The 135,000-nt window shown below is 43.1% G+C and overlaps 4 protein-coding genes across 8 annotated transcripts in view; 1 reads left to right on the top strand and 3 right to left on the bottom strand.

Moving 5' to 3' along the window:
- The first annotated feature begins 12,065 nt into the window (after nucleotides 1-12,065).
- Nucleotides 12,066-22,595, top strand: nop9 (NOP9 nucleolar protein). The gene is made up of 12 exons (XM_086204817.1): nucleotides 12,066-12,160; nucleotides 13,289-13,548; nucleotides 13,771-14,007; nucleotides 14,628-14,840; nucleotides 15,056-15,163; nucleotides 18,726-18,867; nucleotides 18,977-19,169; nucleotides 19,254-19,394; nucleotides 19,519-19,638; nucleotides 20,135-20,347; nucleotides 22,151-22,256; nucleotides 22,356-22,595. The coding sequence occupies exons 2-12, from the start codon at nucleotides 13,323-13,325 to the stop codon at nucleotides 22,505-22,507; spliced, it is 1,851 nt and encodes a 616-aa protein (XP_086060943.1). The 5' UTR covers nucleotides 12,066-12,160; nucleotides 13,289-13,322; the 3' UTR covers nucleotides 22,508-22,595.
- A 9,639-nt stretch (nucleotides 22,596-32,234) lies between these two features.
- On the bottom strand, nucleotides 32,235-74,070 carry rem2 (RAS (RAD and GEM)-like GTP binding 2). Of its 2 annotated transcripts, none has more exons than XM_086202858.1 (5): nucleotides 73,585-74,070; nucleotides 70,844-71,175; nucleotides 67,426-67,499; nucleotides 48,481-48,658; nucleotides 32,235-33,867 (listed from the first exon to the last, which is right to left on the bottom strand). In XM_086202858.1, exons 2-5 carry the CDS (start codon nucleotides 71,172-71,174, stop codon nucleotides 33,545-33,547), a joined length of 906 nt encoding a protein of 301 aa, XP_086058984.1. In that variant the 5' UTR covers nucleotide 71,175; nucleotides 73,585-74,070; the 3' UTR covers nucleotides 32,235-33,544. The 2 variants fall into 2 exon arrangements, with proteins under 2 accessions (XP_086058984.1, XP_086058983.1); XM_086202857.1 differs by having other exon boundaries at nucleotides 70,844-71,180; nucleotides 73,585-74,054.
- A 10,880-nt stretch (nucleotides 74,071-84,950) lies between these two features.
- LOC147261026 (somatostatin receptor type 5) lies at nucleotides 84,951-88,139 on the bottom strand. Its single transcript, XM_086204836.1, has 2 exons — nucleotides 87,733-88,139; nucleotides 84,951-85,662 (listed from the first exon to the last, which is right to left on the bottom strand). The coding sequence occupies exons 1-2, from the start codon at nucleotides 88,137-88,139 to the stop codon at nucleotides 84,951-84,953; spliced, it is 1,119 nt and encodes a 372-aa protein (XP_086060962.1).
- Nucleotides 88,140-108,642: 20,503 nt separating this feature from the next.
- The window catches only part of carmil3 (capping protein regulator and myosin 1 linker 3), a 102,745-nt gene continuing 76,387 nt past the window's right edge, over nucleotides 108,643-135,000 (bottom strand). The window contains exons 21-40 of one of the 4 annotated variants that reach the window (XM_086202860.1): nucleotides 133,689-133,861; nucleotides 131,860-131,928; nucleotides 130,535-130,628; nucleotides 128,914-129,012; nucleotides 128,673-128,792; nucleotides 126,318-126,431; nucleotides 125,432-125,607; nucleotides 125,256-125,349; nucleotides 123,294-123,419; nucleotides 123,080-123,146; nucleotides 122,312-122,499; nucleotides 121,613-121,692; nucleotides 118,232-118,351; nucleotides 117,266-117,431; nucleotides 114,602-114,977; nucleotides 112,419-112,504; nucleotides 112,122-112,326; nucleotides 111,798-111,869; nucleotides 111,377-111,496; nucleotides 108,643-109,323 (exon numbers count right to left, since the gene is read on the bottom strand). In XM_086202860.1, coding sequence (XP_086058986.1) covers nucleotides 109,283-109,323; nucleotides 111,377-111,496; nucleotides 111,798-111,869; nucleotides 112,122-112,326; nucleotides 112,419-112,504; nucleotides 114,602-114,977; nucleotides 117,266-117,431; nucleotides 118,232-118,351; nucleotides 121,613-121,692; nucleotides 122,312-122,499; nucleotides 123,080-123,146; nucleotides 123,294-123,419; nucleotides 125,256-125,349; nucleotides 125,432-125,607; nucleotides 126,318-126,431; nucleotides 128,673-128,792; nucleotides 128,914-129,012; nucleotides 130,535-130,628; nucleotides 131,860-131,928; nucleotides 133,689-133,861 — 2,586 coding nt within the window. In that variant the 3' untranslated portion in view covers nucleotides 108,643-109,282. Of the gene's footprint in view, nucleotides 109,324-111,376; nucleotides 111,497-111,797; nucleotides 111,870-112,121; nucleotides 112,327-112,418; nucleotides 112,505-114,601; nucleotides 114,978-117,265; nucleotides 117,435-118,231; nucleotides 118,352-121,612; nucleotides 121,693-122,311; nucleotides 122,500-123,079; nucleotides 123,147-123,293; nucleotides 123,420-125,255; nucleotides 125,350-125,431; nucleotides 125,608-126,317; nucleotides 126,432-128,672; nucleotides 128,793-128,913; nucleotides 129,013-130,534; nucleotides 130,629-131,859; nucleotides 131,929-133,688; nucleotides 133,862-135,000 lie in introns of all 4 variants that reach the window. The other 3 variants (XM_086202859.1, XM_086202861.1, XM_086202862.1) reach the window with 3 other exon arrangements.

The following is a 135,000-nucleotide window of genomic DNA, read 5'->3' on the forward strand; positions in this document are numbered from 1 at the left end:
ACCTTGGCCAGAACGCTTCAGGTTTGGTGCTGTTGAATGGAGGAGTTTGACCATATTCGTTTGAACAAATCCCTTGTTCATTGTGGCACTAAACTGGAGATGTTGTAGTTTGTCTGTTTTACATCAAATGAAAGTTTGTGGAGGCGGCAAGGTGGTGCAGTGGTCGGCACTGTCGCCTCACAGCAAGAAGGTTCTGGGTTCAAACACGGGATCTTCCTGGGTGAGTCTCCATGTTCTCCCTGTTCCTGCTGGGTTCTCTCTGGTACTCCAGCTTCCTCCACAGTCCAAAGACATCAAGAGGGGACGAGGCTGATTGATACTCTAAAGTGACCATAGAGAATGAATGGTTGGCTGTCTATATGTGTTGGCCCTACCTGATTGGTGAACCCCACCTCACGCCCAAAGGTTGCTGTGATAGGCTCCACCCCCCACCCCCACACCCTTAGCAGGATAAGAAGTAGAAAATGGATGGATGGATGGAAAGTTTGTGGATTACTGATAATAGCTTGGTCATACAGAAGATGTGGGTTACAGCAAATTATGTGCTTTAGAGTTTGTAAGCGGACATTTTGGGCCGTTTTGATGTTGTTTGCTTGGCATTAGCTTCAAGCTGAATATATGTGGCTGACTGTCTGCATTCTGGAGCGACACTGACTTAACGGAGGGAAAAATCTCTTTGTAAGCACGTATTTGGGAGTGATTGAAAGGCAAAATACGCTTGATAATATACACTGCTGACATCAGCATCTACTCAGTATCAGGAAATACAGGATTGATGAAATAATGATTTCCATTTTCAATTTTGAGCAACAAGGGGGCAGCATGGCTCAGTGCTAGAGTTGCCGTCCAGCAACCGAAGGGTCGTTGGTTGAATCCTCACTTCCCCCAGTGACCATGTTCGTATCCTTGAGCAAGAAAGTGAGTCCCTAACCCTTAACAGATACCAGTATAGAAAATGGATGGATGGAAGGGGCAGAAGGACCAAAAGAAGTAATTTGTTATCAGTGAGGTGAGGATGACATTTTAAATGGCTGTATGTCATGTAACTGCTGAGAACAATACAAAGCAGTAACACATCGAAAAAGTTTATATGTCATCAAGCTTTTGTATGAAACAGTTGAACTGAAAAATACTATCCATTTTCTGCCTCTTCTCCTGTTAAGGGTGGTGGGGGTGGAGCCTATCCCAGCAGCCTTCCCCCTGGACAGGTCACCAGTCCATGGCAGGGCCAACACATAGAGACAGACAACCATTGGCTCTCCCAGCCACGCCTACGGTCAATTTAGAGTCTGGATTAACCTGGTCCCTCTTGATGTCTTTGGACTGTGGAGGAAGCTGGAGTACCAGAGAGAACCCAGCAGGAACAGGGAGAACATGGAGACTCACACAGAAAGACCCTGTGCTGCAGCCGGGGCTCGAACCCAGAACCTTCCTGCTGTGAGGCCACAGAGCTGACCACTGCACCACCGTGCTGCCCAGTATAGAAACATTGCACATAAACATATTAAAACCATGTGTTCAAAGTAACCATAAAGATTAATATTAGGTGACTAAGTTTTCATGTTTGTCAGTCTGTTAAGTGCTGGATGCCACTCACTAAATGTTTTTTTTAAAGGGCTTTTTAATTTGCATTTTGTAACCTGTTAGAAAAAATAAGCCAAGCAAATGTTTGACAGCCTGAAAAAAAAAATTGTTCTTGGCATCATCTGGCATACAAACAAGGGCAAACTTATTATTTTGGAACTCTCATATATCTCAATTTCATCATCCTTTTTGACACGCTGACACGTTCTGCATCATTAATACCATGAATGATGACTAAATTCCACCCAGTGTGCTGGTGTCAGGGCGCTTAACACTTTTTTATGGCAAATAATTCAGTTTATCCAAGCCAGACAAACCTAGGTGGGATTTGAACATGAAGGATGGCTAAATTTTGTTTGTGCCAATTCAAACACTGGTAGGACATTGGGGCATCACCCCCACCCTCATCCATCACTGGCTCCCCATCAGATACCATATCTCCTACAAATTTCTCCTCACCCACAAATCCCTTCATGCACTTGCCCCGGCGACCTGTCCAACCCTCTCCACCAATAAACTCCATCTTGGAACCTGCGGTCCTCAGACATGGGCCTGTTGTCCATCCCCCGTACCAGACTGAAGAACTTCGAGAATAGAGCTATCAGTGTGGCCGCACCAACCCTCTGGAACTCCCTCCTTCCTGATATCCGTAATGCCCCAACCCTGGACACCTTGAAATCATATCTCAAGGCCCACCTTTTCACCATGGCCTTTCCTCATCAGTCTTAGTTTGGCTTCACCCCTCCTTTCCCCGACCTGCTTCCCTACGCTTATGTAAAGCACCTGGGTACCCTGAATGGTGCTGTATAAATTCTAGTTATTATTATTAATATTATTAATATTATTATTATTATTATTATTATTATTATTATTATTATTATTATTATTATTATTATTATTATTATTATTATTATTATTATTATTAATGGGCTGCACGGTGGTGCAGTGGTCAGCACTGTGGCCTCACAGCAAGAAGGTTCTGGGTTCGAGTCCCAGCTTGGGCGTGGGATCTTTCTGTGTGAGTCTCCAGGTTCTCCCTGTTCCTGTGTGGGTTCTCTCTGGTACTCCGGCTTCCTCCACAGTCCAAAGACATCAATTTAGGGACGAGGCTGATTGATACTCTAAATTGACCGTAGGTGTGAATGTGAGTGTGAATGGTTGTTCGTCTCTGTATGTTGGCCCTGTGATGGACTGGCGACCTGTCCAGGGTGAACCCCGCCTCTCGCCCGTAGATGCTGGGATAGGCTCCAGCCCCCCCCCCCCCCCCCGTGACCCTTACTAGTAAGGAATAAGCGGAAGACGACGATGGAATGATGGATTATTATTATTATTATTATTGATGTTTAGGGTTGTGTTGACACATACACACAATGCAAAGTGAATTTTCGCCTTGCTGTACTCGTTAGAGTGTAGTCGTTAAAGTCTGCCTTCAGGACCGTTTGTGTTTATTCACCCTGGGAGTCTACAACTTATGAATACTGTCTTTACAGACAAGAGGAGGGGATACTGCTTCTGTTTCATACCTCTAATATATGCCCATAGTTAATTGTGTCTCTTTTCAGCAAAAATGTAAGCGTTTCCACCTTTAATCTGTGGTTGTTTAAAATGAAGTCTACTATTTGCCAACTAGAGCTGGTGGCACTGGAGCTAATGGCTGCTGCTCGTTACAGTAGTTGTCCCCCTCATAGAAGCTCTCTGACAGTATCTCATATTTAACATTCGACATTTGAGCCAGAGGCAACACTTAACATGATTCAGCTAAAGGTTATTCTTAATAACAGAGCAACCATAAAGGCAGGTGGGAGTCAAGCATGCTAACTAGCTTGTCTCAGCCACACTAGCTTGAACAAGCTGCAGTCAACTTCCATAGTCTATTCAAGTTGGTGGTGATAGACTTTTGTAACACAGCTTCAAGGAAACTCCCTGCTCAAAGTTGACTATTTGGGTCTATTCATGTTATTCATTACACCTTTGCTTTTCCTGCTTTGACAGATTAAAAATTTCCCCGATTAAAACGGCTCATTGTGGCACAAAACCTTTATGAGAACAAAGTCATAAATTACAGTTGTTGGACTATCATTTGCAGAGAAAGCAGGTTTCACTTCGAGCCACATTTTGGAATTTTACATGAGATTTTTATCACAACTGTTTGTATTTGAAAAAGGCAGATCATTTACATTTCAGTGCAATGAAAGAAGTGTGATAAAACAGCAACGCTCTTAGTTTCTGCAGAGTGGTGGGTGTGACAGGAAACATGAAGGTGACTCAGGTTCTCTGACAGATGGGGGGGGGGGGGTGTCTTGCTGGCTCTCTGACTGTCAGTGGGGAACTCGGCAGCCTGAAGAGGACCAAAGGAAGACACAGTTTAGCAAGAATAGCTGTCTTTGTGTAGCAGGAATTTTCACTCGAAAAGAAAAATACAATGTCCATTGCATGTGGACGACTCTCTCTGCGGGGCAGACTGTCCCGGTGTCAAGGAGTGTCACTGAGAATGTTTTTGGTATTTGCTGTATTGACACATAGCTGTTAAATAATAACCACGCTCCACTCTCTCTTTCTGTTACCAGTGAGGACTGCATGCAGAGCCACAACTCTCACACACACACACACACACACACACACACACACACACGCGCGCGCGCACACACACACACACACACACACACACACACACACACACACAAACTGTAATCTATTACACATGAAAAACAACCAGAATATTGTAGATGCTCCTGTAGTGTTACCACAAAAGTTATGAAACTAACACACTTGTCACTGAGACTTGTTGACAAGATTGATAATATTTAATCAATCACATTAATAGACCCTGACCAATATATTAGTTTTGCAGATAATATCGATGGGGACTGGCCTACCATCCATACATTGGTATCTGCAGATATGTTGTCTGATCTCAGTGGTGGAATGGACTGGCTTAGCATAAAGACTAGAGGCCAGGAACAAAGGATTGATCCGTCTGTATCTCATTTGTTTGATTTGTGAAAAAAAGAACAAGAAGTCCTGATGCTAAGTTGCACCGATAGTCTGTAACAAGTGGTTTTGAGAACGTCATAGGTGAGCTAGTGGGAATGTCTTCCACCCATGTAATCATTTTTGAGGAAACAGTCAATCCTGCTTGGTGGGAGGAGAATATTTGCCATTGATAATTGTCGCTCAGATTCATGTAACTCCCAACAAACTTTCCCATGTTACATCAAGTGCTGAGTGTTTTTTACAAGGCTGTGATGAAATTTGACCGCGTGCAGCTACGTGACTCCCAAAGTCTTAATCAGTTGCAGTGTTCAGTGGAAGCCTGATTCATGTTGGCGAAGAGTCAAAGAGAACAGCAGCTCTGCTGATGAGAAAAGGATTTATCTGTTGTTCTGCATGTGTGTGCTGTCTTTCCAACTGGAAAAATCTCAAGCATGTTGCATCCATTGGCTCTTTGCATTAAAGGATTTGTATTAGAGAGTGAGTCTGAACACAGATGAGGAACACTTTCTGGAGACAGATAGAACAGAGACGATGTGTTCGTATTATACTTTTGATTCTGTTCCAATCACATGTTTGCATATAGTCATGCTAGAAGACCTTTGATTAATCATGAATAATCAAGGCGCTACAAAAAAAGTAAATCCATACAAGTCATATGAAGTGTTTTATACACATCCGGTCCTTGTCTGGATGAAGAACATCAGACTCTTTAGGATACACACTTATTGTCCAGAGTCAGACAAGAAGCTAGATCCCCTTCTCTCCTCTATGTTGCACTAAACAGCTGAGATCCACAGAGACCTGGGGACTGCTAGCTAGCTAAGCTTTGAGTGCCGCAAAGGTAGAAAAGCGCTCCATAAAATTGAGTCCATATAACTAGGGTTGTGCATAATGTTTGCTTTGAATCAACGATGTAAAATTGTGACACTTATTTTAGAATCAGATACACTGTCTGAACTTAACACCTCAAATGCTGTTGTCACCAATACATTAAAAGTAGTGATTACTACTACCAAGACCTTTAAGGTATTCTAACACTTCCCACGACTACTATTCATTGTTCAAGGCAAATCTTCTAGTTGTAAAAAAACAAACAAACATTTTGTTTGGTAACCCAAAGTTACAGTGGGGAACTTGAGATGACGTATGAAATCACTCAGCCCATCCCTTTCGTCAGGAAGGAAGTTCTGATGATGTGTTTTATTCTGAAATTATAATTCCTTGTAATTATATAATGGTATTAGTATCGCTAAGCTCACATGCAGATATTTGTGGGTGTAAGCTCCCTAATGCAGCACATCCCGGAGCAGGGTGTCTATCTTCTTGCCTGACTCTGAGGATGACGAATTGGAATATTTCCAAAAGAATTTGGAAATCTGAGCCCATAACATAGTAAAAATAAACATTGTGTATTGTGAAAGATTATAATTACCATTATGGGGATTATGGGAACACAAACTGCCCTTTTACATGCTGGTGTATGCAGTTTATTGATCATGAAATACAGCTTTTTAGACAAAATGTTATCCAATGAAGCTTTTGTTCAGCGGCATTTTTGATTTCTAAAACACCAAAGGCCTCACAGAAAAACATCATCAAAACCACTGCCCATGACCCTCGAGTAGACTTACAAATGGAAATATATATTTTTATGTTTTGTTCCCTGTTGCAAAACCTTTCACATGTGTTTTTCAAGTCACATCTTTTTTTGACTGAATCACATGCCCTGGTCTCCTGTCCACTCATGCACTGATCATGAGATGAGTGCATAAGAAAAACTATGCTGCCCTCTGGTGGTTTCAGAAAGAGGTAATTGTATGTACAATGTACAGAGAAAATGAATATGCAGTAAGAACTCAAAATTTGGATACAATAACTATTTATAAACAAGCAGGAAATGTTTTATTCGTCTTATTACAATCAAAAATTGCTATTTAAGTGATAGGTATACTGGGGAGAATAGTTATCTTAATAGTCAAAAACTAGTGACTTAATTTAAATCATTAAAGTTGTTCATAAGGTCCCTGTCACACTCTTGATAAAATGATCAGTTTGGGAGGGTCTAAGGTGGACAACTGGGTCTTCAGGACATGAGTGAATTCAGTTCCAATGGAATCGCTTCCTGAACTCTCACTACAGCGTGATCTGACAAACATCTGGGAACTGCAGTTTTCCCTTAGTGGTGTGTAGTCGATTAGTGCAAATTCAAAAGTGATTCATTGATGGTCAGATAAAAGAGTTGTGCGGAAATGCAACTAGATGAATTCCGTACATCACGACGAGGTCCAGGGTGTGGTTGTGACAGTGAGTGGGTTCACATAAAGACTGATGGAAAGCAATCAATTCTAAAAGACGGATAAACGCTGTACCTGCTGTAGATTGCTTTTATCAACATCCACATGAATACTGAAGTCACCTACTGTACAATACTGATTTTATTTATTTTGAGAACTAAAGTGGATATAAACTCTGAGAATTCAGATAAGAATTCAGAGTAAGGACCAGGTGAGCGGTACACAATAGCAAAGAAGCGGCTGGAGAGTTTTTCAGGCTGTATAAGGCAAACTGAGAATAAGGCTTTAAAATGAATTAAAACATATTCTGGGTTAGGGATTCATGCAAAAAACGCAAGCAACTCCACCTCCTCGGCCAGAGCCTTGAGGAATGTGAGCATTAATGGGACTTGAGAAAAACTAGTCCATGCTTTTGTCACTTCCAGGCTAGATTACTGCAACAGGCTGCACCAATAAGTCCCTAAAGACTCTCTAGCTGGTTCAGAACGCTACTGCCCATATATTGACGAGAACTAGTAGAAGAGACCATGTCTCTCCTGTACTGGCTTTTCTGCTTTGGCTCCCAGAAAATAATTCAGAATTCTTCTTCTAATCCAAAAAGCCCTCAACAATCAGGCACCTTTGCTCTGACAGAGCTTTTAGTTCCCTGCTCTCTAGCTAGAACACTTTCTCCCAGGATGCAGGGTTACTTGTGGTCATTAGAGTCTCTAAAAGTAGAATTGAAGCCAGAGCCTTCAGCTATCAGGCTCCTCTTCTGTGGAATCATCTCCCAGTTTCAGTTCGGGATGCAGACCCCCTCTCTATGTTCAAGAGCAGACTTAAGACCTTCTTTTTTGATAAAACTTACAGTTAGGGCTGGCTTAGGCTAAACCTCCTCCCAAACTCAACCTCCTCTCCGGAGCCTTTGTGCTCCCCACTTCCCAGATGCCTTGCTGATGCTGCTGCTGGAGGAGGCGACAGAGCCAAAGAGGCTCAAGCTGCCCTCTTTAGTATCGGTTCTAGGATTAGTATTCTATCAGTCCTCTCAATATTGTAGTTGCGATAACATCAGCATTGTGTTTGCTAGTACATAATGTTTTATGTTCGGCTGCACAGTGGTGCAGTGGTCAGCACTGTGGCCTCGCAGCAAGAAGGTTCAGGGTTTGAGTCCCAGCTCGTGCACAGGATCTTTCTGTGTGAGTCTCCATGTTCTCCCTGTTCCTGTGTGGGTTCTCTCTGGTGCTCTGGCTTCCTCCACTGTCCAAAGACATCAATTTAGGGACGAGGCTGATTGATACTCTAAATTGACCGTAGGTATGAATGTGAGTGTGAATGGTTGTTCGTCTCTCTATGTTGGCCCTGTGATGGACTGGTGACCTGTCCAGGGTGAACCCCGCCTCTCGCCCGTAGATGTTGGGATAGGCTCCAGCCCCCCCATGACCCTTACTAGTAAGGAATAAGCAGAAGACGACAATGTTTTGTGTTGTTTTTATTGTTTGCTGACTTTCTCTTTCCAGCCTGTTCACGTCCCTGTCTGTCATTCTCTCCCCCTTTCTCTCTGCCCCTCGATTTCCTTCCCTATGTCTGTCAAAGCAGATGTCCATTCCCATTGAAGCTGGATCTGCTCGAACTAGTCAAAACCGGGGTAATGTGCACCACAGCTCAATGCAGAGTTAAGGAACTATACAGACCTATATATAGGAGAAGACTTTGGCTAAAATGCAATCAAAAATTATAAAAGTATGCTTTATAAGTCACTGTCTTTGCCTCATCAGAGATTATCCTATTTTTGGTTGAAATGGATCACCGACATTGTCAAGTGGAATGATTGAGTTGAATACATTGAAAGGAGACTCAATGTCTACAAGGAACATATTCTGAAGATTGCATGAAGCCAGCAGTTCCAGACTAGAGTGTGTGTATATACTTTTCTCCCCAATGAGCCACCAAATCCACAGAGAATTGCAATACAGAGATTGATGTGGCCCAACTCTCATTTACTTAGTGACCATGTCCCTTTTGTGTACGAATACTTCATACAAATCACCACTCTACTTTTGCAATATACATGATGGTCAAACGTGAAACTGTTATTGATGCAAGATGGTGGCACACAAGGATGCAGCAGCTTTGCCCTCCTCAGTATGCTCCTGTTGTTTGTTTTTTGTTCCTCTGTCAATCAGTGACCTGACCTGACATATAACAGGACATATATGTATATGCATGCATGTAAATATGTTTATAAGTGTATGTGTGTGTGTGTGTATACAAATGCACACACACACTCACACATATATACTGTATATACATACATACATATTGCACAAAATGGTTACATGAGCCCCCTGTCGGCCCACCACCAGCAGGAGGAACTGGAAGGGTCTGGTGCTTTGCGGTTCGGGCAGCAGACCAAGGCAGGGGCCTTGGCCGTCTGATCCCCAGCTATGGAAGCTGGCTTTTGGGACATGATTCAGATTCAGAAAACTTTATTTATTCCCGTGGGGTGCAATTAAGGGAGTAGAGAGTGGTACAGTTGGTTACACAACAACAACACAATTAAGGTAAGGAAGTGCAAGGAAGTCTGTACCTCCCAGGGTTAGGAGCAGTTGCTTTGTAAAGTGCATGATAGAAGTAGTAGTGCAGTAGAGGCAGTAGTGCAGAAGAAGTCATAGGGCACAATAGATAAGTAGCATAATTACATTAATGAATGAGATTTCTTTGCAAATATTGTGGTATGTACAGGATGAATCGTAGCATGAATAGAATATAAATATAGTAACAGCATATACAGGAAGTACAGGTGTACACTAGGTGTATGACAAGTGGCAATCTTTTGGGTGACATACTAGGGGTCAAAGTGCAGGGAGTTCAAAGAGTTCCGGAGGACAGCCTGGGGCACGAAGGTGGATCTCCTCTGCAGGGTCCTGCAGGCCGACACTGTAGCCTGCAACCAGATGGCGGCCTCTCAAATGCCGGGAAGAGAGTGTGGGAGGGGTCCTTCAGAATCTGGGCAGCCATGCCGTGGACCTGCTGCTCATACACGGCCGTCAGGGAGCAACTGGGATGTCCAATTATCTTGGAACACACCTTGGAAATACAAAGTAAGCGATTCTTCTCCTGTAGGTTGATGGAGTGGAACCAGCAGACCATTGAGAACAATAAGACTGATTCAGCTCCAGGATCCAGAGAATGAGCTGGTCGTTCAGGTTAAAGTTTAGGTGGAGTCTCTCTGCCAGGATGTGTGGCTGCAGGGTGTTAAAAGCAGAGGAGAAGTCTGCAAACAGAAGCCTGGCCAAGTTATTGGGAGGCTCCAAGTGTTTGTGGATGGTGTCAATGATGAAGGCTTTGGCATCGCTGATACCTCTGCCTGCCTGTACTGTAATGTGAATTGTAGGGGGTCGAGCTGTGAGCCTGTCCAAGAGAGGATGAGCTGTTTAACAACCCTTTCCATGGCTTTCATTATGTGGGAGGTGATGGCCACTGGGTGGAGATCATTAGGGGTCTTTGGAGGGTTCCTCATGGGGATGGGGATGATGATGGAGTGTTTCCAGAGCTTGGGGACAGTGCAAGTGTCCATGGAGGTCAGGAAGAAGCTTTGGGAGATGCACCCAAGCTGGTCAGCGCAGCGTTTGAGGACCCGGCCACTGATGTTGTCGGCGCCAGGCATGCTATACATATCTTTGGTCCTCTTGAGGGCCCTCACAACATCCTTGGTGCGATGGGTGATGTGCTGGGCTTGAGGTGGGACCTGATGTTGGCCAGCTGGGTGGAGTTGTCGGTCTCAAACCTGGTATAGAAGGAGTTGAGTACATATATATATATATATATATATATATATATATATATATATATATATATATATATATATATATATATATATATATTCATAGTTACACAATTACCTTGGCTGATAGTGTTTGGTTGGTTGTTGGAAGATTTGCTGAACTTACCAAAAGGGGTATTTTAGGTTGCTCAAGGTAAGAGATGATATTTTGAGTCTGCGATATAACTGATCCTTGAAGAAGACACTCAAGGTTGTTGTCTTCCATCACAAAGTGCTAAGTAACCAAAATTCTGATTAAAAGTGTGTTTGAAAATAGTCTTACACACATACATATGTCAGATACTATATCACAGGATGTTTGTTTATGTGCATATTTCACCTCTCTGTTTAGTTTATTTTAAAAATGCACATACATACGGTGTAAACATATGGTGTTTACCAGATGTGTATGGAGATCACACTGTCTGACCATGGCTCAGTGGTCCTGCTTCTATGACCTGCAATCACCAGCAGAGGAAAGTGTTCTATCTCAGAGGACACACTTTTAAAATCAATCATGTGAAACTGCAATATTCAATCTTCACTCATAAATAAATAAAAGAATTCCATGGCTCTGTAATGTCTGATGTCTTTGATTTCAGAATAACAGAGAGTTCCTATTCTGCACCCTCTAACAGCATTGGTAATTCAAATAATAATTAACTTCCTATCATTTCGAAAGCACAAACAAAACAATTATGTACGAGATATTTTGGGAGAATTGTATTTTATACCAAAATTATGATGTATAGTGTCTTGTTAGTAGTCTTACACACATACATATATCAGATATTATACCACATTTGTTTAGATGCATATTTCACCCTGTTTCTTTTGTAGATGCACATATCATGGTAATGCACTCACAGCAAGAATATGAAATCATGTCATACTTTTTAAAGATTTTTTTTGTTTTTTCCCCTTTAATTTATTTTTCAGTCACACATACACCATTCAGCTAAAACATGTCCCAACATGAGTAATACACACGCAAAAGCACATACACGAATCAGCCTGAAGATTAAAACCGCTGACCATTTTCTTCATGAGTGTCATAATCCAACAAGTTGCTCCATGGAGGAGTTGATCTACTGTGATGGTCATTTTGAGGCTGTAATTTGTGGTGTTGATGAACTGTTCTTCATTTTATTGATAGATGCTCTCATATAAGCAGTACAGTTTAAATGGCACACAAATTTACAGTTTTTTTTTTTTAAAAATGGCCATTACAACTGAGCTCTCGCTTATTATTAATTTCATGAAGGGGGATCTATTGACTCAATATGAGACCTGTCATTGGTGATATGTTTTGGATGATTGGCGTAAAATTTCCACCTTCAGGGATATGGCCCAGTTGGTGGCGGTAATGTGCCATAATCGCTAGCTGCCACCCGCTTTTATACCCAAGAAAGAAAAAAAAAAGACCACCTCTATAACGTCATCACTATGCGCCATAAACAGCACGTCTGTCTGCTCTGTACCACACGTGAGTGTAGTTACGCTGGTTTCACAAGAGTTTTGTTATTTTTTTACTCGTGTTTCACCCAAATTAAGTTAATTTCAGCTCTAACATATATTTGTGGACAGTTATTTACCAGAAGTATCGCGATAGTTTCTGTTACACCACAGTTTCCACGTACGAGGGTATTAGAATGCTGAGCTCCGGGTCAGCCTGTAGGTTTCACATGAATTCAATACAGCAACAGTATTTTATATTTTAAAACATTCCACAAGACCTCATCCTGTGAGTCTGTATTTCTACATTTGGTATTTATTCATCTGATTCAGCCCCACAACAATTCAGAAAACAGAAATTGATCTTCGACGTGGCTCCATATACAAAGCAAGATAATGCACTGATTAGAAACAATCACACAACACAGGTTCTGAGAGCACACACAGTGTGTATATGTCTTAAAAAAAATAAGAGTTTAAAACCGTAAAAATAGACAAGATAAAAGGTGTGGATATATGTGAAGTGACAGTGCGTCAGGATTATTTTTGTTTGTTTGGGGGACTCAGAATGATATGTTATTCCAATACAGACCCAGTTTTTTCAGTATTTTAACTTCGATGACTGTTATTTTCCTTGTAAGATTGGCCCTCTTGTCTAAAGTGGTTAATATTTAAACATATCTGAATTTGTAGTCGAGATGAAATGTTGATCCAATTTTCAAAACTGCCTTATACAGAATTAGGTCACCCCCCCCCCCCCCCCGTTGCCCAATTATTTTCAAGAAAGCAGGCAGTAATAATTAGGTTAAGGAGATACAGAGGAGTACTGCTAACAAGAATCAGAATCCATTTTAAGGGAGGAAAGATGGCCGTAAACAGGGAGTGGGTGCTAAGATTGTGCACCTCGTACAGACAGTATTGTTGCATGTATTTGCTATTTGATGTCTGATATTCATTTATCTGCTGGTGTAGAAACAGCATTGGCATGGTGAAAGAAGAGTTTGCAAATCTGTGAGAGAATTTTTTTTTTAGTTTAGATGTGGACAATGTTGGAACAAAAGGGAAAGTGAAGTTTTGGAAATTATGGATATCAATTTTCTATGATCAAGTGTCACTTGATGCCCCTCATAGTTGCTGTGTTGTCTCTTTTATTTTAAAGGACCCTCAGCTGGAAACTTGTAAGATTTAGAGTTATGTTGGCGAAACCTGTGGAAAGGAAGCAACGAAAAGATGGAGAAAAAAAGAGGAGGCGCACTGGTGATGATGCCCAAGGGGGAGAGAAGAAGAGGAAGGCAGCAGAATGCAGTCAAAAGAGTCATGGAAATGGTGGACAGAAGCGCCTGGATGCCCTGAGCGTCGGCTACTTCCGCCGAGTCGGGGAACGACTCTGTGAAGGCTTTGAAGATGACCAGGAGAAAGGTGAGGGGGAATTACACATCACCAAATCTCAGCTAGCAGGTTCATATGTATTGAGCAATGACAATGATACATAAATATTAAAACAAATTGTGCAGTGTTCTGGCAGCACCTTTTATGCACAGCTTTGATAAAATATTTATTCATTGGAGAGAGAGAGAAGGTTTCCATTTCACCTCATCCTAAGAACTCCGTGTTTGCTGCCGGTGCACTCCTTCTCTGCAGAGATGTTTGTGGAGAACGTCCTCGCAGAGGTGAAAGGTAAAGCAACCTTGGTGGCCATGGATTGCACAGGAAGCGTCACACTGCAGCGCTTGCTCCCGCTGTCCAGCACCGACCAGGTGGCAGCACTTCTGGCTGAACTCGGTGGAGATTCGGGGTCAGAGTTGAAGGCAGCTTCTTGCGACCGGTGTGGCGGTCATGTAGTGGAGAGTGCAATCAGACAGATGTCCAGGTGGAAGGGTGAGTAAAGGACTGCTCCTCACTGGGACTGTAACTTACATGTAGGGCCTGACTGATGTGGGATTTTTTAATTTTTTAATTTTTTGGTTAATACTTCCATCTGGGAGTAAAAAAAAAATCTGATAACAAATTCATCAGGAGATTTCTTATTTATATATTGAGAAATAATAATTAAAAAATATAGTATGTGCTGAAACGTGTTTGCATCAGCTGATTTAATGTTAGTATTGGCCAAATAGGTGCTAATGTCAGCTAAGACTGTCCGATTAATTGCTAGGATTGATTGATATTGGCAGATTAATCATTAATATCAAGAAATATTGGCAAGTTAATCACTAATTGGCCAATTCTTTGGCTGACTGATGAGTGGGCCAGGCCCCAGCTGATTCAGTAGGTGGTAGATAGGCTCGAACCGGCTTATGTCTGCGGAATCATTGCTAATATTTGCTAATATTGCCTACACCTACGCTGACATGTCGAATACTGGCCACACGATAAACTGCTCAGGCCCTACTGACAAGAACAGCAATGTTAGGTTTACAAAAACACTGCACCCATGTCTTACCTGAGTGTGCACCCAAGTCAGATCTGAGTGTGCATTCTGTGTTTGTCCTTTTCAGAGAAGAAGTCATCTGCCACCACAAAAGAAGAAGAGGAGGAGGAGGAGGAAGAGAGTGCAGGAGCACTGGAGGCCGAGGTGTTGTCCTTAAGTCAGGTGGTGCGAGACAACAGCACCATGTTCATCAAACATGCTCACGGCTCACATGTGGTCCGCATGCTTTTACATGTACTGGCAGGCTGTCTAGGACCCCTCCGCACTGAGTCACATTCAGGTACACACACACACACACACACACACACACACACACACACACACCTACCTCTTCTTTCTTGTACCCAGCCATCATCTTCTCTGTCTTTTTAGTGGTGTTTGCAGGACAGTTTGTGGTTACTGATGTTGAAATTAGAGGTGACAAAAAAATGAAGCTGAGGGTCTTTTGACTTTCACCTTAGCAGCTTTTCTCTTTTACTGTTTTTTTTTTTCTAGGTACAAAAGACCGCCACGCTGTCTCTCAGCTGACAGACTTTGAGATTCCCACGTCGTTTTGGTACGAGCTGAAAAGCCTCACGGAGACATTGATGGACAATGTGAATTGTGAGTCATCTTTCATGGAACCCTCCTCCCAGTTGTTTGTCTTCTCACCTTCATGACCGGGGGGAGTGGATTCTTGATTCTGTGTCCTCTGAAATTATGAAATCTGGACCCATATTGACCAAGTCATTCATAGTTTTCATCTCTCGTGTGTTTCCTAGCAGATGCAGTAAAAGTACTCTTGTCAACTTAGGAAGCATTTTAGCTGTCTCCAGCGCGCCTCAGGTGTCCTAACCTGTGAGGGAAATGTGCTTTGGGGAACATTTTTAAGTTTTATGCTCATGTCCTCAGTGAAAAAGCTTTTTTTTCTCATTTTTTCATGTTCAGTGGTTCACCATACCGACTCGGTGTGGCATTGTCACTCTTTGAAAATGAGCGTGATGTCATACACTCGAGATGCAAATGGCTCTCTTATCAGTGCACGCATTAATTTGAGTGACTTGTTGAAATGTGTTGCTAAATTAACTTATTTATGCATTGATGACCTTTGTTCATCTTTGATGGAGGCAGATGGGCTGTATGTTCATTACAGGCTCATGCAGTTTTCCTCCTTTGTTGATACGAGTGGAAGTGTGATTGATCAGTCATTTTGGAAATGATTGTGAAAAGCTGCCAGTGTATGAAGGGGATTTTTTTCACAGGCTTTTTTACAGACTTGTTTCTATTCCACTATGGCAGGCTTCAGGCAGCTCCTCCTTTACCTCATAATTTCCCCGCTTTTGAAAACAAACCCTCTTGCATGGCACTGAGGATGCTGGTGCGCAGAGGTGCGTGAAGGCAGCTTTAATTAGAAGTGGATACAAGCTCAGCCCTGGTATTGACTTCAAGTGTCCCACGGTTTTGCAAGCCTGGGGCGGATACTCTCCAGCTTTGGAGTTTGTTCTCATGATTTCTTCACCACAAGATTCACAGCATGTGTGCAAAGCAATTTACCCCCACCAGCCACTTTATTAGGTACACCTGTCGAACTGCTGGTGAATGCAGATATCACGTCAGCCAGTCACACTGCAGCACATCAAAGGTTTAGGCATGTAGACCTTATTAAGATCAACATGGGGAAGAAAGGGGATTTGAATGACTTTGAAGTATGGCACTCCGATGGGCTGGTCTGAGTATTGTAGATATTGCTCTTCCACTGGGTTTTTTGGCCCATTTCTCGGTTCATCCCAAAGAAGATCCTCCTTTCACTATGAAAGATGTCACGATGAGCGCAACATTACTTTTGGCCTTGCAACTGGGATTTTCCTCAGTGCTGCTCATATTTTCTGTTTAGCTTCACAACTTTTCAAGCAGGGGTTTCTTAGTGCCGCCTCCTTTTTTTCCCCCCAACATGTGTAAAGTGGGGTTACTATAGCAACAGGAACCAGCTGCAAGCCGTGCAAGTTAGGAGGAGAAATAAGATGAATGCATGTCAGCAACAACTGATGCTGCAACTGAGATTTTTCTGTGGTGATGCATGTGAATGCAGCGTGATGTCAGCACAGAACAACAGGCGAGTGTGAATTGTCCGATTTAGAAAAGAGAGAGCCTAGATGTGTTAATCCAGGTTGAATTTTATTTGGGATTAATCTGTACAAGCCCTAATTGATGGCATCTTTCATGCCTAGAAATGTTGATGTTCTAAATATAAATGATGGCATGAAAGATGCCATCAATTTGGGCTTGTACAGATTGAGGTTTCTCAGATTTTTCCCTGTTAAAGGTTTTCTATGGAGTTTTTCCTCAGTCGATGTGAGGCTCTGAGGGCAGAGGATGTTGTTATGATGCCATGAAGCCCTTTGAGACAAACTGGTGGGGAAAACGGGCTCTACAAATAAAATTGCCTTGCCTTACCATCAATTAGGCTCAGGGTCAGGCTTAAAAACACCCCTGAAGTATTACATTTCCACCACCATGTTTGACTGTGGGAATGGTGTTCTTGGCGGCACGGTGGTGCAGTGGTTAGAACTGTCGCCTCACAACAAGAAGGTCCCGGGTTTGAGCCCTGGCTGCAGCACAGGGTCTTTCTGTGTGAGTCTCCATGTTCTCTCTGTTCCTGCTGGGTTCTCTCTGGTACTCCAGCTTCTTCCACAGTCCAAAGACATCAAGAGGGACCAGGTTAATCCAGACTCTAAATTGACTGTAGGCGTGGCTGGGAGAGCCAATGGTTGTCTGTCTCTATGTGTTGGCCCTGCCATGGACTGGTGACCCGTCCAGGGTGAACCCCGCCTCTCGCCTGAAAGCTGCTGGGATAGGCTCCACCCCCCTGCGACCCTTAACAGGATAAGAGGGAGAATGGATGGATGGTGTTCTTTGGGCTGAAAGCGTCTACTTTTTTTTTTTTTACACATAATGAAGGATACATCATTGTGGCCAAACAGTTCAATTTTTGTTTCATCTGACCGTAAAACTGAAGGCCAGAAGTCTTCTACTTTGTCCAGATGAGCATTTGCAAAAAGCTGAGTGGGCTTTTGTGGCGTCCTCCTTGGTCTGCGTTTGTGGAACCCAGCAGTGTCAGTTGGACTGACTGCTCAGAGACGTTGCCACCAGCAGAGCCCAGATTCACAGGATGGCCTTGGTGGTGATCCTTGGATTTTATTTCACCTCTCTCTCTATCCTCCCAGCCAGCACAGGTGCCAGTTTTGGCCTCGATCACATACTCTGAGATGCTCCACGGTGTGGAACCTGTTGTATTTATAATAATACTTGGCCACTGTAGCCACTGGAACTTGAAAACATTTAGATATGGCCTTATAGCCCTTTCCTGACCTTTGAGCAGCCACAATGTGCAGCCAGAGGTCCTCAGTGAGCTCCTTTGTCTTAGCCACGACTGTCCACAAACCAGCTGCAGAGAGCTGCTGTTTTTCACCTGTGGAGTTGATTGAAAACAGCTGTTCCCAATGAGTCAGGATAATTAGGATGCTTTAGAACAGCGTGGACGACTTGGGAGTGGCATCGAACTTTGGATTTTCCCATAGACTGTGACAGTTTGCAAAGGGTATGAATAATTTTGGACATGCCACTGTTCAAATGGAAAGAAAAGCCGAGAAATACTTTTCAACGATGATTCTTTTACATTGTCTTGTTATCTTCTGGGTGATGCCTGTGCAAGAAAAAACTTGCTGGTTGAATGAAAGTAACTACGTTAAAATTTGCCACGGATTGGCTGTATATATATATATATATATATATAGAGAGAGAGAGAGAGAGAATGCATTTGCATATCAGCCAGACGAAAGAAAAAACAACTCATTAAAAAGGCAATTTGGGACAACAAAACAACCGTAAGTAGAAAGGTGAGTCGTACATCAAGTGGAGGGAGGGCAACTTGGTTTTCAAGAATGAATCAAATTGCAGATGTCAGCCTGTGGAATTATATGTGCCACACAAAAATAAAATGATTTTTAACAGAACTGCACAAATATGACAGCCATAGCTTTATTCATGCAAATTCTTGTAATTGCGATTTGATTATTTTATCAGACCAACTGTGCTGTAATGTTTTTTAAAGAATTTGATGACAAAACAATCCGGTCAGCAAGTCTGATGTTGTTCTTCTCTCCTCGTGTGTCCCTCTGCTCTCCAGTGAGCGTCACAGACGTTGTGGCCAGTGCAGTCTTCCAGATCATGCTGACTGTGTCTCACAGAAGACGACCCAAACTCTGCACACAGCTCCTCAAGCGCATCACAGCCTACCTGACCAGTCGTCCAGCTGCTCCAGGAGTCAGGTAAAGCATGCACTTGGAATAAGTTGCTGAAGTGGCGAGTAAAATACTGGGAAACATGTGCAAACACACTATATATGCACAGAATAATGAATTTTGGTTTTCTCTTTAGTCCACTTCTGGTTTTCCTCAAGGACCAGGCCTCCAGTCGTCTCATTGAAACTATCATACAGCTCTCCCCCAAGTCTCTCATCCGTGACCTCTACAAGAACCACCTCAAAGGTCAGCTGGTGGACCTCGCCCTCCACCCAATAGCCAACTTCCCTGTGCAGAGGCTAACCGCAGCCTCCGCCAAATATAAATTGGTAGGTTTCAGTGTTCTGCAGCACAGGAAAGAATCCAGTGTTTCCTGTGTGCGAGGAAGATACCATTTTCTGTTCCCTTCACAGTTCCTGAGGGTGTTTGATGAACTGGTTCAGGGTGTGGAGGCCATCTTGGCTGTGGGTCACATGGGTGTTATCGTGCAGCTGGCAGAAAGCTGTGCAGAAAGTGAAGAGAGACAGGGAGAGATGATGCAGTGTCTGCTCAGCGTAAGTCCCAACCAGCCTCGGTCACTGCCCATGCCTTTAATCACTCTACTGCTCATTCTTTCTGATTTCAGTTCCACACTCATGTTGTTCCACAAAGTGTCTGTGTTGTGTTGCTCTTCTCCAGGCTTTCCACTGTGCTGAGCCAGGTTCACGACATGCCAGCTGCCTCCCCCTTTTCATGTCCCTGCTTACCTACGATGTGTACTACCACTCTGACACAGCAGAGGGCAGTGTGCAGACAGAGGTAAACAGCTGACAGAATCAGACATTTGTTGCAACATTTTGATGTGCTGTTTCCACATACAGATTTTTGTTCTTCTGATTTGGTCTGATGCACAGAATATGCCCTCATAAGGTAAAAGAGCTGTCTGATTAGAGGTGACTGATTAGTGTGTGGATTCTCCACATGGAACTCATGAGGAATCGCTGCAAAGATAACAACAGCCTGTTAGCTCCCTTTCTAGCATGTTAACTTGTTCGTGCAGCACACTGAACTCCATGGCAGAGGTTTGCTGGGATTTTCCCAACAGAGTCAGGATGAATACCAGGCTGACAATCAATGGAAGGAGGAGTGTTGCATATACATTGGAGATCACACAGGTTTCCACAGGAAATTAAGAGATTTATGGGTGTCACACATCGTTAAAGACCCCAGATGTCTGTTTGTGGGAACGAGGTGTAACTGTGACAGATGTCGGAGACACAGTGGGGTACAGTCTGGTTCTCTTGACTGTGTTCAGGTTCCTCTGTCCTCCATCTGTTACCACGGCTCCAGGCTGGTGCAGGCGCTGGCCAGGTTCAAGGAACGCTCTCTCCTCCTCAGCAGTCTGCGCACGCTGACCCCTGCTGACCTTCTGACCATGGCGTCGGACCCCTCGGGCAGCCATGTGCTCCAGGCTCTCATCACATCATCTAGTGACAAGGGAAGGGGCAAGATCCTCAAGAGACTGGAGGTACAAGTACCTCCAGGTTATTATAATGAGTGTTAGGGTTCTGTAAACTTTCACAGCCTGTAATCCTCCATTGCTCTGTGTACAGTGAGGGTACACAAGTTGGATCCTACATTGATTCTATGAATGATCCAATGATTTTAAATTCCTCAGTTCAGTTCCATACCGCTTTGACACGAAATATAATTAAATCCTGCATAACCTTTTGCTTTTCTATGAACTCATGAATGCAAACACTATTGTTAACCCCATCATGAGGTGGTGTTATGCAAACCCTGATTGCAAAAACAGACCAAAAACCACACCATATAACCATGTGTTCTATGTGCATGTAAAAGGTTCAGATAAACCAAGAAACAATGACACGTCAGCAGAATCTGTGCAGGTTAACAAAGCTGGGTGGGTAAAACAGAAATGTGACCGGAACACGAACAGTGGAAATTGCAGCTGTGCGGAGGAGGGACGTGATCGGCGTAGCAGCCATAACACAACCCAATGGAATGGAAATTTAGGGACGCTTTTGTACAAGATCCAACTATTAGGTTTCACCAGTGTGAGTGGGGGTGGGAGATGTACTTGCCACTTTGATCCTAGCCGGAGTACGTAAGTGCCAGGGGCTGAACTTGGGGGAGATATGTGCCTTCTGATTGCTTTCTGGTATGAATGTGAAATTAGTAAATGTAAAGCCTGCTTTATGCTTCTGCACCGCGTCGACGGCGTAGCAGAACCCTATGCGGACCCTACGCTGTAGCCTGACATGCACCTCTAAAAAATCCTGGCTACGCGTCGTCGCATCATGACGTGAATGTCAAGGACTGTGATTGGTCTGCTCAGAGAGGGTTGCCGAATGCATGAAGAGGTGGAAGAACCTCCACAACAAATGTGTGCGTCTCCGGAAGAAAATGGCCACAAGAAGTCATTTTTGTCATGTTCAAAGTTTTCAGTTTGATTCATGAAAGCAAACAGTCGTTCAAGAAAAGCACTGGACTTTCTATCGTAAATGGTTTTGTTTTGGAATCCGACAAGAGCCACCGAAACCATACAAAGACACAGCCACACCCCCCCTAGCGGCTTGGCGGTGAATTGCAGAGCAACGCATTCCCTCGACGCAGAACTTCGAATGCTCAATGACGCCGTAGACCCTACGGCGTAGGGTCTACACCGTCACTATGCTGCTGCGCTACGCTGTCGCCGCGACGCAGAAGCATAAAACAGGCTTTAGAAGCCATACACAACTTCCCAGCTCATAGTTGATGTGTACAAGTCATTATTGAAAAGAGCTAAACAAGTAGCTTTGATGGCTGCCATCTTCCTAGCGTAAGTACATTGAGAGCACTTAGTTGGTGGTGACTTCAGTGTAAAGGAAATGCATTCAGATTCCTTTATAGGAGCTCTGCGATACACACAGCCCATCATGTGTAAGAACTGTGTGAGGTTTCCACTTTTTCAGATACTTAAGTCTGCTCTTAACTGGTTGGGGTTTTTGGGGTTTTTTGGGTAAAGACTAACGTCTCACCACCAAGTCAGTGTAGTACTTGGAGAACTCTTCTCCCACCCTGCACAGCAATCAGTACACGAACGGAATGTTCAACTTAGTTTGTCTGAACACTTGGACTTCTTCCCTGTGCTGGCTTCATAATAGGCATGAAGGTCAGTGAATGATTGTATATAATGGTTTTCATCACACCTCACTCTCATACTCAACTGTCTCGCTAAAACTTGCCTTTACCTTACGCACGTCAGTGTGAGATACGAAGAGATAAGGGGGGTAACTTTCATTCTCCATCTTACCATTCCTCCTCCCAGGGTCAGTATGTTTTGATGGCTTGCTCCAGGTTGGGCAGTCGGGTTCTGGAGGCTGCATGGAACAGCGCCTCAGTCGGTCAGAGGCAAAGCATCGCCCAGGAACTTGGTAACATGAATCATCTGACAGAGCTTTCCTTGAAGAGATACGTGATCATCGTTCTTTTGGCATGTGTTCTTCTCGCTCATCGCCCTCCTTCCTTTACAGCGCCCAGTGAAAGCCAACTGAGGTCAAACCAGTATGCTCGCCACGTTTGGGCCAAATTTGCCGTCTCTCACTTCATCCACAGACGAGCCCACTGGCAGGAAATCCAGACTGGCGAGTCCAAGAGGCGCAAACTTTTCAATGACATTCTTTAGTAAAAAAAATACATATTTTTTTAATCATTCTTAGATATTTGTCCTTGTGATTGAATACAAAATAAAAAGAGAAAATGTTTGAGCTATATCAGTCATTCCGTCATTTACAGTGCTGAGCTGTACGGCCTCTAGGGGGTGCTAGCCTCAAACCAACAGCTTTGTCGTCTCAGTTAGTGAAGCGGAATTGTTGAGCTGCTGGTATGCTGCATTGTGTTGCATCATATCGCACAGTCTGTTTGTTTTCTGGTGTCTCTGCAATTTTTCAGCACATTTCATGTTTTGATATTTGATAGATGAAAACAATTCCACGCTCCCACCTCTGTAGGGTGCACATAGAACTGAGACGAGAGAAACTGATGAGGTGTTTAACACTCGCTGTCAGGCAGGAGAAGGATTCCTCCCAGAACAGAGCCACAACACTAAATTGTGTCATTCAGAGCAGATGAAGCATTGTAGTCCTGACAGAGCAGGAGAGTCTCGTCATTTGGAAAAGATTCAGCAATATTCCTGTAATATCACTGATATTCATACTCAGATTGTTCCCTTTCAAGATACTCCAAACTAATATTATCTAATAGATAATTCTGAGTCAGCGCATATAATCTCATGGATTGAGATGGGGTTTTTTTGTTTTGTTTTTTACGGCGGGTCTGTGGCGAAATTAAAGTAATAACCTAAATCTATCTTCCCTACATGGGGAGGAGTTCTCTGTAAACTAATTCACTGTAGCTATGGAAACATAGGTCATCTTTCAAGCATTAACTAACTAACTGACATTTTTGTTGGCCAACCCAGGAGTCAGAAAATGTAATGGATTTGTTAGAAGTGCAAAGTTAATGCTAGGCTATGAAGGAACTACAACATGGATGTATGACTTCACCTTCACAGCAATTAGTTCTGTGTTTTGCAGGTTTTTAATGATGTGGTGACATTTAATTTTTGAGACCAATTCTGTAGTCTTTGTAGCAACAACCTTAGTTTTTAAGACACAAGTAACAGATTTCCCAAGTGCAGCATTTACTGACATGTCTTATGACAGTGTCCACTTTGAGATAATGAAACCTGATGGTCAACCGTGTTAACCTTTTTCTGGGTTGTTGGAATCCCTTTTATGTCACTCCTCAAATTCAGCCCCTGGGCCCATATTGATTCAAACTCTTAAAACATTTTGGTATTTGGTGAAATCACCAAGCAGCTCTTCATTTCATGACACAAGATATAAATTTGATTCTGATACGTTTACTTTTGTAGACTATAGAACATTTGCTTCGCACTGCAAGGAGACTGAAGTGAACAAGAAAGCCAAAAAACAAACCCTCAGTTGCAACTACTACTGCAATCAATCTACGGATAAGTAACATGTATTTATGTAGCGTCAAGTAAAGTCACAAAGTGTTTTACACAGACAGAAATGAAAATGGCCACAAAGCTACACAGTATGCAGATGCTGACATGCGCCTGTTCGCCACATGCCTGTTAAAAGTGCTTGAGAAGAAGTCCTTTTCTCAGCAGCCAGTTTGACGTATAGCAGAGTAAACAGATGTAGCTGATCATATGAATTAGGGTTCTATTCTATTTAGTTTCATAACCACTCCAGTAAGCCAGCATGTAAATGACCAGACCCTTGACCCAGCTAAACTGAATGGGGCCATCATTACAGACACTGTCTGGTCTGGTTGTTTCCTTGGTTCCCCTCATGCTTGACTGGGGTGAAAAAGACAATACAGGGTGAAGCTCATTCTTCCATCATCCTGCATCTTCGTTTCATTAGAAACATCATTCTCAACAATCATCAATCACATCTCCACTTCTTTGGGGTTTATACCTGGGAGGTCCTTGCTAGGACCTCTGTCCTGACTTACTTCCTTTTTACATTCAGTATACTCCAGTGTATTTAAGTCAATTGTTGACTGTTATTTGTTCCTCATTGCTCTCATTTCTTGGAATAACCAAGTACAGTAAATGAATGAATGAGGATCTTTGCAAAGCAAAGAGAGTAGAATAATTGATTAAATATTTTGAATTAATATAAAAATGTTTCTAATGGGTTATGATGTATTTCATTACCAGTGAGCAGGTCTCTGACATATCTGTCAACACTAGAAAAATAAACAGAGGAACCTGTCAACAGAAGTGCAAATTAAGTTTAAGTTTAAATTTATGTGATGCTTTGTGGTTTGATACAACATAAACATACCACAACAAATGAATATTAAAACAGTGGTGCAGTGGCTGGAGCACAGGAGCTTTCATCCATTTTCTTCCGCTTATCCTGTTAAGGAACACTGGGGGGGGGGTCAAGTAAGGTGTGACTGTCCCTGTTGTGGGATCCATCTTTCCATTTTCTACTGTTTATGCTCATCGCGGGGGTGGGTGTGGAGCCTATCCCAGAAGCCTTCAGCGAGAGGCAGGGTTCACCCTGGACAGGTCACCAGTCCATGTCAGGGCCAACACATAGAGACAGACAACCATTCACACTCCCAGCCACACCTACGGTCAATTTAGAGTCTGGATTAACCTGGTCCCTCTTGATGTCTTTGGACTGTGGAGGAAGCTGGAGTACCAGAGAGAACCCAGCAGGAACAGGGAGAACATGGAGACTCACACAGAAAGACCCTGTGCTCCAGCCGGGGCTCCACCCACAACCTTCTTGCTGTGAGGCCACAGTGCGCCGTCACATTAAATTGATCTTTTTTTTCAATAATATTCCTCCTGCTACAACCTGATGCTCATCAGACACTCTGACTGTGTTTTCATCCTTTTTCAGTGGTGGTTGTGTCGCCATGCAGTTGAGGAGGTACTTCAAACATTTTCCATCACTTTTACACATCCATCTTTACTTCTGTGCTTGCTCCATAGGAACGTAAACCAAGACAGCCTGTGTGTGTCTCTGCCTCAGACCTCATTTGCCAAAAATTGTGGCTTTTGCGTTGTTTCCTGCCAATCGTTTTTTGTGACGATGTCTCTATAGTTTTGTTCAGAGAGAGACAGTCAGGTTGATGTCTCTGTTGGTAGTGCTTTGTCTTTCCAGACCATAATTAATATGCATAAATCTAATCTGTGTGGAGTTCATGAGGAGGTAGAAACAAGAAGAATGTTGTTATTGCTGTTATTCAAAGACATAACAACATTCATATTTGTTGTTTCCAGTGCACAAACTCCTGATTATTCCTCAGTCTGTTCCTTCTGCAAACAAATGTTTATTTGAGTGAACAAGCAGATGTGTTTGCTCATGGGGAGTTGTTTGGTCTCTTGAAACTAAACTCATTGAAACAGAGCGGTTGTAGACCTACCAAGCAAAAATTATAAACAAAATGTGATCGTGGACAATCTATAACAGTAGGGGGCAGCATAAGCCCTCTGTATGTTTTCACAGGTCCAAAGCAATGTGGAAAAAACAAAATAGTGCTGATAGATTGTTCAGCAATACTTAGTCATAAAAGTCTGTTAGAGGATTATTTTCACACACACGCAACCATAATCACACGACTACATGCACACACACACACACACACACACACACACACGCAACCGCAAACACACACGTGCACAGACATCAGAACTGTGATATCATTATGTCTGATTCTCATTGCTTCAACTTTATTTCAAGCACAGAGAGACCAACCATCACCAGAGTGCCAGTCTGTAAAGAATAAATGATAACAGTCGTGTTTTTACTACAAAGACAGCGACCAGGAAGCGTTTCTGCGGAGGGAGGGGTGGTGACATGTTTATAAAGAAAGAAAACAGGAACCAAACATCCACTTAGGGATGACTGATACACTAAGCGCTAACCGGTCGACTAATTCATCTGCTGTATATTTTCTTCTCATTCCTTCCACCTTGTTCATGATCATGTGATCATCAGTGGTGTGTTTCCAAGGGGACTGTTTCACATAGATATGAACATGTTCCGCTCTTGCATTGTCTTTATAGAGCTCATGCTGTCTAATCATTTGAGGAGTTGGTCACACATCTGTGTACATGCTAGCGCAGTGAGACCATTTGCATCTCTTACATCTCCTTTTGAAAGAGCTCGTAGTTCCTTATGAACCGAGCAGAGCACTACACTCTCATGCAGGTCCACTTGTAGATCCTAGTGTCTATAAAAGGAGAATGGGAGACAGACAGATCCTGTGCCTGAGCCAGGGCTCAAACCTGGAACCTTCTTGCTGTTAGGCAACAGTGCTAACCACTGCACCACCATGCCAGCTGGTTGTAGGTCCTAGCTAGGTACAGTATATATAATCATAGAGGTAGAGTGCTGAGCCACTCATGCATTCAGTCAGACCCCACAACCATGATACATTTACACCTGAGATCATGGGAATCTTAGACTGACACCATGGGAAATCTACTCTGATGAAGAGTAACAAAATCTGTCATTTACGTTTTGAAAGTAATTTCTTATGGAAGCAGGGCTTGAATGGCCTTCTTCTCAGTGGCCTGATGTGTGTGTGAGTCTCCATGTTCTCCCTGTTCCTGCTGGGTTCTCTCTGGTACTCCAGCTTCCTCCACAGTCCAAAGACATCAAGAGGGACCAGGTTAATCCAGACTCTAAATTGACCGTAGGCGTGGCTGGGAGAGCCAATGGTTGTCTGTCTCTATGTGTTGGCCCTGCCATGGACTGGTGACCTGTCCAGGGTGAACCCTGCCTCTCGCTGAAGGCTTCTGGGATAGGCTCCACCCCCACCCCCCGCGATGAGCATAAACAGTAGAAAATGGAAAGATGGATCCCACAACAGGGACAGTCACACCTTACTTGGGGGAAAAAATAGAATACTATAACTATATTCTTAGATGGACAGAGACGTACTTTTTCCAACATCACATCCGTGTGAGTGAAATACCGATTTTTTATGAAACCGTGAGCAGCATGTTGGATGACATCAGAGAACTGATACCACTGACCCTTGAGGATACATGTGACTCCAGATAAAGCCAGTTATCCCTTAACAATGGGAAAACCATTAAGATTGCTATCTTCTCTTTTTGAGGATGTAGAGCCTCCTGGGTGAAGCTTCATATTGAAAGTGATATCAGTCTTCTCTCTTTCTTGAAGACTTTGTTTGTTTCTAGTCACTCACACTTCATGACGTTGGTCACTCTGCTTGATGCATTGCAGAGCATCCATCACTGTCCGCATCCATCCAGATTGGGTCAGGATCGATACTAATCTTACAAAGGCATCTTGGTATAGCTTCCGCCAGATTTAGCAGAACACGCAGCTTTGCTGTCACCTTTTGACTTGCTATTAATCCACATTACTGGAAATGTGGGCCACATTCCATGAGGTATTAGAGCCATATTGAATCTGATTAGCATCTTCTTCCTCAAGCCACTATTACAATCACTTGGCCTGATGCCTCTCTTTAAGCTTCTTTCTGTGACCAAATGAAGCATGATATTTGGCGTTCCTTTATTGTTTGGTTAATAAAGCTCTGTGGATGTATAATCAGCTGTGTGCTCCAGAGACTTACCGCAGGAATAATGACCTTTAGGGTGTAATGAGCCACTGCTTCTTAAACACAAACCTCACAGAAGCCCACAGAAATCCAGATATATTTCTGTCTTTGGCCACACCATTTCCTCTGTGTGCCCAGTCACACTCACCAACCATTTCAGATATCATCTCCCTGCAAACATGCCTGCACCCACACCTCAGGAAAATATGCATCTCATTAGTTATGCACAGTGCTGACAGAAAATAGTCTTTCTTTGGTGCAAAGTGAGGAATAACTTCGACAGGCTTTCACTGGCACACAGTAGGTGGTTTCTGATTCTTTAAGCTCCTTCTGTCTTTCCTGCTCTTGTGAAGAATAACTTTCCCCCCTAAAATCACAGTAAATGCCCACAGAGTGAGTCAGACAGAAAGGCAGAGAGGGGGAAGATTTCTGTCACGATCTGGGAAAGTGATAGGTCGTCACAAAGAGAGATTGTGTCATATTGTTTCAGTTTCCTCTCTGATTCCCTCTGTGTTGCTGCCAAATGTATGTTATTTTCTGACAGTTATCTGACCTGTGATGAAATCTTTTTGGTATCATTTTCTATCCTGTGAGACATGCTGCGCTAGAGTTCAACTCATCTCTGGACTGTTCTCATTTTAACTTTTTGGGATGGGGGGGGGGGGGGAGAGAGAGCAAAGACAAACAAGACCCACTTTCTGACAAATCAACATAAATAGGACAATTGAGATGCCAAAGGACTCTAGGACTCATCGTCTCCCTGACAACTGTCTCCAAGCAACCATTACTCTTGAAAGCATCTAGCCAACCCTCTCTGTCTCTTTCTCTCTCTCTCTCTCTTTCTTTCTCTCTCTCCTCAACCTCCCCATGTCTTTGCCAGTTTTTCTTCCACTCAAGAGTCCTCCACTTCACTATAGCATCATAACCTCAAAACCACAGCTATCTGGTGTGATTCTGCAAGACTGGGTGGGGGGAAATGTGTTCTAGCTTGCATTTCAGCCGAAGGCACCTCTCTACACCTCTTAAAACTGGGGAGAGATGGAGAACAGCTTTTTCATGATGTCATCATTGCTTATGGGGACTCAAGACAGTGAACTTCATCAAATGAAATGCTTCTGGGTTATCGTTTTAAAGACTGGCTCTTCGGTGACCCTAATCGCTGGAGGCTTATTCGAACTGTAATAATACAAGAAAGATTACACGATGAAAAACAAATGAAAACAAGCAAACCCGCTTCTGTTGTGTAATACTTGCTATTTTTCTAGAATATAAACTAGACGGGTGTGCAACAACATTACAATTGATATGTTTTAATTCTGCCTTCATCCATTTTACAGTTTAAAATACTTTAAACCCTGTATCAAAACAAGTACAGTAGGAATCACTGTAATGACCTGTAAATAATTAACAGTCAGGGACCAGGGCTGGGGATTGTCAAAAGAAAAGGAAAAAAAAAGAAGAAGAAAGAAATCCCATCTGCCAGATGTTTCATGTTCGTTGTTTAAACAGGGTTAAATAGTTTCCACCCCAAAATGACAGCCCAAACCCATTAGAGACATGTAAGTAAGATAATGGTGTTTCCTGTTTGACAAATGAAGATTTTTTTTTTTTACTTAAAAACACTGCACTGACAAATTTGTCATTGTCCTACAGTACATGTTTCATCAAAAGAGTTTGGTCTTATGGGAAATTTATGTCTGGATCAGACAATACAGTTTTTATTTTGCCAGAGTATGTTATAAAAGTCATGTCCAGTCTTTTTATGCTGTCGTCATGATGTCATCTGTGGTGGTCACAAACGTGCTCGGGTAAAGAACTGGTTTGGGAGGCGGGTCAAGGAGTGTCAATCATGATTACTACAGCAGAAGATTGTGTGTCGTGTGTGTGTCATGAAGATGGCAATATGGGCCGGCCGTCCTTCACAAAGACCTTGAGGTGCATGTGAAGACATTTAATGAATATTAGCTTAACTGTCCTCACTAGGTAATGTAATATATGTATCAGTTAACAAGTTAGCTAGCTCCACCGTATGTAAACAGATAGACCCCTGGGTGATAAGAAGGGAGGATTTAATCAACATACAAAGCTACAGTACCTGTTCATATTAAGCGTTTTTTTACAATTTCTACTGAAACCATAACGAGTGCCTGGGACAATGTGCCATCCTATTGGTGGGCGTCAGCATACATGTCATTGACATCTGTCAGGGTGACAGAGTAGACATCCAACCATCCATCCATTTTATACATTTTCTACCCTTTATCCTGTTAAGAGGTTTTTTTGTTGTTGTTGTTGTTTTTTTTTTGGGGGGGGGGGTGGAGCCTATCCGAGCAGCCTTCAGGTGTGAGGCGGGGTTCACCCTGGACAGGTCACCAGTCCATGGCAGGGCCAACACATAGAGACAGACAACCATTGGCTCTCCCAGTCACTCCTACGGTCAATTTAGAGTCTGGATTAACCTGGTCCCTCTTGATGTCTTTGGACTGTGGGAGGAAGCTGGAGAACCAGAGAGAACCCAGCAAGAACAGGGAGAACATGGAGACTCACACAGAAAGACCCTGTGCTCCAACCGAGGCTCCACCCACAACCTTCTTGCTGGGGGGCGACAGTGCTGACCACTGCTCCACCATGCAGCCCTACAGACCAGACAGAAAACGCATAAAACGATGCTTACAATCAGGCTGCATGACGGTTGGTGGCAAAAACATCAGGCCAAAATGTAGCTTAATTTGTGTTGTCTGATCTTGTCTTAATTCAGCCTCAACTTTCCCAAATCCATCAATCAAAGTGTTCTGTTCTACTTTCACCCAGAGACTCAAACCCCCACGTTGCATCACTGAGCGCCACAGGAAATCATTCCTACTGGTGGCTATCAAACTTTGTAACTCCTCCCTCTAAGATAAAAGCAACTCTGTAGGATAAGCTGTATCAGTTAAACAGTGCAATACAAATATCCTGTTCAGTGTGAAAATGTAAATATGTACAAAAGATATCTCCTTATATTCTTGGTTCTCTATTTTTTTCTTATTATATATGTTTTGTTTTTTTTAAAGTGTGAAATGGAGCACTGCAATCCAGCAATTTCCCGCAAGGGATTAATAAAGGATTTCTGATTCTGGTTCACTCTCACACTCAAGAAAAGAAGAAAAAATAGTAAAAAGACGAATAAAGAAGGTAACAGGCACGAGAGCAGGTTTCTCGGGACTGACATGTTGAGGCAGCAGAGGGGCAGGTGGGACGTTTGCCACTGTTGTCGAGCTGACCGCCACGTTGACATGATTGACATGTGAAGTATCATTTCCGAGGGTGTGAGCAACACCAGAGGGGTCGATCAAGGTCTGTGCAACTTCTTGATCGTTCTCACTGATGGCCTTTCATGTCTCCTGACGAGCTCGCTCAGAAGAGACTCAGGAAAGCTTTCAGCAATCGGTTCTTTAGCTTCGAAATTTTCCAGTGGATGCAAAAGCAGCTTAACTCTGGTGGAAGGGAGTGGAATATTTCACACACCATATAGACTGCAGTGAGCTCCAAAAAAGTGCTCTAACTTCATTACTGAAACATGACCGAACTAAAGGGTTTTCAAAGGGCACTGACATCTCCCAAGTCTGTATGATGTCCAACAGATCCCAAAGAGGATCAGTTCCGATGTTTAACTTCCTTTTCCCATTTGAGTTCTATCATCCACAGCATTTCGTGCTGTCCTGCTGATAGACAGAGAGTAAAACCAACACCAGTGACCACATTACAGCCTCAGCAGGGGTAATTGGTTATCCTAGCCAGACAGGACTGGTATTCAGCCTGTGAATTTAATTTGTTTTACATTTTAAAGGCCCAGCATTGTAAACTGACTGATGCAATTATTTGGGTGGAGAATTTCAATCCTATTACTTTCAGACAAACAATTTAGTCATGTCACTTGTTTTATTGTAAAGAGTGGATGTCTAATTCAGCAGGCATCTGCTCCCCGGCCCGATAACACACCTACCTGAATGCATGTAACGCTGACACCGCTTGGTCTCGGTTTACGTTCTCCCCTGACACAATCTATTTTCAACCTAAGATTTGGTTACACTCACCAAGTGGTGTCACTGTGTCTCTTTATTACTTAAATGGATCAAGTGTCCTGAAAGGGCCGTCTCACAACTGTCTGGAAGGCCTATGAGTCATCTGATGACATGTTGCGCAGTCCTTAAGTTACATCTAGAAAGAGACTTATTTTACAAAGTAGTTCTACAAAAGAAAAGGCAAGACACTGGTTCAGGATGTCAAACAAAAATTTATTCTGAGTGGAAAGACGGAAATGTTTGGTGGACTGTGACAAATAAGTGAGCGTTAGTGACGGCACCACTCCGGACAAGACATCCAAGCAATGTTTCAGGAATGTTTTCTTTCGGGTCACCCTGTGAGGCCAGCCCCCACAGTTTTCAGTCTCAACACATGTAATAATAATGATAATAAGAAGAAGAAGAAGAAGAAGAAGAATGATGATGCCAGTGGATAAAAAGAGAAAGATGAAAACATCGAACAGCCACAGGTAGATTAGGTTTTCTCTTGTCTGTTATCCCTGTGCTCCAGGAACATCGTAGTTCTGTGACTCAGCTTCATCTGAAGAGAGGTTCACTCTGGTCAGCTCTGGTAAGGTCTTATTCCTTAAAGTTTGTATTCTGACCACTTTTTCTTTGCTCTTCTTACAGTGAACAGTAAAGGGTTCTTTGAGGTGAATGCGCGTGATGCATTCAGCAAAAATATGGCTTGTATAAAAGTCACAGATGAACTTCGGTGGTCAAACACAAGTCAGTACGCAACAGAGATGCGGTGGAAACTGTAGCTAAAAAAACACATTGAGAGGGAGCATCTTTTCTTTAAATAAAGGGTCTTTAAAATGGTATTGCTAGCCACACTTGCTAGATTGTGCATTAGCTATTGGCCACTGAGGGTCATGACTTCAATCATCTACTTGGCATGCTATAAAACAGGTTCTACAATAGATATACATTAGACTGATATCACTCTACATTATCAGTGTGTGCTACTTGGGTGTGTTTATTTGTGACTTTGCTGCGCCCCTCCCCCCTCCTGTTTTTCCACAGTAAGCTTTTACCTCTAATTTTCTATCTTCAGCTCTCATCAGGTAATGAGTGCTCGCTGATTCACCCAAGCTCCAGCAGCAAATCAAGCTCCCCTGCTTATCGGTTTATTCCGTTTCTCTCAATCTCACAAATTAGTTTCCATCCTTGATAGGTAGAAGATAAATGTTCAAGGCTGCAATCCAGAGTTTATGGTATGTCTATTCATCTTCTCTCCCCATCCCCTCCTCCTCCTCTCCCTCTTCACGTCTCTCCATTTTTACCCAACATTGTTGATTTTCATTCCCACTTAAATTTTACCGCCCATTCGTGCTTCTTTCCCCGCCTTCTCGTTCCTCCATCATTCATCTTCCCCTCCCTGCTGTCCAACATTTTCTGTTTCACACCTCCCCCTCCCACATAGTTTTCAATCTGATGTGTGTACGTGTGTGGGAGTGTGTCTCTTTGCCTCTGTGTATGCATGTGTTTGCGTGTGTGTGTGTGTGTCACAGTGCGCTGAGGTCATGGCAGGATCGGGACTTCTGCCGGAGGATCTTGCTGCCCCGATGGCGGCTCATCTCCCTGTAGCGCCCCCGGTCCCGGTCTCTGGCGTATGAACGTGGTACTAGCCCTGCCAGGAAGCGCTTGGCTCGGCTGGTCAGGCTTTCCCTGCGGCCTGCCCCGGGGTCACCATCCGCCCAACCGGGGCCTACAGAGTCACCCCTTGCAGTCCGTACCGCCGCCTCAAGCAGCTCGTTGGTGCCATGGTCCAGTGAGGCCGAGAGCTCCAGATAATGGCAGTCGAACATTATGGCGCTGGACTGGGCCTCTGGTGGGAAAAAGATCCATTTTAGAATGACGCAGATTCTAAGTAACAGAGTCAGCGCACAACCACCTCTCACATGATCAGATGCAAACAGAATTTGGCAGGTTAAAATGCAACACTGTTAGATCGGGAAACCCTCCACAGATTGATGGCAACCTAGCTGGTGTGTGATGTGTCTCACTCCAAGACAAATCATCTGGATCACCTCACTGCTGGCCGGGAGACTCAATTAGATCCTTAGATGCTCGTTTGTCTCTCCTGACACACAGCGCCACATCTATCAGTACTTCAAAAACTTCAAATCTGAAGGATTTCCATGCTTTGTATTCTATGTTATGCTTGCGCACCAGTGAGAGCTGTGGGCTGGAGGAATTTCATTTTTGGGTTGTTCATCAGTCTCAATCCAATGATATCTCAGGAAAGCCTAAAGGGAATTTTTTTTTACAAATTTGTGAGGGAATCCACTGTGAGTTAAACTGTCAAAGGTCAAGGTCACCATCACATTGGTTATTTCCCCAATTATTGTTCACGCAATATCTCAGAAAAACCTCCAGGGAACGTTCTAAAATATGGCACACATGTCCACTGGGACTTGAGGATGAACTTTTGTTCAGTATTTTGGTGGTGAAACATCAAGGTCACTGTCACCACACATAAATGAGACATCTCAGAATGCTCCGGAGAAAATGTATTCACATTGGAGATGGACATCCTCTGAGGATGGACAGAAAAATTGTGGTGATCTAAGGTCAAGTTCACTGTCACTAAATGTAACCCTGATATCTCAGGAACACTTTGACGGACTTTCTTCAAATGTTGTACAAATATCCACTGTTACTGGATAAATGGAAAAACATTTTGAGAGTCAAGGTCGCTAAGGTAGGCACGAAGGACAGATGCCTGCAACCACAACGCAGCAGGTCTTATTCAGATAGCATTAAGCATAAAAGCACAAACCATTTGCTCAGTGCTTTGGGGTTAAAGGCTCAGCATTCCAACAATTTACTATGACGGGACATCAGGAAGGTCCCAGGTGCTTATGTTAACAAGAACAATGCCAATTCACTCGGAACCAGAATATTTAGAAGTACTTGTATGGTAAATGGTCATTGAAAATTCAGATTTTTACCATAATGGATGAATTACAGATGTTTCCATTATAGATATGGATTTTTTTTTTATATGAAATAAAGAATTTCTTTCCTTTCACAAACCTGTCAAATTCAAAACAGAGCAACAGTGATGGTAGGATGGGGTTAATAATGCCGAGGTGTATAAGCTCAAATCTCTTGTCTGCAGCTCAAATGAGAAAACGGCTTCTCGCTGTAATGTGGCTCTGCTGGATAAGAACAGGTGACTAAACGTGCTGTTGACAAGGCTCAGTATCGCCGCAAAAAAATGCCTGTCTGTCCTTGCTCAAACAAGCCCAGATGATAAGGAAAGCTGACAGAGATCATTCAGCAACAACTGGTTGTCTTTGTTGCTCTGCTCAAATAGCAGCTCCATTTTTCTTCAACTACATCTCTACTTTTATTGGACTGTTGCTTCAGCATTTGCTTATTTTAGTCACCAGTAAACTCTTACATAGCCTTTTCCTTGCCCCAGCTATGTTCAGGAAGCTCTCAAGCTGTGCCGATAACAGTGGGCAGCTGCCACATTATGAACTTTGGATGTTATCAGTTCATAACACGCACACCCAACAAGAAAAAGCTTTTAAGGCTTATTATTGGTATTCAGAATAAAAACTTGGAAAGCTCAAAATCTTAAAATGACTGAGAAGTGTTGGCAGCAGTCAGAGGACACTGCTCCAGACACCCTGTCTCTGGGTTTACAAAAGAGCACCGCCACCCTTTGGATCTTTGCAAATATCCACGCAAGACAACCCCATAAATGCTGATAAAAAATAATCCAAGAAGATAAAAACACTGAGTATAAAAGATTCAATAACTTAACCAGAAAGCCTCCAGAGAGCACATACCTGAGGATACATAGATACACAATATGACCATAGAATCCTCAATCTGTTAACAGATTTGCTTCACCGCCACCAAAAAGGTATTCGAGTTCACCAGATCCATATGATCTTTACTTAATCCATCCATCCATTTTCTGCTGCTTATCCTGTTAAGGGTTGCATTGGCCTTCGGGGGAGAGGTGGGCTTCACCCTGGACAGGTCACCAGTCCATGGCAGGGCCAACACATAGACACAGACAACCATTGGCTCTCCCAGCCACGCCTACAGTCAATTTAGAGTCTGGATTAACCTGGTCCCCTCTTGATGACTTTGGACTGTGGGAGGAAGCCGGAATACTGGCAAACTTCATTCCACCCCTTTACTTAATCCACCTAATTATCACCTCAATAAATTTCATTAAAAAAATGCTCAATTTCCTCTAATCACATTGTCCATTGTTTCTGGATCTGGATTCTTTAAACTATTTCAGAGGGATCAAAGGATATTGATTGGAATCTGTCAGTGAAAGAGTCTGAGATGGTGGGCCTCCTTTAGGCAAAGCTTGGAGTAAGGTGCCCCCCTCCCCTTCTTACATGACTTACAGTTTTTTTCTTGATTTCTATGAAGGATCATTTGTATGTTATTGTCAGCCCAGCTAGCCTAATAATGCAGCCTTACATAATTCACAGTCACCAAATCAATGAAAATGTTTAGACATTTATTCGTTTCTGTCTGGGCAGCAGCACAAACTGTAATTTTTACCCCCTTGATCGTATTTATAACCAAACCCCTTGCACGTGACTGTGGCTGTTCTACATCATGCATGACCTTTGATAACTCATATTCTTTCACCTCCATTCACTCAGCCACCCAGTGTGGGGACCCCCTGAGGTGGCCCTTGTGACATCACCCATCCTCCCACCAATTCCATCACGTCTTTCGTTAGTTTTTGAGATACACTGATGAACAACACACACACACACACACACACACACACACACACACACACACACACACACACACACACACACACACACACACAAGTACTCATCTTTGATTGGTAGTTACAGCCACAGTGTTTCATGTGATATTACTGCAGGATCACAATGAAAGGTGTTAATCTGGTTCTGCCTGGCTGCATTCACAAAGAGTAACCCTGCACAAACCAGCATTACACAGGTATCAGAAAATAAGAACTAGATTTGACCTGCCTATAATAATCCAGCGACGCAGCAGCTGTTAGCAGCCCACAGTTGCATCCCTTAATACAAATCCCAAACCAGATCAGCAGGGCTTATCTAGTACCTACAACGGCTGATTGAATTGAAGTGGGTCTTTATAAATTGCTTCTAACAGTATTACAGAAATTGACTGGGGAAGAAGAGAAACTTGGGACAGAGGAGATGAGGAGAGAAGAAGGGAAAAGGAATCCAAAACAGCATGATTGCTGTGAATGTGGATAGGTGGTGATCAAGCAAACAAACAAACAAACAAGACATAACAAGACAGGACGAGACATAACAAGACAAGACAAGACAGACTTCTGGAAGGAAAATGGAGAGATGGGGAGCAGGCAATAAGTTCTGGAGAGCGATTCAAAAATGAGGAAAAAGGATAGGAGATGAGACAAATAGAAGGGCAGCTTGGAAGAGAAGCATTGCGAAAATGGGGAGAATAAAAAATAAATTACCGTGCAAAGACAGAAAATGTCAATAAAGAAAGAAATGAACAGAAAATCATGAGTCAGATAAAGAAGGAAAAGAAGCTGAAGGAGATGGAATAGAAGACACAGAATAGAGAAAGAATACCAGCTGAGCAAACGGAGCCAAACTGCATATCAATCACAGTCCCGAGGAGCAGGGCCATACCACGGCCATATTGAACAAATGATAAACATGTTCACAGTGTGTGCATCACTGTGTATGCTAAAGATATAGAGACAGAAATGTAGGGGGGAGGTGAGAGATAGCAGAGTGAAAGTGTCAATGTGCACGCCATAAATAGATTTTATGATTTCAGCTCATTCAGCCAGGCCTGGGGTTCTGTCAGCAGGATGTTAGCATGCCACAGCAGCCTGGTGGCTTCCAGTGTCAGCCTGATATATCAGGGAGAATACATGTGCTCTGTCCAGAGAGGACACAAGAACATCCTAGTCAGGCGCCCCGGGAACAGGGATGCATTTCCATATTGCTGACCTCATCTATGCTCATAGGTTGTTGTTGTTTTCCTATGGTGAGAATATGCTGAGTTTTGGCAATAGCAGCTGTCATTATTCATTCCTCAGATCCCCCCTCTTTCCACTCATATAATATACATATATAAATGCCATCACCAAACTTTTCCCTTGACAGAAAAGGTGACATGCTCACTACTCAGGTCACCATTGTAGATGCTGCCACCTCCAACTCGCTCAGCCCTGAAAAGTCTCCAGAGAAGGAAGTAGGTAGATCAACTCTTACAACCTTGACAAGTGAATGTGAAACGTAACTCCTACTGCCGGGTTAAATGGGTCTTTGTTACTACATGGCTAACCTAGTTGTGCTAAACTTGAAAAAAAAAAATCAAACCAGTAGCTACTGAGAAAGTTATTCTAAAAACAACGATTGGAAGAAGCACTAAGAAGGTTTCTGACACAGCGTTTGTCAATGACTTCCCTAAACTGTGTAAAATAATCTCTAAAGATATCAGGGAGGACATCTCACCAGATATTCTCGAAAGAAAGCTTAAAAATGTTACAATAGGCTCGACTTCGCTTTGACTCGTTGTCTGCTGCACTTTTTTGTGCACTCTGTAATTTTATCTGTGTAATGTCTTTAATTGTTTTGAATGTTTTCATTGTGATTTTATTTTCCATCTCATGATATGTATTCTGGTTTTGTTCTTTTTCCTCAATAATATGTTATTAATGTTCTTTTCTCTCTGTTGGAAAGCACTTTGCGCTTCAATCTTTCTATGCAAGGTGCTGTACAAATCGAGCGTTAGCGTTAGTTCTGTCAGGCCATGGTAGTCAAGCGCCATTGGCTTCCCGTCTATCAATCAAACTGACCAATCAGCTGATCTACAGCTGCCCCGCATCAGCTGAGCAAATCCCTTGCTTCTGACTGGCCCCTCTCAACTTAAATGTCACCCGGCCTCAACTCCCGTCCTGCTAGCTCTGGCTATGCTGCTCTGCCCGCTGTCATCGCTGCTATCTGCTGTTATTTGCTATCTGCTGCTGCTATCCGCTGCTGCTGCTGCTACCTGCTGCTATCTGCTGCAGCCTGCTGCTGCTGCTGCTACCTGCTGCTATCTGCTGCAGCCTGCTGCTGCTGCTGCTGCTGCTGCAGCTGCTGCTACCTGCTACTATCTACTGCAGCCTGCTGCTGCTGCTGTGCTGCTATTTGCTGTACAGTTGCTCCTGCTCGCAACTTGCTACCCTCCACCTCCCTTGCTCCACCTTGTCGTGTATACATGGCATAGTTCCTTCCATGTTATGTGCTGCTCTGTTCACGGGGGTATGTTTGCTCTTCCAGTCTTAAACTGGGAGAACCTTCCCTCACGCTGCTGGTCCCCTGTTTCATGGTGCTCATGAAAAATCATCAGGGGACTCCTCTGAACAGAGCCATACCGCCAATTTGTTCAATAATAAACAAATCAAGCTCATTATTATCTCTTGTGTTTCTTGACGTGAATGGACCTGACAGAAATACAGTTTATCATATTATATTAATATTATTACTGAGATTGACCTGAATAAAAGAAACACAGCTGCCACTGATGTAACCCTCTTGGGTTCATCCAGCCAAGCACTCTGGATTAACTCCGTCCCCTCTTGGTGTCTTTGGTCTGTGGGAAGAAGCCAGAGTACCGGACAGAACCCACGCAGGAACAGGGAGAACATGGAGACTCACACAGAAAGACCCCGTGCTGCAGCAGGGACTCGAGCCCAGAACCTTCTTGCTGGGAGGTGACAGCGCTGACCACTGCACCACCGTGCTGCCCCACTGAACAATCATCATGATAAATTTGATAACGATATCATTATGATCCTAGAAGTTAAAGCAGGGAAGTTAATCTTGTGTAGATGCAAATCCATTAGAGATAAATGCAATATCAAATTCGTAGGTATATTTGAAACTAGTAAAAGAAAGATTTGCTCCCCACCATGAGGCTGATTTGTTTCCACCAATTCCTGTTGAAAATGTATGAATGTTTATCTTGGGTGCATGCTTTCCACTCTTCTTATTTACTTAAAATGTTTGCAGTTTTTAATGGGCTGGTTGGCTACTCCTACTTGGTTTTTGTGTAAACAATCAAATTTGGTGAGAGCAATTAACCACATCTAGACAATGGGGCAGTTGGGGAACCAGATGGAAGCCCTAAAAGAAGATGAAGGGTAAAAATTGTGAGTAGGTGTAGCAAGATGGATCCTTTTTAACATAGGAGTCCCTTGGCCGAATAACATCAAAAATAGCAACAGTTTTCTGAGCATAGTTAAAGCCTGAAACTGCATGATTACCTGAGCAGATTCCTGCACGGTGTCATAATTCAGCTTTTTTTTGTATCCGACAGTTAAATTGAACTTTTCTCAGTCACAATTTCAATAGATTACAAATTAGGCAATTTAACTTTATAGCCTTTTGGTTTTAGGGACAGTTGTGCCAATTATGCCACTTCTTAATTTCAGATACCTTTCTCTCCTACATGTGTGCTGAGATCTAAGTGACTAGCAAACTGCTATGAATAGTCATGGAGGGGCTGTGTAGCATCGCTTCTTAATACACTTTTTTCCCCAAAAGGGTCTTTGCCTGCATTATTGGACCAGGGTCGTGTAAAACATCCATCCATCCATTTTCTATATTCCACTTATCCGTTAAGGGTTGTGAGGGAACAGGGTCTGAAGCCTATCCCAGCTGACACTGGGTGAGAGGCGGGGTTCACCCTGGACGAGTTGCCAGTCCATTACAGGGCAGTCAGGAGCAATTTGAGGCTTAGTATCTGGTTCAAGGATACTTCAATCTGCTCACTGGGTGGAAGAGGACTGAACCAGCAACTCTCCAGTTGTTGGACGGCCATGCTACCTCCAAGCCATGCTGCTGGCCATTGCATATAACATTCACTATGAATTATTTGACAATTGTGAGATACTTTAACACATCCTGTACCATTCATTGTGCTAAGCTAACTAGCAGTCACCCATTCTCTTTAAACCTCAGCTCCCTAATGCAGCACAGAGGAGGGAAAGGGATCTACTGTATCTTCTTGTTTGGCTCCTGGGAGGACAGCACATTGGTGTATTTCACCCAAAAGTTGCCATGTTCCTTTAAGGGAAGAATGATATGATGGCCTACATACCATACCACCCAAAATAACCTCACATGAAAGGAAAGATGTAGCTGTGCCAATATTCAATATTTCAAATAGAAATGGGCAAAATTTACTGGTGAGTGGAGAAAATGTATACATTTGCTGAGTTCTACATGGACTGGCTATAGCCAGTCCATGTAGAACTCAGAGTGATTCTTTCAAGGACAACAAAGCAAGCCCCCCTCTTACCCAACACATTACACACATCTTTTCAAGCACAAGCTCCCTTTCATACACAGCTACATCCGTCTGCTGCTCCCGTTTTTCTCCTCTCCCTATGAGGCAGCCTAACTGACATCAGACAACCACAAGAGAGAGACGTGTCACTGCTCATTTGCAAGAGATGTATGTCTGCTGTTTCAGTGTATTTGCAAGCAGTTGTGAGACCTACCGTGCCAGTACAAACATATATAAAGATAGTACACTTGGCAGTGTCCTGTAAGAGGCAGATAAACCAAAAAGACATGTACCATCTGAAGGAAAAAAAGAGCAAGGAGCTGAGGCACTGATGGAGATGAACCCCTCCAGAGAATTCCATAGAGGCGATGAGATGTTTGCATCTGCAGCAAACAACGTGTCATTATGTTGGATGGATGTGACAGCCCATACATTTACTGACAAAATGTACTGTAGTATCGCAGAGGTGACTATGATGATTAAATTAATTTTATGTGAATATCAAGGTCAAAAGCTTCTATCACCACCATTTCCACTGCAGCCCCTCTGCACCTTTTATTGATTGCAATGTTTTTGAAATTCTGACTTAGAGACACACCATAGAAATTCACACATACCATCTGTCAGCATTAGAAACTACTTTTTTTTTTACTGTATCTTTGTTTAAGCAATAACTGAATGGATTTTTTATGACACAGTTGGAGTCTTCCTTGGAGGAGTTGTGTAGCCAGAATCTTGCTTCAGTGCTGCAGCTAGTCAATAAAGCTTAGCGCTCAACCATAATATTTACCTGTGAGCTCTTTAATCGATAGGATTTATTTGTTTGGCAGTTGTTGCATTTGTAAAGCAGAACTTTGCTCATACCTGTGAAATTATCTGTCTCATCAGATCTTTTTCTTTTATTTCAGTTTGTTGCCATTTTGAATCATTGTAGCTAAATTTCAGACTGATTGTCAAGGTACAACCAAACATGAACCAGACATGGCTGATTGTCAGCGAAGTTGCATGTGCATCCTAATTGCATAAATCAACCACCCTGCCCAGCTTGTTGATGAAAGAACATAACATGGCAAAATCTATCTTCCATCAAAAATTAATAATCCAGTATGGCTTTGGCCCTGCAATTCTGTTTTTTTCCCTTTTCCCCTCATTTTTCTTCCCAAATGTACACTGCCTCTGTTGCTTACCCTGAGGCTTCTCAGATTTTTCCCTGTTAAAAGGGTTTTCTATGGAGTTTTTCCTCAGTCGATGTGAGGGTCTGAGGGCAGAGGATGTTGTTATGATGCCATGTAAAGCCCTTTGAGACAAACTGTTTGTGAAAACGGGCTCTAAAAATAAAATTGCCTTGCCTCTTCCCAAATTACACATTCCCATATCCAGCTTCCCATCTGCAGACACAGCCAATTGTGTCTTTATGGAAGCCCAACCAAGACAGAGGCAGTACTATGAAATAAACCAGCAGCCCCCCTGTGGCAGGCAACACAATAGGCTGCTTCACTAATGTCAACCGATCACCACCTGGCAGTGAGTTGGCTCCGATGGTGGGAAAGGACGCCAGCCAGACCTGCCAGGCCCGAATGCATTGTAAAGGTCTGCTGGGAATGTCTCCCATCAGAAGGAGTTCCAACTCCTGCCTGTGGGAGAGTTTCAAACATGTTTAGAGGGAGGCAGCGGACATTGATTCCGAGTGGGCCATGTCCCATGCCCCCATTGTTGAGGCAGCTGATTGGAGCTGTGGCTGTAAGGTGGTTGGTGCCTGTCGTGGTGGTAATCCCAGAACCTGTTGGGGGACACCAGTGGTGAGGGATGCCATCAAGTTGAAGAAGGCGTCCTATCGGGCCTTTTTGGCCCATGGGACTCTGGAAATGGCTGCCAGGTACCGGCAGGCCAAGCAGTGTGTAGCTTTGACGGTTGTCAAGGCAAAACAAAACAGACATGGGAGGCATTCAGCAAGGCCATAGAGAAAAACTTCTGGAAGGCTTCGAAGACATTTTGGACCGCCACCACCCACAGCCTCAGGAGGGGGAAGCAGTGCACTGTCAACACCATGTATGGCACGGGTGGTGTACTGCTGACCTCGACTCGAGATGTTGTGGACCGGTGGAGGGAATACTTTGAGGACCTCCTCAATCCCATGACACATCTTCCAATGAGGAAGCAGTGCCTGGGGACTGGTCTTGGTCTTGGTCATTGAACTGTGGACCAGCTCTGTACTCTTGGCAGGGTCCTTGAGGGTGCAAGGGAGGTTTGCCCAACCAGTCTGCATACGTTTTATGGACTTGGAGAAGGCATTTGACCATGTCCCTCGAGGAATCCTGTAGGGGGTATTTCGGGAGTATGGAGTATCAGATTGCCTGATTCAGGCAGTTTTCACCCTGTATGGCCAGTGCCAGAGCTTGGTCCACCAGGGCTGCTCTTTGTCACTGATTCTGTTCAGAAATTTTATGGACACAATCTCTAGGCGCAGCCAGGGTTTGGTGGATTCAGTTTGGTGGCTGCAGGATTGGCTTCAGCTCTCACTGTATCGGTTTGCACCCGAGTGTGACTTCTTTGGTTTGGGGATGAGACCCTGCCCCAGGAGTTCAAGTCCCTTGGGGTCTTGTTCACAAGTGAGGAAAAGATGGATTGTGAGATAAACAGGTGGATTGGTGCGGCATCCACAGCGATGCAGACTCTGCATCGGTCCATCGTCGTGAAGAGGGAACTGAGCCAAAAGGCAAAGCTCTCAATTCCCAGTCAATCTACGTTCCTACCCTCACCTCTGGTTAAGAGTTGTGGGTAATGACCAAAAGGACAATATCACAGATACAAGCAGCCAAAATGAGTTTCCTCTGGAGGGTGGCTGGGTCCTCCCTTTGAGACAGGGTGAGAAGCTCCGCCATCCGGGAGGAGAGCTGCTGCTCCTCCATATCAAGAGGAGTCAGATGAGGTCGCTTGGGCATCTGGTCAGGATGCCCCCAAGACACATCCCTGGGGAGATGTTAAGGGCACATCCAAATGATAAGAGGCCTCAGGGAAGACCCAGGACATGTTGGAAAGACTATGTCTCTCTACTGGCCTGGGAACATCTTGGGATCCCTTGTGAGGAGCTGGATGAAGTAGCTGGGGAGAGGGAAGTCTGAGTTTCTCTGGTTATGCTGCTGCCCCCATGACCCGACCCTGGATAACCGGAAAAAGATGGATGGATGGAGTTGACTAGAATATAAGTGAAATGCCTAAAGGTACCTGCACGGTGGTGCAGGGGTTAGCACTGTCGCCTCACAGCAAGAAGGTTACGAGGTTCGAGTCCTGAACCCACGGTATCTTTCTGTGTGGAGTTTGCATGTTCTCCCCGTGCCTGCGTGGGTTCGCTCTGGTACTCCAGTTTCCTCCCACCATCCAAAGACATGCAATTGGGGACTAGGCTGATTGAAAACTCTAAATTGACCGTATGAATGTGAGTGTGAATGGTTGTTTGTCTTTGTATGTTGGCCCTGCGATGGACTGGCGACCTGTCCAGGGTGAAACCTGCCTCTCGCCCGTTGACGCTGGGATAGGCTCCAGCCCCCCCCCCCCCCGCGACCCTTACTAGTGAGGAATAAGCGTAAGACAATGGATGGATGTCGTCAGAGATGTATAAAAATCAATATTTCAAGAGGGCTCCCACAGGAAGTGAACCAAAGCAACTAGAATAAGAGCACTTGGGCTCAGACAATATTGACAATTGACAATGTGGAAGGTTCTCTGGGGTTTGGTGAAATGGTTCTGGATTTACAGCACACAGAAATAGCACGCTGCAGCAATTACAAGGGTAAAAATCCAGGATCCCCAGGTGCATCTTTATAGATGGTCTGAATGGAGGAATCAGACCGTGCTGGATTTTAAAGCATCTTGGAAACAGGAAAATGCCCAGATTCACGAAACGAAATATGGACATCTTGAAATAAGGACGTTTAAATATTCTTCACTGGGACTGATAACCACACATAGACTGGATCAACTGGATCTGAAATTGAATCCTTTCCAAATTTACTTCTGTCCTCTAATCCTCTTCAGCTTTGTGCAACTGTAATTTTGAACTTTTTTTGTCTAATTTTGCAGCTGGAAACTAATATTGTACAATATGCATTGGCAATCATGCATTAGTTGGATAATTTTTTGTTACTTTATTTAAAAGGCTGTTTTTTTTTGTAAATTTAACTGTACGGAGTCTTGTTGAAGAAAACATTCTCCTGCAGCCCCACATAAACATTTTGCTCCCTTAGCAACTCCCTGTCACCTCTGCCACAGGCAGTAAAGACAGCAAACAGACAGAATAGGCCAGTAATCACACAAAGCACACTTCCATTGTTCTCTGGGAGAATGTGTACTCAGACACCTTTGTCCACTCAAACCTACAGAAAACTCATCAATATTGACTTTATCCCTGTAATTAAGGCCTGAGCCTGAAGGTACTTAAGGCGAAGACCCTCTTATGTTTGCTCGGCAGATCAACACATTAGCAGCACTAAAAACACACACTAAACAGTGTCCCAGCCCCCCCTAAACCCACGAGGCAGCTCAGCCAGACGGCCCAGAGCCGGTTTTCACGTACACACCCATTCAAAACCTGGTACTAGACTGTTCTTGCTGTCAATGAGCGTGCGCAATATGAGCATTATGAGCATAACGTGCATAATCTAATTTCACCCTCTGAACATGCATGAAATTTGCTGAAATTCGGCACAATTGTCCGGTCTGGCTAAACATTCACTAATCAAAAATAAAAACACCACAAAAGTCTATAGCGCCACCTAGGGAGCCACACAACAAAAAGATAATTTCTTATAATTTAGAGCGCTATAACTCCTCCCACGAAAGTCACACAAACATGGGACCAACATTGTTGGACTTGTGTCATCAAGACGAACAATTCATACACTCTGACCCCTCACCTAACTACAATAGAATGTCCACAAATTGGACAAAACTTTCAAAATCAGGACTTTTTTTACTCCCCAAACAAAATCTATCTCCTCCTAGGCCATTAATGCTATCGCTTCCAAACTTTCACACATTACTCTCCCAACTGTGCTGATTAAAAGTAATTAAAAGTTTTTATATGAATTACTGGGTTCCCATTTTACAAGCCGTCAAAGTGGGGGAGACACGTTTCACCTTACGATGGAAGTCTATGGGGAGACCGTGTCCTCTCAGGGTACATACTGTCAAACAAATGCTTCTCTCGTCTACACCATACATCCCACAGCTTTTAAAAACACACCACTGCATTCCTGACAAAAATCCCTACAAAAATATGGTATTATGTGTTACTTTTGACCAACGTATGCCGACTTCTTCCTCTTGTCCACACTTCTGGTGCTCTTCCTGGTGCTCCTCCTCTCTCTCCACTCTAGCACAGATCAGAGACAGAGCAGTGGGGGAGGGGTTCTTAAAGGGCCAGCTCTCAGCTCTGCTCTCACTCTAGCACAGATCAAAGACAGAGCAGTGGGGGAGGGGTTCTTAAAGGGCCAGCTCTCAGCTCTGCTCTCACTCTAGCACAGATCAGAGACAGAGCAGTGGGGGAGGGGTTCTTAAAGGGCCAGCTCTCAACTCTGCTCTCCACTCTAGCACAGATCAAAGACAGAGCAGTGGGGAGGGGTTCTTAAAGGGCCAGCTCTCAGCTCTGCTCTCACTCTAGCACAGATCAAAGACAGAGCAGTGGGGGAGGGGTTCTTAAAGGGCCAGCTCTCAGCACTGCTCTCACTCTAGCACAGATCAAAGACAGAGCAGTGGGGGAGGGGTTCTTAAAGGGCCAGCTCTCAGCTCTGCTCTCACTCCAGCACAGATCAGAGACAGAGCAGTGGGGGAGGGGTTCTTAAAGGGCCAGCTCTCAGCTCTGCTCTCACTCTAGCACAGATCAAAGACAGAGCAGTGGGGGAGGGGTTCTTAAAGGGCCAGCTCTCAGCTCTGCTCTCACTCTCTGATCAGACTCAGGCTTCTAACTCCTCAACTACAAGGCCCAGGGATTTGACCAAGACACCGTTGGATTGGGGCTGGCGTCAACGACGCGGCCAAAGGGGGGCCGCGGGGGTTCAGGCCCTAACAACGCTGCTTGCAGCTTTAATTATATTCTACCTTTTCATTTTTTTCAGTTTTTTTTTGCGTTTTCTACTTGAAAAAGCTCAGGAAATACTAAAATGATGGTGCACACATTTCAAATCTCTGTTCATTTTTATGAATCACATCCGGCAGATGTAAACAGACCACTCCCCAAGCCCTGCTCACACCTCTTCATTCATGCCCAACATGTGCAGATTCCACTTGAAATCCACTGGGTCCTTGAGACAAACAGAGGACGCTCATTTGTCACTGGTGACTCTTAGTATGTCGCCATACATCTTGACTATAAGAATTATGTTGCAAAAAAAGAAGGCACCTAGTTAAAAATAAAAGTTTATCTTAATACTGCAGATTTGGAAATTTAAGACAGCTTTTTTGGGAGATTATTTGCACGAGCTCTGATAAAGCCATGCTCAAAACAAAACTCTGACTGACCATTAAGATGAATAACATGAGCAGTGCTTCTGAGATGGGATGTACAACACGGACTGTCTAACATACTGTATATGCCCCCAATTGGTCCAAATTACATTGTATGAGCATGAGTCCAAAATTTGCATACATTTCAATTATGGCAGCAGAAACAGGAGGGAGTTCATGTTATGGTCATTTACATTCCTACACTGATGGTTTCCATTTTAGCTGCTTTAAAAAATGCTGTTCTTATTTTGGACTTTGGGAGGTATGTTCAATAACTGTACGTCAAAAGCACAAATCAACCTTCTTATGGTTGATGATGCATGAATAAGACAGGAGAGGAAATGTCACTGTTTGTGTACTGCAATACAGAGCATAAAAGGATTACAAAGTATAATATTAACTTTGAATTTAAAAAAGGAAAAAATACACTTTGTACAAGGTAAAATACTAGTATTTCTCGTAAAAATGCTGCTTCAACTTCAGTTTATGGAAAAACAAAGCATAACAGGCCTGCTATGTTGCTAAACTATGATTAACAGGAGAAGGTTGGGAACTGTCAATTGTGAGTGTGTGCATGTGTTTGTGTGTGTTTTGCAGTAGCATAGCAGGTCAGTGTCCATCCATACATCGCACCTACCCTCCGCACTGATTTCACGGGAGCGCACTAGGTCACTCTTGTTGCCCACCAGGATAATGGGTGTGTGAGGCTGGGACTCCCTGAGGAGGAGGCGAAGCTGTGCAGTACGGTGGAAACTTCGCCTGTCAGTCACTGAGAAGACCAGGATACACACATCACACTGCAGAGTGGACAGGTCCTGGGGATACAAACACACACACATGCATTAACAATACAATGGCCCAACAGAGAAGATGAATATTGCATAATTAAAGAAGATAGACAGCTGAATAGGGTGGAATGTCCTGTACAAGTAAGACACACACATTTCTGTCATGCCATCAACTTAATTGACAGTTTGTCCTTGACCAACATCTGCTTGTTGGGACTCTGCCAACAAAAGGACATCACTGCTGGTGTTGAAGTTTGTATCGCTGTCCCAAGACGGGACGCAGACGAGGCTCAACTTGACTGGAAGCACGTCACACTTCACTTTGAATCTCCTGACCCTTTTAACAGGGACCACTGGCTGTCACAGAGGCTCAATTAGCTCGAGTGGTTCTAGCAGAAACAGCAGCTTGGAAGTGCCTGAGACCATCTTTGTCCCCACTCGGTCTCTGATTCACTCAGCCATATTTGCATGTATCAGAGGTACTTCACATCATGGTAAGTTTAAGGTATTCCTCAGTTTGTGTTTCCTCATTTTATAGAATGCAAACTTGCGGTATTTCTCACATCATCAATATTTAGATTTATACTAGAATGAACAAATGATAAACGCGAAAGGTGTTGTTGGTGGTATTTAACCCACAGATATTAATGACAAACGTGTAATTCCTCTCCCTTTCAAATAATGTTTTAGCATCTCTCAGCTCACTTTGTGCCTTATATCCAGTAACTGCACCATCTGATTCATTCTGAACATCACCTCTGCTTAGCACCAGAGGCAAAAAAAGGGAGAGTGAATGCATCACCTTTGTCACACTACAGGATGTTCTCATCTCAGTCAACTTTAAGAATGAGGGAGACCTCATATCCACTTATAAAATACCAGCAGATTATTTAATCAAGACACAGGACCACAGACATGTTTTTTTTGTAATGTCCATCCATTCATCCATCCATTTTCTACCATTTATCCTGTTAAGGATCGCGGGGGGGGGGGGGTGGAGCCTATCCCAGCTGCATTCATGTGAAAGGTGGGGTTCACCCTAGACAGACAGACTGCCATTCCATGGCAGGGCCAGCACATAGAGACAGACAACCATTCACACTCACAGTCACGCCTACGGTCAATTTAGAGTCTGGATTAACCTGGTCCCCTCTTGATGTCTTTGGACTGTGGGAGGACGACACCTGAAGACACTTTACAAGGGAAAAACAAATACCCAAAAGAGTACATGTGATAAATGTACTTGTAGGCCATAGACCTTGGTGAACAGGTGAGGTTTAAACATGGATTAATACAGAGGAACTATTGTTCCCTCATGATTGGTACAGTTGGTACAACAGCTCAGTATTGGCACTGTATCACACAATGCACATGCATTGTGGATATTATTTCTCCCCAAACATTCTCAGCAACAACATTAAGAATTTAGAAGACAGTGACAGCGTCAGCGCTTTTCTAAGTGAAAGCGTTGAGATATCTTTGAGCAAAATACTGAGCCTCCAATTGCTCCTGTTGACACTGGTCACATGCGCCTTCACATCAGTGTGTGAGTGTGTATTTGTGAATGGGTGAATGATTTAACAATGTAAAGTTCTTTGGGTACCTCTAAGGTAGCATGCTGTATAAGTACAACCCATTTACAGTCTATTTGCAATTTACAACACCTCCAGACCACATTCACAGAGAACATAAACCCAAGACAGGAAAAACTGTGCTTTTTTGACAACAGCTGCCATTTTGGAATGAGTAAGTAAGCTTGCTAACTAGCCACTATTTCTTAATTTTGCCTGTCTGTTGACTATGCTAACATTTACACAGTGGGAAAGAATAGCACTATCAAAGAAGGTGGTCCCACCCAGTGGGTCTCAACTGAAGCTCCAAAATCTCTTGGGAGAATTATGTTTCAACAAATTCAATTTTATTTTGATGCAAATGGTTTAAACACAGATTATCAACATGCCTACAGGCCTGGACATTCTACATGTACTGCATTAACACAGATGACTGATGACTGGCAATGTGATATTGATAAGGGAAGATTGGTGGGTGCTATTTTACTTGATTATAGTGCGGCATTTGATTTGATTGATCATCCTTTACTATTAGAAAAGCTTAAACAATATGGTTTCACTCTAACTGCATTAAAATGGATGGAGAGTTATTTAAGTAACAGAAAGCAAACCGTTTTCTTTAATGGTAGCTTTTCGAATGTTAGTCCTGTTAACTCTGGGGTCCCTCAGGGAAGTTGCCTTGGGCCTTTATTGTTTTCAGTTTTTATTATTGATTTACCTTTAGTACTACATAAAGCTCAAATTTCAATGTATGCTGATGACTCAACTATATATATTTCAGGAACTACTACAGATGAGATAAATTCCATTTTAGAATATGAACTAAACTCAATAGTAGAGTGGGTGAATAGAAATAAACTTGTACTGGTAAAACAAAGTCTATACTAATGGGGACAAGGTACCAGATGAGATCTGAACCAAAATAAAATCTAAATTTTATTTATTTATCTTGGTTTTAATTATTTCAATATTCTTGTATTTTGTTCTTTTCTTCTGTATTCTTGAATTGTTTTTGTTTTTAATTATTATTTTCAATACTCTGTATCGGGAAAAATAAATAACAATAACAAAAATAATAATGATAATAATAATAATAATGGAGCTATGTAAACCCTTTCCTCATTTTTTTATGTTGATATGATGATGATGACAATGTAATTGCAATTGTATCTATTATCCTTTGTAAGTGAGCCATTGTCTGTCTGTATTGTCTTGTGTTGTATGAATGATGTACTGTTTTGTGTACTGGACCCCAGGAAGAATAGCCACACTTCTAAGCAAGTGCTAATGGGGATCCATTATAAAGTAAAGTAAAACAAGAGTCTGGCAAGGCAAGAGGTAAAAAAACTAGGCTATGGCTTTATTTCATTTTTTTTTCTCTTTTCTTTTTTTTCATGCTTTAATTAATACTTCAAAGTGTTTATAAAATAAAATAGTGGAAGGGTTTTCTCCTAATGATTTAAATATAATTATTAATTAGGAATTGTGTGTACCAACTTTTTTTTAAAATCTTTTTCTTTGTTTTCATTTATTTATGTGTTTATAGGAGAGTGTGTTAGCATGAACATAACCTATGGGGTCTTTAGTTTATGGGAGCGAGGGAGCGACTTGTTGGTTAGGGACTGTGTTTCACGGGAGGGATCATGGATTTCACCGCTGTCCTGGCGTCGTGGATTGCTACGGTTCTTGTCTGGCTTTGTAGGCCTTGTCCATTCAGTATCACGTGTCTTAGTTTAAGGGTAACAAGTTTTTTTTTTCCTTTTTTTGATGTGATTCTAGGGATTTCTAGGGTCATGTGTGTGTTTTTTTTCTCTTTTCTTTTCTTTTCTTTTTTTTCTTCTTGTGGGATTGTCCTTGCATCAATGGGGTTTTCAACTGGAACATTACAAGTTATAGTGTACCCGATAAGCAGAATATAATCAGAAGACTAAGTAGCCTACTTATTCATTTTTTATTTTTGTAATTGTCATATAAGGTAATGAGTTCAACTAAGATAATTTCAATTAATGTTAAAGGGGTAAATCCTGCTATAAAGCGTAAGAAAATTTTCACATGGCTCAAAAAGGAAAAGGCAGATATCGCTTTGCTGCAGGAGACCCATTTGACAGACATAGAACATGAGAAGCTTAAAAGAGCCTGGTTTATATCTGGTTTAAGATAGGGCAGGATGTTCTTAAAACAGCATTATATGCAGATGATGTTTTACTTTTTGTTTCACTTCCAGAAAGATCTATTCCTGCCATTCTGACTAGGCAAGGCAAGGCAAGGCAATGCAATTTTATTTGTAGAACCCGTTTTCACCAACAGTTTGTCTCAAAGGGCTTCACATGGCATCATAACAACATCCTATGTCCTTAGACCCTCACATCGACTGAGGAAAAACTCTATAGAAAACCCTTTTAACAGGGAAAAATCTGAGAAACCCCAGGGTGAGGAGGGGAGGAGGATCCCTCACCAGGAGGGACAGACGTGCAGTAGATGTTGCTACAGACAAGAAAACAGTTTACAATGCAAAATGTGGGAAACACGGAAATGTTAACTATACTATAATCGAGTCATTCGGACTGGAGTCAGGTTATAAGGTTAATTTGAATAAATCAGTTGCAATGCCACTAGGGGGTGTTACAGAGCCATCTTCTTTCACTAATTTTCCTTTCAGATGGTCCACAGCAGGTTTTTCTTATTTAGGAATAACAGTCTCTACTAATTTGAAAGATCTGTTTAAGTTTTATCCCCTACAATTACACCGGCCTGCGCTCCCCTTCCATGAACCAGTCTACCATCCAGTCCCCCATCAAGCTGGCTTGCTCTCCCTGCCTCCCCTCCCATGAACCAGTCTACCATCCAGTCCCCCATCAAGCTGGCTTGCTCTCCCTGCCTCCCCTACCAGAAGCTTCCTTCTTCAACTGTTATTAACATTTGCATGTTTCCTCCATTCTGTGTTATAAACTGTTTTCTTGTCTGTACCAACATCTACTGCACGTCTGTCCCTCCTGGTGAGGGATCCTCCTCCCCTCCTCACCCTGAGGTTTCTCAGATTTTTCCTCATTAAAAGGGTTTTCTATGGAGTTTCTCCTCAGTCGATGTGAGGCTCTGAGGACAGAGGATGTTGTTATGATGCCATGGGAGGCCCTGGAGACAAACTGTTGGTGAAAACGGGCTATACAAATAAAATTGCCTTGCCTTGCCTTAAATTTTCTTCCAGTTTTGAAAAAAATTCAAGGTGATATGAACAGGTGGGTGGATCTTCCTATTTCCTGGATTGGAAGAGTAAATTTAATCAAGATGGATATCCTTCCACGTCTTCTTCATCCAATGCAAATGCTCCCTTTATTGATCACGAGACAGATAGTCAAGAGTATACAGAAAGATCTTAGTCAGTTCATTTGGCAAGGTAAAAGACCCAGATTAAAAATGAAGACATGAGAGCTTCCCATAGAGCAGGGGTGGGCAATCATGTGCCATGGAGGGCCGTGTGGATGCAGGTTCCTTCCAACCAAACACTTTAACAGGTGATTCCACTGATTAACACACCTTCAGCCACAGAAGAGTGTTAATCAGTGGAATCACCTGTTAAAGTGTTTGGTTGGAAGGAAAACCTGCATACACACGGCCCTCCATGGCACATGGTTGCCCACCCCTGCATAGATCAAGGAGGGTTAGGACTCCCTAATATTTTGTTTTACAACTGGTCTTGTCACGCACGTATTATATCTGACTGGATACATAACTATCTTAAAGGACTACAGAATCATATGGATGAATGGTGCTGTTCACCTTCTAATCTCCTTAGTTTATTAACATGTGATAAAAAAAACAACTGACAACCAACCTCAGAAATAATCCAGTTTTATACAATACTGTGAAGGTATGGCGAGAGATGATGGCTTATACAGGGAGGAAAGGGTTTTCATCGTCTTTGACTCCTATAATTGGGAATAAGGCTTCGATAGCAAGGTTCTTGATCTTTGGCACAAGAAGGGCATCAGAATCATTGGTGACCTGTACTCAGAAAACTCATTAATGTCTTTTACACAGATTCAAGCTCAGTTTGATATTCCACGTATACACTTTTTTTGTTTTCTTGCAGATTCGTCACTTTATTCAAACAAATATTGTGCTGCCCCCTGGTGGCCCAGTGGAATGTTTCACAGAATTCACTAAAACTAAAGGATTTATTTCATATTTTTACCACACATTTGAATCCTGGAATGATCATAATATCAATCATGTTCAGACACTATGGGAGAGAGATCTGGGGATTAAGTATGAAGCAGATGACTGGACTGAGTGCATCCTTTTTTGTCATGATACTTATGGCTGCAACAAATTCAAGGAAACTCCATATAAAATTTTGCATAGAAAACATAGAACACCTTATATTCTAAATAAATTTGACTCTAACCACTCCCCTCTGTCAGAAATGCAAAATAGAAACAGGTACTTACTTACATACATTGGATGTGGCAGTGTCCCTCTATTTCTGAATTCCTGTCATCAGTGACCAAAGACGTAAATTTGATTTTAAAAACCAGGATTGTAAAAACTCCAGGTCTATTTCTCCTTAATCCGCTTGATAGGAATCTGTCTCTTAACAATTCTCATTATTTGCTCTTCAAAAAATTGTTGTTGTTTTTTTGGCGAGAAAATGCATACTTTTCAATTGGATCATGGACTATCCTCCTACAGTTTGTCAGTGGTACCAGGAAATATTTAGGGTACTGCCAATGGAGAGACTTTGTGCTAGAGCAAAGGGTAGCCAAGTTATATTCAATGAGCTGTGGAAACCATTATTCAGACATGTACCAGATGATCTTGTCACCCTTTCACAGAGGGATATGCCTGCCTCATGATAAACTCTCAGTATGTGTTCTCCTTTTTTTTGTTTGTTTTTCTAACTGTTTTCATAGTTTTGGATATGAACTGTAAGGGCCAATTTATGAGTGTTCATTACAAGTGTACTGAGGTTATAGTCCTTGAGTCCCTGACTATTTTTGTGATGTCTCTAGTGACTGATGTATGCTGTATAAAAAGGGAACTATTATCGCTGTGTTGTGAGAGTTAACCTCATGGGTGGGACAAGTCAAGGGGACAGGAGGAATATGTGTGTCATTATTGTCTTTTTTGTTGTTGCTGTTGGTGAAGAAAAGAATGGAGCATTGCTGGTTGATCTATTTTCTGTGGTACTCAACTGTATGTATCGGCAATATTCCTGAATAAAAAAAAAGACAAAAAACTTGCCACACTGCACATTTTTGGAAGTAGTTTGATCAATTTAATTTGTCCTTTTCTCAACACCAGGTGGTGTTTTGTCAAGATGTTTTATTTCACCCTGTTTTGTAGTTTTATTGTGTTTGAAGGTATTTGGATAATTTACAGTTGTGTTGTCGTAACTGGTGTCATCATCTGCCTTTCGAGGACAGAATCTGTGTGTGTGTGTGTGTGTGTGTGTGTGTGTGTGTGTGTGTGTGTGTGTGTGTGTGTGTGTGTGTGTCTGGAACACCGGGTGCATGGTGAGTACTCTTTCCTAGTGAGTTGGTGAGGGTTCTCAGTCATCCAGCTCATGGTAGTCTAAGAGTTAGGCGTAGGGAACTGGACTTCTTTTTTGTGTAGAGGACTTTCACCTCCTATCTAAGAGGCTTCTTCAGTTCTGAAGGAAAGTGAGAAAATCCAGGTTTTTAACCACTTGGGGAATCAACTAACAACCTGTGGATATCCTAACTAGACCTTTGTCAAATCAAGGAAAAGAACCAGGGAAGAACCACAAGCATCAATGTCCTGTACATTGGTGAGACTAAACATTCAGTCCACAAACGCATGGCACAACACAGGAGAGTCAAGGACTCAGCTGTGCACATGCACCTGAACGAAAGGTGCCATTCATGTGAGGATGTCAATGTCCACATTCTGGACAGAGAGGAGAGATGGTTTGAGAGAGGTGTCAAGGAGGCCATCTATGTTCATGTCGAGAGACCCTCGCTGAACAGAGGTGGGGGTCTACCGCATCAGTTATCAGCCACATACACTGCTCCTTTGAAATCCCTCACCAGGAGATTTAACCACCATCCCCATCAAAACCCGGATGACTGCAGTCCCGGGGTGGGGGTAAATGACTCTTGACGGGCCACTCACCTGACCCTTTGTGATTCAGATGGCTCACAGGCTGACGAGGTGGTTAAATACCTGGATTTCCTCACCTTGCTTCAGAATTGAAGAAGCCTCATGGATACGAGGTGAAATGTCTTCTACTCCAAAACACAAGTCCAGTTTCCTACACCTAACTCTTCGTCTTTCCCAGTGAGAATTCTCCTCTTCACCATTACGTGATTGAAACCTTGCTCATAATTAGCACTTTTAACCTTGCGCGGTGGAATCAAAAATTTTTTTTTACACTTATTTGCATGGTTAACTTCCATTTTTAATAAATCTGCAATTTTAGGTCTTATAATAGGATTTTCAAAAATAAGCACATTTAGTAATGGGGGGGGGGGGGCCTTATCTCTTCCCATCTATATGAGTTTTGAAATCTGTGTCCTAAATTGTATTCAGTGGTAGGGGCTCAGTTACACAAGTATCACCCATGCCTGAGCAAATGTGTGTTTTCTCTGAGGCTGATGTTGCCTGGTGTAGTTATGTTACATCCTTTAGATAGACTAGCTATCGTTTTAGGCCTATATCCAATAAGTGTTTTTCATGCAGTAAAGCAGTTTGTTCCTGTAGTCTTTACTTTTTACACTCAAACTCAAGCTCAAACCTCTCTGACTTGACCTAATGAGCTTGTGTAAAATTGTTACAATTCAGTTTCAGGGGCATCTAGACTCATCCACTTTGTCTCACAATTTGTAATATTTGTAGTACTCCCTAAGGCCACCAACACTGGTGACAGAATCAATATCAAGTTATGGTGTTCCACCAGATAAACAAATCTCCCTGCACTGCATATTGTCTACATGTGCCCCGTCGCCCTACATCCACAGTCCTGGAGGTAAATCTGTGCCATCAAGAGATTCCAACGCCTGAAAAATTCACATCCTCTCAAGTGGACAAGCTCTATCAGATCAGACCCTGGAGCTGGAAATTCATGGGCAGTGCCTTGGCTCTCTGCTCCATGGAGCACAGGAAAAGCCATGAAGAGAGAAGGGGAGCGGAGGAAGGCACTGGTGTGGAAGCTGGCTTCGCCACCTGTCAGTGTCTCGATAAGGGACGAGGAAAAACAGACACAACAAAAGAAAGAAGAAAATGGAGAGACTAAGATGCTAATCTTTTTAGCCAAACAAGTCCAAACAGAGTTGATATCGATTAGGTGCCTAAGCCAAATAAACACGTGACCAAATTAACTGTGCCAAACGAAGGTAGAATAACTCAGGACATTGCCAACTCTCTCTCCCTCCCTCCCTCTCTCTCTCTCTCTATGCTCTCATTCTTTCTTTCAACGAAGCAGCTCCTCCCCTCACAAAGAGCAGGCCATCTGTCAACTACCCCCTGATTCACACATATTCAAACAAGAACTACCACAATGTCTAGGGCTCCACAGAAAAATATCCAAATCATTCAAAAATAAAAAAACGGATGACTGATCATTCAGGAAGTATTCATTTTAAACTTGCTCAGACGTTAGCATCCCCATTGGTTCCCTCAACCAACTGTTAATGGGATTTTGACATAGAATGTTGGATTATTGTTTAATATGAGATTTACATGTTTTGTTTCCAAAGATAATCCTCACAAATGAGCACCAGTTTTATGTTTTCTTAAGTCTAGTGTATGTAGTTTGAAGTCCAAATCAAACATATACATTGATGAACCACACCCGGCACACATGACGTCAACTTCACCACAACCAGCTTCTTTCGTTTTTGGCACGATGACGTGCATCAACAGCCTCTTTGGTCTCATTTAGCCACTTCCTTTTTACTGCTGTCACTGCTGCCTGAAATAAATCCATCCATCCATCAATCCATTTTTTTCAGCTTATTCCTGTTAAGGGTCACGGGGGGGGGGGTGGAGCCTATCCCAGCGGCTACAGGCGAGAGGCGGGGTTCACCCTGGACAGGTCGCCAGTCCATCACAGGGCCAACACATATAGACAGACAACCAATGACTCACAGTCATTTTAGAGTATCCAATCAGCCTAGTCCCCATATGCATGCCTGGACTGTGGGAAGAAGCCGGAGTAGCGGAGAAAACACAGGGAGAACACGCAGACACAGAAAGACGCCGTGCCCGAGCCGGGACTCGAACCCAGAACCTTCTTGCTGTGAGGCGACAGTGCTGTCCACTGCACCACCATGCAGCCTGCTGCCTGAAATGTACCTAAAATCTTGACATATCACACAGCATAGCAATGCTTTGTGACCATGTAGTGTAACAACAGTTCAGGCTGAGATTGACAACCTAATTCTACTCGGATGATAAAAGCTCACGGCTGAAATACTGGAGCCTAATTTGTATGCAAATCTACATGAGAATGTCAGCACAGACCTGCAATTAAAAATAAATAATGTAAAATTTTAAATAACGGAAAATTTTTGGTGTGGGCCACATCATGGAAAGTCTCTTTCAAATAGCCGATGTTGTCTCACATCATTCGTAACTCTTCATTACAATATATCTGGTGCTTAAAGAATTGATACATTAATAAGCACATCCCACCAACACTTTAGAGTGAGGATTCCTTAAATTTAGTCAGTAGAAAATTGTACCACTGAGATACTTTACACCACAAAAATATTCATTGTAATGTAAAAAATATGGGCAGCTCGGTGGTGCAGTGGTCCTCACTGTTGCCTCATAGCAAGAAGCTTCAGGGTTGGAGCCCTGCCTGGAGCACGGGGTCTTTCTGAGTGAGTCTCCATGTTCTCCCTGTTCCTGCTGGGTTCTCTCTGGTACTCCAGCTTCCTCCACAGTCCAAAGACATCAAGAGGGGACCAGGTTAATCCAGACTCTGAATCGACAGTAGGCGTGGCTGTGAGTGTGAATGGTTGTCTGTCTATGTGTGCTGGCCCTGCCGTGGACTGGAACCCCAACCTCTCGTCCGATGTCAGCTGGGATAGGCTCCATCCCCCTGCGAACCTTAACAGGATAAGCGGTGGAAATGGATGGATGGACGGATGGAAAAAAGATGCAGTAGCACTCCTAGGAAGTTAAACATTTAGGCCGGAGGTGTTTACTGCTAAATAAAGTGGAGTATTTAAGAGGGTTATTTAGGAATAACCCTTGAGTCTATTTAGGATTAAACTGTAATTTATTTGGTCATTACAGAGGATTTTGTGAGAAAACACTGGAGTTTATCTAGGAGTAAGCTGGAGTTTGTTTTGTTTATTTTGGAGAATGATGCAGCCATAACACTGGAGTTTATTTAGAATTTAACTGTAGTTTATTAAGGAGGATTATTTAGAGAAAGGGGCGACATGGCTCTGAGGTACAGTGGCCATATAGCAACCAAGGGGTATCTGGTTTGATCCTCACGTCCCCTGGTGACCACGTCAAAGTATCCTTGATCAAGGTACTGAGCCCCTTGCTGCTCCGGATGAACCTGCAATGGACTGGTGACCCTTCCTGGGTGAACCACACCTCTCATCCAGTGTCAGCTGGGATAGGTTGCAGCCCCCCCATCCCCCACCCCCCCTGCGACCATTAACTGATAAGCGGTACAGAAAATGGATGGATGGTTGGGTGGATGGATGGATGGATTATTACGACTCAACAGAGTTTATTTAGGAAGATTATTTATGAATGTACTGGAGTTTATTCCAAAATAAATTCCAGCACATTCAGAACTCTGCAGGTCCCCTGCTAACTCACTCTTGGTCCTGTAACCATGTCCTCCAGAACCTCTCCTGGCTCCCTGTCCATCAGTGAATCCAGTTCAAGGCCTTTCTGCTCACCCACAAAGCCCTCAATTACCAGGTCTGCCTCCTATGTCACTGACCTGCTCCATGAGCAAGCACCAAACACTGGGTGACAGAGCCTTCTCCCTCTCCCTGGGGAATATTATTCATTTATGATCATCATTCCACATTCGTATGCTTGTTTTGCCTGTCTCTGACCATAATTGTATTCCTGTTTTAGGCCTTTGTTCTTTGTTTAATTTATGTAAAGCTTTTTTAGTTCCTTGAGAAGCCCTCTATAAATGAAATATTATTATTATGATTATGATTACTTTTGCAATGCAATGACGATTATGCCAAAATATGCCAGCAATAAGCAACCAGCCATGCTGAAATCTTGGTTGCTGCTGCTGCAGTCTGTTCCGTCGAGGGGGACAATTGTTCAGGCGTTCAAACACGGTGATAAACGTCGCTCTCAAAATGGAAGGCTCACAGTAGAGAAGGACTGCTCTTTCACAAACTGGGATTTTTAAGAATGCTTTTCCCCACAACTTCCGGTTTCTGGTGCAGATGCAGACAACATAGAGTCATATAATAAACCCTGATACAAAGCATGGATTGTAACTATTTTTATGCAACACTACATGTCTTCTATTGATGCTCTATCTTTTTAAAAAAAAAAAGATTATGCTTTAAGCCCGCCTGTACAGTAGGTGAGAGAGAAGCTGCAGCTGGATTGTAAAAGCTTTCAGTGAGGTTATGGTGGAAAAAAGTGGATTTAGCTGTTAATATAGCACTTATATGGAAATGACTTTCATATGTTTTGTTCAGGCTGAAATAATTCCTGCTGCACTGTGATTGCTAAATAGAGGATGGGGCAAAGCAGGATATATTTTTGTGTTCAATGAAAATAAAAATGTGATTTAAAAACAGTACACAAAAGCATATCAGCAGCATACACAAGCACACACACCTGAGAACCAGACACCGCCTCAGCAGCTATTAACGATGAGGACAGCGACTCACTTATCTGACATCATTTGCATGACACACTGTGATTTGATGGCACTCCAACTACTATTCCTTCAAGAAAAAGGCAAAAAACAAACAAAAACAAAGCAACAACACAGCATTTGACCCTATTTTGAGCATGTGTCTTTGTGTGCATTCCTCATTATCTAACATACGTACTGTCAGGAACAAAGAGCCTGAACTTGCCATCTATTGGTTCATAAGTCATTTGATATACATACACAAAGAACAAAGCAGCTTACAGTCTTCACATGGAAACAAAAGGTCAGATACATCGCCACCTGCTTACCCAAACATGCACAGATAAATACACAGATGATCCTGCAGCCATTTTGCTTGTTCAGAAGCAAACATATGCACTTTGCTCACGTCTGCCCATTTCTCTGGTGTTCTATCTGTCTGTCTGAGTGCTTGTCAGAGCAAAATGAAGAGCAGGCAGATCGATAAAGAAGCAACAGTAACAGGGAAGGTAAATGGAAGAAAGACATGAAAAGGCTGGAGAAGACAAAGACGTGAGACAGCAGAAGACGAGCCCCGTCCTCTGCCAGCTCGGTCAAAATCTGATAATAGGATGACAAAGCTTAGTGCAGATGGAATGCTGAGTTAGTGTGTTTACTTTTTTCTCCCTGCTACCTACTGCTGTACAGAGATGTTTCCCTTAGGAAATATATTACTAGAGGCCATCTGGCCTGCACTGGCAAGGCACACACATGAACCAACAGAAGCATTGCTTAAGCTAAGCAAAAATGACCCCCACCATCGCTCACTGAACACACAGCACAGGCAGCCCACCGTGGAGACTATACACACACACACACAAACCACCCGACACATAGGAAAGAAAACATACACAGGGGTGGTAATGAGCGTCCCTGCATGACCCAGATTCAAGCTCTAATATGCTTCTATCCTACTGAAGTGTCCATTAGCAAATCCCAGAATCCCTGCTGGTTTCAAGGATACTGCTTTCTTGACCTTTGACCTCCCTGTGGAGGGAGGATAAAAGAGGATTTCCCTTCAGGACACAACAAAGCATTATTGGTAAAACATTTGATAATCTCTCTCCACAATTTCCATGTCAGTTTGACATGAGGTCTGCATATGGCATTATGTTTTGAAATATTTCGTGTGTGTTGACCACTAAGCACTGTGTCAGTAAACCAGACTGGGTTAATACATCTGAACCATGTCAGCTTCTGTTGAAAAATGTGTCCAATTTGTGAGAGGGTGTTTATGGGAATTCCTTGATACGAAATGCTCATCTGTAACAGCACCACACATTCGAGCAGAAAGACATCATCACTGCTGTGGAGAGCAGCTCAGTGCAGGTGCTCTGGTGAATTCCACCTGCCTGTTGAGAACTGCACAACCTTGGAGGAGTTAGGAATCTTTGCTGTCACGATATTAAAGCAAGGTACTTCTTACAAATGATATAGACTTCTTTATTAGTTTCAACAGAGATGTGAAATGATCTCAAGTCTTACTGCAAGCAAAGTACTATAAGCATAGGTCTTCTTTGCTTTCAAAGCACTTCAGTGTAGCTGTTGCTTAAGGTGTGTGCTAGCTGCAATACAAAGAAAAAAACAGGCTTGTTTCTACAAGTTGCAGTCAGGAACATCAGTATAACATTATCAAGCATGATGTCATGAGAACATGACAGTCATATCAATATGATCTATTATGAACACTTAGGGATTATGGTCCTTCAGCGTGAGATCTCCGGTCAAGCCACAAATCAAGAATAGGTTCTAGGACAAAGGGGATTTTCTTAACTGGTTCTGGGAGCTTCTAACTCCAAAAACAACAGAAACATACATACATTACACTACATGCAAACATACCTATAAATACATCTCCTTGCTGTTGCTATGTAGCTGAGGGTAAATAAAAGACCTGAACAGATTAAAATGTATGTAAATAGAAGTACTGACCTATTGATGATCATAGCAAAGCAATTCTAAATGACACTGCTGGAACTATCAAGCTCTACTATTCTGGAACTTGATTGGGCATGATAAAAAAAAAGAAGCTTATTTGTACTACATCTGTATTCTGTTATATCCAGCAGACATCTGTTCTTAAGATTTCCTTTTCTGCTTTGGTCAGATTAGTAACTTGAGACATGGACCATTCAATATTAATGCGAAGAGAAGCTGAGAATTTGAATTGTTGCAAATAGGTTGTAGTAGTTTTTTGAGCCTATGTGCTCAAGCACTTTTATTTTGACTAATTTGTGCCCTCAATTAGGGGATTCATTACGTCATAAGTCAATTTTTTCTACTAGTTTAGCTTTCACGTTTCAATGTATTGGGTGAAATTATAACAAATGGCAGGGCCCATGGACTTCAGCTTTCCAGTGGATGGAATTCGATTTAGTCCCTGTCCAAATACCAAATCTATTAATTTACATTACCACATTAATCTCAGTGACTCTGTGAAAACAACCTTACTTGGCAATGTAATTGTAGTGCTTTCTCTACATTTCATATAAAGAAGGAGAACAAGGGATCTTTTGGTGTCCAAGTTGCCACCAATGGAGTTTTCCCCAGACACGCCTTTGTCAGTCACACACACACACACGCACGCACGCACGCACGCACACACACACACACACACACACACACACACACACACACACACACACACACAGTGACCCTACATACACTACAGAGTTTGACAGAGTGGACATAAAAGTCATCAGTCCTACAACAAACAAAGCGTGAAGTCACCGTAGTTAGTTCACGCCATAACATTACATTAGTCGTTTAGCAAATGCATTTACACATTTATGAAAATCAAAAATAACGTGCATTTTTGAAGATTGTCTCGCTAAACAAAATGTGTCAGCCTCATAAACCTCTGTTTGCCTCGACAACACTAACTTCTGGGTTGCCAACAAAAATCCATCATCCCTGCATCGGTCTATTGAGCAGCGGTAGCAGGCAGAAGTTAAGTGCCAGGCTCAAGGCCACATTAACTGAAATTTCAGGGGGGGGTTCTCACTTTCTCCACTGTCCTTTTTTATGACAGTCCAGGGGTTTGAAACTGTGCCCTTAGTGGAAAGAACACATGATTTATCTCCCACGATGTTGCAGCTGACATTTCAACAAAGCTTCTCTATCTCTTGATTCGGTTTCAAAGGAGCCGTAACTCCCGGCGGAGACTAAAACAAACAAAACTGATGAGGTATAATAGCTTATGTGAATTAGGGAAAGAAATGAGAAACTGTAAATAGTCCAGGACAAGTCTCATAAGGCTGCAGAGAACAAAACAGGAAGGAGAATAATGGCCAGGGAAAGAGCTCCCCGGACACTTAAAGCACAACTCTTAATGCCAAAATCAGTTCCGTCTTTATGCTCTTGGTGATGGAACGATGTTTATTTTCACTCATTATTGAGTGAAACAAGTGGTCAAGCAGCAGTTGTCTTCCTCTAAATTTGATTCTGGTCTTTCTCTGTAAATCGCTTTGAACAATCCAATCCAGTCCTCCAGGGCAGAAATGAATTCTCCTTACTCTTTTTAGCACATATAAACATCACTGGCCTATATTTTTCCTGGCCTCAGGTGGCACCTTTTGGTAGTCCTGAATAAATATTTTAATTTTACAGCCATCAAAGAATAATGACAACACCTAGACTGACTTTAGCTTGACAAAAATTCAAATACACAAACTCGGAAAACACAAATGCAAAGTAGGGTAAAATGGGGAGAGGACCCCTCTGGTCCTCACTGACCTCAATCTCCCTCTTGATCCTTTAAATAGCTTACTGAATATGATTGGCTGCTAAAGAGCAACATCACACGATAAAACTCTCTAAATGCAGAGGACACTATGGGTAGGTCAAGGCCAAGTGTGCCAGCACTTCTATTTTGGGATCATAGATGACTTATTTAAACCGTCCTACCCCCGTGACGTAGAAAAACACTCACAGTGTCCCAGCATCTGACTGAGCAGGCTCTCAACCTTCTGTTCATGTATGCTGATGTGTTTTACACATTTGACCACGTATGCACACACATCTGTCAGCACATACACATAATTTGAGGTGATTGCCCCCCAGCTTGCTGTGCACCACTTCCCTGTGCTGCAGTTGGGAGGATTACAGTTCTAGTTGCCGTGGACCTTCATATGTCAATCAGCTACAACTCAGACCAAGAGATGACTTGAGGGAACAATCGCTGAGTGTGAATGTAACAGCTTTTGGTCTTTTTGGCAGTTTTTGTTGCAGGGGAATGATGAGGCACTGCTTAGGCTGGCTGGAGAATAGACAAACCCCCATAGCCAAGCTGAGTTGGATGTTGACTGTTCTAGCATGATCTCATGCATGAGTGAGTGATTGAGTCAGCTTGTACAGTATGTCTGTTCACAAGTGTGTGTGTGTGTGTGTGTGTGTGTGTGTGTGTGTGTGTGTGTGTGTGTGTGTGTGTGTGTGTGTGTGCGCACGTGCGCATGTTGCTATGGTAACTTTGGTGTAGGTTGGGGTGCCCCATGGAGCACACAAGCAGCTTCCGGCATGCCACAAGCCCTGCCACTTGGGACTGGGAGGCCCAAGTGTCCTCAAGGCTATGACACGTGTAAGGCTGCTGTGTCACATCTGTCTGATTGCATGTGTGTGTATGTGTGTGCATGTGTGTATAGATTGTTCATATCCCTGATCGAGAGGAATCACCAGAAAACAGCATATAAATATGAGCATGAACTAGCAGATGATTTGGGATGCCTTCCAGTCCCTGCCCCCCCACTGATGACGGCCCTGGAGATATTCCAAGCTTCCTGCTGGCCTGCGTCTGTTGCTTCAGCCTTAATACCCTAGCCTTGTATTAACACGCACAGAAAAACAAATGTAATTAACTCTCAACGAAATTTAACCACAGCAGAAAAGGGCCAGTGGGGGGAGGTGACCACAAATATCAGCAGCATGTGTGAATGAACGAGAAGACTTGGACATGATAACAGCCACAGGACAGAAAGACAACAAAATTAAGGGTGAGAGAGCGAGGGAACACTTACAGAGGCTTGCTTTCATCGGAGTTCCCAGAGCTAAATGTAGCAGTGTGTGAATAATTTAACCTTAAGGGAGAAGCCCCTGAAGACCAAGTGGACATCTGGAATGGGATTCATCAGGGATGAACCACCCTGCACACTAATTACAGTGCTCTACCCCTTTATTAATAGGCATTAATGACTGCATGCTCTTTGACTTTGCATAATGTTCTCTGTGTCATAAGGAGCATTTAACAATCTGTTCTTTCTCCCTGTTTTTTTCTCAGTTTTCAAACAATGCCACAGGCTCCTATTAACTCTTTCATGTGGTTCGGCTAAAAAGGTTGATGATGGATCAGATCAGCACATTTTGCCTTCGTTCTCAGATGCAGACACAATTTACACACTAGACAAAAGAAATCTTTTCTTCAGTGCAATAGGAGACAAGATCGGTTCATGAGTTTGCATGCATAGTTTTTATGGCTTGTTGAGGTTATTTAATTGTGCTACTGTCACTGTCCCATTTGACAAAAGGCAGGGTAGAACTCTTTAACTAGGGAAGTATGTCCACCTCAGGAGTTGTAAGGGGGCATACCAGCTGGCTGGCTTTTGACATCATGTACAAAACGGGCTTGCAAGAAAAGGGCTTGACAGTTTGACAACTTTACATCACAGTACATTTCTCTAGTCGGACCAAGAATGAGATGACTTGCTGAAGCACCTGCAATGATGATACCGCCTTGACTGCGCGCTGTTCAACTCAGAAACATGCAGAGCTGCTAGGCCAATTTGGGGTTGCCTATTCCGCTTATTCCTGTTAAGGGTCGCGGGGGGGGCTGGAGCCTATCCAAGCGTCTATGGGCGAGAGGCGGGGTTCACCCTGGACAGGTCGCCAGTCCATCGCAGGGCCAACATAGAGAGACAGACAACCATTCACAGTCACAATCACACCTACGGTCAATTTAGAGTATCAATCAGCCTCGTCCCCAAATTGCATGTCTTTGGACTGTGGGAGGAAGCCGGAGTACCCAGAGAGAACCCACACAGGAACAGGGAGAACATGGAGACTCACACAGAAAGATCCTGTGCCCGAGCTGGGACTCAAACTCGGAACCTTCTTGCTGTGAGGCCACAGTGCTGACCACTGCACCACCGTGCAGCCGGTAGCCTATCCACACAAGCAAATCGATCCACAACTATGTAGGCTAGGTGTATTTTTCTGACGTCAAAAAGATTGCCTTTGTATGATTTCAGGTTTAGTCAGACTCCCAAAATGTTGTCAAATCCACACAAGCCAAGGTGAAAGAGTTCAACGGAGCAGAAAAAGACAAGAAGTCAATGAGCCACCGCGGCTGAAGTGAGAAGTTGAGAACTCACCTGTTTCCAGTTGTCAAAAATGATGACTTTGCTGTCCTCATCATCAACTGTCACCGTGCACTCGTAGCCTTCACCTGTAAGCAAGGACGATGACAGTTCGAGAACACAGCCACAGGTGTGATTACATAGACAAGCAATACAAAAATGCAAAGGTAATGTATTGTTGACTAAGATTATCAAGAATTAACAATAACACTAAAATACATGTAGCATTGACATTTTGCTAGTCAAAAATGTCTCAACTGCTAAAGAACTTTAAAACTGGGTTTTAGCGAGCTGACATGATGAGAATGTTACCCCTCCTCAGTACATCGCGATTTTTTTCTCTTTTGGTACACAAGATATTGACATTTTTATGAAAACACTTGGTTTTATATGCTGATTCATTCATGTGCAGAACCACTGTGTCGTGATACTGCTGTTAATATCATGGAAGTATCGGAACGAGGGAAACTCCCTGATTCTATCCATGATATTTACTGACATTTGCTTCTCTTTCTCACTTCACTGCACATCAAACATCTCTCGAACAGAAGAGCTCGAGGTTTGAGGATGAATGTTGGTATGATGGTACGTGGGACTGAGTCGACCAGTGGTCACGGTCATGAAGCGAAACCATCCAGTGTGAGTTCAAGCATTCAGACTCTTTTTTGTTTGTCTTCGGTTTGGATAAGGAAGCTTTAGTTTCACAGACAACAGCTGTTACTGTGATTTTATTATTGGTTTAGGTCTTTTCATGAGATTGCTGGTCAATGGCGAAACACAGAATACGACCAGTTGGAGGGAAAACATTTTTCTGTGTGTCTCATTTTCCAGCTGGCATCAGACATCAATTTACTGTCAAAAAGACTTTGCATTCTAATGACAGACATTTCATTAAATTATTATTCTGATGTTGGATGATGTCTGACATCAAAATCCTATTTTGGACTCAATTCCATCAAATGAAAAATGTATTATTGTCCAATCCTATTTAGTGTGTTCCAGCTGTTCCACTGAGCCAAGACGCACAATAGCACTATAATGTTATTAATCATACCTGTGTTTACCCTACAATGACATGTCATGACATGAGTGACATGCACCGTGAACAGGAATTTTACTTCTACGTCAAAGCCTACATTCAACTGCATTTCACATGACAATCCAAAAGAAAGTAATTCAGCCATGAAGAGTTGAACAGGAATTTTAGACAGCCACAGCCTTTTCCCCCCTCACCTTATTAAAGGTGTCACGAATGTATGAAGGAATTGGAGCTAAAAGCCAGTTACAATATAGCGGCATCTGAAACGTTATGGGATTTTTGAAGAGGTTTCTGATGAAATACTAGCCTTCAGGTCAGTGGTTTACACTGGCTCCATGTGGAAATGGCTCGGCTCAGTCAGACCACTCACGAATGAACACTGATCGTTAACAAGTTGCTCAATGAGACTACAAACGTGATCAGCTGACAGGAGGAAAAGTGCACGCTTTTGTTGCCATGGAAGTGATTCCAGCATGTTACAACTCGCTGTGGATTATATTTACACTTTAAAAATCTGAAAACTGGTCTTTATTTGAGAATTTTATCATTACGAACAAAATGTGTAAGTATCATAAACATTTGTTTGCCAAAGAGCCTTTTTTCCTATCAATGATTTAAAACATCCCACTGGCTTTTGTTGGTGAAGGCTCGCCGGCCTCCAGGTCTCTCTCAAGTGCTGCGTCGTAGTCGACTGGACTGTTTCCTTTTGCCTGAAGATATTTCACCTCTCAAACATCAGTCCAGTTGACTTTGACACAGCGCTTAAGACCCACATGGAGAGACCAACTTTCAACAAGGTTACACCCCTGCTGTAGCACGAGAACCACAGGCTTCCAATCATAAGCTCTAATTACATGGCAACTTACATAAATGAAGCCTCACAAATAGAAAATACTGGAAACCCCACAGAATGGCATTTCTATTTAAAGGTATGAGTGTCACAGATCTCCTGGTGAGAATCCATGCTGTCCTTCGCTGGTAATGACTTGGTGAGGATTGCAACATTGTATTGATTAGCGAGGTGTTATTCCGCTCTTGGAGCATACATGGTGGTAGAGAATCTTCCTCTAAGGGTTAATCAAATAGGCGTTGAAAACTGTGTCTTAATTTACACACCGCAGTATAGCAGGGTAACTCACACAGTGATTGCTGCTTGTTCCGAACGAGAGCTAAATCACGAATATGTGTACATGCCTTGTGGAAAGGCGCCATTTCTGTCCTTCATGATGCATGAAGTGCTCACTATATGGGAGTGATGGATACTCTATGGTGTGATCCCGGGGCAGGACGGTTTCATGCAGAGGCACTGACAGTGAGTGATTGATTCGATGGTTGGGTGGTTGAGGAGCAATTAATGGTGAGAGTTGAAACTGACAAAGGCCACTCCAGTGGAACAAGGAGCTCAAGGCTGCTTTTAGCAGCTATTAAAGGGGAAATGACCCAAATGGAAACCTTGAAGGAGAAGGTACTTTTTCACTTTATAGCTGAAAGTCAGACAAGACGATCCATATCTTTATATGAAAGGACAGGAAACAGGGGGAAACAGGTAGCCTGGCTGTGGCTCAAGTTGCTAAAAACTGAGTGAAAGTGGTTCCTGCCCCTCCCCCCAAAAAGACTGAACCCCATGTAAAAGAGCACCCTGGCATATGGACACATCAGTGAGTCTTAGTGATGATGATTCTGTTCCTGGATGCAGTCAAGCTCTGTGGACCACTTTCCTCAATTATTTTTTTGATAACATTAGTGAACTGGCTGCTAGTGGTAGCATCCGAACTACAGAAACTCCAGGTGTGTGTACTTCTGTGTGTTTTACTCTCAGCCCAAAAGCATATTTCACAAAATGTCAAGAAAACATATTCTACAAACTAGCAGTCAGGAAAGAATCATCTTTATATTAAAATGATTTGATATTATATGAACAGAAGCTGAACTCAGGATGAGGACGGGAAACATGTAGCCTGGCTCCCGCCCAGTGTCTCTGCAGATTGAAAGGATGTGGGCCTTGTTAAGAAAAGAACTTAGTCCCACACAAAATAGCAGCCTGGTATTTTTATACTACAGCGGAAAGTGGTTTTGTTTTTTTTAAAGAGTCCAGCCCAGTTTTTCTCTATTAGCCTTATAAGACTGGCTGTTAACTGGCTGCTCATGGTGGCCTCACGTGTGGATGTGCCACATGTGGATGTGGTAGGGGTCTTCATCTCTCACCCTCAGCAAGAAAGTGAAAATGTAATTCTACAAACTATTCGGTTTCTTTGACTTTGATCAAGGCTTGAGTGAATTGTTCTTTGAGGTTAAATGAGAAAAAAGATGCAAAATTCTTCCAAGAATTCCAAGAAGAACATGACGGGAAAAGGTGTCTGATTCTCCAAAAATACCCAGCCAACCCCACATTACCACATGCTTGGGTCTCAGAGTCTATAGAGAGGGATCTATCCGACTGCCCAGCCAGTGATAAGGCCAGCGACGACTTGCCCACGCCATTCTGTCCCAGGAGCACTATTCTCAATGCCCCGCCGTGACTGTGAAAACCCGGTTGGGTGGCTACAGATTGGCTGAAGGATTCATCTCGAGGCACCGCTGTGCCACTGATAGGTAACGTGGCAGGCTCCTCCAAGCCCGGGATCCAATCGCAGTCATCAGATACAGCCTCTTCCCTCCGCAGCTGGTGCTTGACAGGCAGGGGTGTGCTTCCTCGGCGGAGGGGGGGCACCGTGGTGAGAAACATACTGTACTGGGATGAAATTGAGACAGATGAAAAACAGATACGTGTGAAATGGGCCACTGGCCACACCTAAAGAGTTAAGACATCAAAAAGTCCAAACAGTCAGCAGCTCAACCTGTAACAAAGTCTATGCTGATAAATGTTATCTGGGAGAGTGGGGGAAGGGAGGCACTAACAATGGAGGTGAGACAGATAAGTGGCAGGGAGAAAGATGCTGAGGAAGACACCAGGCATGTCAAAGGAAAACCTCAGAGAGGAGGAGGAGGAGGGTGGGCTGGCACAGGGGATAAAGGATGCAGGAAGACAGCAGGTTGATAAGGACATAGATATAAACAAGGGAGAGAGAAACAACATGAGACGGACTGAAGAAAGGAGGCTGTGTGTAGAATGAGAGCAAAGGTGTGGTCAGGTGGCTATAAACTAAACATAGTGACTGCAGCCTGAAACAAAACGTCTCTATCTCTTTCCCTACAGTTGTGTAAAAAAGAATACTGTCAGTGTTTTCCTGCAGAGCGGTCGTTCGGCTGACAGAGTAGAGTGTGTTTGCAGCCACAGCGGGTCAGGTAGAGAAGACCCTCATCAATATTAATACAGCAATTAATCTTGCTCCAGCAGAACCCCTGGGTGCCCGTGGCCCAGCGTCTGCCCGTGGCTAAGCTAAGTACAGTATTGGCACTTTATTAAAGGGTACACAAACAATAGCAGGGAATATTGTGCAATCCATTTCATTACCAAAACAAAGTAAAGGTACTTCAAATTGAAATGAATGGGATCAACTCCTCAGAACAATGGCAGGGCTGAAGCAAAGCCTGTTCATGTAGATTACCTCAATAGACTATGCCTGTAACGTAGATGGATGCACGACACTTGTGTCATCACTGTACACAAGAATATATGGACAGTAACAGAGGGATTTATTCATTTATATCACAATATGTATTACGCAGTCATGTGTATGTGACGTGCAATCAGGAAAACACAGAAGAGCACACACCAGTACAGGACTGGTGGATATCAAGCCCAAGACAGTCACACACTCGCTCACTCGTAGTCCCGATAAAACGGAAATTAACTCGTAAGATCACCGATTAAACTGTTCTTGTGTCATGAGAGTGAGAGTGGCAACTGTCCTCCATCCAGCTGATGTGCTCTCTCTCCATATATACATATATATACATATATATGTATATATATACACATATATATACATATATATGTATATATATACACATATATATATGTATATATGAACATTATATGTACAAAACAATGACATTTATGTGTACAGTGTTTTGTGGTATAGAATAGTTACAGCAGGTCTATTTTTAGTTTAGTTAAGTACAGTTAGCTTCATACAATAAAGTTGGTAAAGATTCTCGTTCTCATGCGTACAACAGAGCACACAAGTCAACATAGAGTATGTTAGGTAATGTTTAATACTATGGAGTTAAAGTAGCAGTGTAGTGTAGTAAAGTACATCGTTGCAGTAGTATAGCTAGTAAAATATACCTGAGCGGAGGGCAGAAGATACCTTGTGCAGATTGTAAAGCCCATTAAAGTAAAATGTGATTTGTAATTTTGGGCTGTATTAATAAAATAAATCTGTGAATTGAGTCTGACTGAAGTTCAGCACCGTCACTGAACAGTGTAATACTGTAAGCGTATAGGATAGTACATGAATTTACTAGCATACAAACATGGAATGAGTAGGGTCGAGCTCAATAGTTGTTGTTGTAGCTGTTGTTGTGGGAGATCCCTCACAGGGGCGCACTGAGGGAGCTCAATTAGGTTAATTGAAAGAGCCAATCAGTTAAGCATGGCCTCTCTTGTCCGTAACATTCAGGGGAGCCCAAAATGCAGTGACAGGAAACTCTGAGCGCGGGCTGAGCTAGTGTGGCAGGGGTTAATCTCCTTCTTTCGCCAGGCTGTCGAAAAAACTAGGGCAAACAACGGTGCACAATACAAAATTAATACACAACAAGCAGTGTCCTGCGTCTCAGCCCGATTCCACTGCTGCTCCCCTCCAAGCCACAGCCTTCAAGGAACCCTGTTCCACCGTCGACATGCTGATCGAGGATCACACCAAAACTCTCGAAATCGACCACCAAGGGTCAGAAAATACGTTAGAAAATACATTTAAAAAATAATTACAATACTGAGTGTCTTTCTTTTAAAATTCACAGTGGCTCCACTATCAAATGAATTCCCTCACACACAGACAAACCGCGCCAGCAGTAGTGGTGTGTAGACACAACACCGATCTCGCGCCATTCTCCAAATAAGATTATTGTGTGTGTGTGTGTGTGTGTGTGTGTGTGTGTGTGTGTGTGTGTGTGTGCGCGCGCGCGCGCGCTGGGCATTGTGCAGAGCTCATAAGGTGGAGGGAAGATAGAGAAAATAGGGGCTACCTTACCTGGTCAGCCATGGATTTCTAGAAGTCTTCTCTGATACTCGTGTTGTAGTTGCAGCCGCCTGTGTCACCCGGTTCAAGTCATGTGTGCTCGCTGCAGGACACCGGGATCCCACTCACAACGGCAGCAACATACAGCGCACAACAGAGGCGCCCCGGATCTCTTGTACCATGATGTTATTTTTCTGTCTCTTGCGCGTAATATCCCCTGCTGGTGCTTTGAAAGGAGAGGCGCGGAGCATGGAAATGTAGGATAGGTGGCTGTAGACTGGAGGATGGAGGAAAAGAGGAAGGTTACACTTGCCGCTCCGTTTTGAGTCCAGTAGATGTTGGAGAGAGACGAGCGAAAGCCGTCAGCACCACAACACATCCCCCCCTCCAGTCCAGCAGCGACTACACGTCTTCCTCCTCTCTACCTCCAGTTAATACTTCACTTGTACCGCTCTCTCTCTCTCTCTCTCTCTCTCTCTCTCTCTCACTGTCTCTCTCTCCTTCAGAGTGTGTCTTCTCTTCCCATGAGATAGGCGGAGGATTGGGGGGGGGGGGGGTGGATGTGAAGAGAGTGAGCCTACTTCGTTCAGCGTAAATATTGTTTCAGACGCATGAGTCGCACACCGTTTCTGGCCAGTCCCCGGTGCATTTCAGGTTGGACGGTGTTAAATCGGCGTCTATTCTGCAATCGACCGCGAGAGGGAGCCAGAGAGAAGGTGTTGTTGAGAATAGTAACTATATTATCTCTAAAATCCCAGCTGGTTATGACGACAAACAGAGTGCACTTTGTCCAGCACAGGACATTATTATTAGGGCCTGAGCCCGGAGGTACTCCGAGGCTAAGACCCGATTATGTTTGCTCGACACACTCGTTATTATTATTGAGGTCAAATATGTGGTTCCAAGTGGAAATGAAGACGTAGGTTCCACTGTCAACAGTAAACAAATAATCTCTACTCAGAGATCAATAACCAGAACATTCCGAAGAAAGCTGGTGCACGCCAAAACTGCTTCTGATTTGAATTTTGGATGTTGACTGAAAAGTACTCAACTTTCATATCTAGTATTTTTATTCCATGCAGCACCTGATGCGTGGACTTGAAATGAGAATAGTTAGACCACCGAGCACATTGGTTTCTGAAAGTAACAACCAGAAACAACATGAGTGGCTCAGTTTTAGAAATGTCAAGGAAGCATTTGATTTATGTTACTATCTGCCATGAAAATTGTCACCTGTCACACTAGCTGTCAACCAATCAGCATTATTTCTATTTATACAACACCTTTCAAGAGACCCAAGCATGCTTTATATTACAGAGTCAGCCGGAGAGACAGTGAGGGGCAGGGGTGACAGTTGTCTAAGGTGGAGGGCTTCGGTAAACAGAGTGGATGGTTTGGTGTTGAGATTGAGCTGTGTGTCACCAGCATAGGGCTGGAAGTTAAAACTGCGGTGTTTGATGACCAGACCAAGAGGAAACATGTTGATGGGGAGATCAGCAACCCCCTCTTCAGTGGCTCCCTTCTGCTTTAGGAAAAAAAAAATTGGAAATAAATTAGTTTCTTTCAAGGGGAACATCTCTTAATTTGGAGTTCAAGGTAATACTGTGACAGCATCGCGCCCCTGTTTTGGCTTTGCTTGTCAAATATAGAGTGGATAGATGGACTTAAACACCCACCAGCACAACTGGCAAGTGGAGTAAAGACATTTAGTGAACCACGTTATTCCACCAGGTTGCAGTAACTTGGTTTGATCGGCAAACTTTCTGGAGCAGTTTCACTCAAAGATTGATTTATTAGGATATTTCACATGCTAATGAAATATAAAATGGTTGAATTTGATGAACAAACTTAGTGGGGCGGCTTAATTCAGAGTTCACTTATGAGCCACCATTTTATATGATGCAATATGATGGTGATGATGAGCTGATGGTAAATTTCTGGATGATTTGCTGATGTGTGTCTGTTTTTGATTCAACTAGCATGTCAGCTACTTGCCTTGCTAGCTGCCTACAACCAGCAGGTTGACGCTGATGAGAAGAGTCTTACACGGGTGAATAACTATTCCTTCAATAAGTAATAGCCATCGTCACTGTAGCGGTTTAACGTGACGTGCAGCCCTGAAAGCTGAATATGGTTAATTTATCATTTATCTATGCTTATGTCACAGTCATTCAACCTTCTCCCTGCTCGGTTTGCAGGCAGTGTCGTCAAATGTTGGGACTGGTAACAGCAACGCTCATCATAGAAAACAAATGGAGTGAGAGGTCAGATCGGATGATGAAGTGAAATGGAAACAAATCACCCAGGCTTCATCAACACTGCAGGCTGCAAAATAGAATCCGTGAAGCCGGGGAGGAATGTGTCTGAGCGTCCTGCTCCGCTGTGCTTCTCAGTTATCAAAGCTGAATGCTGGGACTGTCTAGTCGCAGTCTAGTCGCTGCAAACTTCAGTGGGTCGGTTATTCTACAAAACTCCCGTTGGACTGAAATCATCATGGTTTGAGATCATATCTGTCAAAAAAGAGACAAATGACATCAGCTCTCCGAAGCCTTGGTCACGTCTCACGTCGCCCTCACTGTAGATTGCAGTAATGTTTTTGCTCTTACACTGGGAGCCTTCTCACTATAATGTTGACATTCTGCTCTCTTAAACTGTCCTATTCTATGCCTCCATACTCCATGGAGGTTGCAGAATCCATTATTAATCAGTGAGTTTCTTTGAAAAAGCTATGCTGGGTCTCTCAGGTGCAACTGTCATATCTAAAATTTTTGATAGGAAATAAATCAAGCATCAGAGGACATCACACCAACTCTGAGGACGGAGATATTAAAATGGTACTCGTCTGTCGTCTCCCTCTGTATTAGATGATGGGTTTAAAAGTACACTCAATTAGCCAAGCCAAAATGTGAAGACACATTCAACAATACACCAACAAACAACAAACAGTGATAAATTCAGGCAGTTCACGGCCACAAGTGTCATTATTCCGAAGGGCTGGAGAAATCCTTCTAGGGGAATTAATTAAGGCAAGTGGAGCGGCTACACCTGCTACAAACAGGCTGCATCAGCTCTGCTGCTGACGCTACACCTGAACTCCCATGCTCCTCTCTTCTCCTGGGGTGTCAGCTCACTGGAGCTATGATTTTGAAGCAGAGTACTGCAGTTGGTTTAAGCTTTTTTCAAATGAGAAGTTGCGGGACAATATCTCTCTTGACTAGTTTCAGTAAGCTAGAACATTTTCGAGAATTGAGAACCATGCTTGGATGTTAGAAGAACATTCACCCAAAATGCATTAGCTGGACAAGTCAAAGTCAAGGACAACAACCATCAGGACGAAGAGGATTCTCATCCTCAATGTGATCGGGCAATCTGTGTCCATCCATCCATCCATTCATCCATTTTTTACCGCTTATCCTGTTAAGCATCATGGGGGGGGGGGGGGGGGGGGGGGGGGGGGGCTGGAGCCTATCCCAGCGGCCTCAGGCGAGAGGCGGGGTTCTCTCTGGACAGTCCATCACAGAGCCAACACATACAGACAGACAACCATTGGCTCTCACAGCCACGCCTACGGTCAATTTAGAGTCTGGATTAACCTGGTCCCTCTTGATGTCTTTGGACTGTGGAGGAAGCTGGAGTACCAGAGAGAACCCAGCAGGAACAGGGAGAACATGCAGACTCACACAGAAAGACCCCGTGCTCCAGCCGGGGCTCCACCCACAACCTTCTTGCTGGGAGGCGACAGTGCTGACCACTGCTCTACCGGGCCGCCCTGACAAACACACTACCTGTGCTAAGAACTGATTGAAGTGGCTGCATGGACACAAGGATGACTGCTGTATTTAACTGTGTCATGTCATTTTTGTCATAGTTTGCCATTCTTCACCAAATGCTTATGTTGTAATTTGCTCTCTTAAAATCATTTTCATGGTGTTCATAGATGGTGTTTATGTTTCATTGTCATGTGAATTTTATGTGAACTGTGGATATATTGCCAAAAAAAAGGAAATGTGCGCAAGGTGTGTTTCCATGAACTTCTTTACACTGAATAACGTAGGATACATAATGCGAGCAGGCCATGGCAGTGGAGGCAACATTAAACTGACCTTGACAAGCAGAGTAGAAGATGAAGAACCATCCATCAGTGAAAAATGAAGGTTTTAATTGTTCTCAGGTACCAGCTACAACTGCATGTCGCTGCTGTCTCTTCTGTTTTGCACATTTACTCTTTTTCAAAGGAGACGACAACCACCTCAATCAGGCGTAAAAATGCTTTTATGAAATTGAGTTTTTTTTTTCTTCAGGAAGCTCTTCCATCATGTAAAAGCACCTCCTCCTTAATGGTTTGGATGAGAATCTGAACTCACTGTCACTTTGCAGCCTATTTTAGCCTCTGCTGCCTGATCTCACAGTGTTGAAAAAGTTTCCAGCCATGCTGAGGGAGGCTGCAGTAAACAGAATGGAAATGGGAAGGATCTTCTCAGCAGGCCTGTTGAGTAAGACTTATATTTTAAGCAGTCACTAATCTGCAGACTTAATTAAGCCTCATCAGGACATCTGAGCTCACTAGAGCTGTTCACAGTGTGAGAGGATCACAGAGGATCATCTCCCACAGATGACAGAGATAAGTGCTCTCATTAGCCACCAAAATGAAAAAGTGCCTGCTCCCTGCTAATGTAAACACTCCGGTCCGTCATTAGGATGTGCAGCGGCGTAACCCTGGGAGATGTCAAGAGGTCAAGTGGTAACTAAGGCAGGATTTATGGCCACCAATAGGAAGACACCTGCAAGATCATTTAGTGTGTTTAAGACATGCCTGGCGTCTATAAATCATCCATCCAATCATCCAGTTTCTTCCACTTATCCTGTTAAGGGTGGCAGGGGGGTGGAGCCTATCCCAGCAGCCTTCACCCTGGACAGGTCACCAGTCCATGGCAGGGCTAACACATAGAGACAGACAACCATTGGCTCTCCCAGCCACGCCTATGGTCAATTTAGAGTCTGGATTAACCTGGTCCCCTCTTGATGTCTTTGGACTGTGGAGGAAGCTGGAGTACCAGAGAGAACCCAGCAGGAACAGGGAGAACATGGAGACTCACACAGAAAGATCCAGAATCTTCTTGCTGTGAGGTGACAGTGCTGACCACTGCACCACCGTGCCGCCCCGTCTATAAGTGAAAGTAACATAATACTAATGAAACCTTTGTGGATGAAGCATGACTTAAATTGTTAATGTAAAGATTTCATATGCTATGTCATGCTTTTGGGAATTGCTATGTTCATATGCTACGTCATGTTTAGATAAGCTTAACTTGTCAAGCTGTGCGTACAAAGAACAATCAGTTTTAACGTACAAAGTGTCCATGCTTTTTATCCCAAGCAGGCATTATCAACAGTCAAGGACAGATCACATGAGGGTGCACCAATCGCCAAGAAGAACGACCAGTCTGCAGAGCGTGCAGAGTGGACGTGACTCGTAACTGTTGTACACTCTTGACCTTCGACAGACAAAGAAGCAGGTGTGGGGAAATGTGTGTGTAAGTGTTTGTGTCAGATAATTGTGCTTCTCAACAAATCATCACCGCCATACACGGAAATGAAAGAGTTGTCCAACCACTCAGAAGAGGGAACCGCCTCACGGTTGGGAAGATCCACCTACACTGAAACAGTGTTTAACTCTCTATAAAACACTGGTCAGGGACAGAATAGTGTCTTTGCCAGACTTTGTGAACTGACACACACTCTGCTGGAGTCAGGGACCAATAGACATCGACCCAGAGCTCTGTGCAAATTGAGTGATTCATCTTGCATTGTGCAAATACTCTTGATTGTACTCATTGGTCTCCAGCCTGTTTGTGGTTCCCAGCTCCAAACATCAATGAACACACCGGGCTGAGGTTGAGTGAGGTCCTGTGGTCTCGCCCGACAAAATGTAAACTCACAGGCGGGCCTGAAATCATAATATGTTTTGATTGCAGTGTACCACAAACACACACACACACACACACACACACACACACACACACACACACACACACACACACACACACACACACACACACAAGTGACTTGAGAGTTGACTCATCCAAAGCAGACTTGACTCAGCTTTGGGACTCATGAACAGTTTATTTTGTGCAGGGAGCATTAACCAGAAAGAACTAACTGACAAGCTGGTTGTCCTTCCCTCTTGCTATGCATATCATTAGTTTTGGCTGTAAAAACATAATGCAAAGAGCCAACTAAAGAACTGCTACATGCAACATCTGTGACATCAAAATTAAGAATGCTGGATCAACCCCATTAATTTTTTACCAGATGCCTTAGAATCCCTACAAGTAGGTCAGTCATTCAACTAATGGTCGACCGATCGATCGGCCGGCCCATTAAATCGGCCGATTTTTGCTATTTTTTAGTAAATCGGCATCGGCCGATTATTTAATTTGGTCGCGCCAATTTTCAGTCAGGCACATCTGCGGGCAGCTATTTACGACCCGGCGCAGCGCTGTTCATTCAGAACCAGAGGGCCAACAGGTAAGGCTTCAATTCTTATATTCCAATGTCCTAAAGTCATGTATTTGCTCTCATTATAAGTTGTAATCTGTTGCTTCATTTAGCGAAAGTAAAAACAAATAGCATTTTCTGCTCAAAATGAACGTTGCTCGCTCATAGCTGTCAAGTCTCCCGTTTTGGCCGGGAAACTACCGTATTTCACCCCTCTTTCCCGCCCTCCTCCCGTATTAGTATTTTCCCGTAAATCTCCCGTATTATTAAAAAATAAAAACATTCTAGTGCCTCTCCAAACTGAATTCGGTCACTGGCCTCGCGAGAATTACCACCAGCAGTAGCCAGGGCGGAGTATCTAGTCCGCGGTCCGTGTAATGAACAGAAACATTGCCTCGGTCGCCGCCCGCCCCCTCATTATAATGTCCTCTTATTAGTATGATATTTTAGCATGCCAATTAAGGACAATACCATAGCATATCGGCCCTGAAAATCGGCCCAAAAAAATCGGCAGCTCATGTCGGCCATTGGCTGACTCTGACTTCTAAATGTCGGTATCGGCATCGGCTTTAGAAAAACCCATATCGGTCGACCTCTACATTCAACAGTGGGAAGGTGATCAGGGAGGTTAGCAAAAATGAGCCTGGCTACCTTCAACGTGCTATCTACTGGGTTTTTGGTGCACTGGATGTTCTGGACTGGTGTTCGCCTGTGTTTACAAGATGAGTGACAACTAGAACTCATTCATGTTGTTCCTGTGCTATTACCGCCTGGCCTTAATTAAACTGAGAGAAACATTATTGTGGAGATGGGACTGACATGGACTTGTGACCCAAGATTCTGGACTTGATTTGGACTTCAGACCAATGACTTCAAACTTGGCTTATAAGACATGAAAAAAACAATTGAGAGCATCTCTAGTATTGAAAAATTAACTTGTTTTTCATTTGATAATGAAGCTGTTGGTCATAACAGGAGGTGAGAGTACATCAAAGAGCAGACACAATGTTAACAGTAATACATAAAGGCAGGCAGATAGGAAGAATCTATGTAGAAATACGCAAAATAAAGTATTCTCAATCTGAAAAGCAATAAGACACCTTAAACAGCATGATTACGCACAGTCCACATATGAATGCATATGTGCAAAACATAGAAATATGCCAAAGCTCTATAAAGAAGGTACATTTTCAAAAACATCCATTGTATGAAAATCGTGCTATGGAAAAATAAAAAGGCATGTCTAACAATTAGGATGGGTAAACTGGAGGGGAGGAGGGTGACATACAAAGTCCTCAACAATCAGGCACCTTCATCCCTGACAGAGCTCCTAGTCCCCTATGATCCAGCTAGAACCCTTCACTCCCAGGATGCAGGGTTACTGCTGGTTCCTAGAGTTCCACCAGTAGAATGGAGCCAGAACCTTCAGCTATCAGGCTCCCCTCCTGTGGACCCATCTCCCAGTTTCAGTCCAGGACCCAGACCCCCTCTCTAGGTTTAAGAGCAGACTTAAGACCTACCTTTTTGATCAGGCTTATAATTAGGACTGCTTAGGCTGGCCCTTAGATATGCTGCTTTAGGCTTAGGCTGCTGGGGGATCTCCCATGGTGCACTGGGCTTCTCTCTCCTCCTCTCTGTCCTCCTATATGTGTTATACATAAATCCTACTCATTTGTGTTACTAACTCGTCTTCTTCTCCGGAGCCTTCAGGCTCCCCACATCCCAGACCCTGGGTGCTGCTGGAGGAGGCTGCAGACCTGAAGAGGCTCAAGCTGCCACCCTCAGCTCCACCTGCTCACGTCCCCGTCTATCCATCAGTCTCTTCTCTTTCTCTCTCTCTTTCTCTCTGTCCCTCTCTTTCCTTCTGTATATCTGTCCTCCTCCATTATCTGTCTTTGTCTCTGCCCCACCCTCCTGCTCTCTTTCCCCCCAACCAGTCAAAGCAGAAGGCCGTCCCCATTGAGCCTGGATCTGCTCCACCTTCCTGCCTGTTAAAAGGAAGGTTTTCGTCGCTGCTGTTGCAGGATGTGCTTGCTGATGGAGAATTGTTGGGTGGAGGTTCATTGAAGGAGTGTGGGACTAGACCTGCTCTACTTGTAAAGAGTCATGAGAAAACTTCTGTTGTGATTTGGCGCCGTACAAATAAAACTGACTTGACTTGTTTTAACACGCACCTTAGACCTCTGAAACACTTTTTCTCATTCATACAGGAGAGGACTCAGGTTACCATTAAGACAACTTGAATCATTTGAAATGTGTAAATTACAAAAACAATACTTTATGGATTTGTTTAAGCAGTGAAGATTTCCCACAATACCCCCACTTATCTTTTTTGCTGATTCCATCTTGTGTGTACAACATTTTAAGCTCCATTTTAGCTACAAAGTACACTTGTGTTTATTATATTACAGCGTAGTGTGTAGTCTAATGTTTTGAGACTCTGAATAACTTAAAATCTCTGGTTTACATCTCAGTGCCAAGCGCCTGGCAACAAAGAATCTAATTACTCATCCAGACAGTCATGACACATGACTTACCCTTTACATTGTGGCATTAAATCACTGCAGATGCAGATGGGCTCCTCTCGCTACGTAGCCATGTTGTGATGCTTCTTTGTTTCAAATCCCACTGTAATAAGCATTTTGCAGTCAAGCACATAAGAAAACAGCTTCTGTTGTAATAAGTCGTGAAGTCACTGAAGTTTTTGAAATGACTCACATTATGTTAGACCAAGAGATTTACAGAGAGATTTACTGACGCAGCACTTTGCCACTGTTTTTGCTTGTACGTTTTACAGCTAAGTAATGAAGGATGTATACTACATGCCACGCAGTGCTATCATGTGGAGGCTCCTTGAAGCACACTGAGGTTTTAATACATGCACATGTCGAATGTCATATTTATTGGATGCTCTTTTTATCACAGTTCAAGGGCACTCCTGTAAAAGCTCCATAAGGAATCTGATTAATATTGGCTGGAAGGATGAGCAGAGCCTGAAAATGGCTGTTAACATAGCAGGTTCAGCTCCCATGTTGGAGCTCCTAAAATGGCGAAGGCCATACTCTGTACAATCGAAACTAATTTTCTGTCGCAGACTTTTGAAACGTACGATTCCTTTTAAAATCAGGCAGAATTGTTTGCCATGCTGTTTAAGGGGGGGCGTAAAGACCTGTCACAGCCCGTCCAGCCGTTCCAAACTGTCCATCCAACATCCGATTGAATTTTAGAGACTCTGGTCAGCTGTCATCATGCTTTCACACAGTGGATGCAGTGTCACGAGCCTTTTCCCAGACTGAGGTGCTTTTTGTCATGATGCTAAATGCCAGACAGCGCCTGAAAATGAAAGCCACATCATAGGAGACAGATTGGCTACTGCATGGTGAGTCTTTAACCAAAGATCATGGCAGACATGAGAGGAACAAAAACTCTTTTCTCAAGGTGTAAAATTATTTGCTCTGAGCTTTCAAAAAAGCTTTATTGACAATTGTCATCAGTCTGAATGGTGCCCACTCGCTGCACTGTGTGAGTGCATGACTTTGCGAGAGGTCCACTGCCCCGAATGTCCTCTCTGATATTGTCCGAACAATCTACTATGTGAGTTGGATTTAAACATGTCTGAAGTCATGCACACTGTAATTCTAGTTTAAAGTTGTTGTTTTTTTTTTAAAGGTAAATGGTTAAGCAGGGTGGTACGGTGGTGCAGTGGTCAGCACTGTCGTCTCACAGCAAAAAGGTTCCGGGTTCAAACCCCGGCTGGAGCACGGGGTCTTTCTGGGTGAGTCTGCATGTTCACCCTGTGTCTGCGTGGGTTCTCTCTGGTACTCCAGCTTCCTCCACAGTCCGAAGACATCAAGAGGGACCAGGTTAATCCAGACTCTAAATTGACCGTAGGTGTGGCTGTGAGTGTGAATGGTTGTCTGTCTCTATGTGTTGGCCCTGTGATGGACTGGTGACCCGTCCAAGGTGAACCCCCCGTCACACCTGAAGGCTGCTGGGATAGGCTCCTAGGATGGATGGATGTTTAAGCATTGGAAATACTGTCACATTCAGTCAAATAACACATACGGGGAAGAATATTCGAGGCGAATTGATTAAGACAAAAGGAAATGCTAACTTGGCCCCAGAATCCAATTTGTCTGATTGTCTGGCTCTGCACAGCTTCTCTCTGAGTTATCTGGCTTTCACCGAACATGCAAGTTAGGTCAAACACAGACTCTAAATTGCCTGTAGGTGAGTGCAAGTGTGAATAGCTGTCTGTCTCTATTTGGGTCATGTATGAACATCAGGGGAGGACTCATTCAATCAGTGTTAGGTTTGAAAAACAGACTGGATCAAAATACAGAAACACCATCACTGTGCTCTGCGGGGTTTTACTGCAAATACCACTCTTGTACATACAAGTCCTAGATAATAGATTGTGGTGCTATTTTGACAACACCTTCCACTTCTTTTCAGAAAAAAATACAAAAACACAGCAATGCAACTTGTCTACTCACAAAGGGAACAGGATCAATCAGCTTTTAAAAGCAGGTGTACATAGTTCATGCATCTAACCCTCATTGTCAGGCTTCCACAGAGTTGCCTAGTGACTCTGACATTGTGATCAGGATAAACCTTCTGTTTTTATGGCACTTTATGCATTTTTATGATGCATCTTTATCTATCTGAGAAGCCCCAAACACTGTTGCCTTCAGCCTTTTTATACATTTATCATACCATGTCGAAAGCAAAGAGGAAATGGAAATGACCACAAGCATCTATGCAATCATGCATGTGTACACAAAACATGCTGTGACTAATGCAAGACAGTGTTTTTTATATGAGAGACATAAATAGTTTGTCATGGTGAGTAGGCCTCGTCCTGTGTAGGCTAACACGTTTTACTGTGTCAGAGTGTGTGTAACAGACTGGTTAGCAAGCGCAGAAGCCTGTGGGTGTGGTAAATGAGGGGGTGGAGCAGGAGTGATACGCCACCGCTGTGCAGGTTTTTTCACCATGTGCTTATGAAAGAAGAAAGGCAACAGAGCTCGGAGCTGACGCACCGCCGGACGTGACAACAGGAAGTACAGGGGTGGGTTCCAGCATGGTGCTAGACACACCAACAAAATGGCAGTCAAGGACGCGACCTCCCATAGCAAGGAGACCCTTGTTTCCAGATTTGGCTCTGACACAGTGGCAGACAAGTATGAGTCATATGAAGTTGAAGAATGTTTATGTCCCAAGCTACCAGCAGGAGAAGATGCAGAGCTTACATATGGTGATAAAACATTCACAAATTCAAGTGAGTAATATGGTAACCAGCTAATGGCAAACACCAGTGTTGAACCAATCAGAAGAGCAGTGGCTTTTTTGTTACGCCGGTCTGCAGTCAGAGTGCCCCTGCAGCCATGGAGGTGGGAGATGATGAGGCCGCAGTTGATGGCAATGCAGAGGAGAGGGGCCACATAATAAACCAGGAAGGCAGGAACCAGGAAGAAGAGCCACTCTTCTTGGCCTACTGACCACGTGCAACCACCGTCAAAGCTGATGTAGGTGACCTTTGGTAAAGCCATGGCGACAGAGACCAGCCAAATAGCTACTACAATGCCTAGCCTGTAGAGAGGAGGGAAGATCATGGGTTTAGTTGTTATGCAGGTTTGAAAACTATATGCCCCAACGGCTGATGTGAGAGCTAAATGTGATACTTAAGGCAAAAATACTAACTGATCAGTGTGACAGCCACAGGACGGATTTGGCTGTTGGGGAAATTCTCTTTTGGGGCAACATGGTAACACAGGTGGACAAAATTTGGTTTGGTTGTCATCACTCAACAAAATGGTAGCATATTTGTAGTGGACTCCTAATGGTTGTGTAGTTGGTAGCATTACCTATGAAGGCCCCCACACATAGGTGAGCACTGCACTCGCTAGGGGCCGATTCAGGGCCGAAGAGGTGAGAGTAAACACATCTGAATGTACCTGATCATCGATCACATGAAAACAATGGCTCTGGTTATCCTGTGGAGGTGAGCAGCAAATAAGAAGCCGTTTTGGTTTTTTCTTAAAATCCTCAGAGCAACATCTTGCAGTTATGGCTTCACGATGATTGCTCCCAGGTCTATTTCAGGACAATCTTTTCCTCCATTGCCATTGTTTTGATCTGCAATTCCCTACTGCTATATTACCTGCTATGGAACGTGTCTACAGTCATACAGAGCACTCTGCGCCTTCACCTTCAGTGTGTGGGAATTGGTGAGTAAGGCAACATTATCAATGTTTTGCGATGGTGGAAAGTTGCTACAGTCTACTACTGTAGAGGTGCAACTCTGTAAGTGCCCATGCTCCTTCCTCCACACCTTTTCCCTCCTCCTCTTCCTTCTGGAGCGTTCCATGTTTGAGGAGTCTCAACTAGCTGACTGGCAGCAACTGGCTGCAGTGAACATCATCTTTTGTCAAAGCTTACTTCTGTCAGCAGTGTAAAATTACACCGATGAGGCAGAAATGTCATCCATCCATCGTCATCTTCCGCTTATTCCTACACATTAAGGATCGCGGGGGGGCTGGAGCCTATCCCAGCGTCAACGGGCGAGAGGCGGGGTTCACCCTGGACAGGTCGCCAGTCCATCGCAGGGCCGACACAGAGAGACGAACAACCATTCACACTTACAGTCACACCTACGGTCAATTTAGAGAGTCAATCAGCATAGTCCCCAAGTGCATGTTTTTGGACTGTGGGAGGAAGCCGGAGTACCCGGAGAGAACCCACGCAGACACGGGGAGAACATGCAAACTCCACACAGAAAGATCCCGTGCCCGAGCCGGGACTCAAACCCGGAACCTTCTTGCTGTGAGGCCACAGTGCTGACCACTGCACCACCGTGCAGCCGCAGAAATGTCATGGTCATCAGATTTACTGAACTCTACATTGATGAGTGGTACAGATAGATGGAACACGTGCAGGTCAAAAGGCTGACCTCAGTGAGGCTACAAAGCACTGCAAAGCTGCCTGTCAATCTGTTTCTCTCAGGCCCGTCTGAGCCCTTCAGCTCCACCTACCCCAAGTACACATGCAGTGTGGGCAGTAACAAGCAGTTGACCTACCAAATCATCAACAGTCTTATTACAGCAGTTTTGTCTGGGACAGTTTGTGTTGCTCCAACTTAAAAATACAGTCCAAGGTTGGTGACTTTGCTTGGCTTTTACCATTGGAAATAAAATTCAGCCTCTCATTTCCTCTGTTCTCCAAGTCTTCTATGTAAAGACTTGTTGTTGAACTACATGTTTAGCTCTTAGCTAATATGTATTTAATACCAGCCCAGTCACCTCACTTGCGATGGAAACAATGAGCCTCATGTTTTAAGCACACACCTGTAGGTAGATCATGCATTAATACAGCTTCAGGGGCAGGTACCTTTTTAATGAGAGCGTCTTTCAATGTAGGATGCGGCATGAATCTAAATGGCTTAGTGAAACACAAGACTAAAGACCAAACCAGCTCCCATCAAAAAGATTGGATTTTTGTTAATTCACAGTTTGTGTGAGTGGATACAACAGAAAACTGCATATATGCACGAGTTCTAAAATGTTGGATTGAGTATTTCACAATATGGCCTCTTCAAGATTTTGGCAACTATATCCTTAAAGGGTCTTTCAAACCCAGTTCTGCTTATTGAGGGATACTCACACTTGTGTCAAGCTAGCGGGTGGTCTTGTCCGTGGTGCAACAATATGATATCTGAGCACAGACAAAGCTGCCAGGCTGAAAATTTCCACTCCTACTGTTATGGAGGTCATGAACCCCAGAAAGACGCAGGTCCCTCCCCCAAGTTGCCAGTTCTGAAAACTCGCACTTAGCAGCACACAGGGCAAGGTAAGCAGGGCACCCAGGTCTGCCAGGCTGAGGTTCAGGAGCAGGACAGAACTGGGCTTGGAGCGGCTTCGAGGATTCCTCACCAATACCAGCCAAAGCAGGAAGTGACCCCCAACCCCCACCAGAAGGGAGACCAGGCTGACCATGGGCAGCACCACGGTGAAGGAGATGGTGGTGTTGGTTGAGACGACATTGAAAAGGAGGTTGACTATGGCTGGCATGGTGAGTGTGAGACTCCAGTGCAAGAGGTTTCTCTGAAAGGGTAACAAAAGACAGCTTTAGAGATGGTTATTATGTGATAAATTAGAAGATGACAGTGTTGAATTAATGAGAGGTGTAAAATACAAAAGATTTTTAGAGGTGAAGAAAATGTGCCCGAGATGTGACAGCGAGCTTGACAAAATCAAGAGTTTAGAGAGGCAAGATTTTGAAAACTCATTTCAATAATGAACTCTCGCCATGCATTATTCATGTAAATAATAGTTGCTGCTCCTTAACATCTGAATCACCTGCTATTCAGAGCTCACCAGGCCCTCAGTGTGACTGACAGGCTGACAGAGAGAAGGGGGGGGGGGGGTCTAAACCATCTTGTCTGATGAGTCAGAGACGAGATGGTCTAGACCCCCCCCCCCCTTCTCTCTCTGGAGGCTTCAGCAAGTAACGCTCAGTGACATCAACACAACACCAACAAGGCAAGTCACCTCAGTGGGCACATCACAAAGACAGAGGAAGGGAGCTTGTTTGCTTCTGGGGGCGCAGGTGTGTGTGTATGTTTGTGTGTGTGTGTGTGTGTGGGGGGGGGGGTAACATCTGTGAAGGGTTGCTGAATAACGTTTTTAAATCAACATCCAAGGAGATCCAGACAGATCAGAAAAAAACCCATTTGCATTTACCCCAAAAGTCCTAATGCATAACGAGGTATATATTTTTAAATTTCTCCCCAGTGCTGCTGATTGAGGGATCGATTCAACTGGGAAGACAACAAACCAAGACACAGAAAATCGTTTAAAACACTCTGCATGGTGTCTACCTAGACAGATACATAAAAAATGCCTCACACTGACAGCCACGATCTAGTTTTTAATTCTTAGATGATTCCTTAAATGTAGAGTCTGCAGCATTTTCCTGAAAAAAACAAAACAAAATATAGACTCATAGAAAATGAACCTGGCTCAATCATCATTTATGGGCTTCTAGACATGTGTGGTGGTGGATGTTAGCGGAGCAGCTGCTCTTTGCCCGTGAGTGTGTCTGTTGTGTGTACCAAGAGACCTTCTCTTTGGAGCAATATTATATAATACATATATTTAACTCCAAAAAAAAAAAATTGGCCTATTAATTGTTTCTCAGAGTAACATCAGTTGGGCCCGATAGCATTTACTTCTTCTTTTTCTATGTTAACTGCATTGAGCTGAACTTGATATATGAAATGTACTATATAAACAGTTTCCTCGTTCTCTTTACCGTTTGTATTTTCCCTTTTTCCTCTTCTCCTTTCAAAAACACCCACAAAGTGCTCTGTCCTTTCAGTGGTCCAGGCGAAACTCCCATCCCACAAATCCATCACAACTGACCCCACACAGGAATTTTCCCTGTCAGTAAATGACAAATGACCAGCAAGCAATCTCATGTGAGCTATCATCAGCATTGAGGGTTGGCTCCATCAAACTTCTCATGTACATGGCTGTCTAACATGAGTTGAAGCGCATTCAGGGATGCCACTTTGGCGATGAATTATCTCAGGAGTTGTGGCTTCAGCCACACTGCTCATCCAAACTGCTCATACTAGAATCTCTAAAAACCCATGAGGCTTCTTCTCTGAGCTTCACTAACCACTGACATTATCATTGTCAGAATGTATCATTACTCCCACTTTGGTCAAGATCTGATACTGACTGTGAGGCACAGATGGACAAACAAATGAACAAATGTTTGTTCATTCTTTCATCCATCTGTCCCTTTCATGCAGCATCTTAAGCTCAACATGTGTGTCTTCAGTGTGGGTTCATAGTATTTTACATGCAAAGCAAAAAGGTCAGAAAAGCAGGATTTGGTGTTTGGTACAATGAGTCATTACTGGGTATTCACGACACTGAATACAGGCTGTTAATGGCAGTGATTTGAGGGAAAATCCAAGAGGAAGTAACAAATTAGCAACCCCCTTCCAGCGTTACAACATTTCATCTTGCACATTAAAATAACACTTCTGGTCCTGTTAGTGCAGCAGCAAGTGAATAACTGAAGAGCAGATGTGGAAAAGGTCTTGTGACATGCCGGATGAGTGGAGTGAGCCAAGAACACAGAAGTGATGAGCAGAGACATGAATGAGCAACGCAAGGCTAAACTGACTGTGTTCAATTTTAGGCATATTGACCTCCATTTGAACTGATTTAATGATTTATTGTTTGTGACTGGCTCAGAGCTATTTTCAGTCCAAACCCATTTACTCCTCGGACACATTATAGATTTACAGACATCTGTTGCATGAAAATCAATTAATCCAGACTGTGTTTCTCAGAGGGCAGAAAACAAGCAGACGGAAAAACTGATTCATTTATCACCAAAGTGAATTTAGGAATACAGATGGATGATACATTAAACGGAACTCTGAGTAAACATGCATTAAAAACATTAGGAAAACTGATTCTTCATGGGTATAAAAATAACAGTGTCAGACCCCAGCAGTTGATGGTTGATGGTGGATGGATGGATGGATTTCCATTACCCTCAATTTGCATGATAGGAAGATTAACAAATATTTGCATATCAGAATGATAAAACAGAAATTCCCTCTCAACAGCTTAACATTGAGCTCAAAGTCAACAGTAATCACCTAAAGCCTCAGCAGTGCTGGCTAAGTGGTATCACGTGACGCTGACCCTATGGCCTGATCTCCCACATAATTAGTAAAAAAGTGTGTGTCAACAGGAGCGTGGCCAAACAGCAAAATAACAGATCCCAAATTTTGAAAGTCAACAGATGCTCATACACAACTTCACCAGCTGGGGGGTGGACTAGAGCGCGCTTGATGGACCAAAAAAACATGAAAGCAGAGAGACCTCAGTGGTTATTGTTCCTTTATTTGTCTTCTATCTGCACATCCCTGGTTGGATTAAGAGGCCCATAATTGGATTTGAGTTCTTCATGGAACAGCTAATGTCATATTAACCTTTAAACAATGACAAAAATTAAATCAAAACAGACAATAGTGGTATTGTTTCATATCAAGCTGGTTGAAACGTAAAATGAATTCTGCAGCATTCAGATGTTTTTTTTTCTCATTGCGCCTTCCAGATGAAACAGTAATGGGCATGAGTGGGGGAGGTACAGTGTAGTACATTGTATCTCCAAGAAAGCTTGGGCTTTAATGGACAGAAAAACTTGTGACAACTAAAACAACAAGATGACGAGTGATTTTAAAAGCTCATAATAAAACAATGCTTACAAACACTTATCCCATCCAAACAGAATAACACAACCAAATTGAGAAAATTGTGCACCAAATTTTTGTTCTAGCTGTAGAGCAGCTCAAGAGAAAAAGCAGAGGTGTGAAATGAGAGGAAGAGCTACTGGGAAGAAGACAGAGAGGATGTTAAATGTGTGTGCCCCACTTACTGTGCACAGTGACCTGGGAGAATCCCTCGCCCACCGTCAGCTGATGTGCTGTCTGAGGAGGGAAGGAGAGGACACATACACCTGCGCTCCTCCCTGGATCCCCTCCTCCTCCTCCTCTTCATTTCTCATGCTGCCCTACTCTTACACGTTGCCAGACCTGTACAAATTATGTTCAGCTCACTGTATGGTGGCTCTTATTATAGCCCAAGTATATGTTGTTTTGAGATGAACTCTTCAGCAATCACACATAGGCAGTATTTTCACGACATAACACCCTTTTCTGTTTAGACACCGGATTGGGTCTTGTCTCCTTCGAGATCTACAGACATGAGTACATGTACCCCCAGGGGCATGCACAGTGATGTCAGAATTTACATCAAAAATCTGCTCTATCCTTTCAAAAGCCTCCATAAAAATAAATCAGTGTTTTCTGCTTTTCCCATCAGCATTCTGCAAATACCACTTCTACTTGTCCTCTGACTGGTTCTGACCCAAAGATTGGGAGTAAGGCCATAGGTGAGTGTTCTGGAGATGTGCTCCCAGTAGACCCAGTAGTTTGTCCAATTCCTCTTGAGTCACAAAAAAATAATGCCCTTTGGCACCAAATATGTTGCCCTACTTGTTCTAAAATGGCCTGAAAGTTCAAAAGATCTCGTTCCACAACCATGTCAGAAGAGGCAGTACAGCAGGTGAATGTGGAGTCATGACTGTCATCTGCTCCAAGGCCTCCAGTAGTACCGTGTCTGCCAGAGCCGGCATTATTGTTAGTGGTGCTGGCCTGGCCACCGGTGGAACTAGTGCCATCTGTTAAGGTAGAGGGGTTCATAGCAGCCACTTGTAGTTTATAATATGTCCCTCCACACTGTCACTGCTAACTCTATGCACACCTCTCAGCAGATGTAAAGATGAAGAGGAGTAGCTGAGAGGACATGCATGGCTGTGAGAGATGTCTGAGCTGAGCAGAGCTCAGGATGGAGCTGGAGGAATCCGTCAAGTGTGTGCTGCTCTGTTCCGTCATACCAATGTTTCCAAAGAAGGAATACAGGTGAGCAGGAAAATGGCGGCAGTAAAATTTATAGGTTTGAGGTCATAAAAGTAGCTTGACGCTGATAATAGCCCAGCAGGCTTAACTACAGCAAGACTGTGAGGATTTGTTTGGTTTGGGGCTACAGAGGTTGGCCATCAGACGGAAACCTAATAAGAGCATTTGCCTTCCCCTTGTATATCCATCTTTACAAACAGTAATTTCAACATACGTCACTTAGCCACTGATTTCACATTGATGATATATCATCTATGGAGAAAAAATGTTAGTGTTTTTTTAATGTCTTCCATCCATCCATCCATCCATCCATTTTCTACCGTTTATCCTGTTAAGGATCGCAGGGGTGGAGCCTATCCCAGCAGCCTTCAGGTGAGAGGAAGGGTTCACCCTGGACAGGTCACCAGTCCATGGCAGGGCCAACACATAGAGACAGACAACCATTGGCTCTCCCAGTCACACCTACAGTCAATTTAGAGTCTGGATTAACCTGGTCCCTCTTGATGTCTTTGGACTGTGGAGGAAGCTGGAGTACCAGAGAGAACCCAGCAGGAACAGGGAGAACATGCAAAGTACACACAGAAAAATCCAATGCCCGAGCCGGGGCTCAAATCCGGAACCTTCTTGCTGGGAGGCCACAGTGCTGACCACTGCTCCACCGTGCAGCCCTTTTTTAATGTCTTACAGCTGAGTAAAGTACCACACTTGTTACTGTATACCCAACTGTAAAACGCGTTTTTATATTTATAACAGAATACGTTGGTAGTCAAGTGGCAAGGACAAGGTCATCTCACACATATGTAGTATCTGTCCTGTCCTCATTAATGTGGTAACTTTGCTTCACCTTTGGGATATTTTTCTTTCAAATTTGAACTAGAGGTCGACCGATATGGGTTTTTCTAAAGCCGATGCCGATACCGATATTTAGAAGTCAGAGTCAGCCGATGGCCGACATGAGCTGCCCATTTTTTTTGGCCGATTTTCAGGGCCGATATGCTATGGTATTGTCCTTAATTGGCATGCTAAAATATCACACTAATAAGAGGACGCACAACACTTGTGTGTGTGTGTGTGTGTGTGTGTGTGTGTGTGTGTGATTGAGAGAGAGAGAGAGAGAGAGAGAGAGACCCTCGCTGCCTCGCTGTTACACAGTGACATTACTCGGAGATACGACACGAAATAAAAACTAAAGTAAAGCGTTTTCATGCTTTCTTTCTAATTAAACAAATTAACGCGTTAAAGTCAAGTTTTGGTCGAGAAAATAAGGGAAATTTTCCGATGCCGACCGGGGGGGGACGCGCGGCGCACGGCCCGCTACTTCTTATAATGCGCGTTGTTTGGGGGGGGGCTTTATTCATTATAATGAGGGGGCGGGCGGCGACCGAGGCAATTTTTCTGTTCATTACAAGGACCGCGGACTAGATACTCCGCCCTGGCTACTGCTGGTGGTAATTCTCGCAAGGCTAGTGACGGAATTCAGTTTGGAGAGGCACTAGAATGTTTTTATTTTTAATAATACGGGAGATTTACAGGAAAATACTAATACGGGAGGAGGGCGGGAAAGAAGGGTGAAATACGGTAGTTTCCCGGCCAAAACGGGAGACTTGACAGCTATGAGCGAGCAACGTTCATTTTGAGCAGAAAATGCTATTTGTTTTTACTTTCGCTAAATGAAGCAACAGATTACAACTTATAATGAGAGCAAATATATGACTTTAGGACATTGGAATATAAGAATTGAAGCCTTACCTGTTGGCCCTCTGGTTCTGAATGAACAGCGCTGCGCCGGGTCGTAAATAGCTGCCCGCAGATGTGCCTGACTGAAAATTGGCGCGACCAAATTAAATAATCGGCCGATGCCGATTTACTAAAAAATAGCAAAAATCGGCCGATTTAATGGGCCGGCCGATTGATCGGTGGACCATTAATTTGAACTCAAGAATGAACTGACAATTTTGTTTTTGTCATCAAAGGTCACTGTCACATCAAATAAGGACAAAATCTCTAGAAGGCGTTGAGTGGTCGGTGAAACTCCCTAACGACCACCCCTGAAACTCCCTGACACCTCACAACGACTGTCGTTTGGGGAGGCCAGGTGAGTCTCGGGAGGGTCGGTTCCACCACAATAGCACTGACCACTCCCACATAGGTTTATAAGCTGGAGTTTCCACACTCTTCACTAGAACTGAAGAAGCCTCTCGGATGAGAGGTGAAACGTCTTCAAGATAAACTTACGTCCAGTTGACCAGATTTTACTTCGCTTCGATCTACGATGACCTGGATGAATGAGAACCTACACAGACGCGTTGAGAAAATGTCTTCAAAAATAGTATAAATACACATATAAACATAACAGGCATACAAACATACAGTGATGTATGTAGTTGTGCTTTCTATTACTGTCCCTCTGCCATTTTCAATGAAGACGATGTCTCAACCATTGTACATGGTGTTCAAATTTAGTAGTGTATTGTGACATATTGTAGGGAAACAAACTTGAAAACAAGCTGGTTCGTATTGGTGTGTAGTCAAAGTGACACAATACACATACTTGAACCATTATGAAAAAAAAAAAGTCAAAAATTTTCCAAAAATTTGTCCAAAAAATGAGGACAATCAAGACACTCCTTGTCCATGTGAACTCTCAAAACTTGAAGTCAGTTTGGAAATACTTGCTCGTTTACCCATCTTTGACAATTGTTGTCATTTTGGGTCAAATTCAGAAGTCTTTGATGAAAACCCTCAGTTTATTTTGTATTTTCCAAGTACCTAAAGTGCATCAAAAAGGGATTTGAGCAAGGCTGTCTAAACAGCACATACAAATGAGAGAGTACAACTGTATGGTTGTGACTAAATGAAGAAAGAGCTGACAGTGTTCCTGCTTAACATATTTGAAAGGCCACCACGGTAACAACACTGGAGGGTGTTAATCTCGCAGTAATTGAAGGCTCTGTTGTGTCAGACAGCTTTTGCATACCAAGGGCCTGTGTCCACTGAACCATTTCATCCTGTGGCCTGGACACTTTACGAGGTTCTGCGATGGGAGTGCCACATTTTGACACACTGCGCCACCAATGTCAGCAGTATATCGAGGCACTGAACAGCTTAGCACCAGCGTCTTTTACCCAGGCATTCAATCACAGTGGAACAAGGGCTGGGCAAATACTGCAACTATCACATTCACATATAAGAGTGCCTTTGGCTGCCAACTGAACTCCCCAAAACACTTCCACACCCACACAATCTTATGAATTCGTGGGTCTGTCTTCTCTCCCTGTGAATTTCAGGATCTATTTCATCCACACCAAAGACCAGGGTAGCCTACCTTGTGCCAGCATTTTTACTTATGCAGAGATTGTGTTTCATAGCAACCAAAGTGTCTCAAGTGGAAAAAAAAATGCTGCACTTTCTTGAATTCCCAGCTCCTCACTACGAAAAACTCATTAATGGACACAGCTCCTAAGGGGCAGGGGTGGGATTCACAAGGCCCCATGCTTGCCTAAAGGAAGGGAATAATTTGAAGGTGACTCACTAAGGGGCAATGAGAAAGTTGGTGTATACTCTCCTACTGCAAGAAATGAGGACATAAGCTGAGGCTTAAACTCTCATTGTTTATTGGCAAGTTTTTATACAAACATTGTAGTACCGGAAAAGACAGTTGTGTGTGTAACTTCAAGTTCTATGAGTAGAGGTACAGCCCTCTGGCATGGTGGTAGCTCCGTTGTGCTGTAGAGCACACGAAGGAGAAATTTGCATATATCATGTCCATTCGGGTAATTTAATGTTACAACCCCTGCATGGGCTAATGCCTGGGGCTTGAACTGTTACTTCTATACTGTTAGCAGGCTGTGATAGGGCCATGTACAGCAGCCTGGCCCTGTATAGCCCCTTTGACATTGCACCAAAAACGTGGGTCAACACGGGTTTTTGGGCACTTTGAAAGGGTCGACTCTTCATTTCAACCCGCATCGACCGACTCGCCAAGTGACCCGGGTGTTTAGCGGCTCGGCTCACCTGCAGTGTGAAAAAGGCAACCCGGGTCGTCTCAAGTTTCATGCGACCTTCCTGTCGCATCCTGATTTTGTCACTGTGCCGCCTGTCAGGCTTCACCTGTAGCTTCTTCGGCTCCCTTCCAGACGAGCCAAAAACTCGATCCTCCTTTGCTGCTTTAGCGCTCAGACATTTTCCAATCTGCACCGAGTTTGTATGCTTTGAAAAAGAGACAACATTGCAATGCACGCAACGACAACGCTAACGTTCGACTCGACGATGTCCACGTTGTCGCTTGTTTACTGTACCTCTCAGTGTTTCAGCACACGTTTATGTGTAATGATGACGTTGTCAGCGCGATGACGTATGAGAGAGAAAAAAGCAGGCAGCCCTCACAGCAGGAGTTCAGACCCGGGTCTTCTGGAAGCTTGAACGCGCCCTAATGCCGAGCAAACGCGGGTCCAAAAACCCACATTGACGCGCGTTTTTCAGTGTGAAAAGGGTATATGTGATGGCTGAGGTGTTAACTTGAATTCAAACACAAAGTCAGACACACACTACCAACCATTGTTGGTAAGCCATGCTGGCATGGCCAACTTTAACAATTACCATTTTAAATATAAACAAACTAACCTGAATGGTCAATTCTTACAGATGAAGGTTTGAGAAGAGTGCTGCAGTCTGTCACAATGTTGTGGGTTGTAAACAGTTTTTTTTTTTTAATGACTGTATAAATACACAAATGCCACTGGTATCTGAGGCCTATCCAAAACAACCACCTGATATCGTCCAAGGTAGTTTTTAGGAAGATGTTTTTATATAGCTCCTGTAAATATTGCTCCACCCCACTTTGTATTTCAGACGTTACTTGACAAGATGGACTGGCGCTAGTTTCTTCAGGTGATCATATTCCCTTTGAAGTCTGTTTTTTATCATAGATTAAAAAGTGAGGGCCTTTTTTAATCACGTTTTGCAGGTAATTCTGCCTCTGGAACTGCAGAGTCTGAATCTGTGATTACAGAAACCTTCTGCTCTTTACCCAATACTATTTAATAATAATATACCTATTATAAGTGGTTACATGTATTAATTTATATTTTCGCTGTTGATCTGCTCTGTAACTGCAGCATTTATTACATGTCTGTATGTCCTGGAAGAGGGATTCCATGTTACTATATTTTCCTTCCTGGAATCAAGAGTCTAAGGAAAGTGGACGTTGCACGGAGTGCCAGTTGCAAAGCCCCCTTGGGCAAAATGCAGTTTGTGATCCTGGGCTAAATAAATTAAATCTGATGTGATTTGAATATCACACGTTAGCTTGTCAAGACCAAAATAATTTCACAACATCACACAAAACGAAACCTCTGGCATCTGAATTTTGTCTCTCTCTGAAACTGAAAAAAAAGGATTCAAAAGGTTGCAACTCTGTTTTTGAAGGCTTGAAAGGTAAGGAAAGTTTGTGTGACTTTGAAAAAAAAAACCCTGAATGCTTGAATTAAGTTTTAGCTGGCACAGTGGTGCAGTGGTCAGCACTGTTGCCTCACAGCAAGAAGGTTCCAGGTTCGAGCCCCGGCTGGAGCACAGGGTCTTTCTGTGTGAGTCTCCATGTTCTCCCTGTTCCTGCTGGGTTCTCTCTGGTACTCCAGCTTCCTCCACAGTCCAAAGACATCAAGAGGGGACCAGGTTAATCCAGACTCTAAATTGACCGTAGGTGTGGCTGTGAACTTAATGGCTGTCCGTCGAGATGTGTTGGCCCTGCCATGGACCTGTGACCCCGCCTCTCACCTGAAGGCAGCTGGGATAGGCTCCACCCCCCCCCCCCACCAGCCTTAACAGGATAAGCACTAGAAAATAGATGGATGGATGGATAGAATAAAGTTTTTCATTAAAAATGTATTTTTTTTGCAGGTGTCCATTTTTCAGGGAAAAGGTCTTGAAACATTTTCAGAAAGGGTGACTCTTTATTTTGGATACATTTTTTTCCAACTATCTTTCTGAGCTGAGAGTCACACATGGAACCTTAGAGTTGGAGCTTTCAAAGTTGTTGTTTTTTCTGGTGATTATTGGCAGGATTCTCTCACAGTGAAGTTGGAAACTCCAAGGCAGGCGGGCAGAAAAATAAACACCAGGGTGTTGGAGGTGGGACGAGTTCACTCTGGATTTATTGTTTGCTCTCTGTTGTTGAAGTACAGTCCAATCATGATATGTGTGTGTGTGTGTGGGGGGGGGGGGGGGTATGGGCAGGATACTCTGCCAAACACTGACAAGCAAGAACTGCCTTATTGCTGAAACATGTGTACCTAGCTTAACAAGAGTTCTTGTTGTGCAAATAATACAACTTTAATTGCTTCAACAACAGTAGTTAATCTGCCAGCTCCAAAAAAACTTGTTATTTTCGCTGGTACATCATTATGCTTTTAGTTTTGCTCTAATGACACGAACCCACAACTAATTATTTGGTAAGGTTAAGAATTCATTCATTCATTCATCATCTTCCACTTATTCCTTACTATTAAGGGTCGCGGGGGGGCTGGAGCCTATCCAAGCGTCTACGGGCGAGAGGCGGGGTTCACCCTGGACGGGTCACCAGTCCATCGCAGGGCCAACATACAGAGACAGACAACCATTCACACTCACATTCATACCTACGGTCAATTTAGAGTATCAGTCAGCCTCGTCCCTAAATTGATGTCTTTGGACTGTGGGAGGAAGCTGGAGTACCAGAGAGAACCCACGCAGACACGGGGAGAACATGGAGACTCACACAGAAAGACCCCGTGCTCCAGCCGGGACTCGAACCGGAACCTTCTTGCTGTGAGGCCACAGTGCTGACCACTGCACCACCGTGCAGCCCAAGGTTAATAATGTTAACTAGAAATATAAATGTGGTGTCTTGGACTTGACATCTATGTAATACCACCAGGCCGCTAGAGGGCACCCCTACCATACTACTCGTTAGAATTTACAGTAGAACTGCCGAGTGCTAGACCAGTTCTGACTAGCCTACAGTCAATACCCATACAATAATGTTCCATGCTGCCAGACTTTATCAAAGAAAATAAACTTTGATTATTGCATGCTCAGTTCATCCACATCAACATTTACTGCCGACGAGTTCAGATGGAGAACATAAATAGGACATTTACAGATGGTCTTGTGGCCAGACGGGAAGTTTGAGAGGACGAGTAGCAAAGGAGGTTTGTTGGTTAACGTCGGAAGCTAGAGGAAGGGAACAGTAGCTTAGCTGAGAGAAAGCATGGCTACCAGAATGAGTGTCACGCTGGTAGAGTTTGACGTGCAAAATCAGATGTGGGAAGAGTATTTTAGAATACTAGATCAAGACAAGAACGCGCAAGATTTGCAACATCCAAAGGGGATGGAGAAATGCATGTATATACAAAAAAAAAATCATACAGGAAACCCAGACTTCCAAAGAGACTTTTAATAAAGAGTATTATAGATCTAAGCCAACCAGACATACAGCAGCAGAATGTAGGTTTAAGCAGGAGAAATGTCATGTGTGTGCCAGAATTGGGCATATTCCCATAGCCTGCTGTAATAAGCATAGACATAATCAGAGTAGCAAAGAGTTTACTGGTAAGAAAGAAAAGATGCAGATCTCGCGCCATTCTCATAAAGTCAGTGCTTAATTTGTAAATCATAAGGTACCGGAACGCAAAGTACATATGACACCCCAGCGGTGACGAGATGGACTCAGGTCCCGGAACGCACAGAAAAACAACATGTAAAAACATTGCTTCATTTGTAAGTCATAAGGTGCCAGAACGCGAAGTACATAGGACAGCTCAGCGGTGAGAGAGGGGCACAGGTCCTGGAACGTACACAGAAAACAACATACAAATGCCCACTTGCCATGATGTGGGACTTACAAGCCTCCATTTCAAATAATATCAATGTTATGATGATAATTCACAGTTATTTAGCCTCCTCCTAAGGAGCGCATCACCACAGGTGAATGCCCACATCACCACAGGTGGGACTTAGAGTCTACAGTCAGCAATTCATTCCTCAACAGGTCCAACTTGTAAAACAAACAAAAAAGAGCTCACAATAAATCACACAAATCCTCCATTATTATTATTACGGTATTTAAAGATTGGCACGGCGGCCTATTATTAGACGGTATGCTCACCATTTAGTTGTCCAAGACACCCCACATCACGTTAGCTAGCTGGAGGTGAACCAGGCTAGCTGGAGGTGAACCAGGCTCGCTGTGGCGGTGCTCGCCTCCTGCTGCAGCCGATTTTGATCGTCAACATGACCGCTGCAGCTGCCCTCGTCACCGCTTGTGGAGGCTTTTCTGACTCATTTTAAGCGTCATGCGACTCTTCCTTCTTTTTGAAAAAACAGCAAATTTAACTGTCTTTTTGACATGTTGGCGTTGAAATAGTAACTGTTTATTTCCTCTCTGCTTGCTCCTCCAATTTCGAAAGGTTGTTTCTTTGTGTCAGGGGGCGTGGTTTGTTGGCATCAGTGCATCAACAGATCGCCGACTCTTTCAAATTACGTTGAATCTTAATAAACAACATGAAATTCTAAGGATTTGGTCTGTACATTTATCTATGCACATTATTGTTGTATTTTAAACATTTTTAAATCGTTTTCACATTTTCTTTTAATACAAGAGGTACCGGATCTGCCCAAATAATAACCGAGGTACCGAATCTGCCCAAATAAGTACCGAAACACAGGGAAGCCAAAATTCAGAGGTGCCGGATCTTGTTCCGGCAGGATCCGGCTCAAATTAACCCCTGCATAAAGTACAGGAGAACCAGAGTCAGTGTAGTGATAGCTCAGAAGAAGACAAATATACAGACCTATGACTTTAAGGTTAGGAAAGATGAGTGAAATGCATTTGAGAAAGGTAAACTCTTATTTGGTGAATATGAAAGTAAATGTTAGAGAGGTTAGCTTGAAATAGATACAGAATGCAGTCACACAGTAGTTAATGTACACACCTTCCAGAGTACATGTAAAGAGAATACGAGTCATCTCTTGAGCCAACAAAGATAAAGTAAGAGACTTATACAGGCAACCCTGTTTAAGTGATAGGGGCAGCACAGGTGAAGGTAGTGTACCTGCAGCAAAGACAGAAGCTACTGCTCATAGAAGTGAAAGGAAAGGGTCCCAACCTTCTGGGTAGAGGCTGGTTGGAGGGGATACAGCTCAAATGGAAGTTAATGAAGAGCAGCCACACAGCAAGAGAGCTGAGGCACATGAAAGTGACAGAGAACGCCCCACAGACAGAAAAGAAGACAAGACTGCAGCAAGTGTCAGGAAAAATGAAGAGGTTATCAAAGATGAACTTGCTACTTTGAAAGGTGCTAAAGTCTCCATTCATGTGAAAGCTAACGCTGCGCCACGATTCTTCTGCCAACAGTTTTCCTCTATGCTACGCGCACAAAGGTAGACGAAGAAATAGACAGACTGATGAAAGAGGACACTTCAGTAAAGTAACTCAGACTGGGCAATGCCAGTGGTCCCCGTTCTAAAGTCAGGGGGAACCGTCAGACTGTGTGGAGACTACATGCTTACCCTAAACACGGTCTACTCATTTGAACAGTATCCAAATCCTTGAGGGGGAGACCTCTTCACAGCACTATCGGGGGTAAATAGTTCTCTAAATTAGATATGAGTCTTCTTTATCAACAAATACCCATGGACGAGGAATCCAAGAAGTACTTGACAGTGAATAAGCACCATGGGTTGTTCACATACAGTAGACTGCCTTTTGGGAGGGCGTCTGCACCAGCCATTTTCCAAAGGACAACGGAGAGTCTGGTACGGGGATCCCTCTCTTAGCGGTATGTCTAGATGACATCTTACTCAGTGGCGCCGACGACGGAGATCATCTGAGAAATCTGGACTCTGTGCTGGCAAGGTTGAGTGAGGCCGGGTTTCATTTGAGGAGAAGTAAATGCACCTTCATGCAAGAGGAAGTTGAGTATCTGGGGCACAGTCAAGACAAAAGCGAAAACCATAATGGAAGATCCATTCCCCACAAACTTCACTCAACTCAAGTTGCATTTAGGTTTACTAAAAAACTTGAATAATTCCTCCTAAACCTGGCAACCCTGCTCACCACTCTACACAAACGTTTGAGACAAAAAGAGGAAGCTTTGTTTTAGAAATCAAAGGACTTTCTCAACTCAGCAGCAGTGCAGACTGCAATGTGGTTCTGTCCTGTGGTGCCTTGCTTTACGGCATGGGTGCTGTGCTATCCCAGCAGATGGAGGATGGAAGTGAGTGACCCCTGGGGTTCATGTCTTGCACACTTTACCGAGCGGGAAAAGGGATACTCACAACTCATCAAAAAAGGGCTTAGCTGTTATCTTCTGCATCCAGAAGTTCTGTAAGTACTTGTATGAAAGAGCTTTCACCATCTACACAGCTCATGAACCGCTTATCTATCTGTTCAATGTGAAGAAGCCTATCCCACAACTGGGGTCACCGAGAGTACAAAGATGGGCTGTGCACCTGAGTGCGTATGCATATAAAATGCTCTACAGGCCATGAAAACAACATGGCAACATTCAGCAGACTGCCAGTGCCGGAGACGGGACAGGAGAGTGACACCATAGGACAAGTGTTAACGATGGATCTACTCAATGACACACTCCTAGACACAAACCAAATCAAGCGCTGGACAGATAAGATGTCACATTGTCACAAGTTGAGACTGAAAGGATGGCCTCCCAAGACAGAGACTCACCTGAAACCGTTTCATCAGAGGAGAAGGGAGTTTGAATGTGAGCGATGGTTGAGTGCTCTGGGGAGCTCGAGTGCCGTACTGAAGACATTACAGCAGACACACGACGGGATGATGAGAATGAAGGGGCTTGCAAATTTTTCTACTGATTGTGGATGCCCATTCAAAGTGGATGGATGTCTACTTTGTGAAATCAGTCATATCCATCCATCCATCCATCCATCCATCCATTTTCTTCTCTAAATTGACCGTAGGTGTGACTGTGAGTGTGAATGGTTGTCTGTCTCTATGTTGGTCCTGTGATGGACTGGCGACCTGTCCAGGGTGAACCCCGCCTCACTCCTGAAGCCGCTGGGATAGGCTCCAGGCCCCCCACGACCCTTAACAGGATAAGCAGAAGAAAATGGATGGATGGATGGAAGCTGTTTCATAAGTGCAGAGTTTGAGTCTTTCATGAAACATCATAGGACATCTGCGCCTTTCCACCCTTCCTCGAACAGACAAGTAGAGAGGGCAGTGCAAACCTTCAAGGGGGGATGAAGAAGATCAAAGGAGACACACAGCAGACCCGCCTGTCCAGATTCCTGTTCAGTTATTGCATCACATTGCACGGGACCACCAGCTTGCCACCTGCAGAACTGATAATGTCATGCCGACTCACATCCACACTCTACCTCCTCACACCGACACTGACGACATCTGCCTTCTTTCTGACCACGTGGAAGAAGCACAGGAGCTCCTGAGCAGAATGGAGTCATAGTGTGCCAAGGTTGGCCTTTGGCTAAATGCCAAGAAAACAGAGGTTATCACCTTTTCAGCCCATCGGAACATCCACCTCTCTCAACAACAGGGGTCAAGGACTTCAACCTGGGCTCAAGGGTCAACTCAACTGAGCAAGATCTTAAAGTGAGGAAAGAACTTGCAAGGAGAGCCCTGAATGGCTTTATACTATTGGTTAGAAATTACAGTACAACTGCAGAGTGCGAGACCAGTTCATTCTAGCCTACAGTTGACACCCATGTAATAATATTACATCATGCCAGACTGTATGAAGAAAAGTAAACTTTGATTACTACATGCTTCGTTCATCCACACAAGATATAAAGGAGGCCCTGCAGGAAGATAAATTATTAAATAGTTTACCATCATCCAACCCTAAAAAAATAGAACACAGACTTTCTCAGACTGTTCTTAAAACACCCACAGAAAGCACAATAGTTAACATTCTCCCACAAGCACAGACACAAGCTGCCAGCTAAAATGTTTGCTAGCTACCACGGTGAACAGTTCTACTAACCAGCCAGGTAGGTGAGTACAGCCATTACAGCTACAAGTCAGTGCAAAATATACATTAAATAATACTCACTGTTGAAACTGGAATACCCACTTCTTGGACCATCTAGTAGTCCAATCGACTCAAAGGAAAGAGAAGTGTGAAGGAACAAAAAAAACCTAAAAATAAAACCTGTCACTCATTCTGATTTGTACATAATTTATTTTCGATTGAATTGTGAAGAATTTAGAGCCCGACTCTAAATTCGGAATAATTCAATTGAAACTGAATAATAAATAAAAATTAATTTAATCTAAGTTGGTGATTTATTAAAAAAATTAACCCTGTCACACTGATGAGAAAAGTCAAACAACTGCAGACAACAACTGCGGACATCACTCCTGTGCTTGTCAGTCACTGGGACAGTAGTCTGTCAATCAACCCCCCCACCCCCAAATACAATTCTACGATTCTACAATTTCAGTTAGCAGATGCTTTTGTCCAAAGCGACGTACAACACAAGCAAGAATTCAGACATACAACATGTGATTGGGCTGTATTTCATCATAGATGAAACAGCAGGTCCAGACCAGAGTATTTCCACCTGCAGCACTCCAGGGTTTTTGTTTTCAGGCCGTCTGCTATGGAGTTTAAACCAAACTGCAAGATAAGGCTGCCAATAATCATGTGACTCCCAAGCTCCAACCGTGTGGATGAATCGCTGAAAAGATGGTGTGGCGGTGATGCAAACACTGCAAATAAAGATTCAAAACAATTCAAAACTAAAGTTTCTAAGTTTTTAAACTTTTTCCTCAAATAAGTGGATACCCAGGACACCAAAACAGAGGGAGGACAGTTGCAATGAGTGAAAACAACAAAAAACTGTGGGACGCAAACAGGTGCTGGACAAAAACCAAACTGTAAATTGAGACAAAATAGTTTGTCCGCACACTTGCACCCGTTCCGGTTTTTAATAATAGGTCATCAAAGTTAATGTTTTGAGCAACCGCTCTTCATCAGAGTTGAAAACCACATAGACTGTTGCCACATTTGAAAGGTACAAGGGGTCATGTGACAAATCCATCAGAGCTTTGAAAATACTGTATATACAGAGATGAACAAATATTCACCAGTGCATGGGCTTTGTAACCTGGTCCCGTGCTGCTCAGCAGGACAGCACTGGCTCACATCAGCTCACGACCAGCCTGCCACTGTTGACACAGAGACTCAAATGGCTTCAGCATGTGACGGTGCTACTCACACCAGCGAAGTGATGTACACACAGAAGAACAAACACTTTCCTGTAAATACAGATGGATAAATGTGTGAGCTCACTAACATGCAAAAAATGACTGCAAACTTCACACATGCTCTCATATGACGCTCAGATAACAATGTATGGGCACATGGCATCCACTTAAATGAGCAGAATATATGCATGTGTGAACCATGATTGTTTACATACACTGAGATGAAACATTCATCAGAGCATATGGTGTGAGTGTGTGTGTGTGTGTGTGTGTGTGTGTGTGTGTGTGTGTGTGTGTGTGTGTGTGTGTTACCGTGTGGAAAGAAAGATGAGTGACTGAATGGGAACCCAGCAGCCAGTCTGGTGAGATATCAGGTGATGAGATGAGGGAATTACACGCTTCTCATCACCTCTCTGGTTATTGTCAGAAAAGCCTGATCTCAAACAAATCTCCAGGTCTGCTTTCTTTCATCTCTGCTACATCACTAAGATCAGACACATCCTGTCTCAAAAAGTTGCGGAAAAACGAATCCATACTTTTGTCACTTCCAGGCTGAATCGCAGCAACTCCCTCCAATCAGGCTGTACTAATAAGTCCCTAAAGACTCTCCAGCTGGTCCAGAACGCTGCTGCCCGCGTGTTGACTAGAACTGATAGAGACCATGTCTCTCTTGTACTGGCTTCTCTTCATTGGCTCCCGGTTAAATTCAGAATAAAACTAAAATTCTTCTTCTAACATACAAAGTCCTCAACAATCAGGCACCTTCATATCTGACAGAGTCAGAGCCTTCAGCTATCAGGCTCCCTTTCTGTGGTCTCCCATCTCCCAGTTCCGAACCCGGAGCCTTCTTGCTGCAAGGCGACAGTGCCAACCACAGCACCACCGTACCGCCCCTCCTGTATGTGTTAGACCTAAATCCTACTCATTTGTGTTACTAACTCGTCTTCTACTCCGGAGCCTTCAGGCTCCCCTCATCCCAGATCCTGGGTGCTGCTGGAGGAGGCTACACACCTGAAGAGGCTCAAGCTGCCACCCTCAGCTCCACCTGCTCACGTCCCCGTCTGTCCATCAGTCTCTTCCCTTTCTCTCTCTCTTTATCTCTGTCCCTCTCTTTCCTTCTGCATATCTGTCTTCCTCCATTATCTGTCTTTGTCTCTGCCCTGCTCTCCTGCTCTCTTTCCCCCCAACCGGTCAAAGCAGAAGGCCGTCCCCATTGAGCCTGGATCTGCTCCACCTTCCTGCCTGTTAAAAGGAAGGTTTTCGTCGCTGCTGTTGCAGGATGTGCTTGCTGATGGAGAATTGTTGGTGTAGATTCATTGAAGGAGTGTGGGACTAGACCTGCTCTACTTGTAAAGTGTCATGAGAGAACTTCTGTTGTGATTTGGCGCCGTACAAATAAAGTTGACTTGACTTGACCTGTTAGACAGTTCTGTGAACGTTCTCCCAGGCCTAATATGCTGTTTACATGCTAGAGAAAGAGAGCAGTAATTAATAAGCACTTGCATAAGTGCTGATCGTACTCATTAGGAAGTCTCCAGATCAGTCCTCTCATACATCCCAAGGTGAGCAGGTTGAAATGATGTCATCTGCAAAAAACCTGCATATTCAGACTTCATTACCACAGCCACATAGCTGCTGCTGCTGCTTCTGCTGGGATCCATGAATGTAGTCATGATAGTCAGCACAACAGTCTCAGCCTGGAGAAACACCAAGACTCTGCTGCCATCTGCTGCTCAAACACCATAACAGCTTCAAGAGGTGCATGGGATGTCCACCACTGAGATAATGTGATTGAGCATTTTAAATGTAAATTAAGTCATTTAAGAATGGACTTTTTTCTTATCCGAGCACATTTTTCTGCCTTAATGAATTTTCTTTTTCATTTAATTTTATATCACCGTTCATAATACAATTAGGTAACATTTTACTATGAGGGTATAGTAATAATAATAGTTACATGTTGATACATGTTCCCCGTGTTAAAATAAGAGTCACAAAGAGCATTGGTGATTTGTTTAGAATGCTAAAATAATGCTTATTGAGCACTGTTGTCTATAACTAAGCATTTCCTAACGGTGACCATCCCCAGCAGACAGCTGCTGACTGTTTTTCCGACCTAAATCTCTTTACTTTCAAGGGATGTTCCATGAATTTAGTATTGTGCTTCCATCATGTTGGCGGAATCACCAGATTTTTGTTCTCTCAAAATGAGGGCAACAAATCTAGTCTGACTTTGGTCCCCAAGATGAATCCAACCCTGGATAGTAACACAATGCATCATTGCGCCCAACTTTGTTTCACTCTTTGTGTTTGGCATACGTCACATTTCAACATCTCCAGTTTGTTTCATCATCACTGTGGTAATGTTAACAATATTTGCGCTATATTCAACTGTGAATTTGTTTCTTGTTTATATTCTATATATTTTCAGATTTTTTTATTACATTTTTTAGATTTATACATTTTTAATATTCTGCTGTAACATGGCATACGCACAGTTGCAGCCCACCCAACTGCACTACTGCTGTTGTCCCAGCACACAGTATATTTGCAGGCAAAAATTAATTCATGAAACAAAGTATGGCCCCCTCCAGAACAGTCAGTGCTGGTTTGCACCCTTAAACCTGGTTGCAATCAATGTCACCTCCCAAAGAAGTTGGTGAGAAGCGTCACAGACAAAAATCCCCCACCGTGGGGTTGATAAAGATCTTATCCTCTCACCTGGGGTAATTTTTAGAGATTTGACCTGCCTGGTTAAATAAATAAGAAAAAATTACTACTTGCTTGTGTAAAGTTAATTTTATTTATTTATGATTCACTGAAGCATTTTTAGAAAATAGACTCATTTTCATTCCTGCAAAATCAGATTAAAACTATAAGAGATCCACTAAGTGACTTAAATACTCTCAGGACTGCTAAGTGCGTGACAACACATTTGTCAATCATCAACATCAGCATACAAGTAAAAGCATACAGTCATCAAATGATATTCAATCACAAATAAAAACATGGTTGTTTACCAGTAGATGTACCACAATGGTTAGTGCAGATTTTTATTCACTATGTACACTTCGCTGTGTTCGAATAAATACAGTACAAACTCACTTCCAGTAATCAGATTGTCAGCAAAACATAAAGAGGGGACGAGAGATGGGGTCCTTTCAAATTATTTTGCACCAATGCATAAAACAAAGACATTGTACTATTGTGTATTTATAGGACAGGTGCTTTGTGAATTGCAGGCACCCCTTATGCCTGAGAAAAAAACCCCAAAGCAAATGCCTTCATTTTAAAAGCATACAGTACATGCATCTTCAGAAACAAATGTTTATATGAATGAACACAAAAAATAAGCTGCTCTTGGGTCTTCGTCAGTGCACACACTTTTAAAAGCTTGTCTCACTCCAGTCCTCATAGTTCCAGTCTTTTCTTCTTAGGAAACCTCCTCTGGTTTGCTGGTACTGTCATAAAGCGTCTTCGTTACCAAGGTGGGGACTTCCATGACCTACATAAGCACATACAGTGTCAGTGCAAGGAGTAATTCAGCACATTCATTTTTTTGTCACATTCAAATTACTCTCATCCAGCTACCAAGCAGCACAGGCAGTCTAGCATCCATCCTGTTGAGCACACTGGGTTAGTGGGTTAGCATTTAGCAGTTAGTCAACTTGCTGGATGTATTTGGCATAAAGTCTATCGTTGTAGGAGTAAAGCTTCACTATATATTAATCTTAGATTAACAATAGATCAAAAGCTGTGTGTCATATAGCCACATGATACCAGACAATGGTGACTTGACAGAGTGGTATAGGAATAACTTTGAAATTAACTAGTATTGTTTTCTAGCTCCTTATGCTAGCATTGATTGTATTGTAGAACATCCGATTCACTTGTCACAAAGTCAAGGAGAGTTTTGAGATGTTTTCAAACAGTTCAAAAATTGCAGTTGTTGCTAAATGAGGCCACAAACATCACCACGCTGACAGTAGAAGAGGAGCAAAGGTCGCTGTGGTGACGGCGTAGTCGTGCATCAGCAGTGTATTTCATTCATAGCATAATGTTAGCTTTGTACCTCTAAAAACTGCATTTACTCCCCCAAAAAACATAAGTAAAAATAATATAATAAGAATAATCATTTGTTAAGATTTTCTTGCAGAAAAAGAAGAGTTGTTTTTTTCAGCTTATTTTACTGCCTACCCGTGGCCAAGCATGTACACAAGTGATCCTGCAAAATGCAAACCGAAAAAACACCTCTCACACACACACACACACACACACACACACACACACACACACACACACACACACACACGGACGCTGTTCTGAATATCAATCTATAATCTGCGTTATTCTACGACCACCTCTGACATTTGCGCTTTCATCATTTGTGGAGTGACGGTGACTGAGCCCCCTGCAGCAGGTTCTGGATAGACAGTTCCATATTACAGAAGTAAGTGGTGATGGTTTTGCCATGTCATTAGTGCCCCCCTTGAATTCCACCACCTCAGGGTTTTCATTTTGAATACCAATCCGATCAGTGCGAAAAAGCGCTGGTGAGTCAGCAAGCCATGCCTGCGAGTTATCTCAATAAAGGAACATGCAATCAGCTCCAATTGAAGCGGGGTGATAAAAGGTCTTTCTATCAGCAGCGGCGGTACCGTTGTCATGTAGCAGCACACGATGATCTCTGGAAACCTGACAGATTCTCTTTTTATAGAAGATGTAAATATTTTAAAAAAAAAATAAAGATGATGTGTTTTTTAAATCACATAATATTATGAATATATTCTGACTTTATAATGTAGTTCATTCATGTGATACTTTACCTCACTCTGTTTTGGAGCTTTCAAGTACTCACAAATAGATGTCTTGAGCTCACAAAGACATTTTTCCTTCTGCATTCCTTCCTGGTGACTCCAAAATATAGAAAGAGCCAATTGTTTATATTTAACTTGTGACTAACGGCGAGAGATGAACGCATTTTGTTTTGTTTTGTTTTTAGTTGTTTATGGATTACTGAGCTTGTGGCTGTATAAAGAAGACATGGATCATACCAAACTATACACTTGAGAGTTTGGAAATTAATATTTTTGGGCAGTTTTGCTGTTGTTATCAGTCATAACCTTCGAGCTGAATTACGTAGATGGCTTTTTTTAGTTGACCAGAGTCACCAAGTGGAACGGAGGAGGGAAAAATCATTTGCATGAGCTCAGGACAACTGTTTGAGAGTAAGGCAAAATGAACTTTTTAGGTGAATGCTTGTTTTAATAATGCGTTACAGAAAAGATGAATGGAAGAACTTGGTGAGAGGTGAGGGTGGAGTGTTGCAGGGAAACACATTCTTCACTTTACAATAAGGGTCTCAAAGAGCATTCATAAATGGTCAGTTATGTTTAACTGAATCTTCTTCAACACATATATATATAACTAAGCATACCTGTTATTAATGTACCCTTATTTCAAAGCGCTACCAGACTTTGTATGACAATAAGCGACAAGCATTATGGAAGTATTTTTCGGCAGCGCACACATTAGCAGGAAGTGAAACAGATACATACACCCGGTCCCAACAGGGTAGTCCAGAGATCTGTTTCTGTGCTGGGGTAAACAGGGTTTGTTCACAGGGAATCTGCGATCTGAAGACCTCTCCAGATCGTAGAGTCTGTCCCGTTCCATGCCTGAGGGGAAACGGCACACACATGTAGTGGGGGGGGGGTATGGGAGGGTTGAAGGAAAGACACGTAACGCTGTACACAGCCAGCAAGCTCTCCTGGCTTGGAAGCACATCAAACTGACTCATGCTGCTGTCGTACTTGATCCAACACAAAACATGATTGAGGCGTTCTCATAAATTATGAACCAAAAAAAACAAGAGGCCTTCACAGTATAAAGTGTAAGCATGTATACTATGTACCGCAACCCCCCCCCCCCCCCACACACACACACACACCTCATATCATGTGATATCATGTACACCACCTGTATCAAAGGAGTTGGACTTCCTAGTGTGACGTGATGCTGCTGGAAATCCATTATGGTCTCCTTCCTCATCTGAAAAGTGGAGCAGTCGTCATCATCATCATCATCATCATCATACTCTTCATCTCATTCTGCCATGTTATGTTCCACATCAATGAAGTTAGCATTAGCAGGATTGAATTATCAAACAGAAAAAAGCAGCATCAAAAGAATATGTCGTTAACAGCATTTTTCCTGTTGGAGGACCAGTGCTCCATCTGCTAACACCAAGCATGAGAACACATGGTGCTAAACCCCACCACCTCATGACGACCACCACTGTACCCTGACTGATGGCAGGATCTGCTGAATCCACCCCAGCCTTGACAGGTACTGATGGGCTTTTCCTCTCAGGGTTCCCCTCCTCCTGATTACTGGGCTCAGTAGGAGACTCATGAGGTCCCCCTTCACGTGGACTGACAGGGGAGGTTTTTGGAGAGGCCTTGGTGCTATCGGGGGAGGTCTTGTCCTTTGAGATGTCCATACTGGGCTGAGGGTGGGACAGGATATTTAGTCATGTAACATAACTGAGACCACAACATGAACATTAGAGCTTTTACTTTCCTTTGCAAACAAACACACCTTGACTGGGAGAAGAGAACGCTGGCCCTCTGGCCCTTGTGCTCTCTGCTTCTGATCCTCTTCTGCCTCCATCCGTCCTGCCTCCTCTGGAATAACAGTCAAGATGAATTTATTGTTGAAAATTGAAATAATGTTCTGGCCATATAGGCTACTCTCAAAAAAGTGGAAATGAATGGATAGATAAAGTATAAAGGCAATGGAAAGTGTTTGCCTCCTTAAAAAGGAGATCCTCGGTTTGTATGAAGCTTGAGCTCAAGGTTTTTCTCTCTGCAACTCTCACTGTTACACAGCTCTTTAGGAACGACCAACCCTTAGCTTGAAATGAAAAGAAAAAAATAACGTAAATGGACTCAATTTTATATAGCGCTTTTCTACCTTAGCGGTACTCAAAGCGCTTTACAGTGTCATCTCATTCACCCGTTCACACACACATTCACACACTGATGGTGGAGGCTGCCATGCAAGGCGCCAACCTACTCATCAGGAGCAATTATGGGTTCAGTATCTTGCTCAAGGACACTTTGACATGGTCACCGGGGTCGAGGATCGAACCAGCGACCCTTTGGTTGCTGGACGGCCACTCTACCCCTGAGCCATGTCGCCCACAACGTAAAAACAGAATACTGAAAAGGTAAAAAGGTAGCTTAACTCAGTCTGCCAAAACAGAAATGTATACACACATATACACACACACACACACATATATATATATATACATATATATACAGTATATATATATATATACAGTATATATATATATATATACATATATATACAGTATATATATATATACAGTATATATATATATATATATATACATATATATACAGTATATATATATACAGTATATATATATATACAGTATATATATACAGTATATATACATATATACATATATACAGTATATATATACAGTATATATATACAGTATATATACATATATACATATATACATATATATACATATATATACATATACATATATACATATATATATATACACACATACATATATATATATATATACACATACATATATATATATATATATATACACATACATATATATATATACATATATACACATACATATATACACATACATATATATATATATATATACATACTGTATATATGAGCCGGGGTTAGAACCCGGAACCTCTTGCTGTAAGGTGACAGTGCTAACCACTGCACCACTGTGCCACCTGCAACAAATATCAATATTTTAAAAAAAAAAAGGTTGTTAAAGAAAGAACCCCTTTGACTTCAGTTTTCACAAGTTAACACGGAACAAAAAACAGATTTTACACTTCCTCCTAAATGTTCTTATCTTAATTCATAGATTCAGTGAAACTGATACCTCAGGGCAGTAAATGAAAACATTATTCCTGCTTTTTGCCTTTTTAGGGGTATTTTTCCTTGGTAAGGTACATAGATAGTGTGAAGCATCATAGACAAATTGTCCTGCAATTCTAGGATTATCTCAGAATGGCTGTTTGGTGATAATATTGTTTTAGTCTCCAAGGTTTCGTGATTGTATAGATTCCCACCCCTGATTACCGAGTCACACAAATGGACTTTTTGGGTATTAGAAGTGCACTGCTAGCGACAAAAAGACTCAACAGACAGGTGGCCAAAAGCTTCTGCAGATGCACATTCAATTGTATACAGTCTGGAACTGTACTTACTTGCTGTCCACATATTGCTGCCAGGAGCTCAATCAGGAGATCCAAGTGTACATCCCCTTACTGTTTCTCTCTTTCTAAACTCGACTTGATTTTTTTAGACATTGATTCTACAGCACAGACAACTTTGGCCTGCAGCTACTGCAGCAATCTTTTAATTCCCCGCTCGTCTTAAAGTTTTGAAAGTGAGGGTGTTTTTTTGCTTGCAACAAAGTTTCGATTGGGAACTAAAGAAATCTCTTTCTGTCTGTGTAAAGTAAAATCCTCTCCAGTTCAGAGCAGTGCACTCATACGCCATCTCTCATTAAACTAACTTAGAGGAAACTTTGAGGTTATTTTTCAGATTAAATTTTCAACTTTAAGTCTCCACATCAGATGATGAATCCTTATTGTCACATCATGCTTAGAAACTAAGGTCAACATGATCAGTAATTGTATGATATGCTGCATTTTACCATCATCATGAGGATGCAGTATTTTGAAAAGCTGTTGCAGTACCTAAACTCTCCTGGAGGTGTCTCTGCCTCATGACAGCCAGACTGGGCTTAGTGCTCTGAGGAGGCGGCTCCGGCCTCGGCCCACAGAGAGTTCTGCTTCCACTGTTTTCTCCGCTCTGGCTGTCCTCCTCTGTCTCGGCCCGCATGCCAGTCAGAGGTACGATCCTCTCCTGCCTGCCTGTCTCTATCTGTCGGTCCGTCTGATGTTTGGAGGACACTACATGGCCGTTGGTTCGAGTATCCGCAGGAGCCTCTGAGATGGTGGTTGATCTTTCAATATCTTGCTCCGTTGATTTGAAGTCACAAGTGCTGCTGGTGTCAGAGTCCTCAATTTCGGCCCCGATGCAGCTGTACACCATGCTGACCAGATCTGTGGACTGGCCAAGAACAGAGAGGAGTTCAAATACCTTGACATGACACTGACACACTTGTTAGCAGTGCGTCTGATGATGGGCTTGATGATTTAACTGTCTGCCATGAGAGTGTATCATTCCAGTCGACTCTTAATTAAATTAGCCCTCATTCTGCCGGGGATGTCCTAAAATCCCTCAAGGATCCGTGAGGATCCATAAACTCAGCTAAGGGATTTGGAAGACTCCAACACTGTGTGTGTGTGTGTGTGTGAGTGTGTGTGTGTGTGAGTGTGTGTGTTCTTGTACTTGCTACATATTGAGGACTAGAATATGTATTTAACCAACAGAGTGAGGACATTTTTGGAACATGAGGACATTTTAGCCGGTCCTCACATCTTCAAAGGGCCATTTGAAGGTCAAGACTTGGTTTTAGGGTCGACATTAGGATTAGGTTCTGGTTAGGTTTAGGGTCAAGGTTAGGGTCAGGCAGTCAGTTGAGATAGCTAGGGTAAGGGTGAGGGGCTAGGGAATGTATTACGTCAATGAAAGTCCTCACAAAGATATAAGTACAATATGTGTGTGTGTGCCTTGCACAATCCCACACATGCCTGGTTTGCTGAGTTTGGAAACAAGCCATATAGTCATCTTCACCTCAGACAGCGACAGGATAGCTGGGAGGAGCAGGTGAGCTCAGTACGCAGCCATCAGGCGTTTTACTGATGAATGTTCACAATTAATTTCTGTAACGCTGCTTAAAAAATTTAAAATAGGTGGGCCACTCTTCTGAACACAGACCAGAATAATGAGGCAGAGCAGCTGCTGCACTGCAACACTTGTACAATAATCAATGAAGATGGCTACACTAGGAGTGAGAGCACATACGCTCCACAAAAATGAAAAGGGAGTCATAAAGTGTCTGTGCACGGAACAGAGCATCCACCTCCAAGTCTTGATCACACTGGCGTCATTTATTTTACAGCTGACAGTTGCTTGGTAACTTTATTCCTTATACACCAACCTACAGGAGTGCGTAGGTGTTAACTTACACCCAAGTTTCAAATTGCTAAAAAAATCGGAGACACATTCTCTCATGATCTCAGAACCAAAGTTCTGTGTCTTGCCAGTGACTCATACAAGCTGAGACGGTAGACACACTCAATGTAGCCTGTAAAAATCAGCTCTGTGGACTGACAGCATGTTGCGTGTTCTTTGATGTACACTGAATAGCCGCATAAGCTATTTCCATGACAACGGTCTTGCTGATGGCAATAACTTTTTTTTAAATAATCAAAATGCTATTGCTACTCAATGAATAAAATGGTAATCAAGTTCAAAACATGTTGCAATATGACAACTAAGTCAGGCAGAAAAAGGACTTTGTCTTGATTTCTTTGACCTGATCGGGACCTTTGTGAGGACTGAATGTTGGATGATGATGGATGATGATGTTGTTACTCACCCATTTTACCAGCCACATTCAATTGCTCCTCATTGAGAATGACCTGTTACCTGAGTTATGTTCTTTGTCTATAAGGACTAAGAACCAATAGTTTTGTTTTGTTTTTTAATATCAGTACTTCATCCAGTATGTATGAGGGAATTTAAAATGACAAGCTGTGATGGTTTCTCCAAGAAAAGATGGATGTTCGTTCCTCCTTGCAAGAAAGTCAAGTCTTCTTCTTTCTGCTCTGCTACGCTAAAATGGCTGACAGCTTCATGTTTAGAGTACAGTCAGGAGACTTGCAGCAATCTTCTGATTTCACTCATTTCAAGAAAAAACAAAATTAGTGACTTGGGATGAAAGTCAGGCTTCTTGTGAGATGCCAAGCTGCACTGCCCAGCTTTGACGATCCGTGACAGCAATGCACTGATCTACATTTGTGTAGAAATTATTTGGATACACAAGATGATGCTCATTGCAATACCAAAGCTGTTTTTTTTTCCTTTTATATCATTATTGTTAGAATTGTGTTTCAGGTTACATCATGATTGCTGCAATAAAGCATATAGCAGGTCTGATTTTAAAGTATTCCCAAGACATTAATTTGCACTGTGCATGAATCTGTGAGGATTCTTTCGGTATGTTAATATGGAACTGAATCAGAATCAGAACGTGGATCAGCACAACCATTCTGCTATCCAGTCAGTGCATGAAATCTGTCAATATATGAATAACATTTGTATGGACACCCGATTCCCATGATCAATTATCCTGTCTTTATTTAAAAAAACAGTGTTCATCTTCAACATTCAGTGAGGAAAGTTATAAAACGCCAAGATTTACCAAGAGTCTGGCATGTGCTCGAGTGTACCTGTCGTTGGATGAGGCACGGGGGGCTGGCTGGCCTCATCCCCTGTATAGGTACCCCCTGCGCCACCTGAGGTGAAGGCATGGCCCCGTTTGCTCCGGGCACAGCAACCTCTGCCCTCCCGGCATCCTTTGGGTGCTGAATCATGGAGTAGACGTTCTCTGAGGCACTGCTGTAACAGACGGACGGACGAACAACAACTATTTTGGTGTGACAATCATCACGGGGGTGGAGACTGAAGTGCTGGGTGACTTAACTTGCCAAATATCTGCTAACGGTGTTTCATTACTAATGCAGAAGTAGTTTATTTTTATTTTTCATTACACTATCTAGGTCAAGACATTTCTTCATTTCCTCTATTGGGGGAGGCTGCAGTTGGACAGGCACGGTGATGCTTCCTACACTCTGTGCTGTCTCAGAAAGCCTCTGGACACTTAAAATCTGCACGTAAAACATTACAAAACATCACTGAATTTGTTTGAAATCAATGTCACTTCATTGAGCACTGCTGTAAAACATGGCCTGTGTTAATGTGTGTAGTTCCTGCATTTCACCAAGGTTGTTAAGCAGCAAAGGAGGTTTTGTCACTCGTTCTTAGCCGTGCTACATGAGAGCACCTCTGACAGATTAAAGACTTCGCCCTCAGAGAGCCTTTTCTCCTGCTTTTTGCACCACTGCGTTACACCCGTCACTGGTGCCCTTTGTTATTAGCCAACTTAATTAGTTTTTCATTCCTTTTTTTCAAAATGGCTGTAATATTACAATCTTATGTAATAGCAGCTTTTATGTATGAGCAGACTTAAATTCAAACCAAGGGAAACATGGAGAGACATGTAAATCTTTATGAAGATATGAAGTAACGTTGATGTCCAACGCTTGATTCATTTAAGAGCTCCCTCATCCTGCAGGTTGGTGGCGCTTCAATGCTTCCTTTCGTCCTTCCACTCAGCCCCGGCGCCGCGGACTTACTCTGAGTCTTGATTAGAGATGGTGGAGTTGCGGCTCTTACGGAAGCCGGTAAAAATGGACAAGACGCTGCGTCTCTTCTTCCTCCTCAGTGACTGGGCCTGATGGAGGGATGACAGCTGACTAAAGGGGAGAGAAAAAAAGAAGAAACAGGAACTCAGAGCAGACAGATGGACTTTGAGACTGAACATGTGTTGTCATTTGTGTTTTTGTGCTGCTAAAACTCTAAATTCTGGACTGTTTCTGAACAGACCAATCATATTTGTCTGGTTTCTTATGTGTTTGGGTTCACCAGCTTGCTGCAGGGTGGATTTGGCTGAATAGGGAGATGCCTTCCTCAGCCGTCTTATACCCCAGCTCTTGTGTTTTCATAATGTACACAGGTGAGTGACCCCCCCCCCCCCACATGTTGAAGACCTTTTCCCTTTATTCAGACACTTCTGACCATTCTATCGTAACATAGGTCACCCTGTGGTGCACCTGGGTCTTTCAAAAAGTCACACATCCTCCCCCAGGGTGACCCAGTCGGACTTGATCATGTCCTGATTTGTGCCTGTGTAACACCACCCCACCTATGGCTCTCCTCTCATGATCAACAGCCACCATGAAGAAACATCTGCTGCCTCTACATTCAAATTGATGGATAGGTGCCCACCGGCCCCTCCTGCAGACACTAATATGCAAACCATCTGCATCCCACCTTGATAGGCTTGCACCTTGCTCGCCATCCGTTCCCCTTTTCCTCTCAACCTTCTCCATGTGGTCCTCCCAAGGCACGGAGAGCTCCAGGAGATGGACCTGACTATGTCTGGCCTGAGCGTTGTTGGAACAATGATTTCTGCGAAGTTCAGCAGTTTTCTTGAGGTCCACATTCGGCTACCAGTCTTGTGTCATTGCTAGCAGGCTTTTCAACCAGCTCTGACAAAAGCAGGTCTCTGGTTGGGAGTGCTGACACTCTAGAGACTGTACCAAACCTCTGCTGATTTCTGTCTGTTTGGGCAGTTCAGTCAACCTGGTACGTCTTCCATCATTTTCCTTGGCTGACCACAGCATCTCTAACTTCTGCAGAAGAGCTGGTACAGCACATCTGGAAACGCCTGCTTCTGCCTCAGAGAGACATTACAGAGGAGCGGCATGAGTCTAAACAACATTTTGTGTCTTTTTTGTAGCTTGGCTGTCCCTCAACCAGTTTTATTCCCCTAAACAGCTGTTTCTGTTTCTCTGTTTCACTTGAAATTCTTTTGGTTCCTTATTTTATTGTTCATTAGCACCTGTTTGGTGCTGTTATTCATGCCTAAAAATATATATGATACCCAATATATATATTTATATACATACACACAAACACACACACGCATATACACACATATTTATATAGGAGAGGGGCGTTCACTTTCTTGAACAGCACACTAAAACCCCACTGGAATCTTTCAGTATCTGCAAAAGGAATGTTTGAGCATCTAAAACACTTTTCACCAACATAGTAATAAATAATATAAAAGGACCATCTGAGGCAAATGTGTTTGTGCCTCCAGTCAGCCATCAGATGTCAGCACACATGTTGACATTAGGTTCATAAACCATATGAACAAAGCTGGAGAGTTCTAGTCTGGCTGGGCCTGACAGATGGAAGTGTTCATGCTGCCTCGATAAATCTGTATCGTGCACGACTGCTGAGCATCATGCAAACTGTTGTGGTTTGGTTAGCGGCTGTGCTGCTCAGACTTGGGTTTCTCAGCCATGGACGAGAATTGTATATCCTAATTTAATATTTTCAAGCCCTTTTGAACCCCAACAAATTACGGTGCAAACACATGGCTATCTTAGAAATTGAGCTGCAGCGTGACAAATCATGACGCACTATCTTATAGTAACAATTCAACCCCAAAAATGACAAGAAACAACAAAAAAAGTTAACAATTTCAATAAGTTTTTGTGTGTGTGTGTGTGTGTGTGTTGATCGAAGAGTCCAATGACTTGAGGAATGAAGCGTTTGCACAACCTTACAGTAAAGCGCATGTTGCAGTAACTCTTAGCAGAGGGCAGAAGGTCAAGCAGTGCTTGTGAATTTTTCAAATATAGTGGATGTTTTTTAGCCCCACAACACAAACCTTCGTGTAGAGTAATTGTAGGGACGTCTATGGCTGATGTATGCAAAACTCAGCAACTCAAACCAAAGCGATGTCACAAGGATCCTGGTTTGCTGGATTATACCAGATAACGTGGTTGAGAGTTTGAAAGAGATGTTTTGCTATCATGAGCCTTCGGGCTCCATTAGCTTTGAAGTAAATACTCTATGTGGGTGATTGTTTCTGTACTTGTCTGAGTCACAAGGTAGTGATGGGGGGGGGGGGGGCGGCACGGTGGTGCCCGGGATACTTGGAATACTCTAGCATTATCTGGCACCAGAGGCAGCACAGTGGTGCAGTGGTCAGCACTGTCGCCTCACAGAAAGAAGGTTCTGGGTTTGAGTCCACAGGATCTTTCTGTGTGAGTCTCCATGTTCTCCCTGTTCCTGCTGGGTTCTCTCTGGTACTCCAGCTTCCTCCCACAGTCCAAAGACATCAAGAGGGACCAGGTTAATCCAGACTCTAAATTGACTGTAGGCATGGCTGGGAGAGCCAATGGTTGTCTGTCTCTATGTGTTGGCCCTGTGATGGACTGGTGACCTGTCCAGGGTGAACCCTGCCTTTCACCTGAAGGCTGCTGGGATAGGCTCCCCCCCCCCCCCCCCCACACCACCATTAACAGGATAAGCAGTAGAAAATGGATGAATGGATGGACGTTAGTGATGGGGGGGTGGCATTGCTCAGAGGTAGATTGGTCACCTCGCAACCAAAGGGTTGCTGGTTCGATCCTCACATTCCCCCAGTGATCATGTTGAAGTATCCCTGAGCAAGACACTGAGCCCCTAATTGTTCCTGATGGCCCTGCAACAGACTGTCCAGGGTGACCCCGCCTCTCACCCAGTGTCAGCTGGGATAGGCTCCAGCCTGCCTCTGCGACCCTTCATGGATTAGCAGTATAGAAAATGGGTGGATGGATGGCAGGTAGTGATGCAGGACGGAAAAAAACATCTTCATAAACCCAAGACTCTAATTTGTGAGTACTTGAAAGGCAAAGTACCCCTTTTGTGCTTTAATTAAGAAATTCTTTGTTGTAATTTCAAGATATCCTTTGTGTGTTAATTCCAACTGTCTTTAGATAATTAACTGCTGGTAGGTGCACCAGGTTTTCCTGCTACATGCTGCCCCTGATTCTAAGGGGGACTCCCTTCATGTCTTTACTTTATTTGCACTCTTATATGTGTCTTGTCCTCGGGGGCCACAGCAGTAATGAGACATCTACTGCATTTGTGAATCTAAAAGGGATCCATTATGCTACCTGTCAGGGAGGACTCTCTTGCTGTAGAAATCCGGCAGCCCATCCTCCAGCATGCTGACTCCTCCGTTCTCAGAGCACCGCTACACACAACAAACAGAACAACAGGATAACACTGATCAATCCCCCATGTTGACTCGAAGCTGAAAGGCTTTAGTCAGGTATTATCAATCTGGCTGGTGAAACCAAATCCACCGCCTAACTCTGTTTGTCTCTTTGTAAACAAGCCCTCATCATGTCGCCCTAACTGAGTTTATACTGATTTAGAAAAAGATTTTACAAAGTCTCCAAAGGAACAAGCAGCTAAGTTCGAGGCTGCCCCACAGCCCCTGGGAGATGCTGCGCATGATTAACATTTGAGGCACAGTGACACATGCGACAGCTTCCTGCTTTAAAAGGAACTTATTTTTGGAAAAGTGCCACTGGCATGGAAAATAAGATGAATAAGAAAAGTTCACACAAAAGCATTCAAGAGATGAAGAGGAAAAGCTTCAAAACTGAAGTGTGACATTCACTTGTTCACCCCTCCACCCTCTGAGATCTTCATTTATATGAATTACATTTCAGCAGGCAACGCAATCACAATAACCTTTTACCTTCTAAGTTCAAGGAAAAAGGTTCAGACACATTTTTGTAAACTAATCTTAGAGTCAGCTGATTACAACGTCACAGGTCACTGCCGTGTCATTTGCATCAACTCACAGATTCTGGTGGAAGGTGCCCTGCTCTGTGTCGCCGTGGAGGTCGTGGCCTGACGTGGGTTACGTGACGTAAAGGTGAGCCATTGGTGGGAAGGGTGGATAGACACTCCCATGATGCCGAGTGGGAGAGAGGGGCGGAGTGTGGTGGAGCGGAGGGGTTGGGAGAGGAAGTGGGCTCGTCTCCTAGACCTGTAACGATGCATTTCACGATGGTGAGAAACTGAAGATCACTACTTTTGTGGCCAAGATTTGAAATCCATCACAATTCTGAAGAAGAATATGGACAATGGATAAGAACATTGCTGGTTTTACATCATTACCTCCAATGAAGCAAAATCATAACACAAGTCAGAGTTAAAATACTTCACCAGCAAAGAACGCTTGGTTACAATTAGTTTATCAGTTTATTAGGATTCCCATTAGCCAGGTTACAGCTTTTCCTGGGCGCCACACTAAATATATACAATTGAAATATATTGGTTTATAATAAAAAGAAATAAAATTTGCATTGAATAAAACATAAAACTTCAGGAAACAAGAATAGCATCTCTGATTAGATTACACAGAAGCTAGCTCATGCACGCTACTACAGCCGTAACCCCACAGGTGACTGAAGCTGATAGATCTCCTGTCCAATATCATATCCAAAAATAGAATACATCACACTACACTATATAGAGCATGATGACATTTAGCAAAGACTAAAGGCGCGATCACTCTGTCCATCAACATACGTGGAACAACCTGAGAACTCCAGAGCAGAACTCACTCAGTCTGGTGGAGACGGGACGAATTCTCCTGGTTCTGGAGCTCCGCTTCTTAATGGCCATGGTGTCCTTGAGTCAAAGGAGACAACTGAGTCATGAGTGGACAGGGATTTTAAAGACAAGAAGAGCGCACAGCACTGGCACACATTTGTCATTATCTGTTTGGCACAAACATGCTGTCAGTGTTTTACAGTGACCATAATATCATCCACTTACTATTCCAAGGTTGACCCCCAGGTCTTCATCAGGAAAGTCCAGGGACTCTGTAAGCCTGGACTGTCTGATCGTGTGTCTGCCCATCCCAACATCATCCCAGCGTTTCGCCTGAGATACCTGCCGTAGCTGGTGCAACACACACAACAACAGGATCACACACACACACACACACACACACACACAAACACACACACAACACTCGGACACAGTATTTACACCTCGGACAGTATCTCAAAGGTGGAGTGTGTCTGCCCTTGTACCCGTGAAGCAGACACACAACACAGGGGCTACTTATTTGCGATGCCAAAGAAGAGCATGAATAAAATAAAATTTGTGGATTATGAAGGCAGAGAGAGGCAGGATAGAGGACGGAGCAGCACTGCAGCTAAACAGAGAGGAGAATGAGATGCAAGTCAAGCAGCAGTGAACGGAATGCAAAGCAGAGCAGGGCGGCCTCCTCTCTGCTGGCCTCATTTGGAACAATTTGATTTAAGGGAGAGGAGAAGCGGCTGATTCTAATCACGTCATTAACTCAAATCATGTTGTCTCTCAGCACAATATTCCATAAATATTCTCTATTCTTAAGACTTCATCCCAGTATTTTAGCACGGAAACAACAGCTTCTGCTTCAAATAATTGTACAGAATTCAAGATACTTTGTCGATTGCCACTCACAAGACAATAATGATACTGTCTTTTATTAGCAACATTTTATATCTATAATTTGTGACCAAGATCTGGGGTCATGTTTATATTCGTCCTTTAGGACAACACATTGAATCAGTAGTCAGCTCAGTAGTTTTGACTGATCAGTGGATGAAAAGGCACAATTCATAAAGAATTCATAGTTGATTTGTGGCGTGAGATAACATCACCCCTTATAGAGTCTGAACTGAAATGCAAGCATCACCAACATTAGATTACACATATAACGAGCATCATTGCATGCATTTTCAGCCTGAATAATATCAACTCTTCACTTTCTATCTATTGCTGCATTGAAAAGTCTAAAAAATATAAAAATGTGGAAACCACAGCAGAGATGGTCAGGGCCCAGCCATAAAACCACCATCTACTGGCCGTGGGACTCCACAAGATCTGGTTGTCTATGACCAGATTTCACCTGTTGTATGCATTTCATTGGGTGCTACGTGTCTTTTTTTATAATTAACAATTATCAGCTATGTGATTAACAAGAATAAATCTGGCAGTTTGGCATCATTTTTGATGCATATTCATATTTGGCGCTTGGCTTGTTTCCATTTCAGACAAATACATCCATTTGTTGTCAAATCTGTATTTTAATGTTCCCAGAGTTTAACAGAACCGAATCAAATGTGAGGATTTTACAAGAAGCTAAAATGGTATGAATGGACTGGCAACCTGTCCAGGGTGACTCATGCTCCCACCCTATGACAGCAGAAATAGGCTCCAGCCCCCTGAGACCCTGAACAGGATGAGTGGTTTACACAAGGGAGGGATGGATGGATGGATGGATGGATGGATGGGTATGAGAGTTTTACTTTACAGAGTAAGGAAAAATAAGTTCCTCCATGAAAGTGTTTTATTGCTATCACTCAGCGAACCTTTTTCTTCTTCCTGCCACAGTTAGAGCAAACAGTAAAATGCTAAATCCCCAAACATTTCTTCAAAGCATTAAAACAAAAGTTTAAAGCTGAAATCTGTATATGGATTTATTCAAACATTTTTGAATCTATCGTTCTACATCGCCATCAAATTTCAGTTTCCACAAGTAAAATATTTGTGGTGACATCAGTCAGCTGGATAGCACTTTTTTTTCCTTTTTTTTTTGACTTTGCCCAAATCAAAGCAGTGCAACAGCGTAAAAGCACCAGTCTGTTTCATCATCCTCACTGCAGGGTTACAGATTTCTGCTTTAAACTGGAAGAAACTTCTTCTTCTACTGCTCTATAAAGAAGGCATGCAATAAAGGCTTATTACCAGTACCAGGGTTTTATGAGTGGTGTAGAGCTCTTGCAGAATCTGGTCCACAATGGAATTGGTTAGATAAGAGACAACGGACATCTTCACCTCTCTGAGAAAATAGAAGGGAGATCACATTAGTCTCACTATGAGGTTATTTTACTTGAACCCTTTCCCCCGGCACTCTTTCTTACTCCAGTGCCCTGTTGATGTCCTCAGCTGCTCTCTCCATCAGGGCGTTGCGGATGGCGGAACGAGGGATCGAAACTTGCTCGGAGATGGACGAGAGAGGTGGGCTAAGTCTCTCTGCGGCAGAGCAGGACATGGGACACAGCTCCCGGCACAGAGACACCATCGAGTCCACTACCACCTGTACAGAAATCCCCACTTTACATCTACTGCAGATTATTTTTTCACTGTGATAGTTATCTTCATTTACACATTCTTTTCTTCCCCTGCTTGCTTAAATTTTCATCATTTATCTTGACTTGTTGGAATTTGTTTCTTCCGCAGTGCAGCAACTCATGTGACCCATCACGTATCCATTCAGATCTTTAACTCCTTAACTTTTTCCAGTGCACACTCGAGTTGGACTTAAATGTGCAGAGGTAGAAATTCCCCTGCTGATATTGTTGCAATTTCATTGATCATGACCTCTGCAAATTACAAATGTAGCCTTGTGCATAACAGCTAAATTGGAGAGCACAGAGATGTAAATTAGAGTCAAGTAAGTTGAAATTCAATAAGAGATTCCTCCTCAGGGCGTGCTGCTTTTTCAGTCAATTCACTTCATCGTGCTTCTGAATCCCAATGGGAAGCAAACGAAGCTACAAAATGCTAAACTGTTTCTTCCTTTTGAATTTAAATGCTACATTTCTTTTGAAGTCAGCATACCTGACGTGCGCGCGCACACACACACACACACACACACACACACACACACACACACACAGCCAGCAGCTATTAATGGGCAATTTAAATGCAAGTAGTCCACAGCTACACTACTATTTAAAATATGGAAGCATCAGGAATTTTTGTTTCCGCGATTACGGTCAGCTCGTTCTAGCCCAGCCTTCCCACCTGCAGCTCTTTGTCAGCAGCTTTTGCCAGTTCCCCAGCCAGGGTGTCCAGTCGCTGTCTGACGGGGCCGTCCACCGACAACACATGGGCCAGCTCACACAGGGATGGATACAGCTGACGGAACAGGAGAGAGAGACGACTCAAATCAAATCAACAGGTTCCCCTCCTGGAAGTTGAAGTCATATTTTTTGAGTATTCGGGTCCCTTGAGGAAGGCTCTTAATCCCTGCTGGTCCAGTGGAGCTGCTCAATATAAATCTAGGGAATATTTTAAGTTTACAAAACTAAATTTACTAAGGAGTTCATTTTAAGAACTGTTTAATCGATAAAGAAATCACCATGACCATGAATATATATTTTTCGTCACTATTTGGTGCTACGGTCTGAATATTCAGATTCATGGATATTATCAGATGTTCCATCCATAGATGTGGAATATCTTCCTCCATTATGATGCTTACTTTTATTTTTTCCAGGTAACACATTTTTTTTCTAAACCAGGAAAGTTACACTTGATTAAGTGGTTTAAAATTCTCTGAAAAAAACCCCACCATCTCTCTTGTGTTGAATGCACAATTATGGTTAATTCAAAAATGTTAAAGCAGAACTGCGCAGTGAACCAGCCTGCTGGCATCAAGCTCCACTCATACATGACTAATCCATGTGAAGCAGCAACACCACAAACATTAGGGAAACCTTTGATCTTGAATCAAAATTATGCATTACTACCCGGCAAGAGTTCATTTTTTCCGTTGCATTAGTCTGTTTGTTTATTTTCCTGTCAGCAGGATAACACAAAAACTAGGCTAATTTTCCTCTCAACAAGTAGGTGACGGGTTGGTTCATGGTCATTGCACCACCTACTGGTCACGGACGTATACCTGATGTAACAAATGTCATTTGATTTACATCAAAGTTACACTGTGTTGTCTTCACGTGACAGCAACATGAATGTAGATGAATGATTCTGACTTGTTATATTGGAAGGAACCTGTGGTGCTGATCGTGATAAACATTCCTGTTTGGGCCGTTTAGTTCTAGTTCTAGTTGAAAGTGAAAAGGATGTCTGGTAGCAGCTTGTTATCACGGATACACCTTCTCACATTTATATCTTTCTTGGGATGCCTTGCATATTATGACGAGAGGATGTTCACCACTAAACAACAGCGCCTCCCTGAAATGTTTTTATTCAAACAGACGTTACCGCAACATTTATGGAGTCAAGTCAGAGTATGGTGCTTTGGGTTGTTACCATTATTACGCTCACGATGTGCTGTAGCTGTTTCACTACTAGCTGCAGAGGCTGTTCTATCGCCTTCATCTGCCAGAGACACTTCATGCAGAGGATTCTTGTTATTTTCCCCGCCACACTGACAGCCGTTCACTCAAGCCATATAGGAGTAGTATTAAGTTAGTGCTACGGCTTTTATTAATGCGCGGCATAAAAAGCCTTTAACTGGCTTTTATTATGAGGCCGACTCAGGAGAACCAGCGTATTTGCCACGAGTGCTGACAGCGATTGTTTATCAAGAGCTGCATCTACAAAACAAGAGAGCAGTCATGTTTAATATGCACAGGCCGGTGATGGAACAAGAGGGATTAGATTGTGTTTGCAATTATCACTGACCTACTTCACTGACTTGATAAAACCTACTTGTGTTTGGGTGCACAGTCAGATGCATTTCTGGATGAAATAGCTGCTCAAGAAGGGTTTCCTGAGACATGTAGTAAAAGGAGATCTTTCACTTATAAACTGAATCAAGTGGGAAATGGACCCAATGTATTTATATGGTACTTTCCTGCTTTTATGGCATTCAAAGCGCTTTACAATGTTTCCTCACTCACTCTGCGCTAACTTGCGCGCACACACATACAAACGCACGCAGACGGTGACAGCTGCCATGCTAACCTACTCAGAGACTCATAAAAGGTTCAGTATCTCGCTCAAGAAACATTTGGCACCGATTTGGACTCCAGATGAAGCAGGGATCAAACCAGCAACCTGTCGATTACAGGAAATGGATGGGATGACTAATCTATAAAACTGTGGTAATACAATGAACTCCAATATATTCATTTTATTATGGTTTATAACACCTACGGTACTTCACTTTAAAATGAGGGTAAAGTGTTAATGAGCAAATTAAAGTAACAAAGTGAGAAGTAAACCGTTTTACATTTAAATGCAATGGACTCAAAGGCTAAAGCTCAGTAACACAGAGAAACCTGTGAATAAGACAAAAAGATACACAACCATCGGTAGAGTAGAGTTTACACTGTCTTTATGAGACACTTTGTGAAAGCATGGGAATTGCTGAAGTTTCAACGTCACACAAATGCAACGGAGGACACTCACAGCTCTCGAGTTCCTGGCCTCTTTGAGGATTTGTCTGGCTGTCTGCACGTCCTCTGCTTCCTCGCAACCTTTAAGGACACACACCTGCTGCTGCACCCGCACGCACAAACGTTCCATCACCTACACACACACACACACACACACACACAAGCAGATGTTCCGGTTGGGAAGCAAACACAACACTACTATGAATGTAAAAACCCTGAATCATTTGTAGAGATACACATTGAGAGAAACACACCTGTTCAGCCGTACTGGTGACGAGGCCCTGGTGCAGCCTGAGAGCCTGCTTCTGAGAGAAACGCTGAGTCTGGTTGTTCCTAAGCAGGGCACGCTGGATCTGTCTCACACACACACACACACACACACACACACACACACACACACACACACACACACACACACAAACAAACAAGAGAGAGGAGTTGGGATGACAGGTGTTTACAAAGAACAGTGTGCAGGAGTCAGGCAACAAGTCCATTTGCATGGTAATAAGGAGAGCGAGGAGAGAAATGTGATCCCCAGAAACGAACTGGAAGCCTTTGATGTCTTATGTGGCTCAGCACGTGGAGGCATTCACCACCTCATCATATTATGTCATCAAAGATGGCATAATCTCTTCTTGAAGGACCTGGAAGCTTTGCAGGAAGATGAAAACCATTACAGGCTTCACAAAATACACAAGTATTTCCAATGTTCTGGAGTGTTATTGAGGAGACTCGTGATGTCAGACAGAAGCTGACCTTGGACCCTCTGTTTTACAAATTGATCACTTCATCATGTCACACCATTTCTTACATCCCACATATAGATGATGAGGTACCACATTTTTTAACTGTCTTCCAGAGCCCTGCAATTCAGACATGGGATAGATGACTTCCCAGAGAGCTGTACAGGACAGACCACTTCTGGTTCCACTGCGCTCACAAGCTCTGCCAATCAGCTGCCTCACAATGTCAGACTTCAGTGAAACTAATAAAGCCCACAAACATGGACCACTGGCTAAAATGAGTAAGTAACTCAGAAATATTTGGGAAATATGTTTATCATCCATCATTTTTACAGACAGATACACAGGAAGGGATCCATCTCTCCTCGCTGCGTATACAGAGCTCCCCTCCAGACAGCTGCGCGCTACTTAGCTTAGCTACAGTGAACGCTAGCAGTGGGACAATACAGAAATCCATCTCCAGGTCACAAAATTAGCTTTTTTCTAATCCAGTCCTTAGTAGCAGTAGCAGAGGCCTAACATTTTTGTTGAAAAAAAAAAGAAAAATATTCTGAGGTTGTTATTCATCCTTGTCTGGCAAGACAGAAGATCAACAATGAGCTAGCTGGAAAGTTTACATTTTACAAAGCACTGGATCCCCAGAATGACTAATGCAACAAAGCCAGAGATGAAAATGTGAACAACAGTGGTGATGTCACTGAGGCAAAGTAGCAGTACAAAGACAAGTTTCCGGAAGTGGCTGGAAGTAACGTTGAACCACAGTGAAGTGAGCTGCTCCATTTGTAAAATGTGACCTAGAGCATGTCTGTTAAAGATGCCCTGCAAACATATCAAGATTGATAAAGATTCCCTGCTTGGAACAGACGTGTGTGTCTGATGCTTCACGTTAAACTACCTCGTAGCATTAGGGATGTAATGTGTCCCACACTGTCCTACACACACTCATCATAGCAGTGTGGTGCATCATGAAAAAAGAGGCTCACGTTTAATTTTCATTTCTTATGCACAAGCATATGAAAGTCATCCATCAGACCTCGACTCAGCCGACCCTAATTGTCAGCTTGTGTGCCTTTTCACCACCTGCATCTTTATAAAGCAGCTAATTTACACTTTGCAAACAGTGTTCTCTCACCTTGGTCAAGGCTTGGTCGGTCTTCTCTGGGGCGCTGCGGTACGCCTGAGTGACATCACTGAGGGGGAGGGGCATGTATTGCAGGGTAAAATTGCTTAGTAGTGGAAAGACAGGGAAGAAAAAGAGATACTGCATTCAATATGATGGTAACAGGAACAAGCACAAAACACCACAGGCACCTGAAAGAGTTGTACCTCAAACGCTGTTCAACAAGAATGCAGACATCCTTCTTTGTTGGCGTACTTATGTGAATAGGTGCTGAACAATTAAAGGAACATGACAACTTCTACAAAATACTTTTATTGTCCATTTTCCCTACAGCCTCTCCTCTCTACTGTATTGGGGAGGTGAGACACACAGAGACCAGCTAACTAACAGCTAGGATCTTGATTAGTCCAGAGGTAATCCTCCTCATCCTCTCATCGTCAGACATGATCACTAGCAACAGTTCAAGTGGTCAACACATTTTGAGATCCTCCTCCAAATCACCGCACCCAGTCAGGAAAGTAGCTCTGGCTATGCATCCAACGCTAAAAGGAGAGGACACCATTTAAAAACAAATGTTAATTCACAACCGCTGTGGTCTGTTAATGAGGGCAAAGAGCTTTTTGGAGATAAGTGTGTAATGCTTCACAACCTACAGTATCTACTCGCATTCACTCTGCTAGCTAATTAGCATTCAGCGGAGCTCTGTGGGTCGTAGCTCCCTAATGCACACACAGAGGAGAGAAGGGTATCTATCCTCTAGTCTGGCTCTGGAGAGGACAGCAGGAAATATTTCCCCAAAAGTTGTCTTGTTCCTTTGAAGCAGTTCATTGTCATCGAGTGTTAAATCATTCTCCAGGCCCTGGTGTCACTCAGGGTCACACATTTATTTACCAGAAGTGACTTTGGGTGACATGATATTTGGTTTACATTTGATCCAGTCAAATCTTGACATGTACTCAATATTACATTCGATCTGGACACTTTTCTAACAGGAAGACAACATTCTGAATTGTGGTGACTTGCATTGTTTGACTTGAATTATTCATTTTGCGGTGTAATAAATGCCACACATCTGAGCAGCAACTCAAAGTCCTTCAGCCACATCAGCTCCCAGACTTTCCTATACAACATCAACACAAACTTCACACCCACTCACACAAAAAAAGTGTGCCTGGCACGCACGTCAGACGACTGATGAAACGCTGTGTAATAGTAAACATTGTGTGCTGAGGCTCAGAGATGACTATCTGCCTTTCATATGGGTGTGAGTGAGTGGCCCCTTTCATGTGTGCATCCTACTTCAAAAACTCGTTTTATGTGCATTGAGTTTGTCTTACTGCTCCAGCGCTCTCGCCACATCTTGGAACCCTGTCGCTGTGGTGTTGTTGCGATCCCACGTCACACTCCTGAAAGGGATCAAACCGAAAGGAAATGGAGGAAGACAGGCAAAGAGAGGAGGAAGATGATCAGTCAGTTTCTAAATCTCCCAACACCACCGCACACACGGGACACAGTAGGACAGATGCAGTACTTACCTGACACATTACAGCTACATGTTCCTTTGCTTCATGCATAGAATGAGCTTGGATCACACTTTTATTAGGAATGCAAGAAGTGCCATGCCACTAATGAGCTTCTGTTACAACAAAGTGCACGCTCCCCACCTACACTCAACGCTGTCTAACTCCTGTTTTTAATCATTTTCAGTATTCCTTTCATCCATCTTCCTCCTCCTCCATCTCCATCGCCTCTGCCCTGCTCTGGAAATTCAATCAGCAAAACCCAAATCTCTCTCATTAGGGGGTCTCGCTTTCGAGCCCCTGCACATGTTACCCCCTCTATCACCCGTATCCAAGCCCCGATCTCTCATTTGTCCTCCTTTCCCTCACTTCCTCTCTCTTCCCTTCTCAGAGTTTCTATTTTCTCCATCGTTTCCTCCACCCACAACAACACTCAAATACGTCTGCACTCAGTTTAATCTTTTTTGCTGAAAGCAATACTTCACCCAAAAGTGCATTTTGCCTTTCCAATGTTGTCAAATAGGTGTCTTAAGCTCCCAAAGACCTTTTCCCCTCCTGCATCACTTCACGAAGACTTCAGATTGCAGAAAGAGCCAACCACGTATGTTTAGCTCACAACTAACCTCAGCTAGAGCAACAAAACAACAGCAACAACTTTCAAACTTTGCAATGAAACTACACCATGAATGAGACATTAAGAACATCACCTACAGCCTTGCCAACTCTCGAAAGAACTCAGCTTTGGCTCTTTTGGCCAGAGAGCCCAGATGTTATTGTCATTTCCATGGCAAGGCAGGATCATGGCTTGGTAGGTGGAGGTTCTGAAGTAAGGAGTGTCTTACACTTCATTTCCACATACTTTTACATCAATGTATACATTGGGAAGACCACACACTTCCTATGGAAAACTCACTTACTCTAATATGAATGCAAACACATCCTTCCGTTTACATTTGTTCGGTATTGTCCTGACTTTGTTGAAACAAATTTTCTGCAGTGGACTTCGGACAGACCGTAGATCACTACTAGCTAACACGCAAGTGATGAAGATGACAGGCTTTAGCTTTCTCTGTGTTACCTCTGAAGTGTTCCTGGAGGGTATTCCACATGTGTAGGTGCTACACCTCAAGAGAATCAACGGATATTCCGGGGAGGAAATACTGTGTATCATGCAAAATTATAGACACGCTACATCAGCATGTGGAAATGAGAGCTTGGTTTGTTCAACTTTGAAATTATTGGCCAGTGAGTCTTCTTTAGAGGTAGTAAAGAACACGTATGTCTCAATTTCTGTGATTCCCTCCTTCACAGAGTTTCACCTCTCAATTCCTCTGACTCCTCATCACTACTCAGTCTTGACTTCTAATCTCCTTCATGGTTCACTGTCTCCCCTCCACCGTCTCCCCTCCACCCATCTCTGAAGCACTGCATTGACTAAATAACTGTTCTTCCTCTCAGTGACCTCGGTATATGCTCTCCACAAACCATACCTAACATGTTAATTTTCTCTCTCACCCTAATGTCCTCTAAAACTTTCCTGTCTTACTCCTAGTCTGTACTGAAGCGCCTGACTTGCAAGGAAATCTCTCTATTCCTCACTCTGATTTAAGGACGCAGGGATGAACGCATGAATGCACGATGCCCACCTGAGTGTTGTGTTAATCTGCAGGGCTTTGCTGAGCATTTTGGCCCCAGAATCCTCCAGGCCGTTCCCGCTCAGGTCCACCTTCCGTAAACAGGTGTTGGAGCCCAGAGCATTGACCAGCATGGTGCCTCGCTGGCGAAGCCTGGAGTCAACGAGGGACAAAGACTGCAGGGCCTGGTGGACGCAGTAAAAAAAAAAATGAAAAGAAAATCGGATTGAAGTATATCTATGTCTATATATATATATCTATGTCTATATATATATATCTATGTCATATATATATATATATATATATATATATATATATATATATATCTATGTCTATATATATATATATATGTGTGTGTGTGTGTGTGTGTGTGTGTGTGTGTGTGTGTGTGTGTGTGTGTGTGTGTGTGTGTAGGCTCCAGCCCCCCCGCGACCCTTAACAGGAATAAGCGGAAGACAATGAATGGATGGATGGGTGTGTGTGTGTATACATATATACATACATACATATATATATATGTACATATATACATACTCACATGTATGTATATATGTACATATATGTATATATACACGTATAAATGAACATATATTTAATCATGCATGTATATATGTACATACATATATATAAACTCATATGTACATATATGTGTGTGCGCACATGTATGTGTATGTGTGTGTGTGTACGTGTGCATCACCCGGCTTCGAGCTTAAAAAGATCCTCTTGATATAGCCAGGTTTAGCTGAGTTGGGAGGCTGATACTTCACCTGGAAGTACGCCCAGGTAATTTAACTTTAAATCAATACCACAATTATCTGAAATTAGGATTATTAGTTTTATACCTTGTCTGACATGGACTGTACTGCAAATCTGCTGAACGATTAAAAACACACTGATGTTTATGACTATTTATTTTATATTTCAATCATTCATAGCAAAAACTAGGCCTCCTCAAAAAGTGGAAAACATTATCTTGACAACATTTCTTTCAAATGAAAGCAGTGAGTGTCTGAAATGTCTGTTTACACTTGAAAGTAACAGAGAAATTCATGTCAAAATTTACCAGCACACATTCATCTGAAATCAATGACAAGCAACTTGGTTTGATGCAACATAAACATGTATCCAAGTAAATCAATATCTTAGTCATAGTGCCTTCGTTGGCTCGTCATTTCGGCTTTAAAATGTTTTTATGTAAAAAAATGGATAAATAAAATTGAAGTGGCTTAAGGTCATGAGGCGAGGGCTTGAATTTGATATAATGTAAGAAACTTACATTTATATGACAATATGATACTTTATAGCTTTTACAAAAATATATTTT

Source organism: Aulostomus chinensis, chromosome 5 (assembly GCF_037954235.1).
Source record: "Aulostomus chinensis isolate RoL2024-O1b breed Wild chromosome 5, RoL_Achi_v1.0, whole genome shotgun sequence".
NCBI classification, from domain to species: Eukaryota; Metazoa; Chordata; class Actinopteri; order Syngnathiformes; family Aulostomidae; genus Aulostomus; species Aulostomus chinensis.

Excerpts from the sequence above, each read along its gene's own strand:
- nop9 (XM_086204817.1), top strand. The coding sequence starts at position 13,323 with ATGTTGGCGAAACCTGTGGAAAGGAAGCAACGAAAAGATGGAGAAAAA. Across the intron at positions 18,868-18,976 it reads CCAGCTGCTCCAGGAGTCAG|TCCACTTCTGGTTTTCCTCA; the intron begins GTAAAGCATGCA and ends TTTTCTCTTTAG. Across the intron at positions 22,257-22,355 it reads AAGCATCGCCCAGGAACTTG|CGCCCAGTGAAAGCCAACTG; the intron begins GTAACATGAATC and ends CTTCCTTTACAG.
- rem2 (XM_086202857.1), bottom strand. Across the intron at positions 48,659-67,425 it reads TTTTTGACAACTGGAAACAG|GACCTGTCCACTCTGCAGTG; the intron begins GTGAGTTCTCAA and ends TTGTATCCCCAG. Across the intron at positions 33,868-48,480 it reads CCGTGAAATCAGTGCGGAGG|AGGCCCAGTCCAGCGCCATA; the intron begins GTAGGTGCGATG and ends TTTTCCCACCAG.
- LOC147261026 (XM_086204836.1), bottom strand. The coding sequence starts at position 88,139 with ATGCCAGCCATAGTCAACCTCCTTTTCAATGTCGTCTCAACCAACACC. Across the intron at positions 85,663-87,732 it reads CCCGCTAGCTTGACACAAGT|GCTAGGCATTGTAGTAGCTA; the intron begins GTGAGTATCCCT and ends TCCTCTCTACAG.